This window comes from Plectrocnemia conspersa, unplaced genomic scaffold, assembly GCF_051122295.1.
Source record: "Plectrocnemia conspersa isolate PC_06_02 unplaced genomic scaffold, ASM5112229v1 ptg000002l, whole genome shotgun sequence".
Taxonomy (NCBI): Eukaryota; Metazoa; Arthropoda; class Insecta; order Trichoptera; family Polycentropodidae; genus Plectrocnemia; species Plectrocnemia conspersa.
This window is the reverse complement of record NW_028277166.1, coordinates 23,649,781-23,758,960: the sequence shown is the minus strand read 5'-3', so window position 1 is coordinate 23,758,960 and position 109,180 is coordinate 23,649,781. Positions and strand designations below refer to the sequence as shown.

Sequence of the window (109,180 nt, the reverse complement as noted above, 5' to 3'; positions counted from 1 at the left end):
TCTAGATAAAAATAGTCGCTTTCACTTCGATAATCCGATCTGATTCAGGCTAGTGGTCACCCAAAACCATCAAGAGTTTTTTCGATCAAATTTAAGATTACTATGACGCAGTACCACGATAACTAACGACATAGCATCTATATATATATACATTTATTGCAAAAAATATACGTCGGTATTTTAACTTAAAAATAAAGCATTTAAATAAATGTACTAATAATTTTTAAAATATTTTAATCGAAATTGCATTTCAGATGCACTTTTACAAAGCTAATTTTAAATGGTAGAATTCCTTTATTATTGACCATATATTTAATTGGGTCGCGCAGCCAATTTTTAATAAATCACTAAATTAATAAATCTCATCAAGTGCATCATTCGAACGCATCCCTTTCGCCATACGCTTCGACAATAACACTGAGGTCTCTTTCGTTTTTCAGGCATTGTGGGTCACGGAAAATCGATGGTGCGGCCACGGGTCTAGATAGCAGTAGGTGGCCCAAACGAACGTGGGAGGCTTTCAGTCCCGGAGGCGACGCCGTACGACACGCTCGTGTCGCGGAGTCTTAAAGCGCACGCGACTATTCCCGATACTACGCAATACCTACACAACTATATATGTGCACCAAACATGTGTGAAATTTGATTTGTAAATAAAGACCGAGTGTTGTGGTTTAATTTCTTGGTGTTTATAAAAACTATACGTGAATTGTGATACGGATCGCTGAAGACAGTGAGTATAATGCATTGTTTTGATTTTGGGTATGAGTGTTTTAGAAGGAATAATTGATTTTAATTCGAATATGGCTTTGTGAATGCTTTATAAACACGGTTTTGATAAGACGCAGAAAATGAAAAAGTAAATATTAACAAATCGTCGAGTTTAGTTTGCTTATAAACACAGAGTTTGTGTTAAAAACTTCTTGAATGAAAAATTATTTTTGTAAGAGGAAATGTTTTTTTGTATTATTTTTAGAAACATTCTGTGAATTAAAGTAGAAAAAAATGACAATGAAATATCAATCGTTTTAGTGCGGACACTTTTCTCCTAAAAACCCTTTTTTACTGACACTTATTTTGGCGCTGAAATTTTTAAATAAATTACTAAAAAAACAAAGCCAGTGAACTGAAACGAATAATGTTTGTGATTTTAAATATTCATTTTAATGAAACATATTTAAAAATTTTTTTTCATTATTGATTATTAAATGTATAATTATTTTATTAATGTATTTTTACAATAAAAATCTGAATTATTTAAATACAGATTTTTATTGCTGCTTCATTTAAAAACATATTTTTTAATTACATATATACTTTTAATAATCACTTGATATTCATGAGATATTGCTTTATTTTAAAATAAATAATGAGCGCTTGCCATAAGATTATTCTTAAACTGCAATTGAATAATCAGACAAGTACAATATTTGTTATACAAGTACTATATAGTGCATGTCTTCTAAAATTTATATTCATATTATATTACTGCTTTCCTATTTATACCTTTCATGAACATATTATTTTTCTTTATTTCGATAAACTAAAATAGTGTGTATACAAGGCTGTATTAAATAAAAAAGCAAACAAGTGGCACCAAAATAAAACATTCGTAAAACTCTGGCAATTCTTTCAATAAAAATACAGTTAAATAGAAAATATTTGCTTAATGGCTAAAATGGCAAAAATCAATTTTGATTTTTATTGTTAAAAAACAGTTGAAAACATTTGTTTGAAAACAATTGAATAATAATAACAATTGTCGTTTTATTCAAAATTTATAACATAGTTAATATTTCACTTGTTATTATTATTAATATTTATTATCGATGTATTGTATTTATTTAAAATTAAATTTTGAGTTCTACATAAAATATATTACAAATTTTATGGAAAAATCAATATTAAAAACTGTTTTTGAATTTGTACCAAAATTATCTTATATATATATAATTATAAGTATATGTATATAAAATAGTCAAGTATATAATTTATTTTAATCAAATACATATATATTTTTTATCAGTAATAGTGATAAGAATTATATTAAGTTTTTGGCAAAATAAATTAAAAATAGGTTGACCCAATTAGTCACAATGAGCAAAAAAATGAATATTATATTAAATTATCACAATATAGCTGACATTAAACAATATGCAATGGCTGCGTATTAAAGAGCCGGATGGCGACAGACAATGCGAATCGGCTAGTAAAGATGTCATGGCTCTAGCGGGCATCAAAAGAGGATGCGATCATTGCGATTCTCGAAGACGTTCTGGAACTCAAAACTGAAGAATAGTTTGATTGTCTACAGAATCCTTCAATATTTGGAGCATTATGTGGAATATATACTGAGAGACTGCTTTAATATTAATATGATTATTGATTTTTTTTGTAATAATATTTATTTTTTAATTATTTAAAATATAGCAAGTTAAAAAAGAAAAAATCATAGTATATTAAAATTAAGTGACTGACATTAAATATATGAATGTGCAATGCCAGTGAATTAAGGAGCTGGGTGACAATAGAGGCGAGTCGCTCCTGGCTCTAATCGGCACCATTTGAGGATGTGATCGTGACTCGGAAACTTTCCGGAACCCATGACTGGAATTTCTCGGGAATATTTAAATTGTCAATACAATTTATAATGGCGCTAAAATAAAAAAAACGGATAATAACCAAATATTCTAATATAAAAATATCACAAGAATCATTTTTGAGGATTCAAAATTTTAAACTCCCATTGAAGAATGTTGCGAACTAAATAATATAAAATATATAAATATATGTACGGAAATTGAAAAATATATCAAGATTTAAAGAACTACGCGTTTAACGTTGCCGTAAAAAATATTTTTTTTCGGGAAAAATATATAATTTTGAAAATCACAATTTAGTTAAGAAAACATTTAACTGTTTTTTTTTATGTAGTGATTTGTAGCAATAAAAATATTTTGATATTAAACAATGAGTGACATTAATAATTTTATGATTTAAAGTGATTAATAAAACCGTATTTTAGTGTTAAAAAATAATAAACCAAACTACTATTTAAATTATATTTATTACTTTGTAAGCAATTTAATTTATCGTTGGAGGCAAAATATCGGATTGTAATTATTGTTATTTTACAGTAATTACTTACAACTTCATTTTCCCAGATATTAAATCTTACGCATAAGGCAACGAAAAACAATTTCAGTTCAATTGCTTTCAATCCAACTAAAGGGAAACAATTAGTCAAACAAATATTGGAAAAGTTATTTGTAAATCTTAAATAAGTAGAGAATTAATTTTGTTCCTTAGAATGAATATATACAGATAACATTACAATATACCATATTTATAAAGAAATATTAATATTACGATTAACTAAATTGGACCGAAAATATATCTTGCGATAGTAACGTATGTATTATTAGTTTATTATATAATTAATATATTTACGCCTAATTTTTCTTAAGCAATTAGTTTAATAATTTGATTAAAATCTTTAATATGGCATTTAAAATTTTATCTCTCCATTTTAATTATTATATGCTTTGTCCTAAACCGCACCTTTTTATAATTTACTCACCTCCAGTAACTTAATTAAAGCCGAGAAAGCGCTTGTGTGTATGTATCTATGTCGTAAATTTACAGCATCTGAGGAAGCATCTCCAAGATACTACTTAGATATCTGGTTGCCTCGAAGCCTTTGAATGCTAACTTAATTTATCGCCAATTACTATCAGAACATCTGATACCATATTTCCCAGCGGATGATTTGCTATAACGCACCGCGAAACGAACCATAAAAAATAATTACGATTCTAAATTATTTCGTTATACAACCATGATTAGGTTCATGGTGTGATACAAATGGATTATCCTGATAAATGATAAAATATACCAAAAAATTCAAAGAATAAAATAAAGATGCATTGATTTATTTATTTAATGTTTATTAACATTTAAAGAACGAATAAGATACTTTTAGCTTATTTTTTTTATATCGTTTTTACATCTTTTCATTGTGTTTTTAAGTATCGATTTAGAAATTACAGTCAGTGGAGCACTATTAATGTCAATATTCATAACTAAAAAAGAAAGATTATTATAATTCACCTCACATGTAAATTAACTGATATATTTTTTACAGATATTGATATATTATTATTTTAGATATTTTAGATTTTTATATGTATATTTTAAATACTAATTAAACATATTATAAATGCATTTTTTTTTTGTGCATACGTTGCACAGATAAATTACATAGTTCTATTTAACCCATATAGCTTTTATATCAACATCAACAATAGCTTTCGCTTTGCACGATAAATTCGCATAATTGAATTCGCACTTGATGGGAATAAATGGTTCTACTGTAAACTCGGCTATGATTTATGGATTCGGATAGAGAATTATCTAACGCCGAAACATAGCGATAATTTCTCAACTCATACCGGCGTGTCTATTTTGGAATATGGAGCATTGTCGGTATTACATGATACGATTTCGCACTGTAATAACAATTTTGGGATAGTGGTAGTAAAAAAAAATAAACACTGAAGGATACTGTGAAGTCGAGATAATAATGGCAGATGGAACGGGAAGATGTAATTTAGTCGGTTCGTTGGCTCGGATCAAATTAAATCTTACATTACAAATATACAGGGTCGTTTTGACATGTATTCGTGCAACGTAATCCATCCCTATGTAATTTATGAGATTTAAAAAAATATATTACACACATACGAAACTCTTTTGACATGTGAAAATCTCGAGTAATACTTGAAACTCGATATAAATTGTGTACTTGAAGGTTCAAGATAATTATTTACATTTTCGTTTGAACTAATATTTTTACAAAAAAATAATTTAAAGACACATTTAACTTTAAGCTATTAAATTAAGCTACTTTTTATATCTTGTAAAAATATAATAAAAAATATGCTTAGAATCTAACACTCGCATTCAATGTCAATAGATAGATGAAGTATAAAGATTTCACAACTATCACATAAACATCATTGACTCAATTTAATAACATCTAACACTAAAAAAATCACAGATACATGATAATTCTATATATATGTTAGATTTTATTATTTTTAATATTTATTTATAAATATTTAATATTTTTTAATATAAAAAAAATATTCAGCACTAAAAACATCATATTTTCATTTGCATCATAATAAATTAAATTCATTAATTTAACAAGTCCAAATTTACAATATTCAATAAAAAACTGAGATTTTACATGAGAGGAATTTAAATACATTGTAAATTATCAGTACAGATAAAAAAATTTGGAGAAATTTTTACTTTGACTAAATAATATTTAAATATTTTCTTATATTCGATCGCAATATCATTTATACATACAACATAAAAAATTCACTAAAAGCCTAATTTTTCATATTAGATTATAATTACGATTTTCTAATTAATGTGTAGTTTTTTGTTATATTCAATTTCATCATCACGCATAGCTATTATTATGTAATATTAATTGAGATTTATGTACATTGATAACAATCTCCTTTTCCGTGAAATAATTCACTGATCACATTTATTTATAATATATAAAAAATATATATTAGTTTTTATAGCCATTAAAATTTAAAGAAACAACTATGACGTATATTTTCTCTATCTCTTCTTCATCTTCATATACATTAAAAATTGAGTTTTACTACCATCTGTATTTTAGCGTACATTTTGAGAACGAATTGAGCGATTTTTACGCCGTTCTTGCTATTGTATTGTATATTTAACCGTGAAGGTTTAACGCTATAGTATATAACCGTAATTAAACTATTGCGTTTCGTTACAGAGCTAATTTATTATGTTGAATATCAAGTAGTATCTCAACTTAGAACTTTATATCCTTACTCGAAAAAGTTTAAATTATTAATACAAAAAATACGCATATTTTTATTTAAGGCATTATTGAGTACGTTCTGATTTTCGTGTTAAAAGGTTTATTTTGCTTAGACAAAGTTTCACTGTTCGATTATTATTTAATTTGTTAAGCAATTGTTTTTTGCGGTTGCTCCATGCGTTTCTGGATCAGTGTATGCGAAGAGAGAAGCGGCGGAATCTGCGTTCCTCGATGGTCCAAAATTTAGTCGGGTTCTTCTTGATTGTAGTTCAACGTTTGTACTTCAAAGGAAGCGTTAAAGTGTGATTCCAGTAGAATAATTGTTTGAGAAAGTATCAGAGAAGTGCTCAGGCATGTCTAAGATGGCTAATGACCCCTCCCCTCTATAGAGTATTTTGTTTTACGCCTCTTTTTTATTGTTCGCCCAATTACAAAAGAGTGTCGATTTTTTTTAATCATTTTTTTTCTCGCTAAGTAGGTTAAGACCGGCCGTTTCAAAGGCAAACCCGAATGCATGCGTTATTTTTTCTTATTGCGATGGATATTTTACTTTTTTATTTATGGTGCGTACTTTGTTTTGCGTCCATTTTTTATGAGACGACCAATTTCGAAAGAGTCGATTTTTTTAATTCAATTTTTAGATTAGAAACGGGCGTTTCTAAGGCAAATCCGAATGCACGCATTATCTTTTCTTAAGGCGATGGATATTTTCTTTTTGATTTATTTTGCGCCCCTTTTTTGCGAGACGAGCAATAATAAAACAGTGTCGAGTTTTTTTTAATCAAATTTTTGTTGCTCGCTAAAGTAGATTAGAAACGGCCGTTTCGAAGGCAAACCCAAATGCACGTGTTATTTAAACTTAAAGCGACGGTTATTTTACTTTCTGATTTATGGCGCGTACTTTGCAGCTCAAGCTGTTAAAAAGTTTTTCACGTTAGTGTCCGATTTGAACGAAGAAAAACATGTTTTTCTTAGACGGGTAAAAGTCGAACTAGACATTTTTAAGATTTAAAAGCTTAAGTTAGTCTCTTTAATTATGAATATAATTTATTTAGCTTAATAGCTAATTTTTACATAAAATAAATTTTAGCTAAGCATATGATTTTTATATTTAATGGTGAATTGTAACTAACTCATAATTTGCATTAAAGTAAATAATAAATGTAGTACTTATTTTAAACTATATTATGTATTCTTAATTCATTTTACAGTAAGATAGTGAATTTTAATAGTTGATAAATATTTTATTTGAATAAATACCACAATAAAATCATATCTTCTTACATACTTTAAATTAATATTTAAAAATACTTTAGCACGTACTTTAAAATAAATTATTATTTACTTTGAAACTTGTGCTTTGTAAGTAAAAGTAGTTATAATTACCCACGTTAGATCGTGTTAGAATAACAAAGTTAAATTGTGACTATAAAATGAAATGTATTCAAATTTCATTAACATGCGCCAGATATAGTATCATAGATAAATTTTGCTTGGCTTAGTTCCAACACCTTGTATTTTATTTTTTTAAATACCCTTTTTCACTATCGGTAATTGCATTTAAGATTAAATAAAGATAAATTAAATAGTTATACATTCAATTTGATTGTGAAAGAACTTACCGTACTAATACAACAAATAGATAGCAATAACCAAATATACATTTATGACATATTAAATATATTTCACCTAAAATAAATTTTCCACGACGCTAATCGCATTCAGCTGACCCGGTATTATTCGATAATGCTTTCATGTATAATAAATAGGCGTGAAAATGTGCCAGTACCCCAGCCCCGGAAAAATACCCCCATAAATTCTATCGACACGTGTTTTCTACATTTCCACACACAGGTAATACATACATACATACATACATGGAAACGTGCCGAATATGTACCCTTTCTGTTTGTGCATTTGGTAGGGGAAAACAGTGAGCTAATCCTACAATCATAATATCTGCTATTTTGTCGACTGCGTAGGTAATAATTTAACCGGGTTAGGTGTCACACGAAATGTAAGTTTAGTAGACTCTTTTCGTTTAATTTATGGTTGAAGCATTTTACTATTTTTTTACCGCAAGTTTTTAGACTCGTATATTTTAAGTTACGTAACGCGGCGGTAAATATTTACACGCTCCGATAGACTTTGCTGTTTTATAATGCTTCACCGCAAAGGCAAGGCAAATAAAAATATGATACTGAAATAAAACATTATGTGGAGCTCTGCTTTCAAAAGAAAATGCTTTTTTTTTGTGAAATATGGAACAGTTATATTTCATATAAATCTATATCATTTATCTAATTGCATAGTATTTATTTACAAAACCAACGGAGAGTATATAAAAGCATTACCAATTAATCGTAAGTGTTTTATATGTATTATTAATAATTATAAACTGCCTTAATCTTGTCGTATTCAAACAAAATTAGATAGTATGACTTTAATTTCAGCTCATAACACAAGACCAGAGTCACAGCGCGCCATTACAAGTTTCGGGTCTTAGGACCTTTGTCAGTCAATGAGACATTTAATATGTCTATGTATTTATATAAATACATGTGCAGAGAATAACAACTATATGATAACGCACCCTTTACAGAAATAAATACAATATATATCAATAAAATACATATACAATAAAAAAAATATTCACAGAAACAACTAAAATATATGATAAAAAATACAGAAAATAAAAATTACGTCACATTTTTAAAAAAAATAAAAATGTTTCGCATATTGCACAGGACAAAAAAGCCCTGCATGTCATTATTTACTATAGCCCTTTTCCCAATGTAAGCATTCGTTTGCTTTCAATTTTCTCACATATAAATATCGAGTTCCGTCTGTCCTCGCCAAAATTCAATTACATTTCCGATCGCTGGATTTGTGCCCTCAGCCCTTCGGGCTTCTACCTTATCATCAAGTTCCACGTTTAAACCGTAATTTGTACCACAATTGCTTGCTTAACCGTAACACTAGAAGACAATTGTGAATTCCGAATCCGGAAGCCATGTCAGCATTCAAGGACCTTTATTGATGAAAATCTTAACGACGCGACGTCACAGGTCCTGTGTTTTGGACCATTAATCGGGAAATACGAGTTCCGAATCTTAATATATGTAAGGTAATTCGGGTCATTAAGCAATCGAGAGAATACCTATATACATAATATAATGGTGGAAATTTTGTATAAATTTATAATACATCAAATACAGTTTTAGTTTAAAGGTCGTATTATCGGGTACGCAGCGAATTAGATTTCCTTTTTTATTTAGTGTTATAGCGTTGGGGTGGTTGTAAAATAAGGGTGTGGATTTTATTGTATAATCTATAAAGTCTTATAGTCTCCTAGAATGTCTATAGAATAAATTTGTGATGTTGTGTTAAGATTAATCCATATAAAAAAACACATTTAAAAAGCATTATTAAAAATTCTTATTTACAATAATAATTTAAGAGTTACACATAAAATAAAAGTAAAAATAAACGTTATTTACAAAAAACAATGTTTGAAAATATAAAAATAGTAAAAATTTAAGAATTAAAATTTCAGCATAGAATGGCTATGAAAATTATAAATAAATTTTAAGTATGAAAATTATAGAGAAATCAGCAAATTTTTTCAGGAATAAAAACTCGATGTGACATTTTTCTCGAAAAATTTTCAAGAAAAAAGTGAGAACAAATACCAATAATATTTAAATTAGCTAAAAGCATTGCATTATATTTAGTTACAAAGGGCAGCACATTCTAATTCGAAATAATAATGTTCAAATATTCCTAATTTACAGTTACAGTAAAAAGTGGGCGAGTAAGAAACCTTTCCAAGGCAGACTAAACGTATAAAAGCTGATGCGGTCAGCACTTCATAAGAATTTTCACAAGTTTCTTCCGACATGGAACATAAGAGAGCTGATTAATTTTGAATATACCAAGAAAGCAGCCGCTTCCCTTTTACGGCAACCCTGAAGCAACCCCATTATATATACAATAATTATTTAAACCATGCGAGGACTGATTCAAAATTATTACACAAAAATCATTTAAAACGATTTATCTCTGTCTCGAAAAAAATTACCATATTAACATTTTTAACTTAAAATAAGTTTTTACTTGCATAAATATAAATATTGATTGTTTATGTTGTTTAAACTTGGATAACATGGTAAATACTTATCGTTTACTATGAAATATCAGCACAGGACTTATGAAATAAGTTTTAGTAATAATTTGATGTTTTTAACTCATAATTTTTATTTATTTATTTATATTACATATATTCATATTGTATCGAAAATATTTATGAAGTACTCAAAAATTATAATACATTTTATAAAATAAATGTTTTAATACTACTATAAAAATATTGCTAGTCCTTCCAATTTTATCTGCTCTTATGTTTCATTTAAACATTATCCTATAATAAAATAAAAAGGGAATAACCACTTGCACTAAATTGAACCGAAAAATATCATTCTTTGTCTCTATTTCCATTACGGATATTTCTTCATTCTCTTTTCATTCGTGCAATTTCATGCGAAACGTTTCTCTCAACTTCTTTTATAGCTATTTTTACAGCTATAAATATCTACGAGTTTTCCGACTAACGACAAATAATAAAAAAAATCGACGAGTCCAATAAATCTTATATTTCGTAAAGAAAAGGTAAAAATATGCTTACCATATCATTACGAGTATAATACATATTTTAATAATAAAACGGCAATTTTGCGATATTGCAGTATTTATATTATAAAATATTGAAAGACGGCTAGTATTAACTTAATAATTACCTGTCGATCAAAATGTACAAAAGCAAACGTATTGCTAATTGGCAATTAAACGAATACACGCATATGTGTTGAAAAATATTTTTTTATATATTTTATATAATTAAATAATTAATTCTATAAGAAAACTATACTAGACTATTTTTACTTAATAATATAAACTCAGATATTTATCACATATATTTCTATAAATATAAACAAAGATATGATGCATACTTTTCAGTTTCAATTTTAATTTTAACTTATGTTTATATATGTGAAGTAATCATTGAAATATATGGCATTTCAAAAGGCAGTAATCTTCTATCAAATTTCCTTCCTTGTTAACCATAGACAATTGACTCCTGAAATTTACTCATACATATCCGAGAAACGTTCACACCAATATGCGATATTCACCCACACATACTTGTATGCACAACAAACAATCGTAACTCAATTTAGTATAGCATTTAATCGCTTTGTCTTTACGCGCATTGAGCAAAGTTTCCTACGGCGTTCCAGCTAAAATCAGTTATTATATTATACATACATAAGCACGAACGATATATTAGTATTTGTGCGTTTTATCCATGTTCGTTCGTGTGGAATATATTCATCGTGGAAGACTTACATTGAATAATATACAGTTATCTCATAAATATGTTATAATTCGGATGATATCTCAATAAGGGGAGAATCTAAGTATTCGTTTACTGGTGTTTCTCTCGTTAAATAAGCAAACAGAATCAAGAAAAACACTTCTGTATAATCAGCTACCATTATGTTACAGTAGTAATTTTCTTATATTTCTTATAGATTCAACGAATAGGAGGTAACTCCTATGCTTCATTGCCAACAACAAACATTCAGCTTTTATATTACTATTTTATCAGCGTTGAGCCTAGGCGAAATTTACCCATTAGAATTTCAGAAATTCAGTGCATTTCGTAGCGTAAAATACAAATTACAAATTCCACGTAAAAAGGATTACCTAATCCTAAGACGAATTGACATGCGTATATATAAGGATGAGAGAACAGCTATGTAGCTTTGAACCTTTTACGTTCATTCCAATGTAAATAGATTTTTTAATATGTCTGTCTGTTAATATCGATGCTCTCTATACTATTGCATTAATTAATCTGAAGCAATTATTGACAGCTAAACTTCTACTTTGCCTTAATACATAAAATATTTAATCTATGCGTTGGTTTACTTAAAATATATTTTTTTACAATATAAAGACAGTAAATTACCATTATAGATGCAATTATGGTATTTAAAGCTTTCTTAGTAAAGTTGCCAATCCGAAAAAATAAAATAGAAGCTAACATTCAACTTCCTAATGTTAAAGAAAGTGTTTGGCCAATTTAGAATTGAAAAATAAAATACTAAGCCTTTTTTAAACAGATAAATGTAAAACATAAGTACTAAAAATCATTACATAGCTCTTTTAATATTATTTATATCTCGATAAGATAAAATCTAAGCCATGGATCCACAATTCTTTATTATATCAATTTTATTGAATATGTTTTCCGATAGTAGCATGTTCTCGTTTTCAAAAACATATTTACACAAACCACATTTTAATACTAGTAATAATAAAAAAAACAAGAAATGATTGTTGCCTTGCAAAATATTACAGCACAACTTATTGTTATAATTTAATAAAAATTTGTTGGGCTCATCAATAACACCACTCTTCTATAAATATTTTATGAAATAAACTCATGCTTTTATATCATGAAAAAGCTATTTTAGTTTGTGAAAAAGCGTTTAAACCACAAAAGAAAAAAAATGGGACATCACCGTGAGAAAAATTTTAACAGATTAATTCACAAAGTACGCGCTATAAATCGGAAAATTATATTTTTTATTACAAACGGGTTTGTCTTAAAAACGACTGTTTCCGACATATCAAGCATACGGACACATCCACGGACAACACTTTTCAATTGTTGCGCAACATATTTATTATTTTTAAAAATACGCTGTCTCAACAAAATTAACACTTTTTTTTATCTGACTTGAAATGGATCCATAGGGTACCTGATTTAAATACTCTCATACTTTGTGGCGATACACACAGTTGCCTACGTTTGAAGGGTCTTATTCTCAAAACTCACGTTAATTTACTCTGAGCCAAAAAAATTCATCAATAATAAAATAATACAGTAGCAGAAAGAATGGGATCGCACACAAAAGCCCTCGTTACGACCAGAAAATCAAATAAATAACACGAATTTTGTTTTTACTATAAATATTCTCCGTCATTGAAAGAATGTTTTTTTGTTGCGAAACGGTCACGTATATAATAAATCACCAGATTCACAAGATTTCAGTTGCAAAATACGGCCTATAGACAATGGCCATCAAGCAAATGTCGCTTTCTAAAGCCGTATATATATATATATATTTCGCTGTTCTAAAAAACGAGTACATCTATTGGCTGGATGATCGCTGCATGCTTGTGACTTGTCAGCAAGGTTTGCAGTTACGATGAGGGGAAGCAAGTTACAAGCAGGCATTCGAAGATACCAGCAGACGCCCGCCGCTCGCAGACATATCCCGAGAAGAATTTCTCCATACGAGCACCACCGTAAATGGGCGTCAACTATAGTGGATCTCATTTGAACAGACTTAGCTTGAAAATTTAATATTAAAGCATCAGGTTCATCCGTCCCACTAAAAGCAATTATTTTGTAATTAGTTATTTTATTTAGAAATATTATTTTATTTTATTTAAATATTAAATTTTATTTTGCTTCGTTTAAATTTGAATTTAATTAATAAATGTAAAAAACTTTAAACACATCCCCCAGACATCATCCTTGGACCAGCTTCTCGACCACCGCTCGGTGGCTGGTCTGAGAAGTCGTAATTATTAGTCGTAATTATTATACTAATCCATTATTCAGATCTCTCAGATGCGATTAAGGGATTCGAACCAATATTTTTCAGGTATTATATTCTAGTTTAATGATATACATTGTCATATAAATCAGAAATGTTATTTGTAAAGCTATGATTAGTATTCAAATACCATTTTTAAATTTCAGTAGTTTGAATGGCAGTATGCAGTAATAACGCAGCAAAATCAAATTATAACCGTTTCATAAACATAAAACTTTATTGCTTCCTAAACACGAACGCCGCGATGTGAATTTCGCACAAAAGGGCCAATAACCTTTCAATACCTCCACAAATAACAAATAATTTCGCAGCAATAATAAAAGCAATCACACAATACAAACTTCAGCATTTCATATTAGTATTTACCTCCAGAAAATAATATCACTAGACTCGCCTTCGAACTGAAACAGCTTAAGACCTTTTAAATCCCAAAATCCATGGAACGAAGGGCAAAAAAATATATATGTTATTTATTTCCGATCCATAAAACATGTACGTATGTTCCATAAATGCCATTGCAATCTTAAGATTTATACGCGACCTTTCGGATTAACGTCCAGAGTCCAAATAATCAGACGCACCTGAAAAAAGTGTTACTGTGAGGTTTACGCGAATTTATATGGACGTGGGGTTAAAGACTTATGCGGGTCTAGGGCCTAAGGGCCCAGTTTCTCTCTCTCTCTCTTTCTAAATTCTCATGTGATATATGAATTTTTACGGCCGCCAGAATAAATCATGAAGGCGACGTAATGCAGCGAAGCGTTTCATAAGGTCTAATTCACAACGATATATCTCAACTATATAATATTAATGACGTCATATAATACGCCATGAGTAAGGGACTAGGTCCGAATATCGGAAAATTTTATTTCCGGATTCGAGAGCTATCGGATGAGATAAGCCGTAAAAAAATAAGAGCGTGTATTTTTTTCGAATTCCATCTTATTATGGAATATCAAAATTTGAGTAATACTAATATTTATAAATAGTTGTAACAGGCATAAAATATGCCTAATACGCCAAAGGTAATTAATTAATTTTTAATTTTAGTTACCTGTAACGACGTTTGGATATACCGCTCTTGACATTGATACATACAGTTGACGATGAAAGAAGCATTTATCTCTTCAAGTCAATTCCTGTATTTGTGAAAATAAAATCGTTAATTGTTTATACATTTTCCCTTAAACACACGTGTCTAATGCAACATGTAATATTTAAACTTTTTAGCAGTGTAACAGGGCTATCAATTGTATAATATATCGTCGTTGATCTATTAAAGCCTTCAAAGTTACATTATGATCCAAACTATTTTTCTGCAGTTTATGCTGTGATAAACGACCGATGAATATAATAATACACGTAAACAAAGGAAATATATTTAAATATAATTAATAAAAATAAAAATAGAGTTGGCGCGATGATTTTCGAGCTAATATATTCTTTTGTTGTCGACCAATGAAAAATAAGCATTCATATATAAAACAAAATGGCCGACATCAACATGACAACAGTTTTAAATAATTATTATTTATTAACAAAATTTTGCTATGCGACAATAATTTTCTTTTATTCGTCATGTGCGTTGTTCGATTTGATTGAATATAAATATACGGATTGCAAATTAACTAGGTATGTAATAAATATATAAATGAAATATATACATAATGTGTGTTAGGGTTATAAGAACGCATTGATTAAACTTGATAAACAATCATGAAACAACCTTCGCAATGAAATCTTCAAATTTTGAATTCCCGTCGACGGGTATAGAGGCCGAAAAGTGAGTTTTTCCTTTTATAATACATAAACATTATCATTGCTTCCGATTTAATGCACATATACGTTAGATTTGACTGAACCAGGTACGTTTTAAACGTGAGCATGTAATATATACTTAGTACGTATGAAGATTGAGGTTAAAATCGATCAAACCGTATAAATGCTAATAAAACGTATTTTTTTATCTATTGATATTTGGGGATACTACATTTCATGACGATTGCGTGACAATGATTGTGATGCAGTCGGTTATTATAAGCAGCAAAATAAATTAAAACAATTATTGCAGCAAAAAATTCACTTAGATCCTTCCGTTCCGAGCAACGACTCGCAATATATTATACATATGTGTAGTTTCTTGGATGTTACCTAATAGTCGATATTTTACAATGATTATAAATATGTGATTTCATACCTGTAATAATTGATTGCCAAAATATTTAAGAATGGGTTATTTTTAATTTCGATGTGGCAAAATATAAATATATACGTCATGGTTTTTAATCAATTTTTGTTCTGTGCCATCATTCCTTTTTTGTATGTAACTAGCTAGTTACATAATAATTCCTCAATTATAAATGTCAAAAATGTAAAATAATATTGAAAATTAATATGAAAGATAAACGGTTCATCGTAACGATGGACTTGTCTCAAGTTTTTAATGTTAATATTAATTTAATGCTATTGAAATATATATTAATGTATGCCACAAATTAATAGAAGAATAAGTTCTAATGAATTTATTTTATATTTGATTGATAACCTTACAACATTTTTTAATGGTTTTAGAATTAATCTTAATTACAAAAAGATGTATAATTTTGATGTAATTGCGTTTAGTGATTTGGTAAAATAATATTACATATGAATCCTCACATGAACTTAACAAGTTTATTTTTCACTCTACTGCATACTTTTGCTTTGTGATTCAACTGATTCTGTGTCAAATATTGTGAAAATTTAAACACCAGCGACTAATTTGTGAGTTACCTGTTATTTCTCTCCACGCGTCAATATATTTTTCTGAAAATACATATAAAATACTTTGTTGACTGATAAATGAAGCTAGTATAATAATCTTTACTAATTAAAAAAAATCATTTATAAGTACTTGATATTTAAAAAAAAAATTTTCACCGGTGTCTTTAGCTTTTTAGTCGTTCTAAACCCATATCTTTATTTAAACTGCATTATTATAGGGCAAATAGATATTAAATTATCTACTTTTTTAATATTATTTTTAACAAAGTAGGGCATACCTGTAAAATCGTAGTAGAACGTTGTGTAAAACCAGCACGATATTGACCAGAAAGATCCATATGGACCTTAGTGTTTTTTAATTAGTATCTTGTCTGTGAAATTCAAATGACTATTTTATAAATATAATTCACATCGACCATTATAGATTAGCTTTACCTTGATTTTCCTCATCTCACAGATCAATATAGTGATGAATAAATAAAGTCAAGCTATGTCGTACATATCAGTTAAATGTTTTTTTAAATAATCTGCTACTTCAGCACATAAATTTTATCATTCCAATTACTTTAATTTGGATACGTATACTTTTTTATTGTTGCGCTCAGATTCAAGTAAATAATGAGCGTATATTTGTTAAGCTCTGATTGTTATAAAAAACTCTTTATGTAGTTTAGCCAGACAACTGGTAGACAAGCAAATACTCAGAAGAGGTATTGTAAATAAGCATTAAATATGTATAGTAGATACAAAAAGGTTTTTCGAATTGTATCATATACATAAACCTCGATAAGCTCAATTTGCGAATATCGACTTAGCCGCACCCGTTGAACAAATAAATTATTAAACAGCCATGATCCAGAAATAGTATGCGCTAAGCAGACATGCCAGGAAGCGTCTTGAAGCTCTTTGTGTTCATAATCAATTCAGGCGTCGGGATACTGGAATGCAAACATTGGCATTGGTCGTTTGTGTGCGAATGGCGAATTACGTGTTTGCTCGTCGAAGCCTTGTGTAAGTCCGACAATTATATTTGGCAGCTCTACCTAATTTTTAGTGACTTAATGATTTTGACCTATTGATATATAAAGCAATTTAGGTTCAATGTTTTGAGGGGGTTCCAATCACTTGCACAACCATTTTAGCTTTCTTTAGGCATTCTAATGATGATTTTGAACAAATTAAAATAATCAGATCTAAACAATGGTAAGAGAGAGCTTGGAAACAAACAATTGCACATCCGTTCTGAGATGTTAATAACATAAATACTAAAAAAAACATATTGTTTTCTACCCTGCGCAAAAATGACTATTGTTATTTTTACCCATGTTAACGATCGCCAAATCTGTAAATTTCACTTTTAAGTCATAACACATATTTCGTGGGTGTGTCCAAGAAGCGATGCAATTAGACCACCAACATCCTCATCTGTAAATCGATAGAGCTGTCTCAAATCAGCAACATAAAAAAGACGACACTTGATCATAGGAGGCAAATGGGGAGGCAGATAGATAAAAAGAGGCAACCGAGGAGTCTCAGAATGAGGCACATCCGTGGATAATCCAGCATTATCACAGGATCATATTTCGACTATATTTCACCGACACTCCAGCGAAGACTCTCCGTCTTTCATGACTAGCTATTTAGACTCCACCACCCGATACTGCCAACTATATTTCCATATATGTATTATATATGTATTATTTTATGTATACTAACTTATTATATGTAGATTTAAAAAATAATATAAAAACATATTAAAAATTTTAAGTGAAAATCTAAACTTAAAACAACACTTTATTTTTTAACTCTATAAATACCTTTACAGTCGTATATTTTTATTGAATTAAATATTAACACAAAAACATAAGTGTTAAATAAGCTAATGTTATTCTTAAAAGCTTTTAAGAATAATGCAATGAAGCTTATTTAGAAAACAATTCAAATTAATCTATTAATTTCACTATACATTTTAAATATAAATGCTATATGCATTGCTGATTTCACAGCTATAGTTTGTGTGGCACTTAATTTTTCTAAGAACTAGATCGTACGGTACGCGACAATTGGGCGACGGACAAATGGGCGATTCCGGTCAATTGGGCGACGGTCAATTGGGCGATGGTTATTTGGGCGACGGTCATATGGGCGACAGAAATTAAAAAAAACTTGCACGCTTTACTTTATTGTAAATATTAATAAAATATACATTAAAACGAAAAAGTATATTAAATGAAAAATAATTTAATTTTAAAATTATTAACTCATATTATAATTATAATATATGCAACACCACGTAAATATTCTATGTTATTTTTTCTATTGTACCTCAAAACCTTTATAAAAATTCTTCGGTCTATTCTTTTCATAAAGATATCCATTCCTAACATATTTTTCCTAGTCTTTTTGACTTAATATGCCTGAATTATCCATTTATGAAGAATATAAACTGTGGTAATTCAAATTAGTCGTTCTCAACAATGATCTATAAAAAACAATTATCTATAAATAACACATAAAATAGAACCCACATGTGAATAAAAAGACACATATTTATTTTCTTGCTGTACCGAATTTTTTACCAAAAACACAATGACACTGTGACAAAGTGTTTTAAAACCACGACAAAAATAATTTTCAAAGACGCAACAAAACTTTTTGCGAACGTTTTCAGTCAAAATTCAAAAGTATACTGAGAGCTAGTTATGGGTTTATATATAACTATGGGTTTATATATTTATATATAACTACCCTATCTAGTTTTAAATAGATAACTGTAAAATATGCGATTTTTGGGAATTCCCAAAGTTAATTCTCACACTAATTTCCAAGGCGCAAAACATAAAAAAATTCGCGTTAAGGGCAAAATCCACGATAAACATTTATCAGCGATAGTTCTAGGTTATTATATTTATATCTAACTACCCTATCCAGTTTAAAATGGATAACGGTAAAATATGCGATTTTTGGAAATTCCAAAAGATTGTTCTCACAGTAGTTTCCAAGGCTCAAAACATAAAAAAAATTCGCGTAAGGGCCCACTATAAACATTTATCAGGTAGGTATTTATAATAAAATTACCGATTTAAGCCGTGCGTTTTAAGTGTTTTATGATATCAGTTAATTCTCCTTAATTCTTGAATAAGAAAAATCAAACTGTTTAAGTGATATTTTATGATTAAATAAGCACAAATGATGAGTAAATATATACATATATCTTATGTAGGTATATTATATTTTGCTTAGACCGAATAATGTTTTCATCTTTTTATTCTATTCTAAAAAATATTACTTATATTTTCGTATGTACGTATATGTATATATATATTTTAATATGTATTTAATTATGTTAATTATTTAATTAATTATAAGATCATGATTCGCATCACATTTATTTGTAATACATTATTATTGTATCGCCCAAAAGACCGTCGCCCAAAAGACCATCGCCCATTTGTCCGTCGCCCATTTTGAATCGCCTATTTGACCGTCGCCCAATCGCCGTCGCCCAATTGACCGTGTCCCAGATCGTACATATTAGTAATGTAACGTTTCAGACTAGTAACTCTGAGGTTGCAGGTTCGAGCCACCGGCAGCGGCACTCGAATTTTTATTTATGAAAAATGGGCTGCTATTAAAAAAACGGCCCCAGCTGCAATGACATCTATTGATTATAAATTATATTACATATAATAATTTATAATTAATATTAAAATATAGATAACACCGATTCCCAGACTTTCATTATATCTGATAGACTAACTCAGTTGTTACAGATTAACCCTGATATAACGCATTGGTAGATTAATATTAGATATTAAAAATTCTCAAATAATGAGCTTCTTTAACTCATAAAAATTATCTTATATATTTTTAAATCATATAATTAAGAAAATTTACTTATCTGTTATAATCATTTTGCAGAAGCGTTAAATGTATTTATATTGAAGCTTTTTTTTTAAAGAATATACAGCAAATATTTTTAATATACTAATTGCCAATTATCGCTATATATGTTCAGTAATATAGTAAGAAAATTATGACATAATAAATAAAGAATTAGGAGTTGTATTATTACATAATTATATTTTATGTATCGCTTCTCTAAAATCTGTATTAAACAATTTATAGGGTAAAGCCGCGGAGATGCAATAAAATAACCCAGGGGTAGATAATGTACCCTAAGGGAATATAAGATATCTGTATATGAATTTTCTTGAAATTGGGTTATAAATATAAATCAAACAAAAAGGTTCAATACCACATTGTGTAAAATATCGGTATTTGATGTATTTATATAGAGCAGTGGTTTCAACTAATATTTGAATACGGGTTGTTAAGCATATTTGCATATCCTTGTGACTTGCTTGCTAAAATTCAGTTGACTAATCTTGAAATAGGAGCTCAAAATTAAAAATGTGTCTATGAGAAGATGAAATATTTTTATATGGTAAAATAAAATTTCAGTCAGTCAAAAATCAAATTTTATATAACAAACTTAAGTACACAAACATATTTGCTAGTGTATTAAATTTTAATGTTTTCCAACTAATAATCTAATCGGTTCATTCTGTTCTATTTACACAACAAACACTCTAAAATAAAATGTATCAATATAAAAAAATATATATGTATATACCGTGTTTGCGTAATCAAATAAAAAATCTTATCTATATAGTAAATCGTATACAGTGCGAAAATATTCACTTAGAAACATAAAAATGGTATTTATTCAATACGTAATATTTACCGAAAGGTTCATATATACATATGTGCCAGTGTGGCGTTTTATTTACTACAGGATTACCGTTTTTATTATCAGATTTTTCTTATCTATGAATTAATCATTTATGTACTTTTCAATTGAGTATTTCATACGGTATATGTATTTTGTGTATGTGTACAATGTGACCGAAAACCGATTTAACAATCTAATTTAAAATTCAGATGGATATGGGTTAAAATGGATTGTGTGAGGATTAAAAGTTTAAAACCCTTCACGCTGCGCTGGTACGTTTTAGTGCTGTGAAAATAAAGAATGGAATTTCGGTTGTTTAATGTTATGTTATGTGAGTTAAATATAATCCTATACGAGTAATTCGCGATTAATGCAGTAAAGTGAATTTTTTTTGGGTGCTTTTAAACATTTTTCTTGATTATTACGGATCTTGCGATTATACTAAATATGATATAATGGTACCAGTAGAATAATAATACTATTTACATTGCCAAGCTCCATTAAAAATCGCTTAATTTTAACACCCTTTTTATTTTACAATCTCTACGTTAATTTTTATGTTGATCACCCTCATAATTATTTCTAAAAGGCAGAAAGTGAACGCAATTATGAGTTGCAAAGCATATTTACTTAGCTAGCAATGCGAATGTATTTAGGACTACTAATATATATGCAAATTAGAGAGCATCTAGGTCATTTTCGTACGCTCTATGGTAATTTTAAGATAACATCCAACCCGCGGAAAATATTTGTGGATTTCTGCCAAAAATGCGCGATTTTAACACTTGCAACGATGTGATTTCGCTAGAAAGTAAAATATGAGGTATCTTTAATAATATATGCATTATGTAGTATTTTCTGTATAATACTTTTTATCTAATATTTTTTCGTATAATCCAACTTTATTTAAAAATATTTATTAATTAGAATAAATAGTTCTTGACAATCTTTATATTCGGAAGGAGCTAATCAATGTTTCTGTGTTTGAACTAAAACCTTTTATTTATTTAAAAATACAATAAAATATAAGGTAGTTTAAAATAATTATTATTTTTTTTAATAATGAAAATTTAGTCAATATCGATTAAACATTTTCCAAATTATCGTTCTAGAAATATAATTAATATTTTTATATAAAAATATAATTTATTTACATATATAAAAACCAGCCCAGAAAATATAATGTTGAAGGATTGACTTATTCTACAATACATATTTCTTATTAATTATGCTGAGATTTTACAAATTAAATTTTCTATAAAATCTAAAACATCCAATCTCAAATCACGTAAAAAATATTATTATAAATATTTCTAGCTTCGAAAATCATTAAAAATTGTGATAAAATCAAATGCTATATTTTTTATTCTAAATATTGATATAATTAAAATTTGCAATTTCTAGAAATATAAATTTTCATTTTAATTTCAAGAAATTGCATTTTTTTGCAAATATATAAATTATAAAAATATTTAACTGACATTGAAATTATAATAACTGACATTGTTTATTAAGGTAAAGAATTTAAGTAAAAAGCCGACAGTGTAAATCCTGACAGTTAACCCTTTCTATTCAACAAGTAAATATAAAAATTAGCCACCGTTGCGACATATTTTATGAAATCATATATTATGCAAGATATTTTATTAGGCATTCAAATTAATAAAAATATATATTTTACTTGATAATTAGTCGTGTTTTTTGTTGCTCAGTGTTGCCATTTAGTGAATTTAGGTAAAAAGCAATAAAATTGTGTCATAGCGGTAAAAACGTTCGATCATCAAGCGTTTATATTAATACTTTTTATTACAATATTACGAGTGAGAATCAAAAAAGGCACATCTAAACCAAATTTTGACCAATAGGAGAGCGCAAAAAACAATTATCACTTCTCAGAAGTTAAAAATCCACGTCAAAAGCAATAAAATCGTGCCGTCACCATCGCAGTGGGAACGCTCGTTACCGAGCGTTCCCACTGCGACGACGCCGACACGATTTTATTGCTTTTGACGTGAATTTTTAACTTCTGAGAAGGGATAATTGTTTTTGCGCCCTCCCATTGACCAAAATTCGGTTTGAATATACTTTGCTCAGCCTTCTTATATTAGAAATCCATTGTAATATCGGTAAGGATAGCTACCATATTTTTAAAACATTGCTTAATATCGAAATGCAGACATGCGATGCGATGTCTGTCTGTACTTCTTCAATTCTTCAGCTTATTTTCCCCAGAAAGATGAGTTGGCTTAATTTGTATTTTGGACTTAAAAAACTATAATTTGTTTTAGAAAGCTCATTAGGTTAGGTTTGGGTTTAAACAGAAAATGGACGTTTCGAAACTGTTGAATTGAGTTTTATAAACATTTTAAAGCAGCATATTAGCGCCTATCAGTTAAATTATATTCTCGCTATTAGAAATGTTAATCTACTGGTGAAAATATATTTGAACTTTACTAGTGAAAATATTACTTTACAAAAAAATATACATTCACTGTAACATATGTAAATATATTTATATTACTACATATAGAAAAATTAATATCATATAATTTTAATAGAATCTGCCAGATAATTTATATTTTCACTAGTAAAAATATATATCTACTAGTGAAAATGTATTCCGATATGATTTTACTGAAATTTATATTTTCGGGATAGATTTGTGACTGTTTTTTCTAGATTTTTATTTAAGAATAACCAAATAAAAGTTAATGTTTTATCTATTTATTTTGCTGCATTTAATCCAGTTATCAAATTACTGATAATGCAATCTATAAAAACATTAAATTTATATAATTCAGCTGGTACTGCTTTATATATATAATATTAAAATATTTTTTAAACACCCAAAAAGCAACAAGTCAACAATAGTTTGCAAACAAATTTTAACACGAAAGGAGCCGCATTGAAAAACTACAATCTGTCCCTTTGAATAATAATGTTTATTGTGAAAGTACTATCTAGAATGTGGGTGCTTTTGAAAGCAATGTTTTGCTCCTTTTATTTCTTGTATGTATAAAAAGGTCTGAAGAAACATATACCTGAAATACATCAGTACATACATCTCAAAAATCTGTAGTTCATTTCAGATTTTTTTTGTAAATATATTCTTGCTATGAGTCGGACCCCTCAAGGAAAATGGGCCCCAGGAATTTGTCCCCTTTCCTCCCCTCCATTCTCTCGTCAGGCCTGGTTGTGATGTCATGAATTTGCCAATTTTCAGTCAGTTTAAGATCGATTGCGCTTAAGAAAGATTCAACGCACTAATTAACTATTTTGACTATATGTAATTTTTAAATACAAAATACTGTGGCCTTAAATTTCTTTTAAATAGAAAGTAATATTTTTATTGTTTCTTTTTAAACGCCCATTAAAAATAATGAATTGCGAGTCTTTATTACATTAATTCAAATTGGGACACAATATAGTTGTGGCAAGTAATAGTATAATAACAGTTTTGAGTGGATTCTGTATGATAACAGAAAATTATCTGAATATTTGTTAAATTAAGATCCAGGACACGTATCTTGCATTGCACCAAATAAATATAATAATCACTGAAAAATTGAAATAAAGCAGCCAAATTTAATAAGCAAATATGGGCCAATTATATTGCCCGACAACGCTCGATATATGTGTAAAAAAATCACACTCTGTATTCACTCAATCTCTGGTTGACAGATTTTTATATATTCCGCCTATTATAAAACGTTCTGAACCCAGGTGTAAATAATCAAGAGGTTCAAAGAATTTATAGAGGCAAAAAATCAAGAATAAAAAAGTATTTTTAACTGGGTTTCTCGATGGAAGAAGACCTTAGAAATTAATGGAACTTATTGTGATGAAAAATTTAAAAAATATCCTTAATAATGCGCGTGTATGTTAAAATTAAATCTACTACAAATTGCTTTTGGCAAAGTGGATTTTAATGGTTTTAACGATTGAAAAATTAAGTGCTGCACAAGTTAAATTTTAATTTATCTTAAAAAGACTACAAATTATATCAGTAATAATTTGAAAAGTTCTCATTTTATTTAATTTTATTAAAGCTGTAATTAGTGCAGATACGATGATGAAGCTATCTCAAGTAATTAAAATTTTTTTAATGAAAAAGTTAAATAAAATAAATGTTCTTTCATCAGTTGTGTTTAAATAAATTTAAATGAATATATAATAATGTGGAAATACTATAATATATTATTTAGTTGATCTTCTTTTCTAATAAAATTAAAGAAATCTTTAGACCGTTGATAAAATTATTATAATTATATAAAAATATAGTGGAACTTAAGTTATAGTCTTCAGGTTAATGACAAATATGCCCCAAAAATTTGGGTTGAGAAAAAATGTTTAGTTTTGTACAATAACAAGAAAATAATTAAACAGCATTCATTTTGGAACGAATTTTATAATATATATTAATGTAGTAAATCTAAGGTTTATATTATATATAAAAGTTTTGATTCACGTGATTGCAAAAAGTGCTAAAATATAAAATTCAACAACAATGCAGTTGATTAGCTTGAAAATCATATACTGGATTACTACATTACAGAAGTCAAAGAACCTAATTTAAGATTACTATTTATTAAGGTTCTGGACACTAACTTCAATCTGAATATTTAAATACTGAATTTATTCGCAAAAATATGAACTAGTATTTTTTATTCGTATATTTATAAAACTATTCGTTAAGTTTTTGTTCATATTTATAGTAAATTATTTAAAAAATAATAATTTCTTAAATAACAAAAAAAAACTGCCAAACTGAAAAACGTAGTTGTGTATTATTTTTAAAGTCTCTGCTTACAGCTTAAATATGCCATTTTTTATTTTGCAAAACCATGCCATGATCATAAAAACTAATAAATATAAAACACTTTGTAACTGCCGAAATTCTATAAAATATTCATTCTGAGTCAATTTTGTGCAGCTGTGGACATTCTCAGTGGATGATTTTAAAATATATATTTCTTTTAAATCAATACTAAAATTGTGTAATTTTTAGTCAATCTAAAGTAATTTATTATATATGTTTTTTGAGAATACCAAATTTAAGTCTGAATGGCAGAATATATAAATATTACCATTTTAAATGCCCTGCAAGATCAATGTACTTTGTTAACTATCTCATTATACTCGTATAAAATTTTTATTATTGAATATACAATGCCCGTTAAAAAATAAAAAATCACATACTTTATTAAATAGTTTATATTTATATATAGTTTAGAAATTATAAAATTTTATTTACAATGAACAATCACTTACATTATGATTCAAATGAGGCACTATATTATTCTAATAATACATATATTAGTGAATTTGATACTTCTTTGTAATATTCGCCGTTGTTTTTAATGAAAAAAAAAACTTTCCCATCTTGTTTTCAATGCTTCTCCTACACAAGTATATGTTATAGAAAATAACCTTTGTCATCGACTCTATTTAAAATCATAATGCCAAGGTTTATTACACAGAATCGGTCAGATTGTGAGAAACAAAGAAATAATCGTTCTCGAGCGAATCAAAAAAAAAAAAAAATACGAACATAAAAAAATAGACAATGGTTGTAGTCCATCTTGATATGGCGATTGTCTTTTTTCCACCTAATTAGTTCTCGCTTTCGAGTTCAAGTTCGAGTTTTTAATGCGGGAACCATTTAATCAGTCCGCCAAATATCCGGAACGAAAATTTAACGCGAGAACAATGTAGAAACGTTAATTTAATTGACAATTATAGCGTTTCGCGTGCACTGTTATTGCTATACGTTTATTTTGTTAAAATTAACGGTTAAACGTATGTATGTTCGCATATTTATATTGCTGTATATAATTATTTGTGGTAGATATTAGGTAGCACGTGCACGTTACGCGTTAATAAACAAAGGATCAAATGGTGAAAGATGTTTGGTTAGCTCCTTTGATATATTATACATATGTGTGTATAAATATTACACGTTCTGTAGGATATATGTATATAGGATATATGTTCATTATCGATAAGATAATATTTATTTCTTAGATCCCATAAATGTATCATGTAGAGCAATAGCAATTAATAAATAATTATTTTGCTTCATTCACGTCATTTTTTTTTGTTATTTTGTATAAATTTTCGATTTGATGGCTACGTTTATGATGCTCGGTCAGAGTATGATAATTATAATTTTCATAATTGACAACTACCCGTGTGGCAGAACCTTTATAGTCAAAGAGGAAAGCTCCAATGGGAGTCCCGCAAGGCAGCATCCTTGGCCTCTGTCTGTTCTCCTTATTTATTTATGACGTTTGGACACGGCAAAACTGTCAACTTGCGATATAAGATACAAACATAAACCATCTCGATGCTGTTAATACTTTCCTGTAAAATATTAAAGTTGACATAAAAAAAACTGTGTTTACACCGATAGATGTTCTTTTTTGTGAAGATCTAAAGAGCGGTTTATTTTGCTGTTATAGAAGAAATATAATTTAACAAACCTCTCTTAATTTCACTGGATATTACACCAAGAAAATTTTACAGCACGTATATACTTCGATGAAGTAAATTTTCTGATTAAAACCATTAAGAGAGGCAAGAAATTATTGTGATCCGTAATAAAAGGATAGAATATTAATAAAAAAAAATGTATTATCTAGCATGCATCCTTTCCAAACAAATGGTAGTTTTAACGTCTATATGCTATAAGTTGGTCCACGCAAAATTTTCAATTATTATCGCAATTGTTTAATCCATCCAAAGACCTTTCTTTCATTTTTGTGAATACACTTGATGAGTGGCTCGACTTTCAAGACCTTTAATTACTATTTTCGTTTGCTCAAAATACTCATTAAAATGACCTCTAATTTTTATAAAGGTAATTAAAATTTTTACAGTTCTAAGAAAAATATATTTTGCACATAAAAATTAAAAAAATATTATGATCCTTTAAATGCATTCTCACGGCGGCTCGTTTAAAAGCCATTATAGTATTCAAGTGGTTTTGTGCTGCATTCATAATTTGCGTATATTGCGAATATTTTATATCTGTGGATTGTAAATAAAATATGTTTAGTATAGGTAAGATAAGATGATCTTAAACTTTGTTTTTAATATATATTTGTATATAAAATAATGTTTATACATACTTAGGGTATTATTACAAAAAATAATGGGTATCAAATATATATAAAAGTCTTTGTTGATTTTACAATTTTGGGTTTAATTCGTAATATAAATCGACTTATCGGAACTTTAAGATCAAAATCTTGAAATAATATATTAATCTGATTCTCGCGATGTTTATTTTTTCATAGATCTTTTATGCGTTATGAATGGGAAATATTTTCGATACAAAAGGGTAATTTTATCGTGTTTTATACGATAAAATTACCAAATAAAAAAATTGCCCCAATTTTGCACGATAATAATTTATTCCGTCACAATCTCAAACGGCGTGATTCGCCTCACAATTTGGATATGAAGCACCTCAGTCGTACGCCCCGGATGCTTCAGGCTGAAAGAAATACACAAGAGGGTAGGAAGAAGGAGAATAAGTATAGAAGCTCTTTTGAAGAAGGGAGGCGTGGAGCAATTTCTAAGAATTTCATCCTCCGCTACATGCCACCACCCTCTATCCATACAATGGAATTCGTTGGAAATTAATCAGCAGCGCGTGTATGTAGATTTCAACCAAGTTCTGAAAGCTAATTAAGCCGATGGACTAATGGATTGGACGTGTATTAGCTAGCTTAATCGCGTTTTGTTTTAAACACGTTCAGTGATTAGTTTTCGAGTTAGCCTTGGCTGGAAGCGAAAGCGGTAGTTAATTATTGACTTTCCTGAAAATGATTGAGGAAAGGCGAGTTAATGGAGATTTTAGGTTTTCAGTTAATGGACCATATACCAGAAGGTCCAAAAGAATGTATCAACAATAAAATCAGATTGATTTTGATAGTCAATATTATACGACATATGTTTAGACATAATGTTATAGTTAATACTAGTCTGTAAATTTTTTATAAAAGACATTAGTCCCACCAAATTTATCTGACGCTTTAACAACTCTTTTCATTTATATTTAACTATGATACGATATAGTAAATATTTTTAAAAACAAAATTTATTACAAGCGAATAAAAATTTAAGAGTCACGATTTCATAATTTAAAGGTTATGTTACACCACGTACAGCTATACAGCTTAATATTTTTTTTTTTTAAATATAATACACGTATCTAGGGTGGTTTTTGGTCACTCGTATGCGTGATATCCGTGCAACGTGATTGAATTACAAAATATTTTTCGTATTGCTTTGTATTATTATTTCATTGAAATATGATTAATGTAAAATGATTGATCCTTTAATAGAAAGATCTTCTGATATGGTGTAAATATAAATCATGAGCTAATATGAACTTAAAAAATAATATGTATTTATATTGCAAGATACCATTATTTATTAATTAGTGCTAAGATTATAATTATTATAATAAGAACAGAGTTATGTTGTAGTTTCTAAAGTTTCAAAGATACATGGTATGTATGTTATGTATAATTATATCACGTATACGTAAAATCACGGTGACATTTTTAGCTCTTATCGCTTAATCCGATTGTTAACTTAGGCTTAAACCACCATTAGACGATACAATTAGTCTAACATGACTGTGCATAACCGCACCGATCGATTATATGGCACGTATCAATTATGGCACACTTAATAGCAGTTGGTTACTCTACTAATTGCCCTTGCCGCACAATACTAATTGCTAATTTCGAAATCGACCGATTGTTGAACACTAATAGTGACTCAGTGGCCATCTGTAGACAGGATATCCGTAAAACATTATTTCAGATGGCAGATGAAGATATCTCCCGTTTATGGATTAAGCATTGATGACCATAAGTACGAACTTTGCGACGGCGTATTGTTTGCCAGGAAAGAACGGCTTTGGCAAACTCTAAATGGTTGTCGTTTTGAGAATAATAAAGTGATGAATGGGCTAATTATATTTTACTTGAATGTCAAGCGTTCGTTATTGAAGCCTTGCTTTTAATAAAAAGGGGAGAGTGGATAAATATGGGTACAGTATTATTTGGGTTATAAAATAATGTGATTTATTATTTTTCATCTCTAGTAGTAGAGAGTAGAAAGTTGCGCTTTCTGAATAATAAATGAGCCTATCGTTCAGAAGATAGAAGATTTCCACCTAATCACTTTCATTTTTTCAAACTGTCTTACTTATTCGTATCACGTGTCCACTGTGAAAAAAATAGATGTACCTTTTCATAATTTTCAGTTCTTGTCAAATAAATTTGTTTGTCCGTTTTCGTCGTCCGTAGGGGACTATTAGTATTCTTCCCTTCACCTTTATTTTAAATGCATAAATTTTCTTCTTTCAGCAGCTTATTATTCATAAATTTGCCATGGTATTAAACTTGTTTAGCTCAAAAATATTAAATTACTGTCATTAAAATACGATTAAAATTATTTTTAGGGACTATTTTTATAATAATTAGACCTAATTAAAATTTGCAAATATACATTCAATAATTACGTTAAACAACTCTTATGCTACCAAATTGAATAAATACAAGCTTTTAATATGTAAAACACACCTTACTCCTTTCTCCCCTATTCGAAACACTACAATACACAATAAATTATTCTGATTAAGGAATCATTGAAGGTCTCTGTCGTGCGTATAAGATAAACGTAAATATAATGGAATTTTCTTTACCAAAACATTTTAGATAATATGTAAATGTGTACGTACAGAACAGACAAATATTATATGCAAATATGAAATATTTGCAAACACGAAACGTTTCGTGTTATAATGAATATTTAACATATATGAAGAAAATATATAAACTTAAGAGAGACAGATTAAATTTATATGGTTTTAATAAATTAAGTTTATTTAGAATAACCAACATTAAAAATAACTTTAATTTATTATTAAAATATATATAAAAAATCAGGTGTTTAATAACATTTTTTTAAAGCAGGAAAACTATCAACTAATAACGTATTAAATATATTTATCTTTACTATTATTTTAAAGAACTTCTTATAAAAAAATTACAAATTCTCTATTAAGTGATTTTTACCCCTTTTGATGTAAACCAACCCTTCTCGTTAATTACGTTGTATAAATACTGCAGAAAAGCTCAGTTATTATATAAATTATAATATAAAATAATGAATTTAAAAATAGCTTTTGGCTATCTAACCCTTTGGGGTGTAACTTCGCAGCCAGTAAGACGCAGTTGAAAACTAGTGAGAATTTTATTTGAATATATAATCAAATTTGTATTAAAATTTATTATATTTTTTAGAAAGTCATGACTGATTTAAAACTTAGTTATCCGGAGTCTTACTTTATCTACCCTTACTTACCACTGATGAGGTAATTAATGACAAATGGCTTTTAAAATTATTATCAGCCAGCTCTAAAGACGTTTTTTCAGATATTTGCGATATTTCATCAATTTTATGTTCCATATTTATTTTGGCAATGTTATATTTGACTCTAATTTGCAGTCAGCTAGACGCTGAAAGAGCTAATACTAGTTTAGTGCAGCAAATAAATAATTTACAAAAAATATGTACATAAAAAGTAGGTGTCAGTATTGAACGTCAGGTCACATATTATTATAATGCTCTTTCGAAGAAGGTAGGCGTATAAAAGAGCCAATCGTATTAGGGTCTAACTCCACCTCCAAAATCATCTAATGTAAAAGCTGGTTTTAAGACCGTTAAAGGCTGTCCGATTAATACAAAGTTTAATTTAAATTTAAATTTCATTGATCAATAATTTTTTAAATGGAAAATTCACCGACCCGCAATTCGTCGAATGGAAAGTTCACCGCTTTTATGATACAATTGCTCGCTGATGATTTATTAATTAAAAACAGTGAAACGTGAGTTAATTTATTGTTTGTGATTTTATCTGCAAGATACATATAGATTTTTATTTATTATTTCAATTTAAATGAAATTTTAAATAGAGCGTTTAACAAGTCGTTTCACCAATACAGCAACATCAACAACTGATATGTGTGTATGTGCAGAATTCATCCAAAATTCAGAGACATCCATTTGGCCTCTATCAGACAATAGTGTCAGAAGATTCCAAGCAAACACCTCCCGTCGACATTGTACCTTGTCTGTGTCGGCAATTAGATAAGGCCCGTTAACATTACTTGCAAACTTAGAGCCGTGTCGGGCGTCGGCTCGCTAATACGCCTCTCTCATAATACGTTTACGATGCTGGTTATCATTGTATGGCGTCGACGTGACGAATGAGACGTGCCGACTGTCACCATACGAATACCAAAGACCACCGCTTGAATATTCATAGTTGCGGAAAATCAGCCGTAAAAGATACGAACAGTTTCGGACTTTTGTCATGTGCCAGTTGGAAAAGATGAGATTACAATGAGGTTCAAATCACGGCAGGTTTTGTGGTACTTCCGCGTTTAATGCATTTGACATGCGCGGAGAATCGATGGAAGTCGGACGAGCATGACAATGACGTACATATGTGCCACGGTGGGCTTAACACATTATCGACAAAATCAAATTATATGGACGATTTAGTCCGATCGGCGTGCATGGGGATTGTTTTAAAAATAAGATGCCGTAATGGGAAACGATAAATTACTTTACGACACAATGTCTCTACAGTGTTTATCAGGGCTTTTTTTTAAACAAAAAAGGTGCCGGAACTCACATATTGTCAAGCTTTTTACTAAAAAAATATATTAAAATATCATTTAAATTAAATTTAAAACACGAAGCGCATAAAAAAATAATTAAAATTGATATGAGAGATTTATTTATTTCAAAATTTATTAATATTAGAGTATTGGTAAAAGTGTATTCAAATCAAATTTTGGTCAATAGTAGGGCGCAAAAACAATTATCACTTCTCAGAAGTTAAAAATTCACGTCAAAAGCAATAAAATCGTGTCGGCGCCGTCGCAGTGGGAACGCTCGGTAACGAGCGTTCCCACTGCGATGGCGACGCCACGATTTTATTGCTTTTGACGTGAATTTTTGACTTCTGAGAAGTGATAATTGTTTTTTGCGCTCTTCTACTGGGGAAAATTTGATTTATATGTGCTTTATGTCAATGTAAAATATGGGATAAAACTAGATTTGATGTAAGATTCGTTATTTAGCCTGATTCACAATCATGTATATAAATGGCAGCTATTTAAAAAATAATAAATAGTAAAAAAAACAGGTTATAAATAAAAATTAAATTTAAATAAAAACTAAAAAAATATTTTTTTCCGTATTTATGTAGATTTTTGAGTATATATTCTAAAAACATATATTTTAAATATATTGGCTATGTTTGTTGGTCAGTCTTTTTTTAAATGGCAGCCATTTAAAACACAATTTGTAGCTTTGTTAAAAAAATAAGGAGGGCAAAAACGTTTGAAACAAAAATTTACAATATACAAGCCGATGACACAACATGTGTGCCATAGACTGGACAATAGTGCACCACAAACCATTAATTATTTTTTATCGGAATGCAGAATGAAAACCTAATTAACAACATTTTTATTTAATTATTTTCTTAATAATTCTTAAAACAATTTTTCGTGTATTTGCGTGGCCTGTATATTGTGAAAATAAAATAAAAAAAAATATTTATTTTTTTACAGTTTTTTGTTAATGGCGTGGGATATACATATGTAAATAAATTTGAGGATGAGTGACGAAGTTTAAATAATATATAAATAATATTTTTTAAAATGGCGTAAAAATCATAAAATTGAAAAAAAAGTAGTTTTTTTTATATAATACAATCAAATATAAATCAAAATAGAAAAATTCACTATTTTTAATTCAATTTTTTGTTAATTTTTGCTTAAATCATTACAAATAGTAATGATTTAAGCAAAAATTAATTTTACATTAAAAAAATATTTTTGTACTACATATAAAATTTGTTGAATAGTTACTGCTTTGATACCTGTAAATATACAATGAACGCTTTAAAACATACATAAAAAATATTTTCGCGCATCTGTTTACTTATGATATTTAATAAATACACAAATTCATTACTAAGTAGTCAAAAATTTAATGTGACGGAAGAATATTCTAAGTAAGTTTAATTACCAAATGGAAATATTGATATTAAAAATTTTAATAAAAAGTAAGTTTTTAATTTTATAAATATATTCGGAATCGTTTATTACTTTAATATATATTATGACAGTACAAGAGTTTGTTTTTGGGTAGAATTAGGAATATAAAACAATGTAAATTAATTTTTAATTATATAAAGTTGCTTTTGAAAAAAAATTTAATTAACAATTCTTCGGATTAAATTAGAATGGATTTTAAAGATTTTTTAAAGTTTAAAGATCTAAGAAATATGCAATTCGGGCATGAACTTAAAAATATATAATAAAACGCTCTACGTTTAAATTGTTATTCTGTTAATCTTATCGCTCTGTATTTAAATACATGTAAACAAATGAAATATATTTAAATATACTAATAATAAAAATAAAAATTGCGTTTGTTTAACCCCCCGGTAATAAATTCTGTTGTTTCGACCAATGAAAACTAAGCATTTAAACATAAAACAAAATAGTCGATAGCAACGTAAAAAACAGTTATCAATAATTTTGCTTCGCGACAATAATTTTCATTAATTTTTCGTGTGCGTTGTACGATTTAACTGAATATAAATACTCGGATTGTAATTAACTAGGTACATTATATCTATAAAAATAAAAAGTCTGTAAGGATCAGAAGATTTCATTGATTAAACTATATAAACAGTCATTAAATAATCTTTATAATGAAATCTTCAAATTGTGAGTCCCGTCGATGGATTTCGTGACCGAAATGTGAGTTTTTTCATTTTTAATACATAAAAATTATCATTGCTTCTGATTTAATGCACATATTTGTTAGATTTGACTGAATATAATTACTCGAAATGCAAAAAAAAACAGTTAATTTTTTAACGTAAAAATGTAACATATACTAAGAGTGGCTTATTTTTAATTCCAATGTGGCAAAATATGTACCTACGTTATGGTTTTTTATCATTTTTTTCTGTGCAATCATTTATCTTTCGGTGCAGCTATATCAATGATTAGTTAATATATGTTTAAAGAAGAACCTTTTTACATTAGAGTAATTGCTTAAATCTGGCTACAAGAAAATCATATACAATTAAAACGTAAATGATCTTATCTCCTAAGTTTAATTGGCAACACAGTCTTATTTTCAGACATGCTTACAAAATTTATAGTGCAAAATCTCGAATTAATATGTTTTACCTTCTATCTAAACTTTTCCAACTACACTTCTAGGATATCCGGGAGTGAGAGAGAGAGGGAGATATAAAAGTTGCGACGTTGTTTAATGGCTTTCTCTAAAATACGAATCTATTATGCATAAAACTGTTTTATAATTGTCGCTTACGAAAAGGCATTTCTTAATATTAAACCAACACGAAAATTACATTAAAATACACAAGTAAAACCACATGAAGGATAGCTTAATAAATATTTAACATTTTTTTTTTGTGTATGCGCATATTGATTTTGCTGCTAGTTAGAGTTCGTTCAACGCTGCGGTATAATTTAATAGATTTACCGCCCTGTTTCGATAAATATATTATTATATGCAATATTTTATGGTTGTTTTATTGGTGGCGGCATACTGCCTACTAATAAAAAAGGGGAAAAAAGTCGGAGGTTTTCCGGAAAATATAAGAATAAAAAGACCACATTAAATATTTACGAACTATGCAAATACACGGACACATATGGCGTTTTTTTTCCGCGTATAATATATATTATACGCCTACGAAATCGATTTTTTACAGCTAAAATTTATCCATTTTTTTACTATGCAAGCCAAATATGTATTGTACCAAAAGTATTCAGCTCTAAATATTTAAATAAAAAATAAATAATATTATAAATAAAAATACCAATATTTATACTATTATTATATCAAACTTTACACTATTATATAATTGTGAAAAAAGCAATAAACACAATTAAAGCTTTGAATTATCGTTTCTTTGAACAATAATGTGAGAGTACTGAAGAAACATACAATTATTTTGCTTCTATACACTTTACTGTGTTTTATCTAGATTTTTAATTGTGTTATATAATTTATTCATATTTATTTTTCTAATCAGAAAAAAATTATAGCACAAATAATAAAATATATGTTTGAAGTATATATTTTACTTAATTTAAATATTCTATTAACATTTGTTAACATCTGCATTGCTATACACACATAATTTTTAACACACTGTATAAGCTGTTTAATTACAATTTATTCTACAAAATAAAGGTTATACTGAAATATCCATATTAAAAATGCAGGTATCTGGTTGCAATGTTAAATATGGAATAGTCCCTGTAGTTATAAAATTCAAATGCTTCTGATCTTTGGTGATTGTAGATTTAATTTACCAATGGAAGATAGGCTTATTTAGATCCAATCGCGTTATTGTTTAACTACATATCTTTCGTAAATGCGCCATTATCAAGCGACCATCGTCTGATATGTATAACAATGTTTTTTTAGTGTCATTTGATCTATTCACAACATAATCTCGCAGTTGTGAATATTTATGTTATAAGTAATGTTCGTTCTAGAGTACGCGAGTAAGTTTGTTATTAATGCAATTTTTGGGTTACGAGATCTCTTTTCCATTGTTGTGTAAATAAAATATGTGTGGCTTAACTTTCAAGACTTTTGATTTGTTTTTTTCTTATTAAAATAGTCGTTAGAGTGACCTCATAATTAGAATAAATTTTGCAGGTGGTTGAAACCTTGACCGTATTTTTTTTAGTGTCTCGAAAAATATTTTTGTGGGAATTCTTGTGTTTTACGAAATGCTGCTTAGCCAAATAAATAGCTTTCTAAATAGCCATTGTTTTCCAGATAATAATATTTGAACGTTAAGAGCTTTTTGTATAAGTTTTATATTTCCAAAATATATTTTTTTTACAAAAAGATGATTAAATTAAAAGTGGTTTTAAAAGAAAAACTTTTTTCTATTTCTAGTAATTTTTAAAATCATCTTTAAAATAACAATAAAAAATAAATACTATTTCTTAAAAATTAATATTTTTAGCTTTTCTCGGGTTTTATTTAGATTTTGGCATTGTAAATAATTTATCAGGGATAACAACAAAAATATATAATATTACAGACTATGGTTAGACTAACTAATTTTAGAAAAAAATGTAAAAAAAAGGAATTTTCACATCGGACATAAAATTCTTAAGAATATTACCTAATATTTTAATTAAACGTTTAATTTATATGTTCCATATGCATAATAAATTTATATTTTAGGTATATTACAGTAATTTAGGTTTGATAGATCGTTAACATTTTTAGTTATTAATAATTACCTAGAAGATGTTACGAAAAATTTGGAGAGAAGCATTAGTTGAGTGGATTATTTATTAATAATATTATTAGTAAGAGATCAATGCTATAAAAATACTTTTGCCTTTGTATGAAAAAAATATCATGTTGCTAAGTATAGTTATTTTTTTATATAATTATCAATATTTCTTAGCATATTTAGCTTCTTAAAACGTGCAATTGTTAATACAGAAATCAGATAATCTTTGATTAGTTAAAATTATGCGTTTTTTCTAAGCAAATAATTTTGCTTTAATTTTAGAGAAGAGTAACTTATGAATTTATGAATATTTATTTATAATAAAACCATTAAAATAATTTAAATAATACTACAAAAAAAACTGTTTCATCATTTTACCTTACAATTTATGTAATATAATATTTGGTTTAATTACAGTCTTAATTTCACTGTAGTATTATTTTCTTAAAAATTTTTCACGATGCCATAGTTTTTTGGTTACTTTTGAATTATTTATTTATATAAACATAATTAATATTTTCTGTTTTTAGTAAAACAAAATTTTTATTTTTTAACTCTAGTAAATATTACTTGTTAAAAAAATTTGGTTCTACAAGATGGGAAAGAATTGAATAAGACTTTTAACTTATATAGAAAAAAAATTTAGACAGATAAATCAATTAACTCAAACTTATAATAAAAAATAGTAAACTATTTTTATAGTATCACATCTCCGCCGTACTTGAACCGGATACTTTTTGACCTTCCTGTACGAGAACAATCTCAAAGTGTCCGGAAAACCTTGTTTTCTTTTTTCTCCGGCGTCTAAACGCTACTCAAAGGGTCTCTTTGTGCTCGGGTGGCTTTATGCCGGAGGATAAAAATGGTGTATGTATGAAAAGACGCGTGTGGCCACGAGATATAATAATATAAAAGTTGGTAAAATATAATATCGCTAGGCGAATTAATTTATTTCTCGGGAACATTGAAAAACGGGCCAATGAAGATAAAAAATGGCACCATATGCTTTAAACTCAAAATTGTATATTTAAGTATTTAGGTTATACGTATGGTGTATGCTAATAAATGTTATAATTGTTTACGCATACAGAAATTTATTATATATGTGTTTATAGATTATCCAGCTTATTAGCTATAATAAATAAGTTGTTTCATGAGCTAAATGTAGCACATGGTTGTAAAGCTTCATATGAATAAAATGAAATATCGATTTATATATTATATTAACTTAGTATATTAATATATTATTGAAGTGACATCTGCCATATAAATCGAAGGACGATAGTATATATTTTATTCAATTGTATACGATTATAAATGTTTAATATTTTATTAAATTCCTAATGGAAATTCAGATAAATTGCGCTCTTCTGTTTTAAATATTGCCGCATATTATATGAACCCTTTACAGATTTTTATTTGCGTTTCGACTCGCAGAATTAATTACAAAGTCTTGAGAATTGAGATTGACGTCGTATTTTCCATTAGCGAAAACCTAAAGGGAAAGAGAGAGTATCTCAATAGAAACATTTCGCATTAAGCAGTCCCGTATTTAATTATGATTGTTTATTGAACTTTAAGATTAATAATATATTTATTTTTGTTTCAGATCGTTCCTGAGAGTGATGTGCTTCGAGTGATTTGATAATAATATTTAAAAAAATGTGTTCAGTGTTCCAAAAGATGAAGTGCCCTGTCGATTCAAAGTTGTCTGTCAATAGTCTTTGATCAGCTTTTATTTTAAAATAAAAGTTCATTATGCTCGTACAAGTTGTTTGTTTATAGTGCTTTTATAAGTTAATTTAGGATTAAATATCGATAATACTCGATTTCTGTGATTGCTTAGTAATTGGATCGGTGGGTGAAAATGGGTTGCGAATTAGGAAAGTTGGCGGCTTCGGAGAGAGGGGCGAATGTTAGTTTGGACGGGGCTGCCCCTGCCCCTACGGACCCAAGACTGCCCCTGACAGCCAAGCAGAAATATTCGATGATAGCTTCCTGGAAGGGGATAGCCAGAGCGATGGAGCCCACGGGAGTGTGTATGTTTATCAAGTGAGTTAAGCCATGTGTTCATAATATTAGGATATAACATATTCACAATGACCACTGAATAACTAATGTCACGAGAATTATATATGGGTGAGGAATAAGCCATCGCCTATTTGCCTTTAAAATTACTGAATGTTTTAACGCTCTGAAGCATATATAATATTATTATTATAGAAATAAAATTTTCTAGCGGTCATTGTGAAAATATTATACTGTTGTATAGTATTCATATTTTTTATTATAAATTACACGTTCTATGTATCATATTATTCAGTGGTGCAGTTTCGTAGTTAAGCTTTTATGTTTATGGTGTGAATAAATTCGCGCGAGCTTTCACCGCTGAAAAATTGAAAGCGAGCTTTCAACGCCGCTTAGTCTCGTGTAAATATACGATCCACTGTTAGTTTGGTTCATATTCTCGGGAGAATTTGTTTAAAGATCACAGAACGTACATTTTTGATTTTTTTTATCTGTCTTTGATAAACTAGATGTAGAATCTATTGATCGATTTAGAATCACACTATATGAGTCAGAAATATATAATACAAATCAACCAAAATACTATTGTTTTAGACAGCTCTTTAAAAAAATATTCATACATTATGTAGCACCGTAAAATATTACTTATTTATTATATTATAAATTTGTTCATACGCTTGGGTATGCACGCTAAGTCATTGCATTATTGAACGAACGTAAATATAATTCTAGCGTAATCAAACGCATGATTCCATTTTTAGTCGTTACCATATGCTAACGTTATTTTTCCTAATTTGTTTTTATAAATTATTGGACCGATGTACGTTTGCAAATATATTATACTAATAGCATCAAAATAATATAAATAACTATTATTAATGTAGCCAATTATTGAATTTAAAAGCTGACGTATATTTATATATTTTAATTTTAGATTAAATACGATTAGAGAAATGGTTACATTTTATTTTCCTACAAATTTTGATTGTTCAATAATGTTTTAATTTGTGATTTTAAAATTCTTTGATTCAGTGTACTTGGTGCGATTTTGTTAGAACTCTCATTTATTTCGAGTCGGAAGCGAAGAGATCTAATGCTTTTTGTCTCCGGTCCTCCGATTAATGTCGATGATCTGGGGTAAAACCAGACTCTTTGTTATGGCCTAATACATAATATATTGAATTGTATAAATGCGTGATAATAGACTTAAAAATATTAAAATTACATTTTATGAAAGACGTGCTTAGTACCTGATCGATCTGTCTTTGTTCAGTAAGCTATCAATAGCTTTGGGAATGGCGGTCCGTTGTAGTTCGACAAGTCAAGGGCTTAATAAAATCTTTTAGGAGAGAGTTTAATAAAAATAGTAGTGAGCCGTTCTTTCTTTTGTGCTCGACAACTCAAGAGCAACTGACCGGCATGGCTCACAACTGTTGCAATCCCTAGCACGGTGCGAAAATATGACAAGTTTATTGCAGGCTCTTATTGAAAAAATGCATTTAGCTAATGATATCCATTTTTATGAAGGTCTTATCACGTTTTAAAGTGGTTCCAAAAAAATATCTTATTTGGCTAACGGCCGCCACAGATTTAAATTAATTAATTATGAGATTATTTTAATTAACAAATAAGTATTGTGGCTAAAATTTATGTTTTATTAATAGCACGAGTTTTTAATGCTAAACAATATTCTACTGGAATAGAAATTGGGTTAAACATATTCCTCTACCAATGCACTATTACATCTAGTGTTTCTTCTTGAGAATTTCTCATAAAAAATGTAAAATAAAAAATTCTCATTTCCCGAGAAATTTTATAAAACATTTTTTATTATATAAAATTAAATTTGTACGAATATTTTTAAAAGGTATACAACCACTACTCTTTTTATAACGTTGCATAAGTCGAGGCGGGTTCATGTCTAATATTCATACTTATTAAAAGGTCTGGGAATGAAATTTTTTTAACACTCGAACCTGTCTTATTTTTGTTTAAGTAATAAAAGAAGACACTCAGATAAGAAACTTTTCCGAAAGTAAAAAATATGCATTCGATCTCGGTGTATCGAATGTATTTAAATTACTAACATTTTTTGCGATTTTCTATTTCTTTAACCGGCCGGCGGTTTTATCTTTGCTTTGGTGATCTAAGAACCCGCTCCTGATTTAGGGCTATTTTTCTTTCTCAATAATCCGCAAATGTTTATTTATATTGTTTTTGTATTGACGATTGTCTCACAATTATTATCACAGCCGAAGGGGGCTTAATTTTATTGTTAAAAAAATTAGAAAATATAAATTCTGAGCTAAGCTCGAAATTTCAACGGGCAATATTTATAAAGTCATAGTAATTTATTCTAATGATTATCGGATTATTGTAGTTATGCTTATTTCTAAAATGATAATCGCAGTGTTATTGTTATTGTAATATTGATATTAAAAAAAGTATTCAGCTTTTTATATTATAGTTAGTGTAAAAGTGCGTGTTACATATTATTTTATTTTGGGTCTAAGAGTAAAATATCTTATTGATTGTTTCTGTTTAGTTTTTCTGTTATATTATATATTGGCCAAATATGTGTGTTTGTTTAAAACTAAGTTCAAAAGCTTTAAGCAAAACCAATATATAAAATATGTTCAGATGTTGGAAACCTTAGTTTGCACACATACATATGTACCTCAAGTTCACGTGAATTTATAACATACGTACTAACGTCAATTGCATTCGACGTGAGCAGAATAATATGCAAAAGCTCTCAGAGCGACTAAACTTTTGCTCAAGAATGACGTCGTAGTCGTTCACAATTCGTTCTCAGGCGTCTAGGTTTTCTAAAACTTCACAAATCAAACGAATTGCTACGACGTTATTGCGTTGCGATTTGTCGCAAAACCTTACAACCGCTAAACTCCGAGGTTAGCACACGAAAATCCAATTGTGAGGTAGGAGTTTCTGCGTTATTAGTTTACGCCATTTCCTTTGTCGCTTTCGGTTTTGCACTTTTGAACCTGAGAGGCGTGTACTTTGAATACGGAAATTTGATACATTGTGTATAAATCACACATAAATTTACGTTCGTTTGAGTAAATATATTCAATCTTATTTCGTTGCGAGTACTGTTAAAATATCTTGATATGATCTTGGATGAATAGCATATTATAGTCCATTGTAATTATTCAGTCATTACAATAGTGATACATTCTCATAATATCTCGGCGTAGAATGAAGTTAATGGACCATATACAAAATGAATGTTAATTAAGACTCTATCATGAAAAGATTTTTATGTAAGAATACGTAATTATGACAAATAATATAACTACACGTATTTCATCTTTAACAAAGGATCGTTTGTAAAAACATTATGCTTGAAACATTGCTGTGAATTTGCAAATGGAAATATTTCTATTTTCCAGATCAAAAGTACAGTGTCTCAGTACAAATTATCAGTTATTAAGGAGTGAATTTTTTATTAATTATTATATAGTAATATTTAGTATTAGTAATGCAGTTATTTTTTATAAAATAAAATGCAAATTTTTTTAATTTTATATAACAGATATTTTGACAAGTAAGAAATTTGATTGAAATCGTACATTTATTGTCATTACAACCGTAAAAAACATTTGGATTATTCATACGGTTATTAAATCGTAAAGACGCGTTTTTAATATACCCATAAATTTTATTCGAATTTTATGATTTGTACTTATTTCGAACGAACGACAATAAAATCTTTGGTAGCGTGAATCTGCGATATAAATTGTTATGTCTGCGTTATAAAGCAGATATTGAACGCATAAAATTGCTTTGTTCTCCCATTTGATTTTCGCTCGAAAATTTTGCACGTTTCATCTACCGGATACGTTTATATCCGTGGGATAAACGTGGAATTCGATAAACGAACAGGAATTTCAATTTGAGGCCGAAACGAACTAGTGATGGATTCATTAGCCTTTCTCTCCGGCAAGACGACGGAATTTTGTCTCGTTCGCAAGATTTTCTAATTCAATATAAAATACCCGGCACACTCGGGAAATTATTTGCAGAATCCGTTCTATTTGCGATGGCGAATCCGAACGTTGATGAAATAAATTGACGCGGAAAAATTCTCGACCGAGTTGTTTCTCTTATGATTTCCTGGAATTGATTTATTCGAAGCATTGTATGCTACCGCATGTACATATATATACGAGAGTGAAAAATTCAGAGTTCGGGGAAAGCTGTGCTCCTATTTATCCTTCTGGGTGCTACCGTTAACAATTGATTTATCCCTCACGGGCGTTGTGAATTCCCGGTAGCGTTTTCTTCTATGTAAATATTAAAAGCACGTATCATATCGCCGAAATCGTGCAACGTCTATTAAATTTGATCTGAATTTACTTTGTAATAAATAAATATAGTAAATAATAACCCTTAACCCTTTGAGTAGTGAGTTAATTTAAACACGTTTGTTAATTTGTTAGTAAACACTTGAAAGTGAGTTAATTTTACGTATTTTTCCATAATTATTTTTGCTGTTATTTGTATTGCATTTGTAGTTAATTACAGAAAAAAACAGTGTTTCTCAACGTGTAATTGCTTTAATTACCTTTTTTGTATTAGTGTGTTTAAGAAACTGAAAATGTTAGGTACTTAATATTATAAATGAATAATGAATCACATATACAAATTATGAACATTTATTAACAAATAAAGAACTTCTTAAATAAAAAACAATTACCAAAAAAAATTAGCTTCGGTATTATTTCTGATATTGAAACGAAATTAAAATTATATAACAATCACTAATTTTAATCTCACAGATACGATAGAAATTAAAAAACACAAAGGTTCATATGGGATTTAAAATCAGGTCTTATTCTATATGAGCAGTTTTGACAAATAAGATATGGGTTTATTTGGAACAACTAGGCCGTATGGTTAATCTTAGCTTCCCTAATAATCGCTCCTGTAATAAGGCGCGTGTGTTTTTCTAGTGAGTTAATCCCTAAATGCGTCCACTATCTTTCAGTTTTACGTGGATGCATAATAATAACATCTTTGCCTTAAATATGAAAATGTCTTATAATTTTATCATATAATTGTGGTGAAGTCCTGTGGTCTGTATGTCCACTTATGTGTAGGTCGAGTTAATACGATTTTTTTAATGGTTCTTGCGAAAATTTTTGACTATTAAAATATGGGTTTATTTAGACCAATTAGGCTGTATGTTGAATCTCCGCCGCCTTAAATAAACGTCCCTGTAATGGAGCGTGCGTATTTTTCCGTAGTAAACAAGACAGAAAAAAAAAATTTGTTGATGCTGCACAAATTAGTAGTAAGTGTATATGATGTGTAATTTGAGATATCGTGAAATTATTTATATAGTGCTTGCAAAAAGTTTTGACTATAAAATACGGGTTTATTTTGACCAATTAGGATGTATGAGCAATCTCCGCCGCTCTTAATGAACGTCCCTGTAGTGCTGCTTGTATGAATATTTTTCCATGGAAAGTAATGTTTTTGACTCTGCCATAAAACATACCCGCGAGTTTAAATGTTAAGTTGTGACAAGCAATTGTATAAATAATAGCTACACTGACAAATACTTAAATTTCGTGTATGAAAGGGTCTCGTAAACGTCTATTGTTTACGTTTTTGAACATCTGCTAAGTTTAAATCATAAGAATTTAATGACAATTTTTCTTGGAGTTTGATACGTGAATTAAGGTTGGAATAGCATAATCTGTAATGTACTTGCGTAATAACTTAAAGGTCACGAGTTCTAATACTAATAATTAATTAAAAATTAAAGTTCTAGTAATTAAAAAAAAACATATTTATTTACAAAGTCACATTTATTGATTATAGATTATAACCCATAAAAGTTTATAATTAATTATAATCCATAAACTTTTACTTGTATAATATTTTCGTGTCTGATTGATTTTAAGCCTGAAATTTTGCAATATTATATTTTAAAAAAATAAGCGTTATCTTAATGCAGAAATATGTGAATTCCCTAAATATTATATATCTCGAATATATTTCTCGAAGCGGACTTGATTTAATGAAATTAATTGTTGCTATTCTTACTTTTTGCCACCAAATGTATCATTTTTCAAATATGCGATAAATCCTGAATATTTTCCAACCATTGAAGCAGTTCCATCGGCTGCACAAGATAGTATATTTTCAAGCAGGATAATTTTCTCAATTTTTTTAAGCTATTCTCTGGCAAAAAACATTTTTTTTAATGAGCTTATCATTATCTCGAAATCAAATATATGTTATTAGTGGAGATTCATTATCACGTATAGACGACTCATCTATGGATGTATTATCTGCAAGGCAAACTTGTTAACTTGCAAATGAGAAATTAATTGTTTTTCCTCATCAACTGTCATTTCATCGATACGCCTCGATACTGAAGAATTACTCAAAGGAATTGTATTTGAACTCTGATTTATGACGCTTGAAATAATAATAGACACTGCTGGCAAAATCAAAGATTCGGCAATAGTATCTCTTCCGACTTTTATTAAATGTTTTTAATACAAAAAAAAAAAAAAAAAAATATCTTGAAGCTTTTTAAGGTATCCAAATGTTTTGTACATAAAATATTGTTTCATATTGGCTTTCTAATATTTATTAGAAATCGATGAAATATTGTTGACATTTTTTTAGGTTCACTATGGTTATCTAAAAAAATATTTTTATTTTAATACAAATTTAATATAAAAATGTGTCGTAAAATTAAGAAATTTCTCAATGGTTTTGAATTACATATATTTAAGAATATTACAGTGTTAAGATAATTTAATTTATTATATATAAAAACTTACAATTTGTAAAAACTTATAATTCTTTTTCTAAGGATCAAAGCACTTGACGTCTTTGCTTATCCCGCACCGCTAACGGACTTACAATAATATTAATTCGATAAGCTTTATATATTAGATCTTTCATTGTTTACGAAATGTATATTTAGTCTGACAAATAAAACATTTTAGCTTCATCTTCGAATATAAGTTATATAAAATATTTTTATTATTTTATTCTAACTGATGCTTCCCTAGAGCTTGTTATATCTCCCTTGAAATGTTGGCACGTGGACCTTGGTAAATAAGCGCTGCCCTAGAGTGTCGCGATTGCGTCCCTTATTCTTCCCCAGCGCAGCCAGGACGTCAGCGCTCGAGAACGCTCTGTTTGTGCGAGCTATTCAGCTTTTCAACGAGCTTTCCAGAATATCTTTGGCTTTAATTATGTGGAATGGTGCTCATATATTTTATGTTTACTCATAGTTGTTTTTTTTAAATATTTTATGGTATAAATATTGTTTGTATAATAGCCAATACGATGCATTGAGATTTGTGAAAAAAAAAATGAAAATTAAAATGCACATTTTTAATTACCTTGTTAATAAAAAATGTGCATTGTTGAACTAAAACAGGCTAAAAAAATATTTCCATACTTAATATTGTTCTAAACATCATTTGAAAATTAAATAATGTATTTTATTTATTATTAATGTTAAGATAAAATTAAAAAAATATAGTAGAACTATTTTTACAAAAATCTTTTTTTTACTAGCATCAAAAGCTTGCGGGAACTTCGATGGAGCATGGAATTGGATGGGCGTGTTCACACGAGCGAGCACCCTATTATAACAGGCCTGTCCAATAATCGATGCATGATTGATATCCATAATAGAATATTAATATGCAGTTGAAATGTACCATCAAATGTTTCTGTTTATGACAATTAGATTTTGAACAAGCAAAGGGGACAAAATTGTGTAGTTAATAGCAGGTAGAAGTGACGTTCATGATTGAGTAACGATTTAAGAGCTTTCCGTTATTACCAAAAAACTTATAATAAAAAAATAAAAATCCATTAAATATTTGAGAAATATTAAGATCTGTACCTTTTAAAGCGTATTATTTTCATAATTAAATTCATTACACGGCATAACATGAACCTTGCACAGAAAAATACAGTACATTTTTAAAAATATTTATAGAATAATTAGATAAAATTATATATTTATTTATTAAAAAAATATGACCACTGTGACTTTACAGGCTTACCCAATGCGTCATAATGGCCATTATACAAAAAATAATTCAAACGATAAACATTAAAAAAAATTAAAAAATAAACATTTATGTTGCACACCAAAAGTAAATCAGCACCATCCCACATTTTTTCCAACTTATCATAGCTATTGCTTAAAACATTCGATTAGGACGTGATTGGGACTATCTAGAATACTTTAAGACTAATTGAAAACATTTTTTTAATACAGAAGTATCAAATATGATTTAATAGATAATAGTATTTTGATACTTATATTTTTTTATATTTTCCATGTAGTACATAAATATTACAAACATGTTTTGCTATTAAAACTGTCAAAGCAAATAAACTGAATTATTTTTTCTCTTTTGCAAAAAAATTGCATTGTAATAAAATTCGGAAAGGTCCATTATTTCACATATGTTGCTCGAACAAATTTTACTAGTATAAAATTTCAATATCCACGCTAATACATAAAGTCAAATACGTTATAAATTATAACGTCGCACTCCGCAAATTGATTTCCGCGTATTTCATTCGTGCTGAAATTTTCATTAGTTGTCACAGTATATCTCCTGTCTAATAATCACTGACGGTGGAAGCGATATATTATCAGTGACACGGGAAACATTTACATAGTCACGCTTTTATCACAGGAGTCTGTGAAGTACTGTCTACTGAGCAAAAGCGAGTATTTCCATAATATGTATATATATTATATAGTATAATAATAGTCATTGTGATGAAAATGATAAAAACATAATATGTCTCTGTTGGCAACAATTTAACTACGATACCTTTGAGGATTGTAAGCTTTACATTTTATGCTTTTACTTATTTATCAATCTAAAAATAAACAAGATATAAAATATAAATCAAAATCTAACATAAAAAATAGTATATTTCATCAGACCATAAATAAACATTACTTGAAATCTAGGAATTTAGGACGCATTCTATTTGTCAGGGACATGTATACAGAAAAAATATATTTTCTGTCAGCTTTCTTATAAAATTTATTACTTGATATATTATTATAACATTCAGAAGTAAAATATATGTACACCCGAAATAGGAATTTATATGTAGGGTATATACGATACATATATACATAAATGTGTATCGTAATAAAATACACAAAGTGAAAAACTCTTAAAATTATTAGTATTTAACATTCGATTTTAATTTATTACATATTTGAACGTTAATGGTAATTTACGATTAACTGTAATACAAAATATATATTTATTATGTAATATATGTAATATTTTCCTATCTTTACCTTTCTTATGATAACATATACATTTTTCACAGTAAATTTTAAATATAAAAAATATATAACATATTTTTTTGTGGCTAATATTTTCTTTGCCTATTAATAGATTTCTTTTTGTATTTCAAAAGAATTATTCTCGCGCGTCATATCCGACATTTTCATACGTATGTATGTGTTCTTATAAAGTACGAAAATAATTTGAGCATGATACATACATATATTTAATACGGTCCTTCTTACAAAGTCATCAATAACCACATCATATAATATATTGTCTAAAATTTTTTTTTCGTTTGATATTACTGCAAGAGATCTATCAAATCTATTCTCACTTTAATTATTTCTAGTGAATGTATTTGTTTTTTTCATCGTAGAAAATGATTTTTCTACAGCAGCACTTGTCACTGGGATGGTAAAAATAAATTTTATTAAATTGAATACTTCCGTTAAAATATCTATTAGTTCATTTTTAATAATCACATTATTAATGTAATTTATAGATTTTAAATAAAATTTTGCTGACGAATATATTTAAATAAGTTTACTTCTCGACCTCATAAAATTAAAAAAAGTTTCATACGAGCATTGAAGTGATATAAAAATTATTAAAGTATTCCTTAAATTTAGAACACGATTGTCGGGATGTAAGGTGTGCAAGAAATTTTTCACCTGCCCGGCTATTGATACGGGAAGTCGACAGCTGCCACTGTGAAATATAAAGTTCGAAAGGCAGGAGAAATAGACAGATTCAAAACGTCAACCGCATGAACGGTTGATGACGGGCGACTGTAATCACGAGCACGAGTAACATCCGAAGTTCTAGTGCGCATGCGCGACCAATTCAATTCCCGAATTGCAATTCATGGCGCACGCGTATGGCGCGGGCCAGCCAGCTCGCCCGCGCTGCAGTCGGCTTTAGCCGCTCCCTCGGTATGATTGTCTGTAGACGATTTTCTGCGCGATTACAGGAGAAACCTCTTAGTCTGCTGCAATAATCCAAACAATTGCTTGTAGATTATTTTTAACAATATTTCTCAATTTTTCTTTATAAAGATGGAAATTTTTCAAAGTTAAAATTACAGTTCTCTGACTAAAAGTACCCTCGTCAAATTCATAATATATCGTATATTTATTGTCAAATTAGAAATAAATCGTATTATTCGTATACATAAAAACGCAAAAAAAAAACAAGTTTGACTGCAAATAAGATTCGGAAAATAAAGAACATATCCCTTTTCGTGAAATTAATAAAAAAAATATGAATCGAGCATTTAATATTAAACAACCTAATACATATAATATATTCATTGTCATTATAATCGATTGATTGGGCTTTTAATTATGTATTTAATCTGTTTTCTGACTCATTAGAGGAAAATCTATTAGCTATTGTTTTGTCTATCGTGACGCAATGGGATTAACCATTATTATTGTCCTCATTATAAATTTAAAATAACGACCACTGCGATAGCCTTCTAATTATAGCCATACCTATTTTTTTAATTAGTCACAAATAAATTATTTTAATTACTACTTGAACGAACTGAAACATTTAATCTAATTTAGAACCTTTTGCTGCGTCGTAAATAAATACACAGTAGGACCAAAATACCCAGTGATCTTATAGAATGAATAATAGTAAACAATGTCAAAAATTTTATATTATTAAATAAAATTTAGACTGTTAAAAAACTTTCATAAGCCATAGTTTTGGTGTTAGATAAAAACATCCTAAAAGCGAATTTTTTGTATAAATGGTTTAATTTTTAGTTATTCTCTAACATTTTTTTTTATTACAATTTTTTTTATAAAAACGCCTTTTTTGTACCACATTTTATTACCACATATATTGTAAATCTGTTTGATAACAGAAAGCATTTACTATTGCGTGTCACTTTTTCAATGTTTTTATTATCACAGTTGATAATATTTTATCTGCTAGTTAACACGATTTATATTGATACTCGATCGACACATTTAATTTATTATTACATGCATATGTAGATTTTTACGTATGTTAAACAACATCACTATCGAACATATGCTGACATTATCACCAGGTGTGAGTAATCTATGGCGCGCTATACATTTGATTTGCATTGAATTATATTTTATTTTCACTACTGATGAATACGCAAGGTAAATTTAGAACGACACATACTTATTTTATATGATGGTATGAACCATTGCAAAGCAATAGAAATTAAAGCTATTGTATGTGTAGCCAGCGGGACTTAAACAGTTTGCTGCCCCTGACGATACGATTTATATGTAAATGGACGCGCAATTTGCTGCAAATTGTTACCTATCAATCATTTCGCAATATATGTATAAATAAATGTAAATGCATTAGTATCCACTTAGGGTCTCACTGGTGTATGAATATAGTTTATTTTTTAGTGGAAATCCTCGGAAGGCGTAGTTCGCGTGTGACGCGTATTTTTTTACGTTCAAAGCTTATTTTGGATTTGGTAATAAAAACATGGGTAGACAGTGATACTGAAAGGGTGGTTTTTAAGGCGGCGGTGACTTAGTGTCGTAAGAGTTAAAGATGGGAAAAATATTTGGTTGGATGTGGGCGTAAAAAATAGGACGTAAAAAGCAAACCGTGAAAATGTGGCTTGAATGCCACGCATATTCGTTTCATTGTCGTCATTTTTTTTATCATATTTTACGTTGTTATATTTTTATAAATATCTGCAGCTATTTCAGAAATTTCATATACCATTTATAAAAAAAATAATAGTAGTAAACCTATTGAACATAATTTAATTATAGATTGCATTTAATACATTAACAATAAAGTGCAGTACTAATGCTTAAATATACGCGTTGATTTTTACGTTTGCATTACAAACTTTGAAAAATATTTTAAGTTACAATATATACATGCTGTGTCATGCATGTCTTTAAACGATCGAGTTTAAGGAGATTGCTTTGCTGGACCATATTTGACGATCAAATGGGAAGCGGCTGCTTTTCTGCGTACTTAGATGACGTTGGTCTGAAATCGGTGTTGATTTGATTGTAATTTCACTTATATTGCGATATAGATCAAACTTTCATATATTTTAAAATAAGTCCAAAGACAAGCGTGAAATTATTTTACTGTAGCGGTGTTCTAGCTTATATATTTATATGATAAATTATAGGAGATCATCAATTCTACAGTCTGTTTTTTTTCCGTCTAACAATTTTACTGGTATAAGAATGAGACACTTTAGCATTGCATGGAACACATAATTGAAATTTCGCTGTCTGCTTAAAATAATGTTCTTGATGTTGTTTTTGCTTATTTCTTTGAAACCGTTGGTAAAATTTATAAATTATATTATTATTGCTAATTTTTTTTTATAAATTTCCTTATTATTTGAACTGTTTTATAATACAATAAATCCTACTTCAAAAGCTTTAATTGCGTCAAAATAATAAAAAATATAATTTAATAAATAAGCTATTTCATAGATGATCTATTTTACAACTTTAAATATTTAGAACTAGTTACTCTGTTTTATTATACTAATATAATATTAAACAATTTTAATTGTTTATATGCGCATTGCATCTTGGGCTGCATGAATTCTGCAACAATGAAATCTGTAGTTTTCACACTTACGCAGATAAAAAGTATTTTTGTTGGCTCTTGTTTTTATCTTCAACGCGGAATATTCGATTATTATATGTGTATTTTACAACTGCTCTTGTTTAATTGTTATCCCGGAACATAAGTATATTGTTTTTAATATTATTTTTAGCTAGCCACTAAAACACCGTATTTTCTACACGTGCATAAAACAAATATCAACTCTTGTACTAGTTCATTGCAACGCAACGATTATAAGTAGTCGCTAAAAAAATTATTAGCACAACTTATTTTTTAAAATCAATCCATCAGCGTATATCGGCGATGGTAAATAAACAAAACCAGCTGCCAGAATTACAATACCCTACATACAATAAAATGGCAAGTCCGAAACGTTTAGGACAAAAAAACTTTTACTTAAATATATAAATATATATCCACGCATCAGCATGGAAAACAAAATCTTATGTTTATATCATCTTATGTTGATCACATCCAGATCGGTAATTGTGTGCGAGCTCTAAGTCTCCCTCTATAGGTGCTATCTATATAAAATACTGATACACAGATATTTATATTTTCAACAGAGCTTTCCAACTTGCTAAATTTGTACAAACTTGAATACATAATGAAGCCGACAAACTCCATAAAATCAATATAAAATAAATAAACTATATTTTTCCAAACAATGATAGCTTTTTTCGTATTTTCATATACGTTTACGATTTAAAATAATTAAACATATTATTGGATATTAAAACAATGTTTCAAACTTGTTCAAACTTGTTTTTAATCTCCGACAAAGTTTGTTTATAAAGGGTTTAATTACTTTCACTGATAAAACTATTAAATTAAGAGATTATGCTAACGTTAATTATAACATATTTTGCTATACTAGATAAATATGTTAAGACGGTTTTGTGTATGTAAATATAATATTACTTATTTTATTTTATATATATGATATTTTTGCTCTACTTTTAATAAGTACGTATGTATATATTATATAATTAGGTTTACTTTTAGTTGCTTTATATAAAACTGCAATACTTATTTTAAAATATAAAATTTCAATCGATTTGTTCTGAATATAAAGTACTATAGAAACTCTTTGGTGTCTAAAAACATTAAATGCATAAAATTGGTTTTATCAAAATATTCATATAAATTTAGTTTGAAGCTAGTATTCATTAATGTGCATAAATATATATTTTTGATTGAATTTATATTTCAATTATCAAAAAATATTTTATTGTAAAAGCTGTATGCTATAAATTGTGAAACAAAGCAGTGAAATTGAGCAAATAAATATTAATCACAATACATAATATCTATTTAACTACTTAATTTGAACTACAAAATATTTGTAGTTTTAATTTGATCGAACTTTATAAAAAGACAATTTATTTAAATTATTTCTCATGATACATATATTGTATTAAAAATTTTACATACAAAAGTGAAACATAAAATAAAAAAAGTCGCAATTTTGAATATTGCATATTAAACAACAATAAAGCATACGACGCAAAACCTTTCGAACATTAACATATATCAAAATTCGAAAATTTCACAAAAGAACGCTCCTTATTCAGACGATAAAATTCGTATTAAGACTATATAGAGCACAAGAAAAATGATGCGGAAAACAAGAAGCCAAAAGTGAAGAGTCCTGGATCACGCGATATTGTGAAAAAAAAAGCCTAGCCAAAAGTAGCATCCGATGAAACGGTAAATTGCCGCTTGAAAACTATAAATCTAGTCGCGTGAGAGAGCGCTTTACCTGTGAATTGGGTCACCTGAACGGACCTTAAACGGAAAATTTTTATCTTTACGAAACTGAAAACGAGCAAAGTTGCTCCGAGAAAATTATTCGGCGTAGCAATTGAGCTAATGAAAAAAAAACATTTGTAATTAGGTGGGATGTAGAAAATAATTACAAATGTATAAAAACATGGGTGCTACAGTACTTCGTAATAATTAAACGGCTATTTTTTTACCAGGTCCATTTAAACAAAATCCTAATTACTTTTAGGATCATAATATACCTTTGAATTTAGTCCATTTCGGTGGATGGTTATCTTGCATTCTAGTCACGGTTTATTTATTTATGTTACAGTGAAAGTTTTTTTACTAGCGTTTCAGTGAAATCATACTCAAATATATTTTTATCAGTAGATATATTATGTATTCTACAAGCAAAAATACAATCTATTCAAAGGCGCTAGTGAAATTATATGCTGCTCTAAACTGTCATTGAAATTTAATTTGACAATTGCAAAATTTACTGTTCAAACCGAAACCTAACCAAAATGAATGTTGTATTTTATTTGTATATTTTTTTACATACAAATGTATAGTTGTTACCAAAATTGTAGTTTGAATTTTATTTGACACCCATCTGTACATATAAAAATTGATTTTATCTATATTTTTCAGTATAATTTTTTCAGATTATTTTTAATTTGATATTATATAATTTTCAATACATATTTGACTTCTCCTCGCATAAGGGGTTAAAAGCGTCCCCTCTTAGTATCTCAAAACTTCAAAACAAAGACCTAGCATAAATAACAAATATTGTAAAACAAGTTTCAAAAACATCCAACGGATGCAGATTTTAAATTTGCATTCTCGTTAATGATGCAAAGTCCCGCGGTGTTTCCTGTCTGTTTCGAACGGGATGCATCACGATTCAATGGGAAAATTGCAAATAAACGTAAAACTACAAACAGCAATTTCCCTCAGCCGAGCACTGGAAAATTGCACGTCGGTTGAATCTGGGAAATTGTAATTTGCGCACAAGGAAAATTGTGACGGTGTATCCCAGTTAAAAACACTTGTTACATACCTGAGTGCGCTTACATTTTACGCTTGAGCGATTTTGTGGAAGTAATTGAATAATAAACCGTATCTCGCTGTTTGCTATTTAGGTACTCTAATTTAAAAGTAATTAAAAGATCGTTTTTAAATGCTTTATTCAAATATATTTACATACTTAAAATAGTGTTTTTCTTAGTTATATATGAAACTACATAATTTTTTAAGTTTCTAGTTCATGCAATAACATTTTAATTTGATACCAGAGTATCATATTACCATCCATACGTATGCATCTAGCAAATAAATAAAATTTTTGATGAAATAAATAAAATTTTCTATTCAAATAATTATTTATAAGTTGGATAAGTAAATAGACATATGTGATAAAGTCTTAATAATATTTTCTTAAAAAGTAGAACAATAATTACAATAAAAACTAATTTCAATTATTCATAGCAATTATTAAAAATAATCATTTGCTCTAAGTGATCTAGTCTTTATTAAGGAGCATTAATTTCTATCAAAGACAGATTTTTCCAAAAATATAGAATTGGTCATACAAGTTATATTTATTTCATTTTGGTTAGTACTTGTTGTTATCGTGATCTATAATACAATAGCGATGGACAATTTAAGTAGCAACTACGTCTAGGTTATTCGGAATAATAAAATTTATGTTCGATTGAATTTCCGAGAACATCTCCAGAGTGAACCCGAATGTAAATCTTGGGTTGGCTTTCTCTCTGAATTTATTTATCATCTACGTTGCTTTGGCACATTTTTTTACTTGTTGTTTCGTTCCGCCCATAAAAAGGCAAACTTTCCTTAAATCGCATTGACATTGCTTGACATTTTGGGGAGGGTACGTTCAATCCAACGAGAGAACCCATTCGCTACAATTTATGGTAATAATATATAGCATGTATGTATACGTACATTATGACTACAATATATATGTTATTTATTATTATATATATACGAGTTATATATTTGTTTTAGATTTATTTTAAGCTACAGAAACAAGAAGGAATCTAAGTGATACATATAAATGGCGAGCTTTCGCATGAGTTAATATCTCTTGTCGACAAACGAAACCTCAATTGTTGGTTTAACTCTAAAAAACCTTTTTAAAGCTTTGTGTAAACTCTTCTTTACACACATTTACTGATAATGTTAGACTGTTAAAATAGAGAGATACATAACAAAGAATTTACGTTGCGATAATGCTATTATGTTTTGAGTCGTTTTTTATTTGAATAATACAATTTTATGTTACTGTGATTTGAGAAGGACTGCACTATAAATTACATCCAAGTGCTAGAAATGTATCATACTTCAAATCTTAACAATTATAGTTTTTTTATGAAGTGTTATAAGATATAAACTTATCATAGTATAGAGTGACAGTTATCATTGAAAATCGAAATTATTTTAGGGCGCCTAAAAATAAGTAGAATTAAACAATTTTTTCCTAATAAATATTTCGTAAAAATTCTTCGTTTCTTACTGCATTTTTATCACTGATTATACTGCATATTGTAAGCCACGTAGATTTAAAATATTAAATTTTGGATTTTGCACAAGGATTTTAATTGTAATTACGGATTTTATGGCGGAAGTAGTTTGACTTTGCAGGCAAATAGACACAGTTTATTTTATAAACATAAATACATTACTTCACATATAGTGTTGAAATGGCAGGTCATAAAAATCAGAGAGTGTTTGATGGCGTGTCGAGTTGTATTTTTGTCAGCTGTGATTTCATGGAGCAGCTGGGAGCTATCGTAATATATTATCATAGTGCTCTTTGGAGGATCCACTGATTTGTCTCTATAGTGTATGCGGTCTCCTATCTCGTCTCAACTCCTGGGACTTCTTGGCGTCTTTTCTCTCTCTCTCTGTTAGCAAGCGTCGCTTATTTTATATTGCTAAATCAAATCGAATCTTGCTTATTTTGGTAGAGCAATTGCATATCTTTTTGGATACACTCGCGAAATATGTTTATGGCTTAAAAGTAAAACTTTCAGATGGCCACTTTCAGCTCATTAACAATGGGGTAAAAATAATATAGCTATTTACTGTAGCGTAAACCGCATTGTCTATCGCGCATCCTTTTACCACAAAAGTGTAGCCTTTTCCAGTATTACGTAAATGTTTGCCAGCATCGCTTCTTGGACACACTCTTTAGATGTGTTAACGCCTTAACATAAACGGTGCATATCGCCACTCCGATTATGAGTAACGAAAGGGTTGAATGACATTAATAATGTGTACATGGTACAATGTATTATCTAGCGCGCGTCCTTTCCAAACAAAGAGTAGTTTTTGGTGGTACAAATGAGTGATTAACGTCTCTGGACAAATATGCTATTAAGTGGTTCGTGTGATATTTTAAATTATTAACGCAACTAATTTCTGGTTTTAGTTTATGCAACATAAAAATTATAATAATGCCTATATATGACATTCACCTTAAATTTCATCCTTAATATTTGTATACTGTTGTTTATCTATCGATTATTAAATAACATATATCTAATTAAATAATATATCACACAATTTGTATTCATAGATGTCTGATGATATAATTAGTTAATTAAATCTAGTTTAATAATATAACTACAACAGATAAATTGTGTCATAATAATGCATTTACCTGTCAAGTCATGATAGTTTTGTGATAAAAAAGTTTGTTAATATTTTCGTAGACACATTAATCATTTGATAGCAATAATATACTTTCAATATACGTAAAGAAAGCATAAAGAGCGCAAGCTCATCATCCATTAAAATTGAATTTATGTATATTTGCATTTTTCGCTTCTAGCTTGGGGATTTTGTCGCACAATGCTAATAAATAAAAATAAATAATACACCCTCAGTATAAATGTGGCAGGGTTAAGCAAAACCTTAAATATTTTATCCAATACACGCTTATTGATATAAATGTATTGTGCTAAATGAGATCTGACCGATTTCAAACGATTCTATGAAACATAAAGTATTACAAGTAAACATTAAAAGTAATTTTCAAAGTTTTAAAATCTTACAAATCAGAAAAATGTTATTTAATACATTTGTATATATTAGCAATACATAGAAAATGTATATTTCCAAGAAAGGACGTGTTCAATCTCGATCGAAAAAAATCTTGCACGTATGAAGAATGAAGAAAAGTGGGGAATGGGCTAAGATTAAAAAAAGATTTTTCTTTGAAGGGTATCGGTAAAACTGTGGAAATGTTCAAAGCATCAAAGCTTTCCGAGATCGAATATATTACGAAAGCTTTTATGTATGCCGCAAAGGTTCAGAAACGGCCTTTGGAGGCCTTTTAAGACTGAGCTCGTTTCACCTGCTGATTTGAATATGCAAATTTGATCTTAAACAATAATATCATACACGCATGTATGTACGCAGCTTAAAATGTGGTTTGAGAATCGAGCGGAAGGAGCAAGCATCGGTGGATAAATAATAAATAACATTCGATGCGCAGACGTTTCCGCTACTCTTACGTAATGTGCCAAATAACTTTGCTAAAGCTTTAGTTGGTTCTCTATAAATATATTGAAGACAGCGGTGAAGAAGACGCTCATTCTCTAAGATGAAAATTGAATCCTTGGATCACACTGTGTTATGTAACAAATTAAATGAACGATTGAATCAAATTGTTATATAATATAAACACGTTGTAATCATCTATAGTAAAAAGTATGAATATAAAAAATAATTTTGAGGCATAATAGCCAATCGTGATCGCGAAAGCCAGTTCGTGACGATAATGCCACGTTGAACAGTTTTATTGTAAGAAGCAGTAGAAAATGAGCGTTTGGTTATAGAGTTTATGTATTATATAATATTATTTTATATGCCATTATGTATATTTGACGTAACATTATGTTTTATACACAAAGTTCGTATCTTAATAAGGTAAAAATATTATATATAGAGAAAAAACCGTGGCAATCATAATAAGAAATATTATAAAATCAGTATATTTATAATATTACAGTGAATATGTTCATTTTGTGATATATTTTTACAATATTTCAATGAAATCATATTCGAATATACATATTTTCAGTGTTTTTTTGTAAGAAAATAATCTATTATTAAGCAAATTATAAGTTCTTAATATTATTTTATTTATTGTATTTAAGATAAACATTCCACAGTTTTGTCTAATTCTCATCCGACAAATCTTCCCGACTTGTTCTTAGTATATATTACGAATGCCACCCTCTGAGTAAACACAGAACAACGTACTTTAAAAATCAAAAAATCACAGAAGAGGTCCGACAAATTTATTAAATATTCAGGGCAAAGTGTTTTTATCAAGTTCGTGAGATCAATTTTTGCTATCAAACAATATTTTTTCAATTGACTCTTTTAATTTTGTATAAAATAGGATCCTTTCTTATCCCTTTGCGGTCCTTAAAAAAAATACCTACTAGATCCTTATATGTTTTCACGATATTCTATTATAAGTACTGTGAATTTTTTCAGGTTTTATTGATTTTTTTAATATAATTTAAAAAAAAAAAAAATTTATGTTTCTCAAGAAACAATATGAGGACACCTATTGATTTACAACATCAACACCTCCCAAGTTCTTATTGTAATTAATTACGACATTCGGTTTTTCAATATTTTCCATAGTAAGTGATGGTCCCCTCTGTCTTATATTCCTTCTCACTGCACGTCTTGCTCTTTTGCTCACAGTTGAGTAGGACGAATTAGACCATGTGTTTAGCATCGTAACTACTCTTTTATCACGCCAAGCCAGAGCAAGAATATTTTTTTTGCAAAGCGATTGTTTTCCCTTTGGGTACTTTAGGTTTCTTTATCTGATCAAGTAATCCATTCTTGTTTGTCATAATAGTCCAAGGAAAATAACATTTCTTCTTCAATAGTTCTTTTGCTAGGGTCAAATTCGTATAAAAACGGTCGTAAAAATATGGTATCCAGCATATATTTACGAACTTATATTCAGAATAAGACGTAAGAAATTTTCTTGGAAATCTGATTCATCACTGCTACTCAAAACTCAAAAAATCCACGGTACGGTCCTTGGAGCAAAAATTTCTTCATCAGAATGTGAATTTGGCGAGAGAGCAGAAATTGTTACACCATTAACACTATCTTCTCTACTATCAAACAATGATCCAATTCACTGTTTAGGTTATTCATATAACTGCCATCGCTTCTACTTTCAACTTTATCTTGTTCCTATTTTTTTTTCACGATTTTGGACATTTTATTGTTATATAAACGTTCACTTTTAGACCAAAATATTTCACACATCGTCACACATTTTATTTTTCGAGCCATCATAAGTACATTAATCATTTTCATCTCTGGTAGGATCATGCACTGCTTCTTTAAAATGATACACAAGAGATTCAAATTTTTTTCATACATATAAAACTGTACTAGATGACACCCATCAGGTATATAAAATTCTTTCAATTTTTAGCAGCTTAGTTTTGAGTAATTCGGCACATAGCTATCTACTATTCTTTGTCGAAGCATAGTATAAGCCGTAAAGTTTATCAATAAATTATTTTAACCTAAGTCTCTCTGACAGCATCACTTACTAAAAATAAAATAAGGAAAACAGGATTTTTTTCACTCCACTTTTACACCCTAAAATCATGCCAGAGTAAGCAAATATTTTTTTTAATAATCTTTTATCATCTTATAACTGTCAATACATGGGAGTAAGTATTCAATTATTCCTTCTGCCGTTACATTTTTTAAGTAATCCATGTCAAAAAAAAATCATTTCATACCAGCATTGAACATATGTACTTATACTATGAGGGTAGTATTTATGTTTATTCATCAATTATCAATCAAATTTTAACATTGAATTGAGCAATTTTCTTAACCATAATTTTACTTATTTCTACACTTGTATGATTAGCAATTTTAATACACACATTTGTAAAAGAACACGATTCATTTCAATTCCGAAAGCTTTTGCAGATTAGTTTCAGTTTTAAAATTATGGAATTATTGATTATCCACATTATTATAGCTATTTTATATGCAATTTAAAAATTATTTGCAATAATTATTTTTTTCGTGAAATAATGACGTCAAAAAAACTTTATCAAGAGTATTTAGTAGTAGTTTTTAATTCTGATTTATGTACAGTAGATTCTCTGCAAACATAAAATCTTTGCTAGAATATGAAAAAAAATTATTTGCTAGAATATGAGATTTTATTATTTTATTTTTTACTTTTATTAAATTTTTTGTTGTGAACTGACAGGCATAAGCCCAATACGTTATAACTGGATAAATTTGCATGAACTGAGTAGGTCAATAAGATATAATGAATATTAATCACCAGACTGAAAGTTATGTATAAAGTGCCATATATAATATTAATCATAAATTATTTTGTATACTTCAATTTATAACCAATATATGTCACTTTAGTTAGAGCAGGTTTTTTGATAATTACGCATTTTTTATAAATACAAAATAGGGCTCGAGGCCGCAACCTCAGAGTTACTAGTCTGAGACAATCTCATTCTTAATCCGTTTTTAGAAAGATTTTATTCTAATTTTTATTTTATTTTTTTAATAGAGTGATTTAAGTTCTCATGGACCAGGCAGAAAATATTTAAAAGTTATTCTTAAAACTTGTAAAATCACTGCATAATTTTACCGCAAAAATATTGTGCTGGTGAAATTATATGTTTCTCTAAAATATCTATGAAATAAAATTTAACAGTTGTAAAATGTTCATTTGCTGTTTAAAGCCAAACTAGATCCAAACAAGTTATACTAACGAAATTTGAAAGCTATAGTTAGTTTCAGATGTGCAATTAAAAGCTCCTTAACCCAATATCTAGATACTTTTACATACAAATTGCTTTCGTTAAAGGCTAATGTTCAAATGTGTTTAATGAGTTTGAGAGCGTGCTTTAAGGCAAAAAACTTGAGTTATAAAAATATAAAAGAACAATGCACGACATCCCATTGTAATTCATAGAAATTTACATTTCATAAACATACTCAGTCATAATAAATTAAAAGAAACGTATCTTTTTTTCCTCAAATACATTTTAATATTAATGAATATTTAATGTTACTGAAGTTTTATGTTAACAATACATATTTGAATATGCTATGAATCTTAAAAAAGTGTGAATACATTGTTGATTACAAAATATATATTCACAAAGTTGAGCTTAGTATTTTTACAACCTTTTTTCTGTGTTATAAAGATAATCTGTTTTGCTAACCCGTATAGTTTTTTTTAACACATATACAAAAAAAATGTAATGTAGCATTTTATTTTATCAGTTGTGGTAGCTTGCTTTACTTCACCACCCTATCTAACATAAAACATTAAATATTGTTTGCGCAAATCCCAAAACGTATTATATTACGCCTGGGATACATACGTTACAATATTTACATTAATTTTTTCAGCGTTTGCCATCATGCATATATAATCTCGTACATATACACCGACTCACAAAATGTATCGCACACACTTAAAAATCTCAATTTATCCGCAGCCTGCGGACCGCACAATAATCTAATCCGTTCGGTAAATGTGTTTCGTCATTTTTTACCGCTTTTCTCAAATTCAATATTGAAACTGCGAGGTCATGAGAGGGTTAAAAGAAACTCGACCAACGGAAGAAGGATAAAAATATAAGCGAGAAAATATGTCATCTTTTTTACCGCATCTACTAAAATCCGGAAAGTTCTCTTCCCGTACTTGCGATATCTTATGTGTCAGATACTGTTACAAATTTATTATATTTTTTAAATAAAAAAACTCACATACAGCTTAGCCATAAAAGTGTCGCACATTTTAAAATATAACAATAAAATTGTACCAAAATATTTTTAGCTGATATTATGACACAAACGAATTCGTTGAAATTATTTTAATATCCCCATTTACCTATAACTTATTTATTGAAATGTCATATACTATTTTAGAATTGCGAAAAACACCGCAATTTTGTAGAATTTTAAACAGAAAATATATATTTTTGAATTGGCAAGGACTTTAGTCAGAACAGCACCAGTCAACAAATTAACTGTTTACGTTACTTTTTCCAAAATAAGTTCAAACAATCCATTGAATATTATACACGTTAGTCCACAACGCGTACTGAAAGAAAACGAATGACAACATCTCAAAAAATATATGTTACAACTCAAGTACCTTAAAAACTTTATATAACAACTCAAGTTCGTTCAGAGTGGATTGGTAAAACGTTCTGCATACATTTCACAAACAATAACCAGAAAAGTTAAAAATTGCGACAGATTTAAAGCTCTGTATAAATTATTTGAGCAAAAAGATCGATTGGGCAGCACCGATAATGAATACTTGATTTATTTTTCATACGTTAAAGATTCGGATCAGTATATTTCAATATATTCAGTCAAGTATAATAGTAGTGTTGGCGTTAGTGCTACCTAAATCTTAATTTGGGCATCTACTCTAATCGTTTTGTAAATTGTGAACCATTAAATTGTAAAATTTTCACATAATATTCCAGTAGAAAACGACAATCGAACAAATATGCTTAGACAAACAAAGGCACGAGAGGTTTCATCATTTTGAAACAGACTTGAAAATCATAATTTTTAATTTCTAAGAGTAAATCAGAAGCTTTGCTCTCAATGGTAGATTGTTTGGATGTATAAAACACATACACATTAACTACCAAGCTATTATAAAATCTCTTTGACTCAGTTGCCAATTTTTTGAAACCAAAGATGACTCATAATTAAAATTTAAATGTATCATAGCTTATTTAACAGATTTTTAGAGCAAATGTAATTTACAGCCGCAACAATATCAAAGCTGAATTTTGTCTAAATAAAATTTGTTATTACACCGTTTTTAACAAAAATAGTTTTGCACAAACACATTACGAAGAATTATGTTGTGATTTATTGGCAATGTTTCAAGGTACTCCTAATCTTATTTAAGATATCTATTCAAATCGAATCAAAACTATTATTAATTTTAAGCATATACCCATTTGTACAAAAAAATGATTGCATATTCGTCAACGTATTTAGCTAAATATGAATTTAATCTAGTCACAAGTCTTTTAACTAAAAAAAACATTACTGCAAAGAATTGACTGTCGAGATTTAAAGTTGTTGCTGACAAATTGGTGTCACAAACGCAGACTGGTTTTTTTCATTAAAAAAATATAATCCTACTAATTTTATTACCTTTTATTTTATTTCTAATTACAAATCATAACTGTTTCCCAATGCCTTATAAATTGGGATCGTAATACCGGTATTGGGGCACAAATTGACCTAATATACTGGAATTACAAATTTATATACCAGTAGTACTAATTTTTTTTCCATTTTAAGTTTCTGAAATTTATAATCAATTATCCATATGTTTTTATTTGTGCATTTTTCATTTTCAATAATTTATTACAGTGTCGGATTTTTTTTTTAAATACGGGTATTAAAGATTTTTAAGCAATTAGTATAGAAAAGCAGCATTTTTAACAAAATATAATTTTTGATCGATCATTTCTGGATGCCTCTTAAAATTTTTATACCAATAGCTAGAACTACTACTCGCTAATTTATTCCAATAAAATATATTTTTATATTACTCATTATTATTAGTCAGTTACAATTTATTGTTTTTTAATGTTTGAAATACGACATACTTGATATTAAAAACGAATTAATGTGATTTATTTATATAATATTATTTTAATATTCATTTTAGAATATCTCAATAATATTTATTTTTAAAAAAAATATTTTTCCCATACTTTTTTATTTCTACTTATGTTAAAATTAACATAAATTGAATTTTAGTTATAAATGTTTATGTAAATATTGTAGAAAAAAATACGTTAATACTGCATATTATTATTCTCATACTTTTTGTGAATCCGGGGACTAATAGATCTTCATAAATTAGGAAATGATAGTTTTAGGCGACAAATTGAAAATTAATTTAATTATTAATAGTATGCGGCAATTTATTCTGCGAATTATTTTAAGAAATGTTAGTTTTAACATTATAGTTCTTATTAAATATTTTATTAAAATACTTTGTATTATTTTCATAAAATTCTTAATTTTTTTTTGTATTATACCTTTGATTTACCAGCACATAGTATAGTTAGTTAAGATGTAACCATTTAATAAATAGCTTTATAAATTCAGCTCAAGTTTTTTTAATGATAAACTTACAAATGATTTTTTATATAAAAATGAAATAAAATACAGATACATACAAGCTTTAGCAAAATTAAAAATATATAGGTATACACTTACAGCTTTATTAACGATTACGATATTTTTTTGTTACCTAAAGATAGGAAATTATTACAAAGACCTTAGATTCTATATAGAATAAATAAATATAATGTATTGCGAACCTTTCACTCACTAAATCCCCCTCATACACTATTGATTGATTGATTGCCTAAATCAAATTTACTAAAAGGGATTTAGTTACAAGATAGTCGAGATAGATATAGTTTTCAGAGACGGTGCCGAAAAAAATTGTCTTGTGTATGGCACGTTTAAGCCAAGAAATAAAAACTCTATATTTGATAAATTAAACTGAAAACACATAATATTAAGTTACTAAAATATACAATATTTTACAATTTAGTTATAAATTTGTTAATAATTATATTATAGTACTTTATTAAGATAACCTTTTTTCAACATCCTTGGAAAAGGTCGTCTGAAACTTAAAAATATCTACGTATATGCAGATGATATTAATATTATCGGTTGTTCAGATCAGTAACTCTATAAACTTAAATATATTGCTTTAAAATATAATATTGTGAAAAAATAGATATATAATACATGGCAGTAATAATAATTTATTTTAGGACAGTGTCCATATTGACATGGTAACGTGTCACCGTTTTTCGCAGTATCTAAATCCATGTGGGTGTGTGCCTCTTTATTAGTTCACCTCGGAATATCGCCTTTGTGTTTCTCGCGTGGGTGTTTCGTCGCAGGGGGTTGAAGTCCTCTAGGTGGTTGTTGACGGTGCAGTAGTGGTTCAGAAGTACGGCGTGAGAGAGAGAATGAGAAACGAGGTGGGTGGGAAAAACCCCAGGATACTCTCGGCTGCCGAGTGTCCCGATCGATCGGTTTTTATTCACCTGGACGACGACGTGGTAGCATCGCGTCATTATTATCGATTCGGTTCGGTGAAATGTTGAAATATTATAAATAGGTAGATATGTGTGTATATGTGTATATATGGTACACGCCTTCGCGCTCTTCTTTCCGATAGATTGAATTTGTACGAATGAAAATAATGAGATTTGCTGCGAATTCGAAATGATAAATCAGTTGGGCGAAAGAGTCGGATAATCGAGAGATACAGGAGTTTCTTGTGAAAAAAATATTTCATAAAAGCTTGTTTATTTTAATAATGATTATATGTACTTATATACAGTATTAAAATATTTTTATTTGATTTATTCAATATTAAAATTCAGATTAATACTGTGCGACGTAATGATTAATCAAGTTCCAATGCTGCACTATAAATTCGTATACATAATATAACGCGATTCAGATTTTTGTATATATACATATATAACATTATAGTGAATATTTTTTCCTGGACGTAACGAGGGCTTTTGTGTAATTCCATCTTTTACGTTTTTTTGTCTCTTTCATCCTTATTATTTCGTGGTTACAGTAGTTATGTCCACGTCTCTATAAAGTGACATTTGCTCGATGGATATCCTTCAAAAGTCGAATGGTGCAACGGGAATATTGTGGCTTTACAGTATTTTTATCGTCCGGTGATATATTGTTTTCGTGTCCGTTACGCAACAAAGAAATAATATTTTTATTCATCAGAGAGTATATTAATAAATACTAATAGCCACAATCAAAACTTTTTTTACCCTCTCAAAAAGTTACTGACATTGATCATTAAATTTATGGTCTTTTTGTTTTTGTTTTTGTAGTAATTTTGTATATTTTTTCTTTCATGTATAGTTTTTTTGTTTTAATATAATCATTTATTTTATTATAAATAAGTTTATCCGTACTATATGCATACTTTTTCTAGAAATAAAATTGATGAAAAAGAGAAATAATCTTATTTATAAATTAAATTATGCGCCCATTAATTAATTTATTTCTACTCTACATTTGAGAACGAAACATAAATCTTGTTTCTTCTCATAATATATCAAAATCAATATTTATGATGCAAGAAAATTAGTATGTATTTTAGTTTAAGCTTAATAACTATTTTTTATAGAAAAAAGTGCAGAATAGTATAGTTGTATTTAAAACTAAAATCAACCGATTAAAATTAAAATTATTCTCTGTACCTCTAATGACTGTTGATATCTGAAATAAACTCATCAAACTATATAAAACGTTTAAAACTTTAGCGGAGATTGCACATCCATTTTAATTTCACCTTAGTGTCTTTTCTATACAAAAAATATTAATAAATATGACAAATGCAGAAAAGTGATATTTTATTCAGATAGTCTAAGCAAATTGATATTTTTTACCAAGAAAAGAAAAACTCACAATATATATCTCAAATATATGTTAACGTATAAAGGAAGGTACATGTAATAATAGATCAGACAAAAAGCATCAACATTTGTACTTATATGTATATATTTATAAAAGGCGTCCTATTGAAAATATTACCAAAATAATGAAGTTAGCTGGATAGAAAAAAGTATTAGGAAAATCATTAAATGCTTAGAAGAAGGCGGTTCTTAACTATATTTTAAATATTATTATTTTACAAATATATGTGATAAATGAAATATCTCATACTTTAATGACGTACACATATTATTTGTATATATATATATATAAAATACACTCATATATTTATTCGATTATATTACATATATCAGAGTAAGGTTTTTACAAGTCACGTGGGAGCTCGCATAAGAGGGAATAATTCTATTTTCCTCGGGAAAAATTCGCTCATCTAAAAGATTTCATTCGTGAGAATTGGTACTCTGAAGGAAAAATCACGGGTGTTTTCGTAATGCTATAAAAAATATCCTTATACAGCGTATGCGGGAAATAAAGGTTTTAGAGAATGTAGTGACAATGTCAGTCGTATTCACAATAGTGTCTAATTCCCCGTGATAAATAATAGAGTTACGGCTCTACGATCAAAGTATCGTTTGTGAATTTGTAATATACTACAAATACATGCGCATTTTATAATAACACATAGTTAGCTTTGTGTTGTGTTTATATTATAAATTAGTATATTCCAGTTCTTAATGTATGAATAATACTATTTTAAATATCGATGAGGTTTTTGTGTTTTTACATGTTATTTTCTTGACGTTACTTGTATAAATAATATAACCTAGATTATTTTTATTTTTACACTCTGGCTCGATTTAAATTAATCATCACGATATTCATCAGTGAGATTAGGAAAATCTAAAAAAAACTAATCTCTGATGATTGATTGGAATTATAATTATGTAATAATCCCCAATGGAAATTGTTAAGCACAAAGATCATATGGGATTCGTACCCGAGTATTAGTCCCTATTCACTGTGTAATATACTTCCTATAAGCAGCTTTGATGAATGGAGTGTGGGTTTATTTTGACAAATTAGTGTGGGTTTATTTTACCAAGGCGTGTAATTTTTTCTAGGAAGATAATCTCTAAATGAGTATTTTCTTGTAATTTTACGCAAATGCATAAAAACAGTGTTTTTGATTTTAATACAAAAATGTCATATATCATCTTAACCGTACGTTTCAATACATATAATAAAATTGTACGCATTGAAATGTATTGTATTATTAAATGAAGATAAAAATGTACAAATAGTAAAAATAATTTCGTGTATGCAACATCTGTTTTTAGTTTCACTTCTCCAGCCATCCTTATCATAAAAAAGTGCGCGTTCATTTCTCTGTTACATAATAAAATTACCGAAAACTGCTTTGTATTTCATTATGCTGACGCGTCACGCATATACAAAAATATCGAGCATGTTGAATTAAATTAAAAAAATTTGCGCCGAAATATAGGTCGGTGGAATTTTATGCATAGGTAGAGTGGATCGATATTTTGAAGTAATAATATTCTACCCCGATAAAACTATTTAGGTTAGTCCCTTACAATGATCATCATTTTATTTTACGCTTTTGCTTTCAAGCAATATGGGCATCGTCGTTTTCGTAGTTCTAAGCCAAATTAGATGTACGGATTTCAAAAAATATAAAAAAATTCAGTAGTACTTAGTTTTTGTAGATTGGTTTTAGTATTGTTAGCTATAAATATTTTAATTTATTTTATTTTACTTTTTTAAAAGACGGTCCTTACAAAGTGCCTTATAAAAAATTTAAATAAAAAGCATATTCCCAAATTTATTTGACAATATAGACTCCTTCAAAATTCAATTTGTTTATGATAAATTTTGTTACCCCTTATTGAAAAATATAATCGATTTTATTTTACATTGTGTAATATTACTTTTTTATTAAGCACATGCAAATTTTATAGCGACTTCCATTCTAGGTCAAATGATGTTATCATTATTAGGTTAAAAAATGGACGACACGTGTTTTCCCGAATGAACGTTCATTGTGTGTTGGCACGTTCTATTCATGAACGCAAGCCTGAATGAAGGAGAGATGACAGCGTCCGCGTACAGAAGCGAACCCTTGCATATTCATAATGTTTTGAAGCGCGAGGTTAACCCCGTTAATTCCTCGTAGATCGCAAACATGAATATTTCAAAGTGTACACACGGTTAAAGTATGTTAACAACGTCTTGCGGCGCTTTATCACATCAATTATGCGCACGATTTTATAATGTGTCACTCACTAGCGATCACAGATTACGGGTGAATTTTGAACATCAAATTCAAGGCACGTAAGCATTACATTATTATATCAAAGCATTCGATTTTGCACAACTTATAATACAGGAAAAACAATTTTCTTCGAGACCTATAAATTTATTTTTCTTGTAGGCTCATTTTGAGTAAATCATATTCACAAGTTTCGTGAATATTTAATACAAATTTAATTTGTTATTAAGGCAATACAGTTTTTTTGAATAAAAAATAAAATAAAAATGTGCTTCATCGCACAAAACTGATTTGAGTGTCTTATTTTAAAAGAACTACATATTCCATCAGCATATAAATAATGTATGTAATAGAGCATCAAAGATACTGAAATTTGTTTTATGATACGTGCATCAATAGAGTAGCTCAAAGGCACTTTGTGCATTGTATAATCACTAAATGCACATTGAGCATGCTTCTCTGGTCTGGTTGCAATAAAATTCAACCGACTTATTTTTAATAGATAAGGTTTAAAAAAGGTTTTTTGGAAAAATAAATATTATCAATTTTTATTACCCACAAAATTACAAGGTATGCTGGAATATGATTCCCTCAAGTGTACATGGGAAAGCACATGTTCAAGCCATTTATAGGGAATATTCACAATCCAGAGACTCTGAAAGAATTTTGTTTTTGTGTGCCGTCTTATTACCATCGCTTACATCCCTTAGTATTGTTTGATCTACCGCAGCTATTCAACATTTAAATAAAATATCAAATAGTATCGATTGGTTTTCAACTAAGTACTATAATAAAGCCTTTAATAATATATTATAAATATTTTATTATATAATATTTAATACATGATGTATTTGCGTAAAGCTATATGTTCTACACATGTATGTATTTAAATAAATAAACAAATAAATCTCTCCTTGTATTTTCTCTTCATCAAAGCTCCGTGAAATTCCAAAGCTATTTTTTTAACAGGGAGCTTTGGCTTTTATTTTGAATATCTCCGCTATCGTAAGGAGAAAAATCTTCTCTGCTTATTCGTACTTTTCTCCAATCATTTTGAGCTGATTATGCGTAAATATATTTTTCAACGAAAAATATTCATACAAAAGTGTTCAATATCAAGTGCATCAAATTAAGTTTTTTGAATGCACCTGAATCCACCAACTAGGAAGGGTCAATCTACCTGTAGCTGTGAAATTTAGTTATTATTATTAATTTATTTATTGTATTCCTCGTTGTTTTTTATTCGTATAGCGTATTTTAATGTGTGCTAGTTTTTTGTTATATATGACGTTAACTTTTAGCGTACTCTCTTTGTCGCTGCTGCTTTGTACTAGCTGTAAAAAGCGTAAATTTTACGGCTGAATTCATTCGCTTTTCACAATCTTATTTTTGATTATTTTAATGTATATTCCAAATTTGTAGTTAATATTTAAATACACTATTTTCATAACTTCGTATTATTTATAACGTAGCATGAATGCTACAAAAATTAAAATATAAATCCAGAAAGTATTTAAAACATTTTATTAGGCGTATGCAATGATTTTTTTGGTTTTACCTTTATACAACGCGTTCTATCTAATTCAACACCCAACGCGCGCAGTCTCCTATGATCTTATATTTTGGTAGCAATATCGTTTACTAAGGAACAGTCGTAATACACATATATATGCTACAAAGAATGTACCTTTTTTGGTGAATCTATATTTTCATTAATATTATATAAACATAATTTCACTAAAGGGGTTAAAATGTATCATTTTCACTAGTAAATATCGCTGAAACTGTATTTATTCACTGCGCTTATGATCCAATAATACTGGTATTGGGGTGAAAATTGACTTTCGGTACTTCAGTATCAAAGATTAGAACTAGTTATGTTTATATAATTTTAGTTCTAATTGATCAAGTTTTTCGCATGGATTAATACCGTGATGAATAATTAAAATTAAATTGAAGTAGTTCATATAAAGTGACATATAGTAATTTAAAGCTATAATTATAGTTTAAAATTATTATAATAAGATTACGATTTCAGTCTTAGTAGTTGTTGATTGTGTTTATGGAATAAAATAACTGTGTAATAATTTTTTAATTGTTACTACTTGAACTATTGATTATGTTCATGTTTATGATTATATTTATTTAGTACAAATACTAAAGTTTATAAATACATATGTACTACTTTTAAGATCAGACTATATTGCTCTTTATTGATTTTTCAATGGACACACTAGTAGTAGGTAACAAAACGTTTAAATGATTAATGTTAAAAACTTTACACAAAAACATCGATTTTCTGACAAAAAACCCCATGTGAAATCATCTGTGAATAACCGATTATTCACCGCGATGGACAGATAACCATCCATTAGGCTACCCTTTGTTATTAAAACTCTTTATACAACATACGCATAAAAAAACACAAAACAAATCGATAAAATGCGTATCATTTTAACCTTCTATACATTTCGTATGAAACTTATCTCTGAATCATAATTATTTTTTTAATATAAAAAACTCCCTCTTGACGCATTCTTGCTAAATTATTACACAAAACTTGGCCGGTTCTGTTGTTTTAGACACTAATTTATTAAGGGTGGCTTTTTCTTATATTTTTTTATTAAGCTAGTTAAACTTAGTCAATATTCTCGGGCGGGTTTAATATCGCGGTTTGAATGGTTGGCTACGTTTGAATGCACTAATTCCGGGTGTTTTATCAACATAATTTACCAGCGGGTGCCAGAGAAACCCCCTTGGCTTCTTTGTTGGAAATTTTCCGATAATGGGTTGCTATTTGGAATTCATGGGGAGGTGAAAGATACGGTTTTATTTGTTCTTCGGCTCTTTAACAATAATCTGAGAACTCTCCTTTGTATTCATCGATATTGTTTCGCTAGACTTTAATTAAGTATTTGTAATGGATATCCAATGGAAAGAAAATTTGATAAATATTATTTAAACAACAAAATAAAATACTAATCCAATTGTATTTTATCTCTTTATCTTAAGCAAATTTTGCCATATATAATATAAATGTAAATTTACAGGCAAAGTATGAATTTTGAAAATGCATACTCTTTTTAATCTATGTATGTACTGTCAAGACACTTCAGTTACAGTACACACTAAATAACCTTATTATTGTATTCTCTTACTGTTCTGTGTTTGTAAAAGTATTTAAAATTATATGATACATATATTAAATAAGTATTTTTTATTTTAAATCATTTGCCAACTTATATCAAATGAATTTGATATAAGTTGGCATCTCATTTTCAAATGAATTTGTTACTAAGAGTTATTAATGTAGTGTTCACTGTTCTGACCAACGCTATTTATTATTATTATTATTATTGGTTTTACGAATAGTTGCTCGCGATTAGGTTGGCTGTCAAGCAAATCTTTTTCGTTGTTGGTGTAACTAGCTTACGTCGAAAAGTTCACACACGCACTAGTTAAAGCATACATTATTTAGCGAAAGAATACACGCATTGTAAACTTTTACTAAAAGTTAGTGCATACTTTGGCCAGTAATTGTATACTTTATCGAAATTTAACACTTTAACTGTAACATTTACAAAGTATAAGGAAATCTGTGAGACAGTGCATACATTAAAATATCATATATTTACATACATATCTGTATATAGTTACTATAAGGTATTTCTTTAAATTAATTAACTGCAGTTTCTAACCTTTCTGCTAATAATATTATATATTAGTATATTATCAGAGGATGAAAAAATACACGATATCTAGATTTATTACTTCCTTGAAAACTGTGAAATGTTCTTCGTTTTTTATTACTGTTCTTGCATCAAAATCCATTTAATTTTAATATAACTTTTAAGCAACATTTACTTCGCGCTAGTTAATAAATCACTGTAATAAATATGTGCAATATACATAATATATAAAATATTAATTTTATTTTCAACTTTATTGTATGTATTATATCGTAGGCAATTAATTTACAATTTAACGATTCGTGGTAGTTATAATATTAAAATATTTTTTCAAAGAAATATTACTACACGAGTAGAATATATAAAACCAAATTCGTGGAAATTTGGTATATAAAAACCACGAGGGAATTACATTTTTCACAAAAAACTCAAGATGAATTATTAGAACAATATCAGCCAGGACAGAATTTACAAAAAAATATTTTGTTATAAATCGTCTTCCTAAAATATTTTGAGATAAATGTGTATTATTTTTTTACTTCTGATGCAAAATTATGTTATATCCTGACTAGACTCAAAGTCACTATAAACTATTGTGTAATATTATATAAATACTTTGATAGTAAAGTGATCATATTTTTACAAAAACTTGAATTAGGAACATTGACAGCTTTTTTTAAATTTATATAAATAAATTGGTAGTTGTGGCAATATTTAGTTTGCAATGCCTTAATATTTTTTTACATACATATATATTTTTTATGGATCACTGCATACCACAACTGTGTTCATTGTTTAACTTGAAAAACAAACATAAATTTAACATTTTAATAAACCAACCGAATCGGGTATACATCTCGACGTATTTAGTGGTTAATACGTATATTATATTACCTGAACCGAGTTTACAGCCGTAAAACGAACCCGGGTCAAATATAATCGTCACGCATTCGTAGAATTTTAGTCTTAATCGTAGTTTATGTAAAAGGTCGTAACTCGAAACTGAAGTTAATTGATTAAAGCTTTGACGTCATAGAGTGTGTTTTTGTTCCAAAGTTCCAAAAATGGAACGATACGAATATTTATCTACGTACATTTATGCCAGCTTTCGTAACGGGCTTGACATATTATATAATACGAACTGGCGTCAGGCGTCGATGATATTATCCAGAATTCTACTAAAATATTATTTTTGGAAAGGATAGCGTATTAAATTAATAGGCGATTAGCCGAGAGGTATGACAGAGCTTAAAGTTTGTCGGTCGTAAAATCGTGTGTATGTAAAAGCTCATTTGAGTTATCGGATGATATTTTAGCCCAGTCCCTAGAGTCGCAAGATTTATATATTTGTTTGCAATCATTCTATAAAATTTATGTGTTAAATGATTTAAGTAAATGCTAGATTTTATAATATAAAAATCTATATTTAAATTTAAAGCAACATGTTTGAAAATAACGACATAAATATTCTCTAAATGAATATAAAAATATGTACTTAATCTCATTACATGAAATATCAGTATTTTATAAGTTCACTAATTAGACTTTGCCACCCGATACTGACACCATTTTTGTAAGTTATATATTTTGTACAACAATCTGCTAACGGTTCTTTTAGTCACCAATATATAAGTATTAAAAAACTTATGTATGTGTAGTACCACATTTTCCTGTCAATCATAAAGCAAATTTACTTTGTCGGTCAATATTTAATTATGCAAAAATGACACGCGTGCTATCAAAATTAGAGATCGTTAATTATTTTTTAAGGGAAGGAAACTTGACAATGAGGCCATTAGCGAATTTCCGACGAGTCACACCCGCGGGAAGACCATTTGGGAAACTCTGATATGTACAATCTCTTAAAATCGACGCCGAGGGACGTTTCGAGTAACATGGCTTCCAATTATTTTGCTCCTATCTCGAGACATTCTTGAAATAATTCGAGATTTTCCACTTTATATAATGTATTAGATAAGTAAAATGACAGTATAAACGTATTTTAAACACTTACAATCTGTTTTAGTTCATATAAATAAGAGTTAGGCACAGCATTTTGAACTTACTTTGAATAAAATATTTTAATTAGTTGTATTTTTAGCTAGATCCGTCAAACAAAATAAGCCTTTTAAATGAAATTGAAATATAAATTTTAATTTCAACTTATACTTCGATAATATTATGATAGACTATAAGATAAAATTTCACATTAAACACAAAAGTATTATTATAAAATTTTAATTTAAAAATTGAGATTAAATTTACGTTTCGTTAAACGGAAACGACAAACGCAGCAAATATTATTTTTTGGCAACTTAAGACAATACAAATAATACAGAAATATATATAAATTAAGCCAAACATAAATTTTATTTAGCGAAATAAAAAGATACTTTTTCATTTAACATTTATGAAATTAAGTCAATTGCTCTTTTTATATTATATTTTTTCTTTCTAAAGAAAATTCTTTCACACAAATTTATGAAAAACATTTTATTAAAAAATATAAACCTAATTAAGTAGAACAAAAAGCTGTTGGTATGAGTAAAATGTTCACCTTTATTATGAAAATAAAGATTAGTATTTATTATTATGTAACACAAAAATTAGCATTGAAAAGTAATTTTCGTAAAGGAAAAATTAATAATTTATTTGCCCTAAATATATTGTTAGGAAAACCAGTCGTTTATAATATTATTAATAAAAAATACCCCATTACATAAGGCATTATAAATAAACGTAGTTAAGGTCCATTTATTAATGTTTTAAGTTACAAAAGGGTTTCTAATCTATATTAAAAAATATTGTTTTAAGATTTATAATCTTATATACATAATAATTTATTTATTGATTATTTATACAAGCATTAGTCAAAATAAATAAAATTTACAATTGGCAGCAAATAATGCTTCTCAATAAATTAAAATATTTTTTTTTGTTAAAAATTAAATTTATTGAAATATTTTGAAATAGTTTTTAAACGCCGTAATTTTAAAGATAAGTAGTAATTTTTATCTGATAAATTCACAGCTGCATTCATTCTAAGCACTACAAAAAGAGACAGAGATTTCAATAAACACTATAAAAACATTGTTTGACAATACAAGTTTTATGGCCGACTCTAGGAATTACTATTAGCAAACATTTCGTTTTGCACATACACCAATTAATAAAACAAAAAGGAATGCAAGGATCAATGTTGTCATTTTCCTAGCATATTTTTCATACTAGGAAAATAGCACGAAACAGTAAGTGACTGTTATTAAACATACACTAATTATTTTGGTCAAAATTCAACTAATATATTAATAAATAATTTAAAGTAAATTATTCAATTATTAATTATTCACTCGTATGTTAAATTTATATGCAAAAATATTGAGCCAAATTACTGTTTATAAAATCAGTAGAAATATTTTTTTACTTAAAAAAGTATTTCTATATACTGTTAGATAATACACCAGATGACTTAAAGAAGGGAAGACGAAGTCTTTGGTGATTGGTTGACGCAATGAAAGAATCAGTTCAGTTGAAGCAAAGGCCCTTGAATGATCTTGAATTATTGTGATAAAAATAAATAAATTATAATACATACTGTGTTTTACATATATTTTTTATTATGTCTAAGTTTCTCTATAACTTTTAAAAATGTGAAATCTGGACCCTTACCGCTCTCTATGGCAAAATTTATAGTGTGCTCAAAAAATATCTATATAAAAAAATCGATTTTCACAAGAAAAATATAAGCGTTATTATAGACAGCTTTAAAAGTATTATATAACTTCACATTTCAATCACGTTATTGAATCTTTGTAGCATAAAATTAAAAGCAAATTTAATCTTAAAATACGCTTAACTTATTTATAAAAAAAAAATATGAAAAAATACTAAAAAAAATATTAAAATATTCAATTGATATATTAAAATAATGAAGTGATTTGTATGATTTTTGTGTAATATTGCAAAAAAAGCGATTTCAGAAACAATGAATTTTGATAAAAAGGAAATTGACCATACCTGAAATCTGAAATTCTATGCATAATTCTTATTTTTTTAACGAAAAACTTCTTTTTTATTGTGCTTTATTAATGTTACATAATCTTGTTTCATATATTTGTAAAAAAAATACAAATCAAATAAAGGTACCGTTTTCTTTCTTTACTTACATATCAAGCATTCCTCTTTCTTTAGTTTTTTTGACATTTCCGCTTATTTTTCTTTTGTACAAATATTGTTAATGGACATCAGTTGTCGCCTTACTTACGATATAATTGCTAGGTTTTTCCGTCGCGTGTCTCTGTTCCGTGAAATAATATTACGTGTAAAAAAAGTACAATTTTCCGCACGCTGACATGTTTGCAGGGCGTTTTCATATCGTGTCGCTTTATTATATACAAAAACGACTAGTGTAAACAAGGGGTTGATAATTTACGAGATTAGGTCATCTTTTGTGCCGTGTCGTACCATCAAAGACTCGACTCGAAACTCGATCGTTTTCATGTCTTTTATATTCAAGATTTCCACTGAATTTGCTATTGAAATGGATTAAACGTCTGGATTAATTAATCGAAAGTGAAACTTGAATTTGTGATTGAAATTTAAGCCTGTGCTTACAATTATATAGTTAAACAATCAGATGAGAATTTAGATGTTTGTTTTAACTAAATTATATTTTATATTCTATTGATAAATTCCCTTTTTTTTGCGTTTTGGCATGCACGAATTTAACTTTAACCATTAAACAACAGAGCTTGCTAGTCGCATTTTTACAGTGTTTAATCAACGCACATTGTATGTATAATATTTATAAACACCACTGTGCTTTGCAAAAAATTCAGGAATACGTAACGGTTTATTTTAATCACGTTTTGCAAAAACTCGTTTCGAATTCCAGGAGTGCAAAATACTATTCAGGATATATTCAAAAAATGTTTCAAAAACGTTTTATATGCGTAGTAAGTTTATAATGTATAATTATTTTATAATTTGATTGAACAGATGATATAATGTATATTGAATATTTATTGCAAAGTGATAGTTTTATAAGAAAATGCTTCTGTATACATCAGTGTTTTGACTTCTTTGATCATCTGACAAATATCAAATGAAACTATTTTTTTGTCTAATGCGCATATACATTTGCCAACATCGCCATTCGATGAAATGCGTACTCTTGTAATGATTTTTTTTTTATTATAACAAGACTCAATTTTCTGAAATAAGTGATATTAAACAGCCGTGTTCTGGCTAATATAACTTTTAGAATGAGAGAAGTTCGATGTCTTTTTCATTTCTCGAGCCATTGAATTAAAGCTGAACCATTCTCTTTACTGGTTACTGTCTTATACGTATATTATTAAATTGTATAATTGCGTAACAGTTGACTTAAAAATCGACATATCGACAACTTCGTCTTTTTATGATACTGTAAATTTGGTGAAGATGTGCACCTTATCCTTTGTATTTAGCACCGACCTTTTAGTGCCTTTGTTTGTGTAAAGTCTACGGTCTAGACATGTATAATAACTGACTAATGTCTATGAGAAAAACTATATTTAAATAATAGTTAAATAAAACAAGTATATGCCCTATTTTTACATTTAAAATGTAATGTTCAACTTTTTATATTGATTTATTTATAACTATACATTCTTTAAATAATATCATAAAAAATTAAACGCAGTTAGGGAGTAGAATTAAGATTGCAAAAAAATATTTATTGTATTGATTTATTAATTACGAATACTATTTATTCTGCAGATAGGTTTTATTCATTAAGGTATTTTTTTAATATTGACTGCTTTCCGGAACTACTTAAGTTTGTGCAAACGTTGAGAGGTTTTTTTCGCTAATAGGTGCTCTGTGTAAATATATAATACAAACGTTGAGAGGATTTTTCGTTAATAAATGTTTTGTAAATAAAGAAGAGCTAAGGGCTTAGTGCTCTTATAATATAAATGGATGGATTTTTATAGTTATCTGTAAATGAATAAAGGAGATTAAGTAAAATAAAAATTATCAGTTGTAAAAAGCATGTCTTTATAGAATAGTTTTATTAATTTATAAATTGATTTTATTATTTTGCTAGTAAATTAATTATAGTTTATTTTTATGCTTATTAAATATTAATTCGATGATCTTTTTTGAACCTCCAGCTCAAATTTACTTAGTTAAATATTTTACTTTCTGGACTAATTTTACGAAATCAGGTGTTTTATGATATTTCATGATACTCCATAAAAATGTATGTAGTACACAATTTTTTTAATTATTTTAAAATGTTTGTATTTTTTATGGTATTAGTAACATGTATCTAGATAATTTAAAAATCATTTTTAATATACGATTAACTTTATTAAAATATTTGCAAAAATAATTTACCGTAAATTATAGACCTTTGTGTATAATATAATACACAAATCATATTTATATGCTTCGCAACAATCAACTCATGAGGGTCGCATTGAATTTTTTCCCATTGTATCAAAAACCGCAAAACTCTTTGTGGAAAGCTTACAAAAAAAAATATAAAACAAACACATTTATACGTTCCAATTTATTTTCGTTACCACTTTTGTTTTGAGCAAATCTGCCTCTCCTCAGCATTTTTTTATTTGTATGTATTACGTATACACACAATGCGATTAAATTATTTCCTTTCGCCATATACATACAAATTGCGTTATTTCATCGTCTCACGCAGGTTTCGCATACCCTGAATTGGCTGTATTAAATTTCATTCAACACCCAGCGACCAAAAGCGAAGAAGCATGCGGGAAATCTCTCAAGTTTTCCCTCCTTTGTGTCGGTCATTCGCTGTTTTATCCAGCGGTGGAAGCTTCCCCTTAACCTGCACAGACCACTCCAGCGGTCCTCAAAACTGCTACACTCCATCCGACTACTAATGTTACAGTGCAACATCCGAGGTTCGCACATACAGTATCACGTACGAAGAACAAGGAAAACGACCGGGTGGCCGAGAAGTAATTTGAGCAAAGTTACTCGAATCACTCGGAAGCTGTTGTTGTTCGATACTATGTGTGGGTGTGTTTGTAGAAAAGCTTTTAATGCTAGAAAGTAGAACGTTTTCTAGGAGAGGATAAGTTGTGTACGGAACGTGTTTAATTGTGTTTCATAAATCTTATTAAAGCTGTGTCATTAATCATTGGCAGCGTAATATTATTGTTGTTGTATGATTTGCTGAAGTAAATAAACGATATGTAGGTACATATTACGCCTTATATTATATGTGTGCATTGTGTAATGTAAATTCGATAACATAAAAAATAAGTTTTGTGAATATATAATATTAGCCTATCCTAATAAAATAAATAAATTTTGTACTTCTTTATTTATTCAATAAATACAAATAACCCGAACATCGTTATTTGCGGATCAAAATCAAATTTGTCAAAAACTATATACACATTCTCCAGCAAATTTTACACTTGACCTTTTCTATATGGCCCTTAAACCCTTAAACCTAGCATTCCCATACCACAGTCTTCGCCTCAAGGATAGACATTTTTCATCAATGATACCGCGCCCTAGCATTAGATCCTATACGTCACTCTTGTCGTCATTATATCATCATTTTGTTTCATATCAGATCATAATAATGACAGGGTGGGATTAGGGGTCGGTTTCGCCCTCGACGCGCAATTCATCTTGCGTCTTATTCAATGGCAATTTTTTGCTCCAATTTGCGCTCGAATAATTTTGTATAAATTGCTCAAGAGTCGAAAGGATAATTATCACATTAAAACGAATTCGTAACCAATTTGGAATGGGGTATTTGACGATCCTTAGAAAAGTTGATTGGACTTTTAATTAATTAGTAAAATAACCGATATCCCGTTATTGGGATGATTGAACAAAAACTGAATGAAAAAAGGGATGAATATTTTTTCTCCAATCTACATTAATTTTTATGTTTGTATAACATATAACATATGTATGTAATACTTCAAAATAATTCTTAAATAACATTTAAAATATAAATTTACTATGAATTTAGAATTCATAAAACTAATCAGTATAGACCAGAGGTCGGCAAAGTGCGGCTCCGGAGCCGCATGCGGCTCTTTGGCCCCTTAAGTGCGGCTCTGGCACAAATATCCACCGGCATTTACGCGCCGGATTTAAAAAACAAGGAAACATAGAGCTCTAAATTTGAACGTCTTTGTGTTGATTTGGAAAATTATGATAAAGGTTTGCTAAATTAATAAATAAATTTGGCTCTCAATTTTTTTTTAATCGTTGTAATGTACATATTTGGCTCTTTGGCTAATAAGTTTGCTGACCACTGGTATAGACCGATCAGTACCAAAGCTGTCGATGTATATGGTCAGTATAAACATCCAAAGATTAGTAATGGTACAGAATGGTCGAGTAATGTTTGATTTGACAATTGGCTGGAATAAATTCGATAAATGTTTTAAACTGTAAATTAATAGATATTAACCAATTTCATGATACCTAAAAGGTATATATATATATATATATATATATATATATATATATATATATATATATATATATATATATATATATAAATATATATATATAAATACCAATTATAATTTAATGCTAGCTTAACTATTTTTAACGCAGGATACTTATGATGATTATTTTTATATTACCAATACTTTTACTGTGTTAAGATCTTAAATCGATTGATTTACACAAACTTTACACAATTTGCGTTAACACAGTCAGTTCAAGAGCAATCTATTACATCATTATTCATAATTTATAAAGAGATAGTTAGTTTGTTTACGCCCGTACTATTAGCTCTAAAGCACACGATACGGATATACGTTCGATATACTTATCACTACTCTTATTGATTTATAAATAATAAAAAAATATAGTAATGATTTTAATTTTTATATATTTGTTCAAAATATAAACAGGAGTAATGATAAGTATATTGAACGTATATCGTGTGCTTTAAAGCTAATAGTAGGGGCATAAACCTAAATTCAATTATAAATAATGATGATATGAATAGCTCTCGAACTGACTGTGTTAACGCAAATATAGTATAGGTACATTAGTATGATTTTGTCTTGATATTTTTTTAATATATTTTATTTACTAAAAGCACTATTCTATAATAGAACGCAAATTAGGTATGAAAATATGCGCTTATGCTATTTGAGCTGCATCAAAAATCATTTAATCAAGGACTCGATTCATCTGGATTCACTCGCATTCGACATCGCCGCCCGACACTGACACCTGATTTATTAATATACATCACTCGAAAAAAGTTTCCTCCTATTATAAAATAGGAATTGCTATGTCCAGTAGTGGAGAAGTCCTATATCACGTATGAATACGATAGGGATTTTAAAGAAACACGCTTTCGAAAGGTCAAAAAAGCTCTCTATCTGGGTACATGGTCGGTCACATTCGACCGGCTCACGGCCCATTAAGTTTTCGTTTCGCCGAAGGCAAGCTCTCCGTGAACTTTACGCTGGCATTTATTCCGCTTTTCTGTACACACAATACGACACCGTAAATAAGGCTCGTTTACGTGCCTTTCTAGTATTGTAAATGCCGAAGAATTAACGTGATACAAAAATGTCAACGCGAAAACGACGAGTTTAACGTTGATGATAAGCGCTAACTATAGATGTTAATTTACTCGCTAAGCGATAATTTAACAATGAGGCGATAATCGTTTTATCACAGAATTTATCTAAGCTATTTCACTGATACATAGACACTAACCCTAAATCAAATTAGTAAACTTATGAGTTTTAGAATCAATGTGTATTTTTGTATGCTTTCTTGACTACATAATATGCAGAAATGTAAAATTATCGATAATCTATTTATAGGAATAGTAGATATTTTATATTTAGACGCATTTTAATAGGCAAATAAAACTAACCAATCGGATGCTAGCGTCATATTTATTTGTTGTGTTTGGTTTGGTTATTTTCATGACGCAACCGATTATTATTTCAATTGCTATTTTGGTCTTATTAAAATAAGACAAGCAATGACAAATTTGTTTTATTTTTTGACATATGTTAACATGTATACAAGCTATATTTCTTGAGCTATTTAGTATTTATTTTATTAAACATAATATATACATACATTAGCGATTAAAACCAACGAAGGGTACATCATTTTTTTATTGAAAAAACTTAAGTATTTAAATAAAATTAATATCACAGTGACGCAATAGTAAACTCGAATCAAATAATTTAAGACTTTAATGCTATACATCATACATATATACGTACTTTTTTCTGGCAAACAAACTTCTCAAGTGTTATCTAAAAAATGTGTTTATTACATTAATATATACTAAAAATAATGAAGAACATAAATATTTAATGAATAAGAAGTCTGTATATTGTTTTTTTTTTTGCAATTTAATCAAAAGTTAGTCAATTTTATATGTGTGATATTAATAAATTGATTTTTAAGCGCTATACTTTATACTGCTTCGTAAAAGTTACACATTAATCTTACTAAAGAATAAGTAACAATTCAGGCTTTCGATGCTGGTATTTTTTTTAGTAGAATCTTGGCATTGATTTTTAAAATATAATAAAGGTAAATAAAATATCGCTTAATAAATAAAAAATAAAATATTATCCATAAAAAATATATCAATTTTATATTTTTTTTTGCTAAGTAATTTATTTAATCTATATTATTTTTTTATTACACAACGGCTTACAGACTATTATGCTATAATTTAACCACCCTTCTACCAAAACATCGCCAAAACAGGCTTTCAAAGGCAATTTGCATATTTAGAACGGCATGCAAATATTTAAAATGCGAAATTATTTATACATTCATGTCATTTCCTTCACTTTTATAGGCTTTTAACGCATGAAAGCGCAATTAGTGACCCGCCATTACTTTACCATCCTTCGAATAACCTCTGTATGGGTCCCATTTTAAATTTAAATGAAGCATACGCGCACACTAACATATGGTTATTAAGTTTATACGACAAATATCAACACAGAAAGGGCGTATGCCATTAACCGCTTTCCCATAAGCTCATTCCGCAAATTACCCGCAATAAGGGACAAGTGTAGAATAGAATAATCTAATAGACATGAAACATTTAGTTCGATAAATATAAACATATTGATCAAACAAACGTTCGTTCTATATAAAAAAAAATGTATTAAATTATATAAATGGACTATAAAAGCGACACGCGCATTTTGAGCTAGAACCAAAAATAAACTCACTATAAATAAATTAAAAATGTAAAGTTTCATTTAAAAAATATATTTGTACGCTTAATTTATAAAAACGATGTAAAATAATATATAAAATAATATAGAAAATTATATCGAAAAACGACGTTGAATATTGAGCAGAATTTTCACTTGAAAGCGTTACAAGTTAGTTTTAATTAAATAAAAAATAAATAAAAATCGTAAATTTAAAAATAAATTAAACTGAGTATTACTAAAAATGTCTGCATGGAACAACCACATACAAAAATATATGTATTAAAGTTAAGGAAAAGCTTAAAATGTACCATCTGAAGTATGGTGATAAAAATATACGATATTTTCATAAATTAAGCTTAATACTAGAGACATGTATTTTGAGCCATTTTTTTATAAATGCCTAAATTCATAAAACGTAAAGTATACAAATATATGATAATATTGTAATTTTTGATAAAATTGAAATTTTTTTAAGATCACTTCAATTTTGCTTTCTGGTTCGCCATGTTTAAAACATATACGATCTGGTCGTTAATATATGGAATATACCACTATATGAATAAAATTTAATTTAAGTAAAATTGTATCAAGTTTTTAAAGATCGATTATTTTCTTTTCAGATTATTCGAAGAGCACCAAGATCTACTGAACTTGTTTGAAAAATTTAAAAGCTTAAAAACAAAGGAGGAGCAGGTTAATTCCATGGAGTTGGCTGAGCACGCCAACAATGTCATGCAGACCTTAGACGAGGGGATCAAGGGTCTGGACGATATAGATACATTTTTGGAGTTTTTGCACCAAGTCGGCGCTAGTCACACGAAGATACCCGGTTTCAAAGTCGAATACTTTTGGGTAAGCATCCGAATTAAACATTTTTTTTATATAGCCATATTATCAGAAAGTTGCCTCTCGAAATAAGAATTTTTATTTTAATTCACTTTCTCTTCTAACTTACCTAAAGAGAACTTTCCTCGGTCAGTTTGATTTTTTGAACTTTCCCCATTGAGCTTTCAATGTCGCATTTAATTCATTTCCAGAAACAGGAATTAGAGAGTCACGTTTGATTGACGCTAAATTGAATTTAACTGTTATTTGTAATAAATAATGAACTTACTATTGAGTTTATATTGAATTTAATATTTCATATAAAATATACGTATGTAGTATAAATGTGACACGTGTCACGATGTACGTGTGTACTATATATTTTTGTCTGATTCTAACGTTACAAATTACGGTCGTAACGTACATAATGATATTTTTAAGGGTTGTGAGGGTGGGATTTATATACGTTTGAGGGTTCTGCGAATAAGGTTAACGTGTGGTTAAAATATTTTATATCCCAGCTGCTATTAAATTTTTTTTTTCGCCGTAATTGATTTTTAATCATATTATTATTAATTTATTTATTTTTTTGCTGACAAAAAATCATATTCTTCAATAAATAAAAAGTTCATAAATATCCTTAATGTGCTTACAATTATTTAAATAAAACAGTTATAATAATTATTACATATCTACACATGTACTAACTTTATAATGTTTTACATATATCAGGAGTTGTTTTTAGATCTGTGGTTATCATTTTAAAAAAATCATTATTAATTCTGTAAAAAACAGAATAAATAATAAACTAACTATATATCCGTAAGTAAAGTAAAAACATAGTTGATAGATTAGAAAATTAAATTATTCTAATTGATAGTAAATAGCTCTTGATGTTATTTATATTATTCAAAAAATGTTTGAAAGATAAATATATAAAGAAAAATGTATATTTTTGGGTTTTGATTCTAAAGGGCTTCAAAATCAGAAATTTTAAAATTTTCACTTTACACACAAATATATTCCGGAAAAGCTAGTTGATTTTATAAAGATATATTAATCACAAAAATGTATCAGACGGTGGAGTTAAAATGGCAGTATTCGCTGGCGTGTCGAGTTGTATTATTGCTAACTGTGATCTGTCGTGTGTTTACGTGATACGCTCTGGATAATCAGCTAATGTCTGTTGATGCAGTCGATGTAGTTTCTTGGCTTATCTCTGCTGCTCTGACTCCGTGGCATCTCTCCGTTGGGATAAAGTATCTGTTTTTTATTATGCTTATTCGAATCAAAGATCAATATGTTTTTGAGTCAATTGCATCTCTTCTTGAACACACCCCCCAAAATGAGTTCACGCATTAAGAGAAATGGTCCAGATGGTCATTCTAGCGATCAAAAACCAAAACTTCGCTGAGCAATAATAATGTGTGCATGGTAAAATATATTGTCTTGCGCGCGTCCTTTCCATATAAAGAGTATTTTTTGGTGGTACTAATGGACGATAAACGTCTCGGGATGGAAGTGCTATTATTTCCAATTATTGTAATCTCTCCCATTGTCGAATAGATCTTCCTTCCTGTTTTTTCGAATGATCATTAGAGTGACCTATAAATTATAACAAATTGTTCAAGTGGTTAGAGCCCCAACAATATAATATATAGTACGATTGTACTGCTCTATTATTAAAATCGGATACAATTTTTATAACGTATTAATTTTTAAGTAGCAATACTAAAAAAAATTTAGGAAATTTATAAACAAGATAGGTACGAAGGTATAATTTTTATATTTTCACTTATTTTATAAATAAATTTGATTATAGTAATTATCTGTTTTAAAATAAGTTTAATAAGCACTATTATTAACTTTATATAATGCTTGTTTTCCTAAATTTACGAGAATGAAAGCATTAGTACCAACAAGTCTGTAAAGCGCAAAACATATATATGTTTTCCGCCGTTTTAACAGCTTTGAAACTACTTTTTAAATTGTTTCTTTTCAGAAAACTTTTTGCTTTGAAAATGCACGTAAAAGCTTTCTGTAGTGTATACTATTTATTTAACACAATGTTTAAATTTTTAATCAAATAATTTTTAATAGATAAAAATTTAGTATTTCCATTTAAATATGGTGTTGCATATGCTATTTTATAATACATTATAAATCCTATCATATCTCTGTGACTTCGGTTCATTTCTTCGCTTCGTTGGATTATAACCAACGCGGGATAATCGATTTTCCCGCCGAACAAAAGGGGATAAAATTGAAAAAAAAACACAGAACCTCACTTTGCTGGAAACCGGATTCTATTATCCTGAGTTAATCGAATCATCTCGCCGATACAGGGGTGTGATTTTTCCTGATATCCCCCTAAGGGCTAAATCTGGAAATTAATTCGGATAATATTATAATTTAACTCTGCTGGGGAACAAATCAAACTTTAATTGATTCACCCCAGGCGTTTATTTTATGAGTATTCAATCGCCGATCGGAAAACACGGATGGCACGGGCTTCCATTTATGCAAAGTTTCCACCTTTCGCTAAAATCCGGTGAAGCTGTTAACTTTTCCATTTAGAAATTTGACTATCGTGTTCGATCAGAGGGAAATTAAATTACTTTCAATGAAAAAATCCAATTCGAATGCCATCTTACGCTCGAGTTATTATTATATAAACAAAAAAGCTCACGCCTATTAAGCTTTATTTTTTAAATACAATAAATTAAATATTTCTTAATATAAAAAACATTATTTATAAATTTATTTCCATATTATGTTGCTGATTTAAATCTTTGTGTAGCATTTAAAAATATATACATTAAATGTATATTCTCTTTATCCACAGCATGCATATTTAAATACTTTACAGATAATTTATGAAACGCCAAGGGTCAAATTTAATTAAACCCACAGAAATTATTTATTTAATAACGAACTTTATTTTTGGGGAGGGACGTCGATGGAAATGTTCAGATAACTTTGCTCTATATTCTTCCCAAGTTTTATAAGCTCATTATTCAGGTTATCCATAATAAACGTACGATATATTACATCCAATATTATTAATACATGTAGAATCAGAATGGTAAAAGTTGTTTATTTCGCAAACGATGGAGTCAGACAAGGGATAATTAAATTAATAAAATTTGGCAGCTAGTTAAAGACCCTTCGGGATTGGGTTTTCCTGAGTATTATCAGAGAAAAGCTTGCGTCAGAGATTGGCGTTAAATATAAACGAAAATAAGTCAAAGAACTCAATCGCCAGCAAACGAATACATAAAATACGAAAATTACCAATAATAATCCACTCAGAAATATAAAAATATATTTAATGACATAACGCGTTATTTCTTATTAGTATAATTTATAATATTTTAATAACTTTCAATACTTAATGAGCATTAGGAAAAGCAAATCATGCTCTCAAAAACTCGTTATTGTTTATTTATATTTGTTGAAGCTAAAATTACATTTTAGAATGATATACCGAATAATATTTAATATATAAAACAAATTTAGTTTCGTAAACTTCAGCATTATTGGTTTAGTTAAAATTAATTAATACACAAATCGTATATAGACATACACAGGTATTCAAACAATGGTAAATTTTTAATTACTCTACCCAAACTAATTTAAATATTATTTTCGATTAAACTAATTTTAAGCAATATTGAGAGCACATTTTAAATATAATTAAGCAATGGATGGATATTCGAAAATAGCAATTTTTACTTACTTAATTGCATGTTGGCAAAATGCATTTGGAAACGAGTCGATGAGTGCCATAGCCTGGACACAACCCTTAACGTTTTTTATGACAAAATTTACGGTGTGTTCGACCAATGTATCCCCAGGAAATGTGACCGCGCAAAATTTCTGTCTTTTTTACGCAGAAGTTATTCTTATTTGTGATGATTTCGTAATGTAAATATATTGTATATAAGCGTCATAAATATAATATTAGCATAAAGTTAATACAACTTAACTTATATAAATTATAAAAAGATTAAAGAAACCACTTTTTAGCGAGCTTTAAATGGTTATCTCATAAAATATTTTTTGATAATGTTTTGAATGAGCTGTCTATTATGTACATATATGATATTCAGGAAAGGATTTTTTATAGCATTTTTTTTATATATGTATAGATATATCTCTATTTTTTTAATAATGTTCAATCACCAACATCACACGCTTCAGAAATACTCATTTTTGCGCCCACAACATTTTTTTCTACACGTTCATAGAGAAAAACTGTCAGAGCATAAATTCGAGTCGATAACGTGAAATTTCACTCGTTCGACGCGTCAAATATTTGTATTCGCCCGTCGTATTTTCCAAACGCAAATTTTCAAAAGGTCCCAATTCGATTAAGGGCTCGTCGCAACACCCACCAAAAGGAAGACGTTTCAGTCTGCAAAGATTTTTTCGTATATTTCCGTTCGTCTCGCTCTCATTTCACAAATGAGCATTTTATATTCGAACGCCTCGCTGGAAAGAACTCGCACCATTTAGTCCTTTCTGACGTAGCCCCTCGTTACCCGAGAATCCTTTTGGAAATAGAAATAGAGTATTGGCAGCACCAGGCGGCAAGTACCTCGGTAGTGCCAGGTTTTAAAATTGTTCGCAGAGATTTACTTAGATGTACACATTATTCGCAGAATTTGGAGAAAGAGCTTAATTAGTCCTTTTATCTCAGCGCCAGCTTTGCGACGCTTTTAATTCAAAAGCTTCATTATGAAATCCGTGAACGTTTTGATGACGTAATCAAGCTCTTTATAACTAACGAGCGATATAAATATTTATTTTTTCACGTTAAGTCAACCAGCTCTAATAATAATTCGTAGAATAATTAATTTTTAAAATATATCTGCGGTTTTTACCATGACCTAATTAATATTGTAAGATTTATTTATTATATATTTCTATTTAATTGCATATTTTCAACATGAACCCAGATATTATTTTAAACTTTCATCACACGTCTCAACTATTAATCAGTTTGCGGTCGACGTGTTTGAAAAAGTTTTCAAAACCAATTCAACACAAAAGTTTCTTTCAACTGCTTCACTTTGCTTTTCAACTTTGCGTTTTTCTATTTACTCTTCGCTAACACACAGCTAATATGCAGCTGTAATATTATTTTTAATAAAAAATTATATAGAGCGTTATTAAATTAACTGTATTTAAACATTACATGTATGCATGTATATATATATTAAATAAGTGGTTTTGTTTTATTATTAAAATAGTTTCAAGGGGTACAAATTACGAAATATATTTTTGAGATACATTATAGTCCGCCTAATAATGTTGTACTATCATTAAGAGACATCCATAAAAAACTGTCGCGTTCATCTACAAACATATATCCTAATATAGTATCCCTGGATTACGCATTCCATAGAATGGCAACGTTGGTAATTGTACTGTTCGAACCGAAGCAACTTTACGCTGGCATATTCACTAAATAATGATATGCATTAGGTAATAATATAGAATCTAGTTACGCCCCAAATTATCGGCATTGGACAGTGGAAGTCCAGCACACTATTGATTATTATTTAATTTTATTTGCTATAAAATATAACAATTAAAAATGAATTGATATGAAAGTTTTTTAATATCGACTAACCCCCTTTTTCTCTTGACACTTTCATTTGAATAACACGAATTGACACATCAATCATTTTATATAAACAAAATTATAAAGCGTAGACGCTGCGTATTTCTATCAAATATTAAAAGCGAATCGATAGCTATTTTCAGATCTAAATATACTACAATATTTTATTATAGAGAATTGTGAGTTGCGTTTTCGTTGGTCATTAAATTAAATCAATATTTAGCTTCATGTTAAATTTTAATAATTTACGTTATTTATTCTTGAAACTACCTGAAGGTATTTATACAATGTAGTAGCACAATCATTCCACGTGTGCGTCATACTACCACAATATGACACGCGTACCAAGAAAATGGGATAAGTTATGCCCATTCCGGACTGGGTTTCGTAAAATATTCAGGGAAAAGAAGAAATATTTGTCTGGTAGCAGGAAAAGAATAAAATTTTATGGAGATGTGCTCGACGAGCGTGTAAACCGAGGTCGTACAAAAATACACGCAGAACTTATTATGCATAACTTCAGTTCCAAATTTTTTGAGGCCGAAAGCACGCAAAGTCTTAAGCTTGTACTAATGAAGTGGGAAAAAATCGCATTGCGAATGATCGATTTTAAGTTATTTGCGAGTTGCGTATGTGTTCATTTTGTGTAAGGTATTTTTGAACATTTTGCCGTGTGAGCTGAAACGCATACATTTATGGTATACACGAATGGCTTTCATGCCAATCTATTATTACCTCTATATATCAATAGATATGGATTATCTCATTTATTCTCGCATACGTTTTTTAATCCTACTGGATTCGTCGAAAAAAATGCAATCAAATTTCATCAAAGCTGTCTGATATCATATACTGATACGTTTTGATTGATTTTACGATGACAAAACGCACTCCAAATTTACGTAATTTTTAAATTAAAATAAAATTTTATACACAAACTATTCTTTTTTAAGAATAGCATAATGATTTATTTAATATCAGCAATCTCACATGCTACCTACGTAATATCAAGATTTCCCTAATCCAAATCTTATTTTTGCACTACACTCTCTGGAACTTGGCCAAGGTTGGCCAAGGACGGAGAATATAGTAGTTTACTTCGGTCAAGTTCGGTTTAAAATCTCTCGGAAGTTGTCCGAGGTTACGGAGAACGGGAGATAAAGTGGGGGTAATTTAGTCGACTGTGCCAGCTTCGACCGCTTCCGAACATTGTCGGCTAACGGATCGGAGCCAAAGGGTCGGAGCTGCTCTTTCGAGCGCGAGCGGTGAGATACTTCCCCTTTCGCTCTCTCGCGTGCTATGTGACGAGAGTAAGAGAGATAATGATATAGTTTTTCGCAAACTGAACGAGTAGCTCAGTTCAATTTCAGTATGCGCGTAGGCGTCTTATGGTTAACACGCACGTTGAGCGCTGCATCGTGGTCACGTGCTCAATTTATAATACCACATGCTTATCGGGGACTTCAACAGACTCTTACTGACATCTTTGAATATTTTAGGACACCAAAAGGGATTAATTATATTTTTGATAGTATATTCTTCTAACATATATCGTTATTATATTTTTTACATATAAAATTAAATAATTAAAAAATAATTAGTGGTACTTGATTTTGCTGAAAAAAATCGTTACGAATATCCTTATGTATTTTCCTAGATCAGTTTATATAAATGTCACACCATAACGAATTCTTATTTAGAATCGATGGCGACAAATTCTAGGATAGTCACAGATGTGGTGTTTGTATTCTGAAGTATTTTTTTTTATGCCTTATGGCATTTTGCAAAAGCCGACAAAGATTTTGCGTAAATTGAATATTTACGACCAAAAAGTTTTCACTGATATTGTATTGGTGAGTGCTCATGCAAACTTTTATAATTATCAGTAGCGTAATTTTGATATGAAAATTTAAAAATTGCAATTATTTGGCACATTTTTCGATCGCGCGCAAATATGCCAACTGTACGTGACTGCAGCCGCCATACAGACGTCGTTCACGGCCGCCGTCCGGACGGCATATGAAATTTGTGGCAGTGTGGCCGCTACTCGGAAGTCGGCGATCTCGGCTGACTTCAGTTGAACTTCGGTTTGGATAACTTCTAGGGAGTGTAGTGCAAGCATTAGATAATATTTCAGAAAATCACTTTACATATGGGATTTAGCACTAAATTTTAATATACGTATGTGTGTATATATATTAAAAGTATTGCTATACCAGAACAATGATTAGTGGCTTCGTCAGTTGATGAGTCACAGAATGTTGTTTTTTAATGAAACATAAATATCACTTTTAAATGTTTCTTTTTATTTAAAATGATTCAAAATATAATTTATCTGTAAATAAATAACTTCCACTTCTTGGTCATTATTCTAATTTTATTGGCATAAAATGGAGGTATTGAGTAAAAATATTCTGAAATCCCCTGACATATTTCATAACACACAATTAGACATTTTAATTCCAGGATTGTATTAAAACAAATACAATTCACGTAATATATATAATTTTTTTATATTAAAATAAATAAATAAATCTTTCAACATAATATTAAAACATTTATTAAGAACTTTTTCATAATTATGATGAAGAAATCAATATGATAAATTTTAGTTGAGGCAAATTAAAATCAAGTATTAAGATTAATTTATTATATCTTTATAAATTATAAATAACAAATTATCTAAAAAGAGCTAATCGAAGTTGTACTTAAAAATATTTTTAGCACATGAATAACAACCAGATCACAAATCTGATCTATACAGTTATTTTATAATGCAATGTTATTTGTTATTTAAGTGGTAATGCTCTATTGTATTATAAGCAGACTAATCTCGATAAAATTAATCAACTCATATTTTTTTATATATTATCCCTACATTGTTTATTTTCTTAGTTAAAAATGTTAATCGATATTATTTCTTAAACTTGAATAATGGATAACAACATCCCACCGGTGATATTGCCGTCATAATTTTCTCCATAATCTGTTGGAAACTTGTACAGTAAAAATATTTGAAACGTCGCTTGGGCGATTAATAAAGTTTTAATGACGCCTTCGTGAAGAAATATAGTATATTATATTGTATAGACACATACATATATCAAATCGACAATTTTGTCGTAAAACATTGCCGCTTCCATAATGGTAAAATGTATCATAACTCTATTCTGACACGCGATTTACTATCGCCAAAATGATCGCTTTGTTGATTTTATCTCACCGAGAAACCAAAAATAAATTGGCTTTTATTTTTATAATATCAAGTATAGAACTTGACAAATGCTATAAAGTCAACATGTATGTACACATATGCTACCAAAACACATATTGAATCAATATCAGGAATGTCACATTTATTTACTTTAAATTAAAATGCAATAAACTTTTATATGTTTTTGCTAAACACCTTGTTTTTCAATAATATTTAGATAAAAATACGTTTCCGCTATAAAATTGAAACTTTTAGCTGGCCAATTTCGGCTTTGTCTATTGAGCAACCTTTCCAAACAAAGAGTAGTTTGTTCCGGATGCTTACTAGTGATTAACGCTTCGGGACGGATGTACTAATAGGTATTCCGTGAAATATTAACAATTAATAACGCAATTGTCTTAACCCTGCATTTTCCATTAAGGCCTGCATTTCAAAACAAGTTAATTTGTATTCAAAATGATCGTTAAATACATTCTCAGTTTATTATGCAGATGGTTAAAATTAGCACTAATATTTAAATATATTATCATTATACAGTTAATATAAGAGTGTTTCTTTAATAACAATTATTATATAATATATGTCGTTGTTAATATTTTTAGGTATTAAACACTGTACTTCACTTTAAGAGATGGAAGGGCTTGGATATCACGCTTATTCTTCCTCTTACCGACGTTTCGATCTTCAATTTCTGGGTCATCATTTTGAGGGTAGTCTAAATCCTTTATCGGTTGACGCATTTTCTATCTTCGTCATCTTTGACTTGATATTTAATTATAAAACTACACTCTTGTATGATTAAAATACCATAGTAAATTTACTTATTTCAATAACAATTGTTTAAGCAAACTTTTACAATCGTAAATCTTTTTTTATTTAATACTACTCTAATTGCTCTATTCTTCAACTTTTTTAAAATTGGTATATTTGCTTTACTGAGCACAAGTAATATTGTTGCAGATTAAATACAATTGTGAGTTTTAAGTTCTAGAAGCAAACTTATTTTTCTAACATAGTTATTTTTATAATATCTTTACATTGGTCTGTATAATGTAATTGTTTATATATAATACTATTAAATATTATAATTAAAAAACATGTATTTATTTTTATTTGCATTCTATTTACACTTTTACTGATACAGTAAAGTTATCTACAAACAAATTTATTTACCATTTCTTATTTTTTATTTTAATATTGATAATAATGGTTCTAATTGGAACATTTTGCTAAAATTTCCTTAGAATATACATACATATATGTATATATTTTGCCGTATGTTTTTTAATATTTACTGAGGTAACTTAACGCCACATTACTTATACATATTCTCTTAGTTTTGTAAACATTATACACCTGTTCACTGTTTTAAAAGCTCTCTTGAAATTAGCTTTTTGAGATAATACCCTCTTTCACTTTCCTGCTATTTCTACTTTTGTATGACCCTAATTAATTTTGGCTTTCCATTTTATTAATAATAAGTAAACCAACTTAGTACTTGATTTAAAATTATACTCTCAAGTTTCCTAAACATTAAATACAGAGCCGCCGAAAGCAAACCCTGGGAAAACAATGATTCCGGGCCTCGTGACAAAAATGGCATTTCATATATTTTTTAACATCATAATATAATTTCTTTAATAAATAATAATAGGTACGAGTTAACCCTTTCCATGCTACAAATAAATATAAAAATCAGCCAACATTGCAAAGTATTTTCTGAAATATTTTAATTAGGCATAAAAAATATTAAAAACATTTACTTATAAAAAATACTTGCTAATTAGTCGTGTTTTCTTTTGTACTAAGTGTTGTCATATATAAAATTTCCAGTCCAGGTCAAAAGCAACAAAATTGTGCGATTGCATTGAAAACGTTTGATTATCAAGCGTTTATATTAAGACTTTTTATACCAATAATATGTCGAATAAGGCTCGTCTAAACCGAATTTTGACCAATAGGAGAGCGCAAAAAACAATTATCTCTTCTCAGAAGTCAAAAATCCACGTCAAAAGCAATAAAACCGTGCCGACGCCGTCGCAGTGGGAACGCTCGTTACCGAGCGTTCCCACTGCGACGGCGCCGACACGATTTTATTGCTTTTGACGTGAATTTTTGCCTTCCGAGAAGAGATAATTTTTTTTGCGCTCTCCTCTTGACCAAAATTCGGTTTGAATATACTTTTATCAGCCTTCTTATATTAGAATTTCATAGTAATATCGTTAAGGATAGTTATCATATTTTTAAAACATAATCTAATATCGAAATGCAATATGTGAAATGCGATATTTGTCTGTACTTATTTTTCTGTTTATTTTTCCCTAAGAGATGAGTTGGCTTAGTTTGTATTTTGGACTTGACCTAATGAAAGTTCTAAAACTATATTTAGTTTTAGACTATCATTGGGTTAGGCTTAGGTTTGAACTGGAAATGGACGTTTCGCGACTATCAAATTAAGTTTTATAGGTATTTTAGAGCAGCATATCAGTTAAATTATATTTTCGCTAGTAGAAATATATATCTACTTGTGAAAAAGTATTTGGAATTTACTAGTGACAATAAAATAAATATACAACTTTACTAAAAATACACATTCACTGTAATATTTATAGATCGGATGTAAATAAATAATTATTAGTATGTAAATAAATATATATACTATTACTACATATAGAAAAGTTGATATCACATAACTTTATGTGATATCAATGTTTTGCTCTTTTTATTTATTGTATGTATTAAAAGGGCTCAAGGAACTTATACCTAAAATTCATTAGTACATACATCTCAAACAGCTTTAGTTTATTTCATTTTCATTATTTGAGGTCGATTTTTAGTTTTTGTATAAATATTTTCTTGCTATGATTTTTTCCAGTCAGGCCCTGAGAATTTGTCCTCTCTCGGCAGGCCTGATCATATATCTCTCCGCAGTTTCAAAAGCTTTCTTGAAATCCAAAAATACAGCATCAATAATCTTGTTTATACTACGTCACTAACTAATCACTACTATCGATGAAATTTTGTGTGGAATTTATCTCTATTGTTGTTTACATTTTAATGAAAAAACCAATATTTTTAATTTAATTATTAATTTTGCACACATACATATGTATTTATATTATAAAAAAGGTAGTTTGTATTTAATTTATAGTTTCAAAATCTATTAATATTGAATATATATCGAATACTTATTAACGAGTTCATATTACTTAACAAAATATATATTTGATAAATCAATACAAAATAAATATATTTATACAAAACCCTCTGTGTGTGCATAGTTTTTATTTTATTAGTTTCATAGTTCTATATTTATAAGTACTATGTTCTGCACCCTTAAAGGTCTGAAGAAAATCAATAGGCACGCCGGTAAGCCCTACATTTCTCTAATTTACTAACTCTGGGTTTAAAATTGAGTTATATTAATGGTTATTATGAAAATTAAATCTAAGAGCCTTAAGCTCATTTTTAATAATTATATAAAAAAATTATTAATTAACCCTTTGGATGCCGGGCATTTTTGGAAAAATGTTCCAGAACTGCCGGGACTTTTTATTAAATAATTAAAAAGTCAAAATGTGTATTTTAGTTTGTAAACATGCTGTCGCGGCGTGCGACGCTGTCTGCAGTGAACTTGACCTAATTAATGATGAATATGCGATTGTGTGTTATTTTAGTTCTTATTTGCGCTGTAATAAGAGTCATTATCGCATGACGTATTAAAAAATACGAGATCTGAGCGGCCGAACTCCAACCAGGAATCAATAACAATGGTATATAATATGTTATTTATTTTTATAATGTAAATAAAACTTTTCGTAAATTAATAAAATATAATATTTTTAAATAATGGTTTAAGTAAAAATACCCTACAGACTGTTGAATATATATATATATATATATATATATATATATATATATATATATATATATATATATATATATATATATATATATATATATATATATATATATATATATACATATATATATATATATATATATATATATATATATATATATATACATATATATATATATATACATATATATATATATATACATATATATATATATATATATATATATATGTATATATATATATACATATACATATATACATATATATATATATATATATATATATAAAAATATATATATATATATATATATATATATAAAAATATATATATATATATAAATATATATATATATATATATATATATATATATATATATATATATATATACATAATATATATATATATATATATACATAATATATATATATATATATATATATATTATATATATATATATATATTACTATATATATATATATAATATATATATATATATATATATTATATATATATATATATATATATATATAATATATATATATATATAATATATATATATATATATATATACATATATATATATATATATATATATATATATATATATATATACATATATTATATATATATATATAGTATATATATATATATATATATATATATATATATATATATATATATATATATATATATATATATATATATACATATATATATATATATATACATATATATAATATATATAATACTATATATATATATATACATATATATATATATATATACATATATATATATATATATATATATAATATATATATGTGTGTGTGTATATGTATAAAAATATATGATATATATATTTATAACATATATTTGAAAAAAATGTTATAAAACCCCTGAGCAATTACCCTACAGACGGTTGAAAATGTATTGGATACTACGATTTCGGAGCCGTCGGATTCGGCAGTTCTCGCTAGTGTAGCGAAAGCCGATATATCGGATTTCGGTAGCCAAAGGGTTAAAAAGTCCCTTCCTGTAAAAGAGCAACGAAAGAACGTCAACTTAGTCCGTGTCTTATGATATATTTACGGCGAGTTGTTATACCCTTTATCTCGCTCTCACAAAGCTTCATGGAGGAATAGTGCAACGTCCACATTTTCTCTCGTTTTATCGGTTTTTATTTTTTCCTTTTAATTTCGAAGATGTCAAGCAACCAAGTTGATGACAAAAAAGGCAAAAGGTTCTCACTTCCGTTCCCGAGCAAAAAAATCAGCGAGCGGAAATGAAATATCTCTTTTGCTCATCGCGAGTCAGCAATAATAAATACCACATTCTGGTTATATATTATATATGTGACTAAATATATAATTTAATGCTGCTTTATCGTAAAAATTTAAAACACAAATTCTATAGCTCGTTATTACTTCTTAGCAAAGTAATAAACGCCAAAAAAACATACTAGAGTTTTTAAACAGCACAATATTTTAAAGATTATATGGTCAGAAAAAATTAACGCTGTCACACTACAGTCAAAATCTTTATGATTTAAATGAATTTAATGTGAAAAACATCGAAAAACTATTTATTATGACTGTTTTAACCATGGCCCTCTAGAAAGATTCAGGAACAAATGCAATTCTGAGCACCCAACAATTCTGCTTAAAAGCCACGTAGACTTTCTAAAGGCATCAATTTTAATAAATCACTGCAACATTAAAACCTTTTTTTATAAGCTTTTAGACATGCCTAAAAACAATACGATGCTATTGTTGTACATTTTTTTGTAATAGTCGGATGGTCACCTACAGATAGTTACTTTGGAAGTTACGCTTTCACCAAAAGATGTATAAGGAGGCGGAGCTAAACAATAACTCGTTCGGTTTTAAATTGCTTTTTTCTCCCATTCGTCCAAGTTTTGGTCCAAGGAATGGTATATAATATTAACTATATTATATTTTCGATTTAATTCTACCTACATGCCTTGATGACATTTTATATTTTCTTTCCCATAATATTTAATTTGGGGCTCAAAAATATCAATTGCTATGGGTTTTACTTTTCTCTAAAATACCCTGTATATTACCCTCGATTTTCTTTGAAAAGCCTCATATTATTATTATTTGCTTACATTGCATTGTCAGCTGTCAGCGCTGTTATTTCCGGGCCTAATAAAGGGATTTCCTTATTCAAACCATTGCCAACATAAACTAATATCGCGCGACGGTTTGTATATTACAATGATTGCTCTCGCGAAGACAGTAAAAAAATACATTTTTTTTTACTTTTATCCGTAAAAATATACATAAAACAAATAGCAGAAGTTCTCATATTAAAATTAATTTTAAAGTAGTATTAGATGGGTAGCCCTTCATTAAATTTGGTTAACAAGATCAGAAATAATATTTTTTTATAAAATATAAATATCATATGAGTCGCAGATATTAAATGATATAACACTTTAAAAATATACTAAGAAGCAATCTGTCGAGCAATTTTTACTGATACTTGTCTGTAAAACTATTATAGATTGAACAATTTTTTTTAGCTATATTGGAGTGGTTTACAAGGTCATTATTTTAAATCACAAATGACTTTTAATTTATCACCAAAGCAATAGTATCATTGTATGTAATAAAATATATTAAAAAGCTACACTACAATATATAATATTTGGATCAATAAAACAAGTAACAAGTTTAAAGAACTTTAATACTGAATATTGTTGTTGTTGAATATTTTTTGTGAAAAAGAAAGGTAAATCCTTTATTTTGTTGTTTTGTAATACTTTTATTATTTTACAGGATTTAGTGATAAAAAAAAAAGGATTTTTTATATAACAGTATCAAAAATGATAGTATAAAAAATTAAATTGATTCTATGTTTATCGAATAAAATATACATCTACCAAAAATATTTTAATTAGGTATCAAAAATAAAATTTCAAAATAATGCAGAAAAAATTGACAGAAATCTTAATTAAAATATTAACTGTATTTAGAATAGAAATAACCGAATCGTATTTAAATTTAAATGTGTTTAAATTTAGACTCATTAGTTGCCATATGTGGTTGTTGTACGTTGTCGTGGTAAGATACAACCCCTTTTCTGTTAATTTAATTAAAGTCTGTCTTTATGAAAGTTGGGGTTTAATTTTGTTAATTATTTAGAGTCACCGCTTTAATTGTTCAATTAAAATAGAGAAGCTTTTATACAGGATACAATTTATATCCTACAAAGCCTTATTTTTCTTGTTAATAAATTCTGAATTTTAAAGCTCTTAATTTGGCTTATCTATGCTTTTGTAATATTTTATTTTTTCCTAATTAATTATAATTTTTGGTTGCTTATTATTATCATAGGCTTACACTAAATAAAATCCTGATGTATTTTTTTAATTCTCAAATGTAATCATTAGTATTCTGATTTATTTGTCTAGTATTTTGTTAACCCACCAAGGGTCGGTTTCTCTCAATTTATCACAAGGGCTCTATTACTCGCTAGTTGTGCCAAAATTAAATTATTATTAAAAATAATATATTTTTTTTATAAAATACAAAAAGTTATTCATATTATTGTAGATCATTTTTTAATAAAGTGAGTCTAATTAGTCATATATTATTTTTATTTTAAATAAAGAATGTTTAAAATAGGTATTTAAACATAAAATCTATTTTATTTTGTTATTCTGTATAACATATATTTTTTTTAATGTACAATTTTCGACATTCAATAAAAAAAATAGTGTAATGTTTGTAATATTAAAAAGAAAAATATCGTTACAAAAATATTTTATTACGAAATTACTTACATTAAATTAAAATGAGCAATTCATAAATATTTTTCATACAAAATTTTGAAGTGATTGATACTTAGCTATTAATAATAAATATTTCATTAAAAACTTGCAAAACCAGGTGTGACTGCCATTAGATTTATATAGAAAACGAAAGGTCAGAGGAAACCCAAGCTATTCAATGTATATTTATAAACTCCTTAAAATATAATTAGGGCATATCCTTTGAGAATATACATCGCTTTCTACTTACTTAATAATGAAACAATAAAATGTTCATTAAATATAAATTCGACAACAAATCAAATCCTATTTTTAGATCTCTCAATGAAATTACGATTGTTTAAGCTTTATGAATTGCAAATAAAAGACCAATCTCATTACACGATTTTCGCATTTCAAGCACAAAGCTTAATAAAATTTCACCTTAGCAAAAAAGCTTGACATGTTCGTCTTCAATTTATTTGAGATTTAATATCATATTATATATTAAATTTAATAGGCTTTCCAAATCGTGAGATTTATAATTTTTGATCATATTGGAAGTCTTAATAATTTTTAACGGTGGCTTATAAATTCTAAAATAAAATTGAATTAACACAGTGCTTTATAATGTATTGAACAACAATACATATATTATTACAAATCTTGGATAGTGTGCTCTTAAACTAAAATTTTATGAAAAATAGATATTTTGTTATATATGATTAATTTTACTACAAAGTTCAAGCGTATTTAACTGTTAATTTTATATTTTAAACAATATATTATAAATGCAAGATCTTATGATAAAGAGGTACTTGTTTGCGTATCGCAACCTTTTTTTTTACATATTTTGTTCTAAATTGTACTTTTCTCACATTCATCCAAAATTCGTCCAAGGAATAGTAACTAACTAAAATTTATTTTCAATCTAATTCTACTCATATGTTACGTTAAAAATTTAAGCGTATTCATTTCACGTATATTTTAATTTATCTCTCTCATAATATATTCTTCATACAGGTGTACAGTTGTACGTTTCCGTTTTCGTTATCTCTTTGACGCGGGATTTTTCAGCGTAATTTTTCAGTGGTTACGAACCGTTGGATTTGTGAATCTTGAGGGATTTTCACGATATTTTTTTAGTATTCGAAACTGAATATTCGTCGTGATTTTCCTGGAAATTATGTTTGAAAAATGTTTTTCAAAAATAAATATTTTTTGGATCCAAGGCTAGGCATAATTTACCAATTCCTGTTTAGTAGCAAGTAATGATTAGGATTAGCAAGATAAACTAATCCAATCTGTATGTTTCAAAATTGCACCGAATAATTAAAACGAAAACTAAAACTGTGTAATTTAATTAAAATCTGAAGACCCGTCGGCTAATAACCCATTCAGTGCCTGTAGCTTTCCGGAACGTTTACGGTACCGAGGGTTAATAAGGTACAGAGAGATATACGAACGTCCTGTGCTGCTCATCCCTGATTAAGTGCGAGAGCAGGCAGGTAGGTGGGATCCGTGACTGAAATCGCAATCAAAGCCTTCGCGAGTGTCGCATGCTCGGCAATTGTTTTCGCCGGGGCGGAACGTGTTAAAGCTCAAAGCTCACCGAGACAGGAAAGCCGTGGGTGGAAAGCTCGTTCAATCGAGTTACATCCGTTTTATGGTGGGTGGATAAAAAAAGGTTTCATCAAGTGATGAAAGTAGTGGTTATTAAGATAGGGAGCAGCTATAAAAATAAAGCTTGTTAATCGAAATGAAAAGTTGACGAAAAAACATATGTGTCGCTAGCTTTACTAGTTCATACACACACACATCCCTTTTCTATCTCATACATATAAATCTTTAAACATTCTTATATATGATAATTTAATAATATTATTTTATTATATAACAGAATTATAATTCTGTTATATAATAAAAAAAAATAATTAAGTCATGAAAAATGATACGAAAAGACTTTTTAAAATCAAAATATTAGGACCTTGCACCCAAATCTAATTTCCTATTCTTACTGAACCATTCAATCCTAGACCATAATAATTTCAATTGATTTGTAACTCATATGTACGACGCAAACGTCGATATTCTTATATGGCTCTTCGACGCAAATACATAATATTAAAAATACTAGAAAAATAATTAGCAAATAATATTTTTTTAATATAATTATACTCATTTTAAATGTTACTAGCTACCTGGAGAACCTTTGCCCTTTGGACAAACTTAAAAACTCTTTGCGAGTAGTTTTATATTTATTTTTACACTAGTCTTGACGCTTCATCAAGAATGAACCACTTTAAACTAATTAACAATATTTATATACAAAAGTTTATGTAAGTAAATACATGTACTATATGTTATGTTACATGTACAACTTGGAAGAAAATAACATGCAAATTAGTACGATCCTTGTGCTTGATGTGTGCTGAAAAGAGTTTTTATGTGAGGTACTAATTTATTCCGTTTTAATCTTAAATCTCAATAGTTTTTGTTTTGTTTTTATCAAATCATTTACAGCATCATTTAAATATGATGATGGGAATGGGAATTCTTGTTAAGCTTGTCAATTGGGTATTTTGTTTCTCTTTCGACACAAAGTCACGCAATTATATTTTTTATGTTGAATTATGAAGGGATCATAATTTTTCAATTCGTTGACATTAAACGCTCGTTACCGAGCGATCCCACTGCGATGGCGCCGAGACGATTTTATTGCTTTTAACGTGAATTTTTGACTTCTGAGAAGTGATAATTATTTTTGCGCCCTCCTACTGACCAAAATTTGATTTGAATATACTTTAACCAACACTATTTTATCAGAAGTCTGTAATTATATCAGTAAGGATACCTATCATATTTTTAAAACATAGTGAAATATTCAAGTGTAGACATCAAAGATACCATGAGAGATGAGTTGCTTAATTTTATTTTGTGCTTGTCTTAACGAAAGTTTTAAGACTGTAGTTTTTAATTTTCATTAGGTTAGGTTTGGGTTAGAACAGCAAATGTACGTTTCGCAACTTTCAAATTAAATTTCATAGATATTTTAAAGCACCATATTAGTTCAATTTTATTTTCGCTAGTAGAAATCTACTGGTAAAAATGTATTTAGAATTTACTAGTGAAAATATAACGTTACTAAAAAATACACATCCACTGTAACATTTATAAATCGGATGTAAATTAATATTTTTAGGTATGTAAATGTATATATTACTACCTGTGGAAAAGTTGAAATAATATAATTATACTAGCATCTGCCAGATAAATTTATTTTCACTGGTAAAAATATATATCTATCAGTGAAAATGTATTTCAATATGATTTCACTGAAATTACAAATTTAAAAAAATATTTTTAGGATAGATTCGACAACTTTCTTTAAAAGATAATTCATAGTTTAACTGGAGACGTCATTTTATATTTTTAAATTATTTCTATTTCAATAAGACTCAAGGTATTTAATTAAATAACATGAATCTGGGAAAATTCTAGAGGGGGGGCATATACTCGCACCTGCCTCTCCTCCCTCTTTAAATGTCGTCTCTGTCTATACAGAATGTGATAAGGATGATAAGGACACCCACAAACACATGAATTAAGCATAACCTACATTTGCATTAGGATTGCCATCTTTTACTCGAAAAATCAAGGTTGCAATATCAAAAAATATTTTTGACAATGATTTGCGCATTGACTCCCAAAACATACAAATGCCACCCAGAGGGGGGGGGGCGTGCGCCACACGCTGTGTCTAGAATATCAATTGTTTATTTAATGATATACATATTTGTTAATATGTAAATTCATATAATTATACTAAATATTAGAATTTAAAAAATAGCGATAATTAAATGCAAATAGGTAAAATTTAACGCTATTAAAGAAAATATATGATAATGGGTTTTAATTTATATGATTTATACGTAAAGTTTGACAGTGTATTGATATATTTAGAGCGAATCAAATTTAAAACAAAACCTTTAATGTACCAGTAGAGAAAAACACAATCATCTAAATGTATTTGGGGGTGTAAAAAACAAGGGTTGAACGCTTGTTTTTGCGGTTAAGCCAAACTCAATAACGTTCTAAACCGTTTCAATAAACAAAAGTAATTGAAACGATAACGTCTGTTAAATATTTCACAAAACAATTACACGCTTCACTTTGCATTCATTTCTAACCCTCATATTAAAAATCCTATTCAAAATAAAGTAAAGCAAAAAGGTATTTATTACTATAAAAGATAATATATTTAAATCTGCAGTTAGAACAGAGTCTTAAAAATAAAAATATATTATTTATAGAAGTATTTAACGTGTAGTGTTATCTTAGAGAGAGAATATGAATAATGTCTTCATAATTGGAAAACGGCTGACGCGATATGCCTGAAGGTAATTATCAAGTTCTTCAGACATATTACGCGGAAGAAAAGCGACAGCGTGTAAAAGCTTGTAGTTTAAGCTAACAAGGAAGGAACAAAAGTACGAGAAAAATCTCTCATGAAATGGATGAGATATTTCAAAACAATAAAAAAAATCACCAGAGATGAGAACCATAAAAATCCAGCAGCGAATTAATCCCGATGCTCAACAACGAAGTTCTTAAGTAAAAATCGATTTTATTTTATAGATTAAATCTAAAAATAAACATAGTATCCTAACGTTCACTTGTAGTTTACTTTACGAGTGTTTTCCAAACAAAGCTAATTTAAAATATATCTTTTCGCCAAGGGAACATGGTGCAAATATTTCATTATTTCTGCGCAAACTCTACCCGCGCTACAAAGTATTTGCAAAGTTACGCATCGTAAGCTCAAAAACTCGTATATATTTTTAGAACTGTTTCCCGGTTGTGTTCATTTCGTCTCCATAAATTATTATTACGCAATGAATGTCTGTTGTGTACATATTTTTTGCAAATGTAAAATCTGGAAGCTTCCGTGGCTTATTGCTTGTTGCATAATTTTCCGCTAAAGGTAATTTATATAGGCATATTTTTATTTTTGAAGGACCTTCATAGCTAATGCAGGCGAAGGCAAACAATTTTTTAAAGCTATTGTTGGAATATATACAATGTGTCACAAAAAAATATGGGACGAAATAAACGTTTTTTTTTAATCATCCGAAACAATAACAAAAATGCATATAAAAAATAATTTATAATTTATTTTTTTTCATTTAAATTATAAATTTAAAATATTTGATGTAATAAGGTTTCACAGATATCATAAGGTATCAAATGTCACGGTATTTTTTAAATATATTTTTATACACCTAATTTCAAAAATGTAGATGTTATCTACAATGATTAAAAAAATAAGGGTTTGAGTTTCAAAAAAAATATGAATTTTTAAAAAAAAAAAAAATTTTTAAATTAATTTTTATTTTAAGAAATTAAAACTTTAAAATATTTAAAAACAAATATAGACGTCTAATTCCCAAATTGTTTATCAAATTATCTTATAGCGGAATAGTAGGTTTGGTTTTGGACTATTTGAATATTCATTTGCAATGATATTGAGATTTTCAATACCGGTATTACCGAGAGAAAAACAGTCAACACTGGTATTATCGGTATTGACCAGGCGCGTACGGTGATATACATTTTTTTTCGCTCGCTCGCCTGTTAAGTGACGAGAGTAAATGAGAGATGAGGGCGTGCGTTACATGCGGTCCGCACGCCACTATCTCTCACTTACTCTCGAAAAGGAATATATCTCACCGTAAGCGCCTGGTATTGACATTATTATTTGGTAATAAAAAACCGAAAAAATAATCCGAGTACCGCTCGCTTGTTTCATCGTGTTTATTGATTAGCAAAACAATTATTGTTTTGCTAAATAAAATATTTTAATTATATTATTATCCCTTTTAATGCTAAAAATGTTTATATCCAGCACGGGTAATTATGTTTTGTAGAAATTTGCTACTTGTAGATTTTTTTATTTGATTTTAATTGTTTTTTTATTAAGCCCTAGATTTATAGGTTTGTAAATCATTTCGTAAATAGTTCACTTTTACTTGTTCCATTTTTAACGTTTTTATATTTAATTAATATTTATTTTTTGTGTTGCAGCGTATTGAGAAACCATTCCTGGAATCCGTGGAGAACACTCTTGGGGATCGCTACACTGCCAACGTCGAAAGTATCTACAAAATTACTATAAAGTTTATCATAGAGACATTGATATACGGTTTCGAAAACGCTCCGCCGACGCCCACGTGAATTTTTTTAGCACGTGAAACAAGGCGATCGATGACTGTTGAAAAATAAAATAAAAAGCAGAATCAATTTGTATACATTATTAATAAAAAAACGAATCAACGTAAATAAATTATTATTATAAAGAAAAATAAACGTACGACCAATTCGTAAAACAAAATGGCGGGTCGAGCGGCGGCCATTTTTATAATGGAATGAAAAAAGTGTCAATTTAATAAAAATATATGTTTTATTTTAATATTTTACGATGACAAAAATGCTTTTCGCTTTTCGGTTTATTTTTGTACATACCTACGTCTTTATTAACATATAAAATATATAAATTATACATTCACGTAAATGTTAAATGTATTGTGATGCCTTATGATATTTCACTATATAATATAAAATATTCATACTGTCAGTATTGTCAGTCAATTGAAACCCTAGTCAGAGAATCAGGAACAATTATAATATTTTTATTTAAATCGACCATAAATTAACGTGTAATAAAAAAATATATTTTGTACGTGATGCGAGCTTTATGGGAGGAGAAAGCTTTGATCATACACGCGTATGAATATAATATATGAGCTTTTTGTGTTAAGGTGTAAATGCGCCGCCACCGGGTGTTTCCAAAGTGCGTTTAGAATCGCCGGTGTTTATAATTTATT

The 109,180-nt window shown here is 28.4% G+C and overlaps 1 protein-coding gene across 1 annotated transcript; it reads left to right on the top strand.

The window, feature by feature from the left end:
- The first annotated feature begins 521 nt into the window (after window positions 1-521).
- Window positions 522-108,586, top strand: LOC148238103 (neuroglobin-like). The gene is made up of 4 exons (XM_088205551.1): window positions 522-733; window positions 39,085-39,527; window positions 85,611-85,842; window positions 108,381-108,586. The coding sequence occupies exons 2-4, from the start codon at window positions 39,343-39,345 to the stop codon at window positions 108,528-108,530; spliced, it is 567 nt and encodes a 188-aa protein (XP_088061677.1). The 5' UTR covers window positions 522-733; window positions 39,085-39,342; the 3' UTR covers window positions 108,531-108,586.
- The last annotated feature ends 594 nt before the right edge of the window (window positions 108,587-109,180 follow it).

What these genes read in the sequence shown, in the direction of transcription:
- LOC148238103 (XM_088205551.1), top strand. Translation starts at nt 39,343, where the DNA reads ATGGGTTGCGAATTAGGAAAGTTGGCGGCTTCGGAGAGAGGGGCGAAT. An exon ending in GGAGTGTGTATGTTTATCAA is followed by an intron (nt 39,528 to 85,610) that starts GTGAGTTAAGCC and finishes TTTTCTTTTCAG; the next exon opens with ATTATTCGAAGAGCACCAAG. An exon ending in TCAAAGTCGAATACTTTTGG is followed by an intron (nt 85,843 to 108,380) that starts GTAAGCATCCGA and finishes TTTGTGTTGCAG; the next exon opens with CGTATTGAGAAACCATTCCT.